The sequence below is a fragment of the Buteo buteo genome, chromosome 12 (assembly GCF_964188355.1).
Source record: "Buteo buteo chromosome 12, bButBut1.hap1.1, whole genome shotgun sequence".
Taxonomy (NCBI): domain Eukaryota; kingdom Metazoa; phylum Chordata; class Aves; order Accipitriformes; family Accipitridae; genus Buteo; species Buteo buteo.
In genome coordinates, this window is record NC_134182.1 from 23,123,621 (window position 1) to 23,227,635 (window position 104,015).

General features: G+C 43.6%; 1 protein-coding gene and 2 pseudogenes across 1 annotated transcript; 1 reads left to right on the forward strand and 2 right to left on the reverse strand.

The window, feature by feature from the left end:
- Positions 1 to 3,971: 3,971 nt before the first annotated feature.
- On the reverse strand, positions 3,972 to 55,642 carry LOC142038053 (protein ELYS-like). Its single transcript, XM_075043047.1, has 39 exons — positions 54,032 to 55,642; positions 51,407 to 51,525; positions 50,966 to 51,272; positions 49,622 to 49,764; positions 48,091 to 48,512; positions 47,792 to 47,944; positions 41,230 to 41,356; positions 39,707 to 39,960; positions 38,603 to 38,783; positions 37,627 to 37,834; positions 36,171 to 36,287; positions 35,141 to 35,225; positions 32,931 to 33,081; positions 30,261 to 30,393; positions 29,992 to 30,173; positions 29,456 to 29,517; positions 28,413 to 28,541; positions 26,217 to 26,307; positions 26,040 to 26,129; positions 25,737 to 25,877; positions 24,846 to 24,950; positions 24,005 to 24,098; positions 22,348 to 22,471; positions 22,179 to 22,235; positions 20,848 to 20,994; positions 19,923 to 20,110; positions 19,606 to 19,750; positions 19,381 to 19,512; positions 18,110 to 18,257; positions 17,870 to 18,020; positions 17,220 to 17,306; positions 16,631 to 16,854; positions 15,349 to 15,545; positions 13,658 to 14,072; positions 11,691 to 11,793; positions 10,673 to 10,779; positions 9,949 to 10,133; positions 5,271 to 7,095; positions 3,972 to 4,490 (listed from the first exon to the last, which is right to left on the reverse strand). Exons 7-39 carry the CDS (start codon positions 41,348 to 41,350, stop codon positions 4,114 to 4,116), a joined length of 6,756 nt encoding a protein of 2,251 aa, XP_074899148.1. The 5' UTR covers positions 41,351 to 41,356; positions 47,792 to 47,944; positions 48,091 to 48,512; positions 49,622 to 49,764; positions 50,966 to 51,272; positions 51,407 to 51,525; positions 54,032 to 55,642; the 3' UTR covers positions 3,972 to 4,113.
- A 41-nt stretch (positions 55,643 to 55,683) lies between these two features.
- On the forward strand, positions 55,684 to 66,041 carry LOC142038054 (saccharopine dehydrogenase-like oxidoreductase; annotated as a pseudogene).
- A 1,968-nt stretch (positions 66,042 to 68,009) lies between these two features.
- Positions 68,010 to 103,558, reverse strand: LOC142038055 (protein ELYS-like; annotated as a pseudogene).
- Between the last annotated feature and the right edge of the window lie 457 nt (positions 103,559 to 104,015).

The window sequence follows — 104,015 nt, forward strand, 5'->3', positions numbered from 1 at the left end:
CAGACAATCCCAGCAAACGACAACGTTTCCAATCAAACGTGACTTTTGGTTTGGTTTTGTTTTGTTCTTTTCCCTGTTCGGAAATATCCCATGTAGCTCTGGAACTTCACAAGCGAAAAAGTCTCACAGCCACTTTGCTCCTTGGGTGGAAACATCTGATGCCCTCTCCTGTACCGCTACCAGCAATCACAGCCCGGTTTGGTTTTGCCCCTGCCAGCCCACGAAAACCCTTCTCTTCTCCAGCTAACCCTAACTTGCAGCAATGGAGCCATAGCCGCTCTGCCTCTAGTATGCAGGGCAATATGGGATGGGGTACTTCAAAACCACACCTCACCCACTGTAAGTGTGGGTACGGCAGGTAGGCAGGCAAAGGACAACTCCAGCTGCCCCTGCACGGAGCTGGCTCAGGCGTGGGGAGTTTGTTGGTCTGCGTTCATATCGGCACATGAAAGCAGTTCAGCTCTCTGCAGGACTGAACTGCTGCTGGAGACATTAAATCTTCTGCTCCTGACACCTGCGAACAGCCAGGCTGCTGCGGCTACAAGGTCACCGAGCCATCACCCGCTTTGGGATAACGGACTGGGGTGTAAGTGCCTGACCTCTTTTTATGGGAGAGGGAATAAGAAGGCATTAGTGCTGGAGTCCAGCAAAAGCCTGCCTGAAAGGACTGCAAAGAGAGCGGTTTTCAGTCCTGAGGCCCAGGAAGCGCAGGAGGAGAGCAAAGGGGAGCAGAGAGGGAACCTTCTCCTCCAGAAGGAGCTGACGGACTGGGAAAGTGGCCGGGAAAGCAAGCTGCTCCTGGGCAGGAAGGAATAGCTCTGTGTGGCACTATCGCTGGGATCTGGGATTGGGAAGCAGAGACGACAAATGCCTGGCAGCAGGCATCACTTCTATGTTCTACGTTTCAACCACGGTTGGGCTGTGGGACCCCAAACTACAGCTTAGTTTTAGAGGTGCTGTGTTACTGGGAAAGAAAGGGCAGGAAAGAAGCTCAATTAAGTCACACATATGAGGGAGACCTGGAATCCTCAGGAAATACAGTTACCTCTGTCGTACAACTTACCTGTAAAAACACATGCCGTTCGTTAATAAGGGTAAAGAACAAGCTCTTCATGTGCCGCCCCTGCCTATGGACAGATTCACCCTTTCTTCCTTCTGAGCTGTCAGTCCCGTTGAACTGGTATCTTCTGTCATTTTGCCCAGCACCTGACCGCAATGTGCACCAAGACCAGAAAGGGAAAACTTATGAAAGCGTACCTGTCAGCATATCGTAAGGTTGACAAAGTTTCTTCGTAACAGATGTCTGCTGGACTCAACGGCCGCAATCTCTAAGCATATGAAAAGTATTAACTGACATTAGATTTTGAAGGAGGGTTTTTAAAATAGTTTTAAACGCTACCAAAAACCAGACAGGGATTAACGTGGAAAGATAGACCATTAAGTCCCCAAATATAAAAGGAGAACCCAGGTGTCTTAGCAATCTGGCCATAAATTAACTCTTTCTAACACTTGTGCCAGAAGAGAAATGAGACAGAAAGAAAGATGAGAAGATAGAGGTGGGTTTTGCAAAAATTAATACTGAAGGCGCTCGAATCCTGCTAACTCTGCCTTAATGCTAGCACCAACGCAAAAAAAAAAAAAAAAAAAAAAAAAAGGCGCAAAACCACTTTGATGGTCTTTGTACAAGTAGCAATTGAAGAATCTGTCCTTCAATTTGTTCAAAACATCTTTGATGAATTATGCAAGCTAGCATTTGAAGAAACCCAGGTAAGCTGTTTTGAGAGTATCAGCATTTACAGTCAACCTTTTCACATGTGCACATTTTCTGTTCGTATTCTTCCACCTTTCATTTAATTGCACTTCCTTTAAAAAAAATACCTCTTCCAAGATGCTGGAGCATACAGTTAATTCACCTGAGACAAGGAAGAACCTAGGGGAGTTTCATCTCATTTAGGAATGCAACCTCTGGTGCACGGCACAAACGATAATCTCAGAAGTTAGGGCAAAAAGGACTTGTTTCATAATGCAGCCTAGTTTTAGGTAGGTAAAGAACACGGGTTTTATATAAAACAGGTGCCTCTGAGTTTTATAGCTACATTTACCTATATGTCAATAAATTTTTACAGATATGCAGAAAACTCTTTCAGAAGAAACGGAGGTTGTATCTCTAACGTAGACAGAGATATCTATTTTGCGCCAGCCACATTTCTGTTCCGAAAACAGAAGTGCTCTCCATTTGAGTAACACGTTTAGTAGTGGCTAGAAGCTTTTGACCAGCAGAAGGGTTCTCCCCTTTGTGTTGCACAGGAAGCAAGCTTAACTTTTAAATTACACTCACTTTCACCAATGTCAGAGCCGCACAATTCTATTTCAATGGGCAAAGCGGGTTATAAATTCAAGAATCAACTTACCATGATGGTCCTGCTTCTTCCCCCCTGAGCAGACTGCAGGAGTCTCGTCAGGACCAAGTCCCTGTATGGGATGTGCACCACTCTCTTTCCTGTAGCAACCTCAGCCAGAGCACTAAGGGAAAATAAAGTGAAAAGTAGAAGCATGACTATGAAAAGCAAATCTGGGGGGCCGGCGGCAGGGAAGAGGCTACCAGATTAGAACCTTCCGTATATTCATGCTTAGGCACAGGCTTCAGTATGTTTGTGCTTGTGGACATCTCAGGCTTTATTCATTTAAGTAACTTCTTTAGCCAGACGGCAAGGAATCCTGAATGGAGGGAAAACTATTTTTCACCTGCAGAAATTTAATTTTTACTTCACAGGGAAGGATTTTTTTTTAAAAAAAGAAAAAGAAAACCAGCTGGTGACATTTCCTAATGTGGTTAGACTTAGATTTACCCACCTGCCTTCCTTCAACCTGTCTCCTTCAGATCCTTCAGAGGATTTTTGCCTTTCGCTTCCTGCCAAGTCCGCCAGATTTATAACTGGCTGTTTGGCGATGGCTTCGTCGAGAAAAATCTGTTAAAATACGGTATCAACAGCAGGAAAAATTACCAGATCCGTCGCTCAGACATTATGAAGTAAGATACAGAAAACGATACTCTGCAGAAACGCAGAGGAAATAAATAGGTTGCGACAGTTACCGCTCTTGGAACATCTGACCTAGGAAGAATTGCTGTAAAGACGAGAACCACAAAGGTGTGCCTCAAAGCAAACGACCTACCGCCTCTCAGGATGAAGCAGCAGACAAAGCCGCTCATCCCCTGCACCCGCAGAAAGGGGGTACGGAAGCACCGCTGGCTCCCAACCTCCCCCGGCTGCAAAGACGACGTCTCCCTCCCATCCCCGTCCCAGATGAGCCCGGGACTGGCCCTGCCTGCCAGGGCTGAGCAGCTTTCGGAGCTGCCTGCGCGAGCAGCCGTGGGGAGCTGAGCTCGCTTGTGCTCCAGAGACGGGTCACGCACGTCCGGGCCAGCCGGAGCCCCCTCCTCCTCAACCAGCCCCAGCCCGGGCTCGTCCTGCGTAAGCGGCTCTGCAGACCCCTCTCCAGCTCTGTCGACAGGGGACTTCAGCAAAAACGGTAGTTCTGGTGTCCGTCTCCCGAGGGGAAACGTTGGGGGAGCGAGCGATGATAGGAGCAAGGCCCGTTGTCCGGAGCAGAGCCGCGAGCAGTCGCCTCCCCCGGCCCGGCTGCTCTGAGGTGGTTCAGCCGCCCGTCAGCAGCAGCACCACGGTCACCCAGCACCCCTCCGCCTGGCCGGGGGCACACACAGCGAGGACAGCAGGATTCGGGCCACGGTGACCCTCTGGGGTCACGTCTCTGCCACCGCCGCGCTGCGGCCTTCCCTCACGCGGGGTCGGGGAGGTGCCGCAGACTGCCCCGCGCTTGTGCCGCGCCCTGTGAGCTTGCTCGCTGCAGGGCTGCTTGTTAGCGCGAGCCCAGGAGTTCTGCAGAGCTTTTCTCTCAACAGGCCAGATCCCCACCAGAAATCAACACCTAGGCTATTTCGGATTAGTTACATGGGAACCGATGAAACTCCAGCAAATAAATGGATTGCACTGACAACCCTGAGAGTTATCTGCGGCTTTATTGACACACTAGGCATGTTCTTGTAATACGATCCATTACAGATCTTAATATTGCAGCACATTTTGATGGGTTTCACTCTTCAAGCATCATAGGACTGCCACCAGGTCCTTGGGGGAAGGCCTCCTCCTCTGTGCTCTCCTCCAGTGCTAATCGTCTCTTTCTGCCCCGACGCCCTGTTCCTGCTGTAGTCCTGGGTGTGCTTGATTCCTCGTTTGGCTGGGCAGCTCTTTGCTCAGGAGCATGTGTTTTTTCTGGTTTAGCATGTGGGACTCCTCTTATTCTTCTGAACATGAAACAACTAGAGTTTTTACTTACTGCTTCTTTCACAATTTGGGAAATCCTAGATTTATTTTTTCTCCTCGACCTCAACAGAGGGGGTGAAAAGACAAATTGAGAAGACAAGTCCGGGTCTATATCCTTAAGCTGCACAGGATGGTCTTCTTTTCCAGCTAAAATGACAAGGCATTCTTAACATTCATGTACGTTATACATAAACGACGGTGACATTAAATTACAGCTAATAATCAAAAGCACAATAGATTCCTGACATAAAAGGTCCAATTGGGTTTATAAAAAATGTGCAGGTATTCTTCGCCTAGTAACTGCCTCTTGAGATCCATTCTTTTACATTATATAGTGAAACAAAAATAAGCCAGTGTAGCCATTTTACCTGCCCTTACATAATGAAAGATACTATGCTCAAGAGGCATCGACAGTCCTTACTCATCTCAAAAAATATTTTTTTATCATGTACTCCAATACAAAGAACCCCATGAGCAGTAACTTCACTAACAAAGTATATGCCCATGAAAAACAATCCTATAACTAAACAGCTGTATAGTTTGTTGCAAGTTGCAGCTCATGTTAAGTTAAAACATTAACAGAATTTGAAAGCATGTCTCCTTTATTTCTCCACTGGGGGGAAGTGATGACAACCACATATTAAGATATGTCCTCCAGTTTTCAAAACAGATAGACATTCAGCTCATGACAAAAAATTAAGCTTAAATTTCATTTCAGTGTACTCAGATCAGCCTCCTCTCCTGTCTCCACCACAGCTAGCCAGGCAGTCATACAGAGTTCAGAAAAAAGATGAAATGCCTCTTTCCCAATTTTTTATTTCCTATGGTTATACTCTTACCATACTTAAAGCCATCCTCACAAGCTGTTTTCTGTGGTTTACAAAACAGCAATATGCCCTATTTTGCATATAAACATAGTGCACCTACCTTTACATTTCTTTGTCAGCTTTGTGAGAGGAGGAGAGAAAAGGAAGGACTCTTTTTCCTCAAGAGACAGTTTCTGATGCATAGAAGTTTTGCGGGATCTGGCTCTTGTAAAACGATCTGTTAAAGCATGTCCTGATGGGTTTCTGTCTTCAGGCAGCAAAGGACTGTCACCAGCTCCTTGGGGGAAGGCCTTCTCCCCTGTGCTCTCCTCCAATACTGACTGTCTCTTTCTGCCCCGACGCCCTGTTCCTACTGTAGTCCTGGGTGTGCTTGATTCCTCGTTTGGCTGGGCAGCTCTTTGCTCAGGAGCATCCGTTTTTTCTAGTTTAGCATGTGGGACTCCTCTTATTCTTCTCTTAGGAGTATCGAGGATTCCCACTTTCCCACCTGCACACATGTCTTCCTGAGCAGAGAGAGATTCTGTGTCTGCCAGGAGATTTTGTGCCTGCTTCCTAGCACTTCTCCTCGGAGTGACGGGAAGTTTGAATTCTGTTTGAGGAAGCGATGATTTAGACAGATCAAGGTCAGAATTTTCTGAAACTTCTGATGAACTCGTCTTTCTTCTTCTGCCTCTTTGAGTTGCCACCGGTAAAAGGAGTTGGGCACTAGGCTGCACCTCTTGATCCTTGACAATATTTTCCATAAATTGTAAATTAACGCTTTTCAGTTTTCTTGCACTTCTGCTGGGACTGACTGACGTTTTTATCTTATGACCCGTGTCAGTCTGGCCAGTTTCTTGACCTCCTGCTGAACTTTTCCCTCCTCTAGTCCTTTGGGAAGTAGCAGAAGCGATAACGCTACCTTCAGCAAGAGAAGTTTCCTCATTAGCCTCTCCCAAGAGTTCAGCTGCAGCTTCCTTCGCTCTCCTTAATCTTCTTCTTGGAGTAGCGGCTACGGACTGTGTAGGGAGGGACAATGTTTGTCCATCAGAAAGACTGCTTTCTACTTTTCCTGCAGTACTTGGTTTAGGCTTCCTGCCTCTCCTAGGAGTAACAGGCATCACAAGCGTTTGCTCCTCTTGAGCATTTTCTTCCGTTTGAAGACTAGAAGTCTCAGGTGCTTCTTTTGTTCGCCTGCTACTTCTCCTAGGAGACAGTGCAAACAGACCTGGTTTGCCTGTCTTCAGTAGCTGCTGAGTGCCTGCCGATGGAGTACTTAGCCTTCTACTCAGCTGTCCCCTTGCACGTGTTCCAGGAGCGATGCCGTACTCTACTTGACGTACGCTGGTTTCGTCTTCCACTCCTTCCGGCACAGTTCTTAAGGGAGCTTTTGCCTTCTGGAATCCAGTTACCTTTTTACCTATGGTTTCATGAATAGATTGTTCTGCAACTTCAGATGTAAATTCTTTACTTCTTGTGTCTTTGATTGCATCCATTAAGTTCTCAGCAGTAGCTGCCTTAATGGGTTCAGGCACATACGGGAGCGACTCTGCAATATTTTGAGATGCCTGATCACTAGTTACAGTGGACACCGAGTTGGTAACATGTTCTTGGTTTTCAGTATTGCCTACACTGTTGACAGGTTTTTCCTCTGTTGTTGTGCCAGCTGCTTTAGAAGCATCTACTAATGTAGGGTCTCCCATCTCTGCTTCACCTTCTTCTCCTTCCAAGACTAAAGTAAAATTACTCTGAGATAGAAAAAGCTCTCCATCTCCCTCAGCTGCATCACATTCACCATCTCTGTTATCAGGCAAATGACATGCAAACTGTTGCTCTGTACTATCATAGCTGTACTGAAGATTGCCTGAGGGATGTAGTTCACTACATGGTGATGTTTCAGGTGCTTCTTCTGAGGTTTGTGCCTTAACCGCACCATCTTCAAGAACCTAAAGTTAAAAAAGGTCTCTTAATGCAGTATCAGTTACCAAACAGACTAACTTCAGGCTGAGCTAGATGAAGCTGAGGACACTGAAATGCTGCTTTTCCTTTCCGATCACCACCAAATGTAAAGTTAGAAACATACCATGTACTCTCTACTACAGGTAAAAGTTTATGCGTTTAAGGGACAGAGAACAGAGTATCCCGTGTATGCAATCACATGCTCCATTTCTGATACTTCTGTTCATGACTAACGATTTGCCACCACCCGTGAACAAAGTGAGCAGTTTTACAATACAAGCTGTACACCCAGCTGGCAGTAATCATCACATTGCAGTACTTTCCGCACTGACTACAAATCCACACAGAGTGACCGACTCTGCATCTAACGGGGCAAAGTACAACGATGTCCCCCAAGCTTAAAGTTTCGCTCATCATAGGTGTCACCGCAACACTTAGTCAAACTGGCCAGGTATCACATCGCACAACTCAACACCGCACTTTAAGGAATCACTTGGATTGCAGGAGACAACACATAGATTCTAAATACCTCCATCGCAGCCTTTGTAGCTCCCCGTACTGAGCAATTATTCTCTCCTGCTAGAGCCACATGAGACACTCAAGCTTTTATGCTGAGAGCAAAAGTAGTCTCTGTTATGTATTTCAAGTGACGCAGGTGGCCAAGGTAATTTAATCAACGCGTGAAGACCTTTGCCCAACCCTCTAAGTTATAGGGCTAGCCAAAGAGGGCAGAAGGAGGAAGCCACTCAGCGGGAGTCTCCATAGAATCTGCTTATTTTCTTGACTCCTGCCTTGCCAAAAGTTGCTAAAGCATCATCTTTGATCGTATTCTTAAACAGTTGTTCAACCCTAAACAAGACCTGAACGACATGCAGGAGACCTCGCATAGGACCATGCTGGTTTCAGCAGCCCAAGGATATGCAAATTTTCAAAGTCCTCAAACACTATTGGAATTAGCCTGGCAGAGAAGGGGAAGATGCGGGAAGATTTCTCCTCCCTAGGCTGGCTCCCCAAGGAGAAAAGGTAAAAAGTGGAATCATTAACAGTCTCCAGGCGATGGCACCCGAAGGACGGAGATGCCCCCCATAGGCGGGCTTGCCGAGGAAAAAAGCTAAAAGCTGTAATTACTGATAGTTTCCGATGGATGGCTCCCGAAGTACGAAGGTGACGGCAATACCGAGTACAAATACCAGACTAGTTTCACGACCACCAGCAATTCTACCCTGTCATAAGCCGGCGTTACAAAGTGCAACGACAGGGTAACTCCAGCCCGGTTCCCACCGGCCATTAACAGCACGGCAGGGAGCACAGACTGCAAGCGAGGTATTAGCGCAAATTTGAGAACAAGTGCATGGAGTTGCGCAACACGCATCTAGCAACATGCCACGCTTCAAAGCTAAATTCGAGAAATACTAGTCATAGAATCATAGAATCGTAGAATCATTTAGGTTGGAAAAGACCTTCAAGATCATCGAGTCCAACCATTAACCATGCCCACTAAACCATGTCCTGAAGTACCCTGTCTGCTCGCTTTTTGAATATCTCCAGGGATGGTGACTCAACCACTTCCCTGGGCAGCACATGCCAATGTTTGACAACCCTCTCAGTCTGCATAAACTTTCCTTTTATGCTTACAAATCTACGACCAAGAAAGTAGTAAGTAGTTTGTCCTAAATTCAGTGAAGGTAGACAAGCCAAAAAGACACGTTTACGTATAACTCAGTAAGAACCACTCATAACGAAAGCAGGAAAACCTTCACTCTACTGCTACAGGAATGACTGCAGCAGCTTTGTGACCGTCTCACGTACCGGCTCCCTTCTTCCCATCACAAATTCTCCATTTACTCCCATAAGTGAGTGATTTATGTATTCCCAAGTCTATAATCATCTTCTCTAGAGCGTTGTCCTAAACCCCAAAGCCGAGACGAGCGACGTAAGCGACTGCCTATTCAACTTCATCTGAAATCTGCGACACCGAAAAGCATCTTCTGTTGCTTGAGACCAATCTATTTGTGCTACGCCTACCTTTCAGTTTGTATTTCACTCTAACTATTACTAATTCCCGTGAGTACAACCCTACAGGAAATCGACAGCATACTCTATGTGGTACTTAGAGGACATCCACAATGAATCCAAATCACTCATCGGCCCCAGCAGAAGTGAGAACAATGGGGAAAACCTGCCACAACTGAGGAATCTCTGGCTCTGATTTTCAGCCCTTGTGAACAACCTTTTAAAATTCATACTTTACAAAGTTGAGATGTTAAAACCCCCGCATTTTCACACGCACACAAAAAGAGTTTTAGGCAGCTGGAAATATCTTGACACTGAAATTAACTCATTACTGGGAATTCTCTTTATGTTAATAAGGAACAAATAGCAAAGGATCTAAGCACCCAAATCATTCTGAAAATGAGTTTGGTTCCCACGCCATTTTGTCATTTGGTAAATGGCCTCCGGTATTGAAAAGCTGCACTCCCCAGCTTTTCTTATTGTCTTTAACATTAAAACTATTTCTTTTTTTAAGTCAAATAAGAAACATTTACAGTCTAGCAAACCAAATGAAGGCATGGTGATTTTAAAAAATATTTAGGCGGGTTTTGGCACTCCTACAGCTCTCAAAGGCCCAAGTCTTGACAGGTTCTATTCTGTGTTATCGGTACAGCAAATGCGTAGGAGAAAAACCTATCTGCCCTTACCCAACGAGGTTTGGACTTGTGTTACCCAGCTAAAGAAACTGAGACGGTTTTGCGTGCCTTCTAATCCTCAGTTAGACAGGACTGTCCTCAATTTGCAAGGTGTTTTCTCTTTAGTAGAAAATGGGAAAATAGTTTACTTACATTAATTTCCTCAGTTTTAGGAAGATTGTTAGAAACAGTTACTTCTTCCTGTGGAAAAGGAACGTTTCCTTCATCTCCAGCTGCTTCTGGGTTACGTTCTTCAGGTAAATCCACACACTTCCCCTCAAGGCAATTTTCTGAATGAGTACTGACCACTTCCTCGCTGTCAAGGATACGTATCACAGCTGGAAGAGATTTATATCATTTTAACTTAACTGCTCTATAAATGAGATGCGTTTAAGCAACAGGAAGTAACAGAGGGAGCAGGAGCCAAGAATACAGTTCTCCATCCTGCCACATACATCGGGCTTTCCCCAAACGCTAGAAACCAGAACCATCTACCCGGCAGCTAGTAATTCTTCACAGCCTGAGTACTGAGGGATGCATCATCTTTCAAAATAGTAACTCAAGCAGCAGATCCCATAGCACACAAATTAGTAGTGGTGTACAACACCGAAATACATAATGATCTCTCCTTCTAATATTTGACATTCTACCCGTTTTCTCAGTACCTTTATCCAGAACAGGAACATTGGCTATGCATTTTCTACAAGGACTTTCTCTGAGGAGGGTATTCTTCTCTCTACAGTTTAATGAAAGGTAGCAGTAACATGCTAGTACTACTTCAGTCTGAGACACCTGTAGCGCTATGGCAAACTGCATGTTTTACTTGAGGCCTTCAGCTGCCTTAACTCACATAACATCTCCCACATACTGTACGTACATTCACCCTCTGCCTGCAGGGATTCAGAAAGCTGTGGGTTTGTTGCAACTGGTATGGCTTTTTCTTCTGATGAAGAGGACATTTTGGACTCCTGCTGGTTTGCTTCACTGCATGAGCAGAAAGAGAGAAATCCATCACAAAGCTTCAAAACAAACCTTGAAGAGCTTTACAAATTACTTTCTCACTGTAAGGTCTTCCAGTTTCCAAACAGAAAAAAACTAAGGAAAATGAGAAATTCCTTTACCAACACATCGACATTCAATTCCCGACTCATCTTGTGCAACGAATCAAGTACTTAACATTCTTCCCAGCTATCTCACACTGGATAATAACATAACAACAGAGTTGTATTAAAGAATAATATATTCTTTGTCTTCTGTAGAAAGAGTGCAACTGCCATACTCGAGGTCTAGAACCAACTGAACAAAAGTTTGTGCCACTGTAAGTTACCACTTGAAATTAAGGGTTATTTCATCGCTAATGTCTCTCACTAAGCAGTTGCAGCTTTTAAAGTACCTGGTGAGAAAACTGCTTCCCTTTCCAGAAACAAACAGGTGCTAATTGACCACACACAGAAAATAGAAATTAAGTGTATAAAATACTGCCAGAAAGTATTCAAGCCCCACAATAAACCCACTAAAGTTACAGGAATCTCAGGTGTAATTTGCACCGACATAACATTCAGACAAAAGCAGGGCTTCTCTTCACAGTATCTGCTTAGTAACCCCCTCAAACTGTAAAAAGGTGCATATAGCCTGCTGAACAAAATCCTTATCCCGCTACTTTGGGGTCTGCAATGATTTGAGAAAAAAAGGCTCAAACTGACAGCTCGTCAATTTGACTTCTCTTCATGCCACATTAGTTCTGTCCACAGACAGAAAGGAACAGGAAACCTGTTGTATTTAAGAACACAGGAGAGAACCAATACCAGCTCAAAAATCATAGTTTTCAAACACAGGAAAGCCAGCAGTCACATGTTGTGTGAACCTAAAGGTGTATCTATATTTCATAAACTTACCCTTCACTTGCAGTCCCAGAAGTAGCAGCCTCAGCAGCTTTAAACAACCATTTACCATCCTCAGGAAGGGTAAGACGGTCAGCATTTGATTCTTCCACAAATCCTACAAAAACAGACAGATGGGTGACTTCCCTGTTGCACTTAACATCATTTCTTTCAAAATGCTCATATGATTTTCAAGAGAGCCGTAACGCATTTCACCTAGGATGGTGATCTAACAAAATAACGCTACCAAGACTTCAGCTGCACAGAAGGTCTGAGTTCTTCTGTCCAGTAAAACCAGAAGTCTGATGCATAGTTTCCGTCAAGAAAACAACATGGCCATTGACATTCTGTTTACAAACTCAACTTGATATGTTACTGACCTAATACATAAAAACCTCAGGAAACATCCCTCCTTCTTAAAATTGGGTCAGAAGTTTTTCTTATTTCTCTTTGGATATTTAACTCATCCCAGCAATGCTTCTTTCCTTTCCTGATTTCGTTTCCCCTCTTCTACAAGAATGCATCTAAGGTCGTCTCCTGTTCTTTTCTCTAGCGGTTGACTGGTGGTGTTGAAACCCAACTGCTTGCTAGCCTGTTTTTCTCTCAACAGGCCAAATTCTAGAAACACCCTCCTCCTTTTCTTCTTTGTTTCTGCCATCTGCTTCCTCCAGATCCAACAATTACCTTTGCAGACAGTACGCAGGACTGGGATAATTTTGCTAGCTCAGCCCAAACAAGAGCTATACTGACTGCCCCCTAACGCTTCCAGAGGACTGAAATTGTACAGAACTGTTTGTACCATAGTCCGGCAATGACAAACTTTCTTCATAAGGTTATTCTTTAATGATTAGGACCTTATCATTGTTTTTAAGGAAAAGCACCCTTGATTTCTTGTCCAAACACAGGGCAGCTAAAAGCAGACAGGCAAATGTTTTGACCTATCTTACTAGAAACACTCAGACCTGGAGAACCCCTTTTACCCATGTACACGGAGTCCCTGTCTGGGCACTGCTCTTATTGAAAAAGAAAAGGAGCTGAGGAGCTTCAGGAGCAGCAGTCACTCTCCAGGATCCTCCGGAATCATCTCAGGCTTAGGACTGAATCAGGCTGCATATGATGCACTGATACCGGAGTACACGCTCCCCGCTACAAACTGTTTCGAGACCTCGGACGCAGAACTCCGACACTTGCATACCTCTCCCAGGAATAGCAAACTTTTGTTCTAAGGAGCTGAGCGGACTGAGCTCTGTTTGTCCAATCCTGACTGTAGCTGTGTTTACACATCTTCTCCCTGTTCCTGCACCACTGTCATTCCCAGCTCTTCATCACTGCTCACCAGCTAGTGAGCTACATCTCTTCTAATCTGCCAGCAGACCTGCTCATATGAACACATCTTCAGCAGCTGCACTGGCTTGAATGAGTTGAATTGAGCTGAATTACCAAAGACCAGCTGAAATAGGTTTGGAAAAGGCTGCAGAAGCTGTTGAGCCAGCAAAAGGAGCAAACATGGCTGTAATGAGAAGCAGATACACAAGCAGACTCACTTCCCAAAGAAAACTACTTAACTGAGCACTAACGAGGGGGGTAAAAAAACAAAACAACAAAAAATTACCTATCTAGTCAAAGCACGCCATAGGCTAAACGTGCTGTAAAAAAACCTGCAGCCTACAGAAGTCCCCCTAAAACAGAACCAGAAGCCTAAGTTTTCAGCTTGTACCCCTCTCAAAACTCCCACAAGTCGCTGCTGCCTCTCCGCTGCAATTACACACAAGAAATGCCAGCCAAAAGCAGTATACATGCAGAATGTCCACGAGACCTAAAAAAGGGCTCAAAACACAGTGGCAATTTTGAAAGCCTAGGACAAGGAAGTGCCTCGGACATTTGTGAATGCTCATCATGGACTGTTGCACCCGTCAGTAATTTAGCCTTTTGAAGACATTTGAAAAATGCAGAAGCTTAGGTTATCATAGCAGGAAACACACCAGCTGCTTTTCTCAGTTCTGATGAATCTGGTTGTCCCATCGGGAAGGGTTTCTCTTCAACTATTTCACTGTCTTCCTCCTTCTCCAGTTCTTCAAAATCGGCAGTTTCTTCAGCGGAAGAATTAGCTGGATTAGCAGCTATAAAGATGACTTCATCTTCAAAATCGCCAGGTGATTTTGCATCATGATACTCCAAAGCAGCTTGGTCTGACCTGGCAGAGAAGTTACTGTTTTCTTTGCTGACATCCGTTTTCTCCAAACCGTCTCCAGACTCTTCCACTTCAGCACCACCTTCCTTGGGATTGCTCAGAGGAAACAGAGCTGGTTTATCTCTACTTTCCGACCAAGCATCCTCCACCACTCCGTGATGATGCTCAGATGAAACTCCAGATGGTGCTTTGTTATCTTCCGTTACCTTTATTTTTTAAAAAGAAAGTTCACAATCAAGATCACACATATGCTTTTTGTCAAAGCAAGACAAAAAAAAAGAACATATATATATTGATATTTGTCAGTTTTGCAAGTGTCGCCTTAAGCAAGGCGCTACAAAATTAGTTCTCATGCTAGCACTATCTTAGCTTTTAAAGCAGAGTGTAAAAACCAATCCCACTGTTGACTGCTTATTGAGTTTCCACAACCTTGGAGAATTAAGATGAAGTGGGCCTTGTAAGTGCTTGCTTACCCTGTCATCTCAAGGCTGTTCATTGGGTTCACTACTGTGTTTTCAAGAAGAAGGAGCTTTGCATACCTAAAATCATAACTCCAAGATTTCTCTTTTTTTATGCTTGCCTTTTCAGCTTGTATGCACTACTAACATATTTTAGCGTTCACTATGCCTGTGGCGTGGAACAAGTAAATTAATCCGGCCACACTGCACTATTACTAAGAACTTCCTACAGGAGAGAGAGCCTCTTCTTACAGTTGAGTAGCTCTTTATAACAGGCAATAACAGGTACGATAAAAACAGGTTAAGACAATTTGTTAGTACAGGTACGGAAAGCTCCTCCAGGTAGATACTAGCTTTGGAACATTACTTTGGCAACTGCATGACGAGCTGAATCAGGGAAGCCACCTGACAGAACAAAAGGAGGAGCAGAAGGGGGCAACTTCCAGGTGGACAGACTTCATTTGACAACTACACAAATGCTATCGCTGGTGCAAGGCAAGAAGCAAAACCAAGAACTTTAGGGCTAGAGAAGAGACAGCCATACAGCTCTCTTCATCGGCAGTCTATTTTTACCATAACTTAAGGAAACCCAGGCCTTGCAAAAAGAGAGACTGAGAGTAAATGCAGCTCATGACTTTTGTTGCTTTCAGAGGTGTTTCATTCACAAAGCTTAGCGAACCCAAACAACTGACTCAATCTGTATTCCTTACCCTCCTGCCATACCACCATTTCAAAAGGTATAGCGGGAAGCTGCACACATGCAATTTGGAACAATCACAGCGCCTAGTGATGCTGGAGTAAAAACCACCAAGGTGGCTGGTATTTGTTAAGAATATGTTCCTGCAGGCAGGTGATGTTACAGAAGGTCTAACATAACCTTTTTGGACCAAATTCAAGTCTGCCGTTCTGATTTGCTATTCCAGTTCTCAATATAAGGAGTATTGGAAAACTTGAAAAAAACTAAATCAAATCACAGTCTGTAAAGCCTTTAACTATAAAGATCACTAACTACAGGCCAGCTTACCCCAACAGTCCATTTTGCATTCAAGTTCTCTTCCCTGAAAGATACTCTACGCTCCTTTGCTCGTAGAGGAGGAGGTAGAGATCGTCCTGGAGATGCAGAAGGAGTTGCTAGGGGTGTAGTGCGAAGGCTGGATCTGAGAATAGACCAAGGAGTAAACGCAGGAAAAACAGAAGCAGCTGTGGCCAAAGCTTTTGTTACTGTTGATAACGGCTTTGGTCTTGCAACTGTAAAGCAAGAGGGGAAAAAATATCAGCCTTGTGTGATCAAAGTCATGGTCAGTTGTCCATTGTATTTCCCTCCTCTAAAGAATTACCTTCTCTTGAGACTGATGAAGGCAAGTGGTAAGGCTTGGCTCTCTCTCTGGCCAGCTTCCTTTGAACTCTAGGAAGGATCTTGCCACATTGGTGCAATGTAGAATTCCTGGCAACTGCTCTCTCTCTCAAGCCAGGCTCACGATCATTCTGATGAACAAAAAGCATAAAGCAAGAAGGTAACTGATTACAAGAAGTTCACTGCACACAACTAAAGTATTAGTTCAAATTAAACCGAGTTTGTACCAGCAGAGAGGACAAAGTTTAGCCTCTGCACTGCTGTTTTTTCCAAAGGGACAAAAAACTTAATGGTATAAAAACCATGCATTTTATGTTTCTTATGAATCTATTGGCTTCTTTCTTCTTTTTTTTTTTTTATAATTAATGCAACATAAAATGTTAGCGTTCAAACTAACTTCCTGAAGAAACAAGGATATGGCATCTTCTTGTCACAAGCATCAATACGTAGAATCCCTGCAAAAAGCCATCACTGAATTTGACAGAGACTGACATCGCTTAACTGGCATCACTTACGTTGTCATTCCCTTAAGTGGATTAAGAAACTAAAGCATATACCTTCTTGCTTGTCGGCATGCAAGTCAAACTCCACAGAGCTATCGAGCACTTAGACAATGAGATGGTTAAGCTACAAATTGCATCTCTAAGGATCTATGTGTACTCAGAAGTCCAATTTTTAACTTACACTCGTTTTTATTGCATGGAACAAAGTATTTCACAAAGCTATGGGACAATGTGCGTACGGCAGTTAACTTAGAACTAAACTTTCCCTCTTCAAGACTGTTCCCAACGTCCTGCATCCAAAAGGATTCTACGTCCAATAACCACACGCATGCGGAAAATATTCCACAGTCTGAATCGAACAGGGTTTGTGTTAAATACTTTGGTGGTTTCATGTTAAACAAAGTTTACAGGCTTTTGCTTCGGTTGGTTGATCCTGTTTTCTAAAACACAAACCTTAACCACAAGAGGTGTCTCCAGTAAATTCAGCTCCGATGCTCTTGAAAAATTCTTTTGTGAGATGGAACCAAGCATATTTGATTTCAATGGGCTGGATGCCATGAATGAAGTAGAAGCGCTGCATGGTGACTGCCAGCTACCACCCTGTGCTGCAGAACTTGAAGGAACAGGACGAACCACCAAATCCGGCAATCTGTGAAGATACACAATTGAAAATATGAACATAAATAAATACATGAAATAAAATCTTGAGCTGCACTCAAGACATCTGAGATGATACATAACAAAAACATTCAATGAACAAGAAATACAGGTGAACCCGCACTGCTGGGCTGATGGATCAGGCCCATGAACAAGTTACAGGCCTTCTCTTGTTTTTTCATGATTTCGTGACATGTCACACTTAATTTCCTAAATCCCTGCCATCTGAGGCAAGAGTAATGCAATTTTACGTTGCACCAGTGATGTAATTCTCATGTCAGAAGAAAATTCCTCTGCATTTCAATGCTGGGGCCACTTCAAATTCTCCACTTAGTTGTGTCCCCAAGCCGACCTTTTCTTTAACAGGTACAAAGCTAAATTTTGTTAACGGGTGTCCCAACAAATGCGTCGGGCAACTCTGCATCAGGGAGAGGACGTGTTATGACTGGTGGTTCTGTAGCTCTAGGCCTAGAATTAAAAGGAAAATGTAACTGACTTGCACTCCCCTCAAGTCCAAACGTACCAGAATTCAAGTTTCACCTTGAATATACTACCTCTAGGAAAATCATCTGACAACTGCTAGCTTCTTTTTTGCTCTTTATAATTCTGCCTGGTTTTGAGTGAAAAAAAAAAGAAAAAGGCAGAAACGAAGCAGAAGCTGGGCACAAAGTGGTAAAAGATTGCTATTTGATCACACAATCAAGTCTACCAAAACCTGTACACCAATAGCTTGTTGGCAATCATGGGTTTCGTTTCAGCTACCTTAAATTCTGTAAACACTTTTACTGTAATGTAAATAGATGTATTCGCATAAATGAGACTATCATAGCAGAAGAACTCTCGCTCCAAGTATTACTTAAGATGAATCGATTCTTAAATGTTATATCTTGTAGGTGCAAAAAAAGCCAAAGAAAGCTTTATTCAGGTGCCCCTTCCCTCCAAAACACTAACATAATTCAAGTGGATTTCTCTCTCTCTCCCTCTCTCCAAACACGCAGCTCAAGACTAAACTTTGTTAAAAGGCTGCTTACCTCTCACGGCATGAGCAACTGGTTTCCTGCTCATTTCCTACCCCTACTTCTCCAATTTTGGACAATACATTACTGATGAACGTTGCTCTTGTACGCACATTTCCTGCATTTGCTTGTTTTGTTACTGTTGATAACGGCTTTTGTCTTGCGCCTGTAAAGCAAGAGGGGAAAACATATCAGCCTTGTGTGATCAAAGTCGTGGTCAGTTGTCCATTGTATTTCCCTCCTCTAAAGAATTACCTTCTCTTGAGACCGATGAAGGCAAGTGGTAAGGCTTGGCTCTCTCTCTGGCCAGCTTCCTTTGAACTCTAGGAAGGATCTTGCCACATTGGTGCAATGTAGAATTCCTGGCAACTGCTCTCTCTCTCAAGCCAGGCTCACGATCATTCTGATGAACAAAAAGCATAAAGCAAGAAGGTAACTGATTACAAGAAGTTCATTGCACACAACTATCTCTGCTATTTCTAATTAGTGAATACATTTCCTCCACAGATACTGTATAATACCGCCACTGCACAGAGGAGCAGCAAGTTCTACTCCTTGGCACACACCAATTCCACCTGGTAATTTCAGCAAAGGGCAAGGCAGACTAGGATAAGAACAGAACCTACAACTTCAAGTTGAAACAATTCTGGCACTCGGCAGAACCTCACTCCGATACGCTTGTTCTCACCTGCAATTTTCAAATGGCTTACGAAATAGCAGGCTTTCCCTTGTTTTTCCTGAAACACCAATGTCCGAGATGACTGAATATTCAGGGCAACTGCAAATTACAGTGGACGCAATGATGTGAATATTAAAACAAGTAAGAAAAGGCTACCTACACACACCTTCTGGCCAAATGAAAGTTTTCAAATGCAGGACCTAAACCTTCCAAGACCACCTTATAAGTGCGATCCACTGGAAAACTATGGTTCCGGAACACAGAAAATGTATCACAGATTCATAACAGAAGTTCGCAAAACGCAAAATTTAATGTGTCTGTTTTGAGAAACAGAAGTTAGATAAGAATTTCTGTCATCAAAGGGGTAAAACAGAAGTTGTGGAGTCGCAGAGCTCATGCTATAACTGGAGGAAATAAAAAGAAAACCAAACCAGCACACAGATTTTACCTGTGCATTGGCATCCAGACTGCTCTCAGCTAGAAAAATAAAGTTGTGTGCAAGATTCAAGAGGTGACATACAACATACTCTTCATGCCACAGAAAGGAGTGACACAAACAGCGTTCGGCAATCTAAACCATTATTCCTTAGATGCAAACAAACTATTTTAAGTGGAGTCAACAATGGTCTGCAACACTTAGTTTATAACTTCACGCAGTAGCTTTGGAGTAGTGAAATATTTTGTTCAACTTTTAGGTTCAGCTGGAACGGAAAGTGTAGAAACTTATTCCTAGTATTTCAAAGAATGGTATAAAAACCAAAGCGTTGATTTTTATTTTATTTACTACCAAAAATGGTTAGTAACACCTAACAGAAACCTGCACACTTGACAGAACTTTCACGCTTACCGTAAGATTAACGTTCATTGAACGATTCGACTGCAGCGCTGGGATATAGTTGGCACGCTGCACATGGTGGTCTAAAGGAAATCTAAGATTCCGGACAGCAGCATCGCTCTGTAAAATCTTCTCCAAACACTCCTATGAGAAATAACACATTTCAAAAATCTGTTATGATTCTGCCTCTTCTCTTTTCAAAGAGACCATTAAGATTTTTTTCGTGTCCACACTTACTTGTTCAGTGCCTGTGAAAGGTAGCTTCAGTAAGTCTTCCATTAGTCCCATCTCCTGACAGATTTCATACACGTGTTTTAACAGCTCTTCGATGTTTAACCTGGTGGCATGTTGCTGCAACAGACCCCAAGCCTCCACCACGCACCTGTAATTCAATTTTTTGAGATGTAAAGGAATATTAATAGTATCACCAAAAAGATGCCCCCAAACGACTGTATTCAGAGTTTAAAGGGAATTTAGGGCATGGTGATTCGCATTAGTTGTTCTCCACCTTTCACAATATTGGAATGCCAAAACGGTGGGATAGGTTTCTTTACCTATTGGACAACAACACCGTGAGGAAAAGCCGCACTTCACTGCTGCTTGACATTGCTGGCTTCATCATCTGTATGTATCTGAGGGCTCGCCTACGCTCTCCTTGGCACATCAGGGATTGAATAATTCTCCTGTGCTGCCATGACACAGTTTTGATTGTGGCTGGATGAAAGAGCAGGGCCAGTGAATTCTGTAGAGGTTAGAGGTCAGGTGTATTATCATATGCACGTGCACGCACGCCACAAGAACATTCAAAAGTATCTTAAGTAAGGGTGGACGTGTGTCAAATAAACTTAGATGACTAACTACTGTAGATAAAAATTCTCAAGTATTTGCAAAAAAAATAATCCAGTTAGCCATACAGAACAAAGCGAGTGTTTTAAAAGGAGTAATTCACACTTTTCCAGAGTAACCAAATCTCTGTGTACAAACACCACTTTCTATAAATACATTACTAAATAATAAGCTATTCTCCCAGACAAACAGATATATTAACTTTGTGACAGGCAAAGAACAACCTTCAGCATCAGAAAGAACATGAATTAGGTTGAACAGTCACTTCTGCAGTCTTCTGCCTCAAACCTTGCTGCTATGATCATAGTTTTAATATTTAAAGTACCTAAAACACTGTCTTTGAGAAAGCGCTCCATCGGTCTGCTGGAAGCAACCTAAATGGATGGCTTTGAAAACTCAAGTATCAAGCATGATTAAAGTTGATTTCTTCTTTGTTTTAATCCATTTCCTGTCAAAGTGGCTAAAAGAGAATTTCAGATTATAACTTATTGCTAAAGATGTCGAAGCAGTATGACAAAAGGGCTTCTAATGTTGTAGCACCTGTTATTAGCTAAGCACCGATTTTTTAAAATCATTTTACAGATTACAGCTTTGGACTGTAAGGGATGTCTAACTGAACTGTAACGTACTTACTTCGTAATCATTGTGATCTAGAAGCCAAAAACCTTCAACAAGCTTAACAAGTCCCCAAGGGATAGCAAAGGCAGTTGGGAAGGAGTCGATTGAAGTCTCTGTTTTATTCGGAAAGGAACGCGTGATATCTAGCAGCAAGTAAATTGTCTGACATCAAGTATCTAGTTAAGGCTAATCAATTTGGAAGACCAAACACTTATCACATCACGTTTCGAAAAACACAGTGAAGTCAGGATATACAAGTGGTAGGAAGCAGAAAATACTGCCGTATTAGTCTTGCCATTTTGAGCTATTCTAACTTGAGGACGGTCAGGTCCTAACCACAAAACTGCATTCTGAATAAATAGCCACAAAGAAATACTCTTTGATTTCTGTAAGGCATTCAGAAAGGTTAACTTTAGATACTTAAATACTTCCGTTGTTACAAACTCAGGCTCCCTCTTTAGTCACTGGAGCTACCAGTTGGACATTCAAAACACCTGAACATCCAATGCTTAATTATTAAAGCAAACAAATTCTACCGTTGGTTTTTTCCTCATTTCCAGAGTATATAGAACAATGTAAATTAAGGTGTCCTTACAAGACAACGTAGCACTGAATGATTGACACTGGATTTAAAACAGTATGCGGATCACTCATCGGTAGTGTCATTTTCTCTTTCTGACATCCGTTTTTAGGGACATATTCTAATAAGACAGCTCTGGGGTACAACCGTTTTTAAACCCCTTGCTCTCTAGGCTCCCCTCTCGGGTTAGGCAGCAAACAACAAAAAGTAATTCTGTATATTTCAGCAGCTTAAAAATTAAGTTTCTGCCCGATGACTTTTCTCTTCTCTCCCTTTCTTATTCGGTGTGCCTGCACTTCTAACAGAACAAAAGCAAGCACTGCTATCTGGGCTGGAAGACGGATGAATTGGGCAAAAATCAGGTACCGGTTAGAAATCCTTCTGCTCTCAAGCAGCACGTATTACTGCATCATCCTAGTAAGCAGCCATTTGCTACAGGTACGGGTGCTTTAAAAAATTAAACACTGTGCTAAGTTTTGAGAAAAACCAACGGAGATTTTTATCTTTAACATTTCTCAGTAAACCTGTTTTCGCATGTCAGAAAAGACTTTGCAACAAAACATTAAAAAAAAAATCATAAAGAATCCACGGTACAAAGAAATAAAACAATGCTCCTGTCCACGCCTTCATTCTAAACTAAATGTTTTCACTTGCACTGTGTTGGAAGCATAAATTCAAAAACATTATTAAAGGCGCAGGTGACAAACATTTAAGAACATTTATGTGCGTATGCTGAAGGTGTAGTAAAAATAACGAGAAAGGATACAATTGCATGTTTGTAGCTTTCTTCAATGCCTTCTAGCAAATAGAGATCCAGCAGTGCCTGAAAATGAAAAATCAAAAGTTTTTTAAAAACTCCTGTCTTTCATGAATCATGGGCTTTTGGGTGGGGCTTTGGGGGGTTCGTTGCTGTTTTCAGGGAACGTAACACTCACGTGTAAACTAGCAGGTGGGTATTTCCCAGTTCCTCCTTCATCTCTCCGCCACAACTTCTCAACTTGGTCTCCTAACTGGGAAACCATTCCATCAATCATCAAGCAGTCAGAATCCCATTTTCCTCTGGAACAAAAGGTAGCAAGGATTTGGAGAGTCAAACACTAATTCCAGCCTCTCAGTGTAACAGATCTCCTCCAGTCAAACCAAACAGAAAAAAGCTCCCACGAGGCAAAGAAAGTGACAAACACACAAAGGCATGATTATGACTTGAAACGCACATGAAAGAAACGTCCGAGTCAGGTGAAAGATGTTTGTTAGATCATACTGAATGATTAGAAGAGTTCCAAACAGACATCCTGGAAAGCTCCCCTACTAAGGGACCTTTTCGTTTTCAGGTTCTCTCTTTTGCTGTCTTACTTGTAGTACAAAGGAAGTGTGAACAAAGTTTTTTATGTGCCAGAAATAACCACTCTCCTACTGTCTAACAGAGGAAACGGAACAGTATCAAAAGACCAGGACTATTCTTTAGCGCAAGTCTAATGCCTCCCGTTGGAGTGTCCCAATACACAGCTGTGAGAAGACAACACCGCGGAAAGTTCAGATTTTGTTCTCAGCAGCTCACTTTTGCTACTGAAAAAAAGTTGTTTTCAGAAAGCTGAGCATACAGGTGAAGCTTAGTGTCATCTTAAGCAGCATTTATGTTTCTGTGCACAGACCATTACAACCATGGATGGGTGAAGCTTTAAAAATTGCTTTCTTCACAAGTCCATCACAATCTTTGGCTGACTGCGACACTACCCTTTAATTTCCCCATAATAAGAAGCAGAAAGAGCACACTGGAGGTTGTATGCTTCTAAGGGACATCTGAGCCGGTATGGAAGTTACTTGAGAAGTAAGCTAAGTAAGATGAACTTTAAAGTCAATAGCTACTACACCGCAGCTTGCACCTTAACTCATCTTGCAGCATCCTGTTCTTGTTTGCGGTGCCATAGCCTAAGCTTCTTTAGCTCTTTATTTAGTTTTCAGCACAATTTCCAAAGAAAAATCTATTATCGTCTAATCCAAGGCATATCACCTATATGCTAGTGAGCTAGCGCAGCAAAGAGAGTTCACGTTCAGCAAGTGACTTTTATCCAACAGCCAGTAGAGTGCTAGGTGTGCCAACTACATCGAACTCTGACTATCTCATTAAATCACACAAATGTACTTGTGATTTAGGCCAATACAGTTATTACCCTTGCTCGCTAGTCAATAAACGAGATGAGGTTTGGTTTGGGTTTAAAACTGGCTTTCTTCTCTGTCCAAAACACCTGTTCTGTGAACACCGTGCTTTGCTGAACGGGAGATCGCTGACCCTCTCCTGAACACATGACCTTTTTCAGTAGTACCAAATGATACAGATTGGCCGCTGGATTAAGTACGCTACCAAGAAACGATGATGCCAACAAATGGTACTAAGCAGAGGTATACACAAATATTGTAACACAGGAAAGTAACCTCCGTGTTCAAGAGAACGCATGCATCACTGAAGCGGAGAGGATTGCCGGCAACTGCATTAAGCAGAGCAAATACCAACTGTTGATAGCAAAGCCACTCACTCACTGCCACTTCTGATTTCGCAGTGGAAGTGTTCTCGAGTTCTCCTGTAAGGCTCACCTTGATAAACGCTCAAGTTTCTGTCGATGACCAGTGTAGTAGCTCTGAATCAGAGGGTAATTGTAGAAAGGTCTACCCAAACGCGCATCATCATCTACAGGCAATAAAGTAAAAGCAAGTTAAAGAAGCAATATCACATGTTGAAACTAAAACGTTTGACTAAAAAGACAGAAGATCATACGAGCTAAGCATCAAGAAGCACAGGCAAGCCTCCCACTTTGAAAGAAGCCAATCCTCTTTCTGCCTTTGCTAACGGAGCGGTGAGACACAAGACTCAACTCCTTCTTCTCTCAAGTGCCATTTCAAGTTTACAATTGAGGTAGCATTCAGAACACGTACTGTAAGCAGAAGCTCACTACAGAAAGGACAATTCTCAAAGGGAATGGTTTCTTAAACATGTCATGTGAGCATTTGTGAGACAATGAAGGCTGACAATAGACTTTATAATCCACCCAAATAAAGAAGTATTGCCGAGGTGTATTTTTTCCTCAGGCAATGAATAAAAAGTTCCAAACACGCAGGTAATGCCTTTGCTGTAAAAACAAGCATTCCAGGATTTGTTGTGTAATAGTAATTTGTTTCAAATCCCAAGTCTTGCAAGCTGTGGACACAAGCAACTCCTTCAAGTCAGAGGCTTATTGCTCTTTCTAAGGAACATCCAGGAAAGAAACTGCTTGCATTATTCTACACTAGGTATTTGAAAAAAACAGTAAAATCTCCATTTCACCAGCACAACTTCAGCACTGACAAAACATTTACAAAAACATGGCTAAGCATGTGTTCATCAGAATCACTTACTGGATAGTCTCCCTGTTACAAATGTATTACAGTTCATGCTTACCTAAACCCTCTGGAAGGAGACTGGATCGACAGAACCAGATGACCACTCGTGCATACAAAGAAAGGAGGCCAGTTACCACCTGCTTGTTTGTCAAGTCTGTAAAACCTGAAAAAAAGGCACGAGATGATTCTTGTTATCCAATTCCTTTCATTTTTACAAACCCCCTTTCATCATCCCAAATAGAAAGTATAAAAGTAACGTGGTAGACATCGCGGTCTTTGCATTTCTCACTCTGTGGCACCTTCTTATTTGAAGAAAAAAAACACATTCACCACCAAACCAAAAAAGCAACCCCTACAAAGAACCAGATTCACTAAAGGTTCAAAGAAAAAAACCCTAAAGCCGGAACTATTACATACACTCACGAATAAGACATTTGTTTTTCACGTAGCGGGGGATTTTTACCGTAGCAAAGGGATAGTCTTCTTTTCCCCTCAATATGCCAAGGACAAGTGATAACATAAAAAGCTACAGAAACTCAAGTAACTTACTTCACAAGTTACTCATTTGTGCTTCCTTTGTATTTTCTAGCAATTTGCAATACAACATTCGCATGCAATTATAAATTGCTAGCTAAGAATTAAAAGGAATCATTTGCAGCGCTACCACATCCGGTTGCTGGAATCTCCACCCAGCTGCTTACACAGCTTCTCGCTGAATGTAGCCTCCCCTACCCACTTGCATGAACTCCACAACCAACTGTTTCCCTGAAATCAACGCGTATTAAGTGGTAGTCCCAACTTCTCAGATTTCAGCCCCTTCTCCCAGCTAAATTTGGCTGTCTTCCAATCATCAAAACCAACAGAAGCTCATCTTTCCACACTTACAACTCAAGCATAATTCCAAATCTTAGTAAAACATACCAAAGATTTCATATATACGATTACAAACCTTTTTCAGTAAGCTCTTGTGCTTCTGTTAGAAAACAGGTTAAGACCGTGCTCAGGTTGCTCCAAAGCAACTGGCAGTGCTGAAGAGACTGTAACGTCTGCGGGTCAACAAAGTTGCGAGAGCCATCAAACAGCGGAACACCTTTTCAAGAATAAATATTACATCATTAGCCTTCAGAGCAATTTCAGAGTTTCAAAGTACGCTTAAAGAACCCCGTGCAGTACCATATACCGCCACGTTCCTGAATAAGCTCAATTAGAAAGAACCATTTTGTGTTGGCAGAATGACTACACTAGTACTCACATATTTGGTCAAACTCATCTTTTGCATAGATCACTTTCTTCCATGTCCACTCAAGAACAAACTGTAAATTAGCAGCAGAACTTGGCTGCGCTTTAAAAAAAGAAAACAAAAAAGAAATGAATCGACAATTGCAAACTAGAAAAATATATAATGTAAGAACAACGTAAGAAGTATTACCTTCAGATGCCCAATGTTTAATGCATCCAGTCAGAAGTTCTAAAGAACCTGTCTGGACGGCAGCTGACAATACCGCTTCTAACTGCTCCTCCTAAACGTAACCGACAAAATAAACTGAGAATCTTACATGCTTTCAATATCTGAACCACTAACAGCAAGCGTTTGTTTCTAACTGTACACTCATTCAGACATCACACAGTCCACTAGTACACACGCAGCTAATTCCACATTCCTTTTCTTAACTCTAGCCACAGGCTGCACTGCTTGTTGGTCTGAGAAACACGTTAAACTTTCCCTCTAACATTTCAACTTACTGAAGGCTGATTCTAACCTTTATTTGCATGCCTCTGCAGTATAGTCTCAGTTTACCGAGTTCCAACTATTTCCGGTAACATCCTCTGCTAATACCCGTCACGCATTTTGCACGTAGAAGTTTGCCATCAGGAATGCGTGAAGGGGACAGAGCAAAGACAACGGTGCAACGCTTGCACGGAAACGGGGAAGCTAAGGGCAAGCAGCTTCCTAGACTCTGAAGACGTGAAGCAGTTCAGACACCCAAAACTTTACCATTTTCTAAAATGACAGAAAAAGACGTGACACATTTAAATTCTAATAGGTTTAAATTGTAGGCTGCTCAAATACTGTATTATAATGCAGTGGTAATCCTTGAGAAGGATAATGCACAGCTATGCACAGACGTGCGATTATTAAGTAGCAGCTTATTTCAGCTGGTGGTGTGATTACTTCTTTCAGGTGAAATGACCCTTCACAAAATTTTACTTCTTTCTTTTTGTTTTTTTCTTTGTTTGTTTTTTTAATGTGGTTTTTTTTAAACACATTCAAAAGTAGCTTTCCCTTCTAGGCAAAATCATTACATTCAAAGCAATTTCTACACATTAGAATACACATATGATATGTCCATCTTTTTCTGAAAATGGGTTTCAGACAAGGAAACACACCAGATACTACTTACGGTGGCAAACAAAACTCCAAACCCAGCTTCTCGACCCTAATTCTGAAATTTGTCTTACTAACTTTCAAAAGAAATCCCTGCTCAAATGCATAACAAGTCTCTGAATGATATGGCCACAATTCAGCAAAGGTTATTAAAACACGTCTTGGTTGCCCAAGCTATTTCCAAACCGGAGCTGACATCAGAACATCCCATTTGAATGCAAGAGTCTACGCCAGGCTTGCAAAATAAGCAGTCTATGGGCTAGGGCAGCTTGCCAAGAAACTTCTTTTAGCTACCACACTGTGCAGAAGTGTTATTTGCCTTAACGCATTTCCACAAATCTGGTGAACAGTCCAGTAGACAGGAAGATGAGGGCAGCGAGAAGACCGCTCTCCCCTTCCTACTAATGGCTCCACTGTGTGACGACTAGCTAGCTAATCGTTTAGCTTAGATCCTGCCTGCGTGAAGAGGGGCTGTTCATCACAAAGGCTCCGTCTCTCATGAAACTCTTCAGATGAGAGAGAAAGGTTGGTGCACTGCAAGTGGAAAACCTGTGACGAGGCGGGGGGAGTCACTATGGTGGGACAAAGCAGAGAGAAGATAGTGGGTGTCAGGAGATAAAGGCGATTCAGGTGTTGCAGCAACAAGGGGGCAGGCTAAGCAGAGTAAATTGGGCTACGAGGCTACAGAGGTGAAGATCTGCTTTGAGAGGCTGCAGGAAAGCCTACTGATGAAGGGAAGATGAGGGGGAGCGGTGATGAAGTTGTCGGGCAGAGCTGACAAGAGTAATTGTTTACCACAGCCCAATTCCTTGGAAGCAAGCGATCACGTCTAGTGCAGCAAGCTGATGTTTGCAACAGCTCGCATCCGAGTGAGGCACCCCCATAGTCAGCTACTGCACTGAACATAATGCTTTGAGAAACCGATGGGGTGAAGGTTGTTGTGAGGGAAAGATGCTTTATGTTGCGCATGACCAGCACTGCCTGCACGCTTCCTTGTGCGTATCTGTGGCACGGAATTAAGAGATGGGTCTCTCAACGCAGATCTCTTAGTGCTGCCCCCACTCAAACTCGGTAGTTTGGATTGAAGAATACTATAACTTCTGCTAACTCAAGTCAACACCTGCATTTCAGTGCAACTTGCGAATAATAGGAAAATCAGATTATCATGTCTTGTAGCCTCTACAGCCCTCTCAGACGAGATGGATGTATTTCCCCCTTGATTCCCTGATACGCACTCACCTGACTCAAACTGGATGGCTGGACATCAACGCGTCTTGGAGACAGCAAGCCAGCTACAAGACACCTGTTGTAGCTATCGTGAATGGTTTCACTTATAGAAGGACCACATTTCTTTAAAAATTTCAAGGCCTGAAACATTAATCAAAAACTACGGATTAAGACAGCAGTATTATTCAGTCACTAAGGTTCTGAATAATCGCTAAGAGAAATAAAAAAAAATGTTCACTTAAATTGTTAGAAAGCTTGCATCAGTAAGCACTACTACGTAGAGTCTTAAAGACGGCAGCCAAACTAACCGCTACGGTTTATAAAAAATATCCTGTAAAACAAAAGGTCAGCCCTTGCAATGCTTAATTAAGTATTCTCTAGCTTCTCTGTCAATACACAGACCTTTTTTTACCCTGAACACTGACACAAAATGTATTCTATATAAGCTAAAGCTAGCACACAACTTTAAATCACGCTTTGGAAGACCCTTTCTGTGCTTGTTTGTGCAGAAGTTGATTTATGTTGGAAACACTTAGCGAGCTGAAATTTAATTCAAAATTATTTGTCACAAGCTGTGCAGTGGCTTGGAAGTTTTAATTAGGCCAAGTGCGGGAGAAAAAAAAAATAATCGTTTCTTCTCAAACAGTTAAGTAATATTTCATTTTCTCCATTCTGCCCTCCTTTTTCAAGTTAATCAGGCATCAAAACCCTAACTCAAGACTATGGAGGCAGTTCCACTGATGGGTAATGCAGAAGTAACAGCTTTCCCCAACTTCCACAACAGTTTTGTTCCTGCTCCTACAGCAACGTTGTATTCCGCTCTAGACATTCAATCCCTCAGTGTGCTTCAACAGGAGACAGTGGTAGTTCTACAGTCCCAAGAGTGGACCTAAAATGTTACCATTTGCATAAAACTGGCAGGACACCATTGCAATCATGCATGTGGATGGGCAGGATGGGCATAAAATGGTCTCCGACCCTGAAAGCAGTGCAATAGAAAACATAGGAAAGGTTCATCTCTTGCCATTCTCAATAAAGATACAGTAAAAGATCACCTCCTTCTGGAAGCCGGTGCAAGTCATACGAACAACTCCGGAGCTCAGCAAGCACGTACCATCTGCAGAGACAATGAACGTTTGACAGCCTTCCATACTCTCGCACTTAGCTTATGACCACTTTACGTTTTGTAAATAGCAGTATCTGGAAAGCTGTAACTGAGTACCCATTTTCTTCATCAGATCACTTCCAAACTTACTTTTTTGAAAATAATTACTGCGTGTAGCAATTTTATCTCTAGTGCTATCAAGGTGCTCTGCTCTGAGCTTCAGTTCGTCATTTCATTTGATGACCATCACCCCTTCACAGGCTACATTACAAAAGCACCACAACCCAAAACTCAGCAGACTGTCAGATATGTGTCACAGTGTTAAACACCTTGTTAGTACAACGTAATCAAGGGTTGGGCTTGTGGGCGTTTGGGGCTTTTTGGTTTCGGATGGGGTTTGAGTGACAAACAATGAACAGGAGAACCAATAAATGGCATTTGACCTCACTTTAAGCTTCTCACTATCAAAAGCAGTGAAATACCTACCAAAATTGTAGGAGCTTGGATGAAAAAACTGCTCAGGTGGTGGACGAGAAAGAGGAACTCCCTGACTTAGACTCCGCTCGTGTACCAGAATATCCAAAATGGGGTTTGGAGAAGTCATGCTTATTACAGTATCCAGTGACCACAACACAAAATAGGGGCAATCATGAAGGAGTTCTTCTGGCCTGAAAGCAAGCAAGTGCATAAGCTAAACACCGACTTCCAAATGATTGATTTGTAGGGATATTGAAAACAACTTAATAAAAATATACCTTAGTGAATCTGGCATTTGAGCACGATACCAGCGATTAATGTCAAATACACCCAAGTAAGCAGATGGTTTTCCCTGACCACATGTATTCACTTGCCAGCTGAAGATTGATACACTGGTGTCAGGCGATATTACTGTAAAAGACAAGACATTGTTTCTTGTTTGTAGAAAATAACGCTATAGCTGATATGTTTAAAACACCACTTCCTATTTTGGCTTAATTCTGTTATATCACTCACAAAGCACAACACTCACTGAGAACAACAACAAAAAATTTACGGAATAGCAAACATCTCTGTGACAGGTTTCAGTCATACTGCCCCTTCTTCTGGTATCACTCAGCAGGCACTACTAATTTCCAGATCGGACTCAATTACAGGTTTTAAGAATAGCTCCTTTCCAGCACATTCAGAATGAACGAACACAATTATCACACAAAATAAATACAAAAAACCCAAACCCAACAAACGGGAAATTGGAACAAAGATTTTAACATAAAACATTCACAATGTTATACTCCAGTTCTCTCAATAAGTGGAATGGTTTGTCTTCTCTGGGGAGAACGCATTCTCCAGATGTAAGCAAAGGATGTGGTATATCATTTACCCTAGTAGAGTAAGGAAGAAGGCGACAGTTTGTTTGGCAAAAGGTTTCTCTGTTCTCTGCTGAATTCATCATTACGTTTAGGGATCCTCACACACTTTACTATGTTTCATTGTGAACATCTGTGCCGCTTCCGTTTTGTAGCTGCTGCAAGTGCCTTTGAAGATACCAATTATTTTCATAATTCAGAAGACAGCTTCTTTGCTAGCCTCAACCCACATCCAACAGCAGCTCATGTGTGCCTAGAACTTAACTCAAACAGATTCTGAATGAAAGCTAATTAGAAACCATCAGAGAAATTACAGGTATTTCTCCATGCCTCATGCTTCATAAAAAGGAGACAGAAAGGGGGTTTGTTGTTCTTATTTTGGTTTGGGGTTTTTTTTTCGGGTGTGGTGGAGTGGTGGTGTGTGTTTGTTTTTAACAAGCTTTTAGGAGGCACTCTCCTCAGAAACGTGACACAAGTGGAGAAAATCCAAAGGTGTTTTTGTTCGATTTTGACACACTGTTGATAGAGGATGGCATCACAAAAGAGATGCAAGTTGCCGCTTCAGGACTAAGTCAAAGATGATAAACAGAAGTAGCCTAGAAAGATCATGCAAGTGTCTTCTTTGTAAACATCATACATCAGTAAAAGGCCAGTCAGAAGAGAGGGAAGGTGAATAATGCAGTCAAAACAAAGGGCCATGGAAGTTATCACTGCAGCAGGCTCAAAAATAGGGTCAGAACATAAGTGAATTTGTAAACCCAGAGAGGGACATTTAATTACTGCAAGATAATGAAAGACTTCGTAAGAGTTTTAACTGTGTATATGGACAAGGAAAGCTATTGCTTTAAGAACTTGCAGGTGTAGGAACCTATTAGATTTAGAGAGGAAGAAATGGACAGGCAGATCACAGAATCGTAGAGTTGCTTAGGTTGGAAAAGACCTTTATGTTCATTGAGCCCAACCCTAAAGCCAACTGCCAAGTCCACCACCAAACCACGTCCCTAAGCGCCACATCTCCCTGTCTTTTAAATACCTCCAGGGATGGCGACTCAACCCCGGGCAGCCTGTTCCAATGCTTTGTAACACAGTCAGTGAAGAAATTTTTCCTAATACCCAACCTGAACCTCCCCAGGCGCAACTTGAGGCCATTTCCTGTCGTCCTATCACTTGCTACCTGGGAGAAGAGACCAACACTACACCCCGCTACAGCCTCCTTTCAGGTACTTGGGGGGAGTGGTAAGGTCTCCCCTCAGCCTCCTTTTCTCCAGGCTAAACAACCCCAGTTCCCTCAGCCACCCCCGTAAGACTTGTTCTCCAGACCCTTCACCAGCTCTGTTGCCCTTCTTTGGATGCGCTCCAGCACCTCAATGTCTTTCTTGTAGTGAGGGGCCCAAAGCCAGGCAGCTTTCCAGCCACTCTTTCCCAAGCCTGTAGTGTTGCATGGGGTTCTTGTGACCCAAGAGCAGGACCTGGCATTTAGCCTTGATGAACTTCATACAGTTGGCCTTGGCCCATTGAGCCAGCCTGTCCAGATCCCTCCACAGAGCCTCTGTAGACCCTCAAGCAGATCAACACTCCCACCCAACTTGGTGTCATCTGCAAACTTACTGAGGGTGCACTCAATCCCCTCGTCCGGATCATTGACAGAGATATTAAACAGAACTGGCCCCAATACCGAGCCCTGGGGAACACCACTTGTGACCGGCCACCAGCTGGATGCAGATGCAGACATAGGTTGGAACAGGGAAAGAAAAATTCAGGTAACACTCCTAAGCAATGGGGAGCATCATCTTACTGTTCAAAGACGACAGCTGGAGGAATAGAACGACTGACAAGCTTCATGCAGGTGACCCCACCATACATCGCTATAGCATGTCAGCAAGCATAAAATACAACTTATTTTTTCCTTTAAAGAAGTCCCATATAACTTAAGCACCCATTTATTTTTTTTAAATAAGCCCAACAAGCTAGTCTGTAAAGGTATTCAAGACTCACAGACTGGGGTACAGAACAGCATTCATTGCTTAGATTCCAAAACTACTTATTTTAGAATAACCAAACAGGGACATTAGAACAAACCTGCATTAACGCTATCCTCTCCGTCGACACGTTTGGGAAGTTTTTCTACAGTCTGACAGCTAAGTAATTTAATATCGCTGGCCTGCCCGCTCAAGGGAAAGACTCCACCTGTGAGACCTAAGCTGTATCTTTCGACACAGTATTCCAGACCCTGGGGAAAAAATAAAAGGAGAGAGAAAAGGTCATTTTGAGATAAAAACATACATTATAGCTAAATGTGAAAGAATGTATATATGTATAATATAATATGCATATTGTACCGTATATTTCCCCTGAGCTTATTTCTGATGGCAAATAGAAACTACATCTGACATGCAAGAGAATGAAGCGTCAAATAGTAACGGGCTTTGCACATTTTCAGAATTTAGCATTTCCCTCGCTAAAATTTGCTCTGCAGTATGCACAGTTCATTCTACTTTATCAAGTAACTTTGGAAATAACAGACATGTGCAGAGTAGACAGGAAAATCTGAACCATCTCTTTGAAAAACTAGCGCGAAGCCTAAGCAAAGAATCCCATTTTTATTACAGAAGGAATAATCACCAAACACAGTTTATAATAAAAGATGTCCTGAACAGGTCCACCGTGCCAAAAGACCCTTTTGTCAGATAAAGTACTACAACTCCATCAACCTCTTAGAGATGAATTTTAACCGCTAGAAATTTCAACTTTTATTCATCTGTGAAGAGCCAGTCCCCCCCCAAAGTTAGGGCTGAGGGGAAGGGAAAAAAGATATCAAACAATTCCTGCCGAAGACAACTTCTGAAGCAAAACAGCGTATTTTAAATTCTCCACTGGGGCAAGCAAATCTAAGTTAAGGAACTCCACTGCGTGGAAGATGTTAAATAATGACTTTATTGACCCGTAAAATCTGAAGACAGTTTTCAAATGAGATGCACTCGTCAGACTCTGATGTGGACGTGGGGGCTGCATACTCTATCCACCTGCAAGCATCATGCAGGACAAATGTCAAGGTGCGCTCCATGACCATGGCCGGATGCACTAGATTTCAAGCTTTCTTTCAAGCTTCTGTGAACTCTCTTCAACGAACAAGGGTCAACAGTAGATTCCTCCTCCTTTCCTCCAATTTGGCCTGGCAATTGGGAACAACTCTTAAATTTTCTGCCACGGAAGACGGACAAGAAACTTGACTCAGCCAGTCACGCAGGCAGACAGTCATGTAGTACTGACCAATCTGTGGCTACAGGGAAGTATTCCGACACTCCAAGTGTCCTCTGTAGAACACAGATCCTGTACTAATGCTTCTTCTGGGTTTGTTTCCGGGGGGTGGGAGTTGTTGGGGGGTTTTTTTGGCAGGAGGTGTTAGCAAGTCTTGGTATGAAGCTACATGTGTAAGTGGCTCATCTGGAAGCTAGCTGAAGAACCTGACTTTTCCCCCCAGAGGTCCAGCTGTTTTGTTCTCTCTTCAACTACCTTGTGAGATTGGTTCCTGTTTCAACCTTGCACAACGCTCATCACAGGAACGCAGGAACAGCAGGGGAGTAAAATATCTCAAAGGCAGAGACTGGTGCCTGACACCTCTTAGAAGCCTGTGAATGTATTACTGGTTGCACTGTCTGTAGAGGGTTAAAAGTCTCACACTAGCGACACCACAGCTTTCTCAGGTCACAAACGCAAACCACATTATTTAATCACTTTGTGTGCTTTTTTTTAAAACCGGAAATTTTAGCAGACCCATTTTTCAAAGCTGCTGAAACATTTCAACCCTCTGAGGTGAAATCTGACACTCGTCACACCTTTTTCAGGAAAAGAAGATGACCAAGGCAAAGCATTGCCAAATAGTAAAAGGTCCCCCATTTTAACATTAAAGCGTTGAGACAGAACAAAGTAGCCACGCGAGGAATGGATATCGACGACTGGGTTTTCTTCCAAAGCAGCACACAGTACAAGGTCTTTGCCACTGCTAAGACTGTAGCTACAAATAACTTTTAAAAGAGGATAAAGCAAAGCAGAAGTTCAAAAGTGAAACTGGAGAACGATTAAAGCATCTTTCTCCTGTCGACCTGCCAAAGTGCTTAGAGCACTACAAGAGATGCAGCAGCATAAAACATGCCCAAGAAGACTCAGCAAAAGATTGGGGTTTCAGTCACCTCTGAATTTTGATGGTAAAAATCACCCCTGACAACTTCACTGATACTCACATAGACAAAATCACTATTTTCATCTTTTCACATACGTGCACGCCTTACCTCATACATGACTTGTCCTGGGGCCAAGCGTTTTCTGTCACCAAATGCTAACTGCAACAGATGTAAACTCACGACGTCACCTTCACTGAAAAAGGTAGAAATTAGGACATTTGATTACAAAGCTGCTTTAGAGGCCTTGTTATCATTTTATTAGATCTAGACTGATGTTTTCTTGCTGAAAAGAAAAACACCACTTCCCAAACCATCAGATAACTGGTCACGTGCAGCCGCTACAACACAAAGGAGGACATTTGGACACTAACAGCTTCAGGGGCAAATGCTAACCATACAATTTGAAAGCTTTAATATGTTGTACGGACTACAAATTGTTGCTTTAAAGTCAAACTTAAAAAGACTGCCACACTGTGAACGGCTGAGCTGATTAAATAGCTTGCTGATGCTGAAAGAGAGAGATCTTTCTCCCCTTCCCTTCCCTTCCCACCAAAGTTCCAGCCCCTCTCTTGCATACACACGCTGCACCCTTCCACATACTGATTCGGGTCATTAGCCCAGCAGGAAACCATTGACTTTGCTGCTCAACAGGGATCGGTCTCTGCCAGGTGAGCTGGCCTGGCTCACAAAGGCTCCAAAGACCGCGCAAGTTGGCACAAGGTAATCCGCAATACTGTCACCTCCCTCCTTTAGGGGCAGCCGGCTGTCATATTGGCACGTTTAGCGCTCGAGATCTGCAGCCCCAACTACTTTGAATGGTATTTTCATACCATGGTGCGAGTACCAAACAAATCGTGAAGCAGTCCTCAAGAAACAAAGGAAATCGTTTAAGAATGCAAGCACAAAGATACAGCCACTGTTGCTTTGCCTTCTTTCAGAAGGTAGGCACTAGTAGGTCCCTCTTTCACATCTGTTAAATCCTGTAAAAATTGCAGTGTAAGCTTAACACCTTCCACACCAGAGAGAATCTCCTGCACGGCTACATAAACAAAACAAATATACATGTATCAACGGTATGTGAACAAAGATACAAAAAAATTTAAATGCATTCAGTGGCTTATAGTAACTTTTTATTCACCTTTCTTGTGTAGACTGAACAGCCCACAAGTAGCAACAATTGCGAGGATCATTCTCAGGCTCCTGAAAAGTAACAGCATAGACAGGAATCCTTCCTCCTTCAAGCTGAGAGTGGTGCCTACGTGGTTGGGAAAAAAAAAAAAAAAAAAAAGAAAGAAAAAATGAAAAAAAAAAAAGGAAAAGGGGAAAAGAGAGAAAAATAAAAACCTGTGAGCCTACGATGAGCCCTAACTGTTTGTAGAAGGGTAGAAGCATCTTCTGAGAAAAAAGCTTATCCTTCCGTGCTTATCCCCAAAGTACAGAAGGTCACACTTCCATCTCAGACAAGTGAGTCAGGGAAGCGACTACTTTTTATGCAGCAGTCAAGAGCTGAGGAAATTACTGTCCATCAAATGCAATAACCTGGGTTTATATCCTCCTCTGCCTAGGGAGGAAGAACATAAATGATTACTTCACCTGCCAGGCAAAAGATTGTTCCTCCTGTTCCAGCCGACTTCAATATTGAACTTAAAATGCAGCCTATCTTCTGAACAAATTTAAGACAGGGCCAAACACAAGTACTTTCTCATTTCTTTACTCGGATGCTACGTAAAGCATTTTTCCTCCAGACTTCTGAACCTTACGTGTACCTTCACAATCTATTCTTGCCACCCAGTTAGTCCTCCACTGTCTATTTATGCATCCAACAGTTTCTGGTGAGTCACTGCAGGTTTGCTTAAGCCAATCCCTATCTGAATTTGGTCACATATTTCACGTGTGATTGCCCTTTGGCAGATATAAAATCGTCTCTTAATTTTTCTATTGCTTATAGATTTACATGCCCCTTATCCTCATCTCCAAGTGTTCCAAGCAAATTTTCATTCACACGCAACGTTGCCTTGGAATGGGTCAGTCCCCTATTTTGGACAAGGCTGACATGTAGGAAAGAATATCTTTTCAGGCACGGATCAGCTATTGATTTTTCGTGTCTCACTAGTTTCATCCTGGGCGCTTTAAAGAATATTATCCCCAAACCCACATTATTAACATACGTAAGCTTCTCAATGTATGCCCTAATTGCAGTAGCTGGTTCTGAAAAATCATTCCTAAAATCTGGTTCATCAAAACACACACGTTTCCTGGCTTCACTGAACACTACTGATCGGACAAAGCGTCTTAGAAAAATGAGCTCCATCGCATCCTAAACTGCTTGACGTAACCCCAAGAAGCATGCTTTCCACAATCCCTCGAGCCACAGGCACAAGGAGGAAAACAATCCTAGTCCACTGGGGAGAAGGCGGTCCACTTAATCCATGTATGACTTTTAATAGTTATTTCAGAAGAGGATTTCTAAACATCCCAAGATTATACCCAAAATTTCACTCCCTAAAATGTTCTCTTTCATGAACATGCTTCCGTAAGCAAACAATTGAGACCCCTGCACCTCCGGGCATGGCCAGCTGTAAAGGCCTACTTACTCCCTCTTCAAAGTTTTCATATTCCACAGTGACAGGCAGCCATCTGAAAAACCCACAACAAGCTGATTGCTTCTGCTTATGTAGTACAGGGTTGATATTGCTGTTCCTGAAGGATTTTGTAGTTGAAAGCAGAGATGTCTCCCTTCTCTGGTCACAGCTTCTCTTCTTTGTGGAACTTCAGCAGGAATTCTAGTGACAACTTCTAGACCTACACACACAAAACCACGCCATGAGTTAATGTGTCAGGCCATTTAGGCTGCATGTTGAACACTGACGTGACAACACGTCTCATCCAATTCTACCATCCCGGGCAAAATACCCATTTATGCAACGCTTTCTTTTGTATGTTTCCAAAGAACAGAAGAACTCTCTGATCGGACAGGTATTCTCACTCGTAAATAAAAACCAGGTAAGAGCGTAACCTTCGTAGACAAATTCTTCCTGGGCTCTATAAATCACGCGTTTGGGCCTCACGATGAAGCTGGCTGAAGCGACACCAACTCCTGAAGCCACTCTTGTAATAGCCAAAACAGTGTATGCAACCCAAATATGCAAATTAGAGATTTCAGTCATCCAAATGCACGATTTTTGACAAGTCGGATTCATTTTAACAAGCAAGCCTAAAATTTGCCCCAAGTCAACCCACAGAAGCAGAAGAACATTCCCAAGAAATAGGGCGCCTCTGACACAACTTCCTCTCAGGCAGCTGCACTGACTCACGTGGTAAAATTCCTACACCTCACTGGCAAGCATCATAGTGACGTACGGATCTTGGTGGCAGGGGGGCATTTATAACATTAGAAGGTGTATTAAGCCACTCCCATTTTTAATCAGGTCGGGACTATACCAAGGCAAACCGCCATCTGTAACCAGCAGTCAGAAATGCCTGCACACTAGTGTCTTCCAAGTGGGATGCATGTTGTTTATACACAAGTTTTCCTACTCTCAAATTCAAGTTTAAAAACTGCAGGCTTACCCGATGCTTGTATTTCATTCTGACTGCAAGAGAAATCATCCAAACAAAGGTCCACCAGAAGTAGGTGACCAACATCTGTAGCCACTGCTGCCACTCCAAAGAGCCATCGCAGACTCTGATGTAGGTGCCGAGTGCTCACGCTGGGTCCTCCGTGATTAGTTATGGGTTCTATAGCAGCTACCTACAGGAAAACTGCAAGCTAGCATTTAAGCTGTTTGACAAGCTGAACAGAAATCATTCAAAAGTGAAGCCGGAATTAGCACATCAGAAACAAGAAAGTAAATGCAGAGGACCATAAGACTTAAAAGCAAAGCATTGTTTCCAGTTATATCAAGAAAAAACCAATATAGTCAATCTTGATGTTCTATTAACTTGCACTGATTCTTGTTTACATTAAGATAATGAGACTAGGGGACATTACATCATTGGACTTCCTGGGTTACAGAAGACAGAAAAAAATGAGTAACATTCCACCAGCCTCTCCCATCTACACAAACACAATATTCAATAAGCAGCGATTCAAGGACTGCAGGTTGAAAGTCAATCGTTCAACAATCCGTCAGGTAACTCCCTAACGGCTCTTCTTTCCTATCCTAAGTCAACATAAAAATCTGTTCTGCTCTAAAGCCACCCGCTTGCTAGTCTGAGATTCAGGGGAATGTGTCTAAGTCATTTACAGCACAACTATGGAAGTTTCAGATATTTTAAAGACAGTATTTCTAACATACATAGAAATCAAGCATTTCGGAAATGTATGTTACAGACACTGGGAACAGCGGGGGTTTTTTTCCTTTTTCACTCTGGCCAATAAAAGATAGTTCTCAATGCCTTTTTGTGGCAGTGGAGAATTAGGTAACTATGTGCTCTACCATAAACCCAGAAAACTTGTTTTACAATCAGTAAGCTCAAAAGATAACGGTACCGTTAAGCCCAAGAGTTTGCACCAAGGCTCTCTTGACTGGATACTCTGAAGTGGCAGTCTGCACTAATGCAAGATAGAAAAAATACCGCCTACAAAGAGACGCTCCAAAGCTTCTCCTGAAACAGGATTACGCAGCACCTGACAACGCAAAAGCTTCGTTCCTCCGATTAAAGTGTACGTACCCTTCCTGGGAGAACAACTGCTTTAACCACTCTCGATATTCCAAGGTCGTACAGACAGAGAACACTTCCCTCTGCTTCTTCCAACCCAACCAGCAGTCCCGTTCTCTTCTGCCAGGAAAAATCCTTTACCACACGAATGGTGGGAGGCTGTTTCTTTACTCCACGGAAACGGTAAGCAGAGCGCCGCTCTCCCGTCACAGAGCTCACTACCTCCAGTTGAGGACCACACGCCAGCCATGCCAAGCCATTTCTCCCTGTAAGAGAAAAGAAAGCTGACTAAAGCAAATTTCCAATACAAGACTGAAAACAACTGGAAAATCACAGCCACTGCCCCTTTCCTTCACTAAAAGTACCCAAAAGGGAAGACCGACTTCCCTAGTTGTGGTCAATTATTCAAAATCACCCATGGAGATCCTCCAGCACTACCTCTTAATATTAACAACCTTATTATTTTGCATTTCTACTTGTCATTCCCGCACTGAAGGATTTGGACTGCTTGGGATGAAGATGACAACATATTGATCTAGAGACTTCATCCCATATTCGGCTTGTTTTGGCTAGAAATCGTCTAAATACATACGGGAATACGAGACTTAAAGCACACTTCAAAGATAACAAATCTAAACCAATTCATTTCTAGTTTATTAATTTTACTTGACACACGCCTACTTGGGGCAGGGATTTGGACGGCAGCAAGAAATTATCGTCAAATGGGCACTGCATGAGTACATCTGATCTTTTACACGGGCTGACGACAGAAAGAATTTAACACATTTTGTTTCACGGAACAAACTCGGAGGAAGTATTAACTCAATTACTGCACTTTCAGTCAGGTAGATGGATTCCACCTGGTCTAACAGAGCCTAGACAACCAGGTAGGCACCCAGCTAGCTCTACTTGCGGATCACCTAGAAAGTCAACTACCTAATCTGCTTAGCCACTTTCAGCAGCTCTCCCTGGGTACTCATCTGCACCCTGTTAAATACGTTGGAAATATGGCTGCAGCGCTTAACAGTGTTATCCTCTTCCTTTGCTGTTTGTATTCAGACTAGGAAAAGAAAAAGCGGGGGGGGGGGGGGGCGGCGGGAGGGGGGTGCCTCTGTAACGTTGTAGAAGAACTAGTTCCGCATGTGGTGTTATGATGGTCATAGAGCTTGAGCTGGTACAAATAAATAGGGCCCAAAACAACACTATCACTTTTTTGAAAACTGCCTTTTATTTAATTAACAATTGAGTGACCACAACATTGAGGAAGGCCCGCTGACTCAGCATGCTTAACTAAATTATTTTAATAGCACAAGACTGGTGAAGGTTGCTGTAATTTCAAAGTTTAACTATACTAGTTTTAAGGTTTTAATATTAGCATTTTTAATAGTTAAAACTTCCTTCCTGTTCTCTCGAAACCTGATGCATCTTAACAACAGCACCAGCCTGACACAGTCGATACTGTGACCCTGTGCTTCAGGTAACCTCCAGGCAATAAGAACTTCAGACCGAGACCAAATTTAAAGGAGAACGCTCACCTCCAGAAAACTTCCCGCTCAGCACAGAACCTAGGGGTTTCTCATCTTCCCCAAGTGCCTCAGTAGTCACCTCTGGAAACTGCAGCAGACTGCTCGTTACCTGAGCTGATAGGTCTCGCATTCTTCACTGTAAATAAAGAAAAAAATGCAAAAACAGACTCATGTCAGCCATAACTGAGATTTGCTTTTTGAGATTGACAGAAGTTTCATCAGTATGCCGCAAGTAATCTCCTAGACAGCTCCTGTAGCTCTTTTCCTTCAAAAAATGGCACTCGGGACAGTTTTTGATCTCACAGCAGAGCAAAAGGAGAATCCTTTTACTTTTCTAATGCCTATGAGATCACCAACAAAAAGCGACACAGGGGTATTGATAAGGTCAATAACAGGAAAAAAAACAATACACCGAGTTCAAGTCTACTCAGATATGCGAGTCTGTAGTAAGATGCAATCCGAGAAAAAGCATATTTCAATTAGCGCTGCAGTAAGAGGTGTGAGGTTCCATTAGTCCTTGCTCTTGATTTTGTACCTCATTATTTATTGCCAATTGTCTTCTAGTAGATTTCAGGCATCGTTTGTGTCTTGTTCACTTCTTGTGTGTTTATTTTGAACTCTAAGGAATACTAAGTTCTTAACTACCTTCACTCTCAAACTCTTCCAGAAAATGTACCGTTGATGTTTCCGCATGACAAGCGATACAGACTTTCATAGCTCATCAGTTGGAAAGTAGTTTTCCATACACTTATCACCTGAACATAACACAGCACCTTAAAACACGGATTCTTTTCTACACTTAAATCCCCATATTCCTTATTCCAGTCCTTTCCTTCCTATTGCCAGTCCTTATCACATCTCTGCACTATTGTACAAAAACTTTGAGGCCTTTCAGTTTCCACACCTCTATCAGTGCTCCACAGACAGTTCACGTTTCACTATGTCAAGATAGATTTTTTTGGGGGATGGGGGACGGGGGACGGGGACTTAAAAGCTCAGGTGACTTACAAGATTGAATAGGAGGCTAAATAAGAGATATTCCACACACGTGGAAATACAAACTACTTCAGCTCACTACGTTTTGCAAGTTCTATGGGTTATTGAAAAAGCCTCCGGAAGACAAGACAGGTTCAAGCATCTCTTCAAATAGCACTGCTTTCTCCATGGAGTCTCAGAAGGAAGATATTCTACGTAGCTCGCTATTCCTGGGCGTTACACATGCTGACCAACTCGGGCATCAAACAGAACCCTTACCCTATGCCACAAACCAGTACAGCCAGCCACTTCAATGGGCACACAAAGCCCATTGCATTAACTGTAGCACACATGTTCTCCCGCAAGCAAAGTTTTATGGTTGCTTCTTCCAGCGTGCACTAATAACCTATTTTCCTTACGGCATAGGAGGTTACAGCTAGTTCTGAAGACCAGACTCTGGGAGCAACACAAAGTTATTAAAGGGAAACGCTTATAAATAATACCATTTACACAGATTGTACTTCTGTGGAGAAAGGTTATGCTCTAAAGCCTGGGCATTGGAATCTACTATATTTCAGGTCACAAGCACTCTACCTGAGAACATGTTCCAGTATCTTCTGCCAGCATGAAAACAACGAGCGCGTGAAACACAGGCAGTGTAAGCCAGGGTCCCGCACTAAGCGCAAGTCAACCTTCGGAAAAAAAGGTTGCCGATGGCAAAGCCAGTATTGCAGGACGCTGCTGCAGCCGGCCAGCCTGACCGCCCTGCCAGCATTCACAACTAGCACAGGTCAAGTTCCAAGTGGGACAACTCATTTGCAGTAGTTTTCTCGCGTTTGCTTTTTGGTACTTGTCATCCTTTCACAGGGACAGCGGGATGAACTTTTGCACTGCATCCAGGGGCTCCAGAGAGTAAAAAGCCCCACAGTTTGACCAGCCTTCCGGCTCAGTTTAATTGTCATGATTTAATCCATATGTTTTATGAGTAACCCATAATACCCAATACAAATACAGATCTATTGGGTTGGTGAATAGCATCTCTCAAAGGCCTTCAACGTCCAGCTGTTTTGACAGGTGCCTTCAGCAATACCGTGATGCTGAATAAGAAAGGAGGAATGACCAGAGAAGATTATCACGGGAAGAAATTTCAGAAGAGGAAGAACAAGAGTCACCCTGCGTCACCCTGCCTTTGCCACTGCCTACCTGGACAGGCCAAGAGCACAGAACTTGGCGTGGCCAAATTGCACATCAAATTTTAAGATACTCTACTGGGGAGAGTTGAGCGTAAAAACAAACCACTCGCCACCCCAAACTCCCCACCAAATCAGAAAGAATTCTTCTCTGGTGGAAAGCTCACACCTTGACACAGTGTACTCCTGCCTACAGTACACAACAAATGTGCTTATCAGGCCCATACCACCGCTAAGAACCATCAAGTACGTAACACTCCCACGCCCGGACCATTCATGGAACTTTAAATTTAATTCCGCTGCAGTTATTAACTGCATAGAAAAGCACGTGAAAACGCTAGACCATCAGGCATGCCCAGGTTTCTGCCAGTACGCCAATGGCCGTTTGAAACATTTTGTTCCTAGACATCTGGCTTGGTAATATGGAACTAGGAAAATAAACTCCACAATAAAGCCTGAACTGTATATACAGTGACCTGGCTATCAGGACGTTTTACTTGCATCATTCTGCTAAGTTGAACCAAGGATTACTGGCAAATCCACACAGTGGGAAAATAGTTAGATAGAACTAGGTTAAAGGCGTGAAGCCTCTCCTTTAAGAGCGATATCCAACACTAACTGCGTTTCTGCTCTCTTTGAAAACAACAACTACAGTCACATTCCTCCTTCTGTCTGGTAGAAAACAGATCAGTGTAAAATGCCACAGGCCTACTCCATGTTCAGGAGGAAGCCAGAATCCAACCTCCCCGCTGTATGCTACACCAAAGTGGTCTGTGCACAAGTTGCCAAAATTACCGTTCTTCTTCACCCTTGCTACTTATGACCTCTAAACACCATGAACTGTTTCCAAAGAAAGGAACATGCCACAAGTCATAGACTGATGACAGATTTCTGGATTAAAAATCCCCAGGGGGAAAAAAAAAAAAAAAAAGAGAAATTACATGTTCAAGTGGAATCACATACAGCCAAGTCAGAGTTCTGCGATGTCAGTTCTGACTGACGGTAGTCCAGGAAAATCAAAGGCCAACAATGTTACAGGCTTTCTGAAGAAAAAGCTAAAAATACGCTCAGTCGCAGCTGAAGATACGGTTTCACAAAACACGTTGCCTTCACTGCCGCCGGAAGAGAGGCCTTGCTGCCGCCTCCCATCTCTCCATCTGCTCCTTTGTTCTACTGCTGTATTCCTGCGGCTTACCTTGCACTGACTTGAGCACTTTTTAGAGCACTTTACGAGCCAGGTTAACTGCCTAAGCAGATGGGAAACGAACCCAGAAAAGTAGATAGTTTTCCACCAGCTTAGAGAGTTAAACTGGCTGGCAGAGAGAACTAGCAAGCATGAAAGTTGGCACAAGGAAGGAGGCAGGACAGTGCGTTGGGAAGAAGGAGAGGGAATTCGTCCGTCTCCATTTTGTGGCAGTAAGCCGTTACGCTAGCTCATACACGTGTGAAACTACACACACAATTTGCAAGGAGAGCTGCAGAACCCTTTCCTTTTAGAAAGGACACCACCCGAGACACAGTCAGTCAACTTTTAACTCCCTCGTGCGCGTAGAGACTCACTGTCTCACTGAGAAAGGCTGCAGCTGACAGGCATCATTCTTTCATTCAGCCAGATGTGGAAGCTAAAGCGATTTCAGGGAAGTGCTACCTGGTGATCAGAGAACGGACAACAGCGTGCGACACGATTCAGGTCACATTTTCCAAGGAAACAGGACACAGAGTGGGAAGAAGCCAAAGAAGAAGAAATGGAAGAAAAACTAAGTCCTTTTGAGAAACCAGCATCCACTTTGTTGAATAACAGCTAAAGATGACAATGACAGAATTTTTTGAATTATTATTAACGACTGGTTCAATGACATTTTCCCCAGAAAAGCAGGAGGCAGCTCACAAGCGCTGGAGGAGCAGTGGATGGAAAAGACACTTTCTGCACCTTAGTAGTCGGGTTCAGTGAATTTGCGCTTTGCCATATTTTACTCCAGCCGAAAGAGGATTTAGTGAGTGAGTTAGCAGGTGACTTTGTGAGTACCACCGGGTCATTTCTTTCCCACTTAGGCAGAAACACCCCCCCCGCCCCGATGCTTTAGGCAACCACCCTACATTTCATCCAAAGCCTAAGTTCTAGTCTAAAAAGCCACTAGCATAACAGAGACGGTCTGTATCGGAACTCCACAGCCAGGCTTATTTCACTCAAGCGCAGCCTACAGATTCTCTTGCAGAGTTTGTGCGGATGCTCCACAAGCCCAAACCTACAGCAGAAGGCAAGGAGAAGGAAGAATTTCAGCTCTCTAGCCCAACAACCCCCAACAGCTAAGACCATAGATTTGACTTCCCTTCAAAGGAAAACACAAACAAAACCAACACAGCTCAGAATTTGACACTGGAGCCAGTTTACCCAGCCACCTCCTATGGTTATTCTCTAACACGACCATACTTTCATTCAAGAGTCGCAGCCCCTGTCTAACGTGGCTAAGCTAGCAAAAGTTCCTAAAGTCCCTTCTGAACTTACGCTCTTTTTACATTGCTTGGCGTACCTGGACAGACAGACATAGGCGCTAAGTGTCTCAGTACAGAACACACGCGCAGCCTTCCTAAGAGAGGGAGACAGCAGCTGACATTTCCAGCATACCACACCGGTGTGCCATCGCCTCGGTGCCTGCCCCTCCCAGCACAAATTCTAGAATCACAGAATCACAAGGAAGAGAACTACCAGAAGTTCTCTTCTGGAAGCAGGCGGCCTTCCAGAATCACTGGAGGTCATCTGGTCCAAGCCCCTGCTCAAGCAGGCTCACCTAGAGCAGCCTGCCCAGCACCACGTCCAGACGGCTTCTGAGTATCCAGCTCTGAAACGTACTTGGACAAACAGCAACCTGACAAGCTGAACCGCAAAAACATTGGCAACACGTGCAACAGGCCCAGGCTTTTGGTGACTCTCTCCTACCAATTTAAGTATTCTCTCCACCACACAGGTGAAAAAATACCACACCAGCAAAGGCTTGTCACCATTACTTCTCTAAAACTGTATCCAACAGCTTGCTGGGGAGAAGACTCAAAACTAATAGAAGCCCGATTAAGTTCATTTCACCGTCTTAAAAAAGCAAACCCCGGGCAAATCAATGCAGGAAAACGAGCCGATGCAGTAAGTGGATGAGGAGCTGTCCTCAGCAGAACAGGGTACTGTCCTGTGTGCCCAAACACCTGTGACAGCTGCCAGCCAAGACTGATGCCATCATCCAGACCGATGGGCCTAAGGCGGCACTTGAACTACCACGTTTAGCCGTACACCCTACACGGGGTTCAGCATTCCCGACAGAATTCAGCCCCTGAATGTCCCCTAGTTTTACCAAACACCATCAGCAAGCAATTACTAGAGCTGAAAGACTGACTCCACGCTTCCTTCTATTGGCAGAAGCTCCAGACCTCGAGTCAGGAAGAAATGAAGCACTTTTGTTTAAGTCAGCAACTTTGCTGCGTGATGCAGGCTTCATGCAAAAATCAAGAGACCCCCACAAAACGCGCGGGATTCCTGTAAAGCTCTGCTCTCCCCATCAAACCCAGCCCTCTTCCCGCAATCGATCGCCGCTCTATGCAGAGAGCCGATTTCCCAGCTCCTCTGTTTGGCAGTTACCCATGTTGAAGCAATAAAATGGTTCGTGAGAAGCAGCTGGGAGGGGAGCAGCGTATGGCCTTTCAGTGAAGGTGTGCCTTGAACGACTTATTCATCAAGTCACCATCAGGCCCCTTCTTTCCCAGAGCAGCCCGTCATGCACTCCTTGGCTCTCACGCACCGCCACAGCCTCCTACTGAAATGCTTCTGGCTGGCTAAATAAGTCATGTGAACATTGGTTGCTTTCAGAAACATGCCCAAAACTAAAAGGGGGGGGAGGGGGTGTTGGGTTTGGGGGGTTTGTTTGGGGGGGTTTGGTTTGTTTTTTGGGTTTTTTTCAGAAAGTGCAAAGAACACATCTGCCCCAAGTTCTAGGGTGTTCATCTCATGACTGGTTTTAAAGGGAAAACCTCTGGTTCTCCCTGTCAAGGACTTTGAAGTGACCCAAGCCTGAGCTGCTTTGACACGGCTCGGTACATTCACTGGCATCTTTTATTTCAGTCATGATTTCTCACAACTACAAAATGAAACCAAGAAACCGTAAGGTACTTAGAAGTAGACAGAATATGCTGTTATCTGAGCTCATGAGAGATTTGCTATTATGTTGTGGACCCGTAACCCAGGGCTACGTTATTGCCAGTTTACCCAGGCTGAAAAGCCCCTGGAGGGTCTCATCGGGGCATTGCTGGCACAGAAGTGTGTGAGCAACGAGTCTTAAAGATGACAAGAAGGGGAAAACATCAGAAGCAGAAGAGCAGAGGTTAAGGTATCTGGCCGCGATGCCCATTACTGGGAAACTCGCCTGAGCCACTGCAGTGTGCTGGTGCTCCCACTCCTTCTGGGCTTCCTCCAGCCAGGACTCCCACGTCGCCTGCGTGCTCCAGATCTGCCACTTGTTCTCAGCCAGCAAAAACCACACCTCTTGTGAACAGCAAGACAGCTTTAACCAGGGTACCTATGTGTAAAATATCAAACCCCGTGAGAGACGAGGACCAGCAGCGAGGAAGCCATGCAGTGGGAGGCGGTCTGGCCTCTTGCAGAGCAAGCCCTTCCAACCCAAACCTCCTGGGGACCGTACGGCACGTGGGGACACAAACCCACCTCGCTGTGGAACAGCCGAGATGTTTGTTGCTGCTGTCAGCATCCTGAACTGGAAATGAAAGCTGCCATCTTCCTTGTCCTCATCTAACCAGAAGGTGATCAACAAAACACAGTGCCCAGAGCGTGCACAGGAGCCAACCCCCGCGAATCCTCCTCAGCTCCATTCCCACCGTACTTCTTCGGTGTTACAGATTACCAAAAATGCCTCCTGAGAATGTTTTGGGAAGTCAAAATCTGCTTGCTATTCATAGCTGTATTTATGCTGAAATACGTACGTGTTCCATCGGCTATTGGTCGCCCTGTGCTCCCGAGCCCAGCCAGTCTGCACAACAGTTTGTTATTTGCAGCCTGCGGTTGGTTCTCTTAGAAGCTTCTCACTGGGACTGGCATTTACCACTGCTTTGTTCCTGACCCGTTTTGTCCTTTTAAATATGAAAATACATAAAAGACAAAAAAGAAGCTGTTACCCAGACAATCCCAGCAAACGACAACGTTTCCAATCAAACGTGACTTTTGGTTTGGTTTTGTTTTGTTCTTTTCCCTGTTCGGAAATATCCCATGTAGCTCTGGAACTTCACAAGCGAAAAAGTCTCACAGCCACTTTGCTCCTTGGGTGGAAACATCTGATGCCCTCTCCTGTACCGCTACCAGCAATCACAGCCCGGTTTGGTTTTGCCCCTGCCAGCCCACGAAAACCCTTCTCTTCTCCAGCTAACCCTAACTTGCAGCAATGGAGCCATAGCCGCTCTGCCTCTAGTATGCAGGGCAATATGGGATGGGGTACTTCAAAACCACACCTCACCCACTGTAAGTGTGGGTACGGCAGGTAGGCAGGCAAAGGACAACTCCAGCTGCCCCTGCACGGAGCTGGCTCAGGCGTGGGGAGTTTGTTGGTCTGCGTTCATATCGGCACATGAAAGCAGTTCAGCTCTCTGCAGGACTGAACTGCTGCTGGAGACATTAAATCTTCTGCTCCTGACACCTGCGAACAGCCAGGCTGCTGCGGCTACAAGGTCACCGAGCCATCACCCGCTTTGGGATAACGGACTGGGGTGTAAGTGCCTGACCCCTTTTTATGGGAGAGGGAATAAGAAGGCATTAGTGCTGGAGTCCAGCAAAAGCCTGCCTGAAAGGACTGCAAAGAGAGCGGTTTTCAGTCCTGAGGCCCAGGAAGCGCAGGAGGAGAGCAAAGGGGAGCAGAGAGGGAACCTTCTCCTCCAGAAGGAGCTGACGGACTGGGAAAGTGGCCAGGAAAGCAAGCTGCTCCTGGGCAGGAAGGAATAGCTCTGTGTGGCACTATCGCTGGGATCTGGGATTGGGAAGCAGAGACGACAAATGCCTGGCAGCAGGCATCACTTCTATGTTCTACGTTTCAACCACGGTTGGGCTGTGGGACCCCAAACTACAGCTTAGTTTTAGAGGTGCTGTGTTACTGGGAGAGAAAGGGCAGGAAAGAAGCTCAATTAAGTCACACATATGAGGGAGACCTGGAATCCTCAGGAAATACAGTTACCTCTGTCGTACAACTTACCTGTAAAAACACATGCCGTTCGTTAATAAGGGTAAAGAATAAGCTCTTCATGTGCCGCCCCTGCCTATGGACAGATTCACCCTCTCTTCCTTCTGAGCTGTCAGTCCCGTTGAACTGGTATCTTCTGTCATTTTGCCCAGCACCTGACCGCAATGTGCACCAAGACCAGAAAGGGAAAACTTATGAAAGCGGACCTTTCAGCATATCGTAAGGTTGACAAAGTTTCTTCGTAACAGATGTCTGCTGGACTCAACGGCCGCAATCTCTAAGCATATGAAAAGTATTAAGTGACATTAGATTTTGAAGGAGGGTTTTTAAAATAGTTTTAAACGCTACCAAAAACCAGACAGGGATTAACGTGGAAAGATAGACCATTAAGTCCCCAAATATAAAAGGAGAACCCAGGTGTCTTAGCAATCTGGCCATAAATTAACTCTTTCTAACACTTGTGCCAGAAGAGAAATGAGACAGAAAGAAAGATGAGAAGATAGAGGTGGGTTTTGCAAAAATTAATACTGAAGGCGCTCGAATCCTGCTAACTCTGCCTTAATGCTAGCACCAACGCAAAAAAAAAAGAAAAAAAAAAAGGTGCAAAACCACTTTGATGGTCTTTGTACAAGTAGCAATTGAAGAATCTGTCCTTCAATTTGTTCAAAACATCTCCGATGAATTACGCAAGCTAGCATTTGAAGAAACCCAGGTAAGCTGTTTTGAGAGTATCAGCATTTACAGTCAACCTTTTCACATGTGCACATTTTCTGTTCGTATTCTTCCACCTTTCATTTAATTGCACTTCCTTTAAAAAAAATACCTCTTCCAAGATGCTGGAGCATACAGTTAATTCACCTGAGACAAGGAAGAACCTAGGGGAGTTTCATCTCATTTAGGAATGCAACCTCTGATGCACAGCACAAACGATAATCTCAGAAGTCAGGGAAAAAAGGACTTGTTTCATAATGCAGCCTAGTTTTAGGTAGGTAGAGAACACGGGTTTTATGTAAAACAGGTGCCTTTGAGTTTTATAGCTACATTTACCTATATGTCGATAAATTTTTACGGATATGCAGAAAACTCTTTCAGAAGAAACGGAGGTTGTATCTCTAATGTAGACAGAGATATCTATTTTGCGCCAGCCACATTTCTGTTCCGAAAACAGAAGTGCTCTCCATTTGAGTAACACGTTTAGTAGTGGCTAGAAGCTTTTGACCAGCAGAAGGGTTCTCCCCTTTGTGTTGCACAGGAAGCAAGCTTAACTTTTAAACTACACTCACTTTCACCAATGTCAGAGCTGCACAATTCTATTTCAATGGGCAAAGCGGGTTATAAATTCAAGAATCAACTTACCATGATGGTCCTGCTCCTTCCCCCCTGAGCAGACTGCAGGAGTCTCGTCAGGACCAAGTCCCTGTATGGGATGTGCACCACTCTCTTTCCTGTAGCAACCTCAGCCAGAGCACTAAGGGAAAATAAAGTGAAAAGTAGAAGCATGACTATGAAAAGCAAATCTGGGGGGCCGGCGGCGGGGAAGGGGCTACCAGATTAGAACCTGCCGTATATTCATGCTTAGGCACAGGCTTCAGTATGTTTGCGCTTGTGGACATCTCAGGCTTTATTCATTTAAGCAACTTCATTAGCCAGACGGCAAGGAATCCTGAATGGAGGGAAAACTATTTTTCACCTGCAGAAATTTAATTTTTACTTCACAGGGAAGGATTTTTTTAAAAAAAAGAGGAAGAAGAACAGCTGGTGACATTTCCTAATGTGGTTAGACTTAGATTTACCCACCTGCCTTCCTTCAACCTGTCTCCTTCAGATCCTTCAGAGGAGGATTTTTGCCTTTCGCTTCCTGCCAAGTCCGCCAGATTTATAACTGGCTGTTTGGCGATGGCTTCGTCGAGAAAAATCTGTTAAAATACGGTATCAACAGCAGGAAAAATTACCAGATCCGTCGCTCAGACATTATGAAGTAAGATACAGAAAACGATACTCTGCAGAAACGCAGAGGAAATAAATAGGTTGCGACAGTTACCGCTCTTGGAACATCTGACCTAGGAAGAATTGCTGTAAAGACGAGAACCACAAAGGTGTGCCTCAAAGCAAACGACCTACCGCCTCTCAGGATGAAGCAGCAGACAAAGCCGCTCATCCCCTGCACCCGCAGAAAGGGGGTACGGAAGCACCGCTGGCTCCCAACCTCCCCCGGCTGCAAAGACGACGTCTCCCTCCCATCCCCGTCCCAGATGAGCCCGGGACTGGCCCTGCCTGCCAGGGCTGAGCAGCTTTCGGAGCTGCCTGCGCGAGCAGCCGTGGGGAGCTGAGCTCGCTTGTGCTCCAGAGACGGGTCACGCACGTCCGGGCCAGCCGGAGCCCCCTCCTCCTCAACCAGCCCCAGCCCGGGCTCGTCCTGCGTAAGCGGCTCTGCAGACCCCTCTCCAGCTCTGTCGACAGGGGACTTCAGCAAAAACGGTAGTTCTGGTGTCCGTCTCCCGAGGGGAAACGTTGGGGGAGCGAGCGATGATAGGAGCAAGGCCCGTTGTCCGGAGCAGAGCCGCGAGCAGTCGCCTCCCCCGGCCCGGCTGCTCTGAGGTGGTTCAGCCGCCCGTCAGCAGCAGCACCACGGTCACCCAGCACCCCTCCGCCTGGCCGGGGGCACACACAGCGAGGACAGCAGGATTCGGGCCACGGTGACCCTCTGGGGTCACGTCTCTGCCACCGCCGCGCTGCGGCCTTCCCTCACGCGGGGTCGGGGAGGTGCCGCAGACTGCCCCGCGCTTGTGCCGCGCCCTGTGAGCTTGCTCGCTGCAGGGCTGCTTGTTAGCGCGAGCCCAGGAGTTCTGCAGAGCGCTGACGGGCAAGCAGCAGCTGCCAGAGAGAAACAGTGGCCGTAGGTTATTTCTGGACACCAGCGAGAGATTTTCAAAGACCGCCTGTAATATTTGGCACGCAGAGGATCTTAAATACGGAGCCAACCTGCAAGCAGGCAGTGGTTTCGGACACCTCTGCCTTCGGCGATCCCCGCTCCGAGAGCAGCGGCGGCGGACAGCGTGCAAGCGCCAAAAAGGTGGGCTGGCAAGGCTGGCCCTGCAGCCCGGGGTGAGGCAACCCAACAGGCTCTCATCTGCTCGCTGTCGTGGAGGTGCCAATAAACGAGGGTGGGTCTAGGTAAAACAGAGCCACCCTGGGTTTCGCGTCTGCATGAACTTCCACGAGTTCGTCTGACGGTGCATCTAAGAGGACTGAGTTCATGCAGAGTGCTAAACAGCTATACTGAACGGCGGAAACAGTGCCTGCACACTACACCTGTTCGAACTGGATGGTGACGACCCCCTGAGACCCACGGCTGGTGGCATTCATGGTAGTCGTAGCTGCTCTTCTCATCTTCTTCCCGCATTCCATTAACCTCTCCACCTCCACAGGGCACCAGCTTCAAACCGTCCACTTAAAAACCTTGCTGCTGCTCTTCTCTAATCTTGAGCCCACCAGGCTTCCTGGTTTTGGAGAGCCAAAATGTGTTACCAGCACCAGAAAAAAAATTGTTACGCTTAGTAAGGATGGAACAAAAATTAAGATCGACTACGGCGGAGCACGGGGTAGTTGTTCGCGAAATTCATTCCCGGAGAGTTCCACTTGCCCGGTAAGTTTAATCTACACCGAGAGCTCACATCTGTAGACTTAAGACGTTTGCAACATTCAGGACAAAGGCGTCATTTGCCTCTGCTTCTGTCATCGCCATTAGATAAGGGGTTTCAACAAGCTTATTCCATGCGCCGCTAAAATGAATGAGGTCTGTCTTCCCCTGTGCTCATTTTTTTCCTATTTTTTTCCTGCCCACTGCATCAAACCTGTCTGAAATTGGCCACGTGGCTCCAGACCAATGAGGAGGGAGGTACAGGGGAAAGTAGTTCACAGGCAAGTGGCAAACTGCATAAACCTTAGAAGGACAGCTAAAAATTCAGTGCTCTGACACACACACCATCTTCAAAATCCCCTCCCAGCTCAGGAGAAACAGATTACCCATTTCCAATTAGCAACGAGTCCCGTGTCTGCCAACGTCAGAGACTAACAAGACGAGGAGCATCGGGGAAAGAGAGCAGATAAAAATGCTAACTTTCTTCTTAACCCCCTTCTTCTTCACCAAGGAGCAAAATACAGAAAGGAGAAAGAAGAAAAGTACTACAAGGGATGAAACAGCTTGGCCACTGGTACGGCAGAGCAGCCGGGCAGCAAAAAGCAGCAAAAAGGTGCTGCTAGGTCCAGATAGCACCCACACACTTCAGCCAACGTGCCCAGAAGGGTCATGTTAAGATAGCAGAACGGAAGACTTTCCAATTGCAATAGGCAAAAACAAAAGAAAGAAATGTACACAGAAAACTAAGGTTTGTTAATACTGAAACAAAGCGAGTTCGTCACCTGTTGGTTAGAAGTTCCCAGCATACTGGAAGTAATCTGTAAAGACGAGAAGTAACTAGAAGGTAACACGTGTTTGGGAAAAAACCCACCAGCTTCACAGAGTGTCATCCCGCTGTAAAAATAACACAGGTTACACAGATCAAAACTTGCCTTCATCCCAAACCATTACAAAAGCTTACTTCATGCAGTTATTTATCAGATCCATACTGTTTCATTCATCCCCACTCTCTTTCTTCTCCAGCATTTCTTCAACCTACTCTCACGTGCATAATCCTTATCGCCGTCTAGGTAGACGCCATCCTAAGGTACATTTCAATAACGCATTTTACTTAGAAATTAAGTTGTGCAGCATCTAGACAGCTATGCAGAAAATTCAAGAAGGGCAAATGTTAATTTCTGATAGCTGGGCACGGTGGTTCAACCAGTACTTATTTTCGAGGCTGTTTTAAGAAAGAAAAAGCCAATGGTTCCGATTTCTGGATGAACAGCTCCAGCCATACGTATTACCTGCGTAAGGGTACGTGTGACGTGAGAGCATCTGCTATGCTACATCATGGCGGTCAGATCGCATGAGGGTCCCCGTGCCAGCAACTGGTGGGACCACGGGTCACGGTTAAGCGTCAGCAACCGAAGTCAGGTCACGGGTGACAGAGGCGCGTGTGTCTGCGGTGTCAGCAAGCGGGGCGGTGAGGGTCTCGGTGCCAGCGGCTGGACGGGGGACCACAGTCACGCGGCGCAGGCGTCCGAGGTGCCAGCGAGGGGAGGGAGCAGGTGATTGTATTTTCCCCTAGCCCTAGGTGCACGTGTACATTGCTGGCAGACTTTGGGGTGGGCTAGGCAGCGAGCGGGAGGAAAAGCCCTCTCTGGAGAGACTCGGTGTCTCAGCCAGAGGTGAGTGAGGGAGCCCAGGGTGGGGGCACAGACGGCACCTGGGCTTGAGGCTGCGCTGATCTTCGGGGGCTCTGGAAACGTGGGCGCGCGTGGGAACCTGCAGGGTGACAGCATGCCTCTGGTGTCACCCGTGAGCTTCGACGGCAACGAGCCGGGGAGGAGGCTTTCGGCGAGTTGCCTTAGTGCCAGATGGCGGCTGGCAAAGGCACGGCCCATTCTCTGGCAGCCTGCGTAGCCGGCCGTGGTGTTGCCATGCATGTGCGTGGTGCACGCTCAGCCTCGCTACTGGCCGAACCTGCAAACGGGAAAGCAGCGGCCACATCCACGGGTCTGGCTCCGAGACACCCCCGGGCCTGGGGTGCCCCAGGCCAGGCTCCTGCGGCCCGCAAGGAGGAAGCCCCGGGCGAGCAGAGCTGTACCATCCCTTCCACCACTTGGCAGGCTCTGGCATCAACCGTTAAGCTTCGCAGTACGAAATCCGCTAACTTGAAAAAGAAACCTGTTCCCTACTAGCAAGACCATGGTTACGCATTAAAAGTAACAAGAAAGGTCCAGGACACGGTTTTTTTCCTCTGCCCGAGAACTGGCTCTAACGGGAGTAAATCCACACCAAACAGGGGCTTGCATGTCCCCGTGGCTATGGCGAGCGAGATGGGGAGGAATGAGTTGTCACTGCCGTGTGCGTTTCTCACAGGAGCGCACAGTGGACGGCGTCAGAGGAAAACAGAGATGTGTTCGCAAGTGGCATCCCTGCGTCATTTCTGCTGGCACAGAGCTGGGGAGGCTGGTTCGGGAAAACAACGTGCTCTTTCTGAAGGGAGGAGTAAATCACAAGCAGCCTCCAGCAACCGGGGTGGTACTTTTGCAGACAGAAGGCACTCCGTCACGGGAGCGAAGCTTTCTGCTTACAGCAGCGCTAGAACCCGCCGGACCACAAGCGCAGAAGGCCGCTGATGGCGCGGGAGCATCCAGCAGCTACGAAAGCTGCGCCGCAAAGCCGGGAGAAGCTGCAGGCGGTGCTCGAGCGGGCGGCCGAGAGGCTGGGTACGGGCCGCGGCGGGGGGGGCCGTGTTGGCGCAGCAAAGCCGCCCGGCCCCGGCCCCGGCCCCGGCCCCGGCCCCGGCCCTGGCCCCGGCCCCGGCCCCGGCCCCGGCCCCGGCCCCGGCCCCGGCCGCCTCCGTGGGGAGCCGCCGGCGGGCGGCTGTGAAGGGAAGGGCTGAGGGGGCGACGCGGGGCGAGCCCCCCCCCGCCCACCCGGCGGCGTCGGGGCCCGCGCCGAGGAGGGGGCGGCGGCGGCGGCGGCTCGGCCCGGGGCGGGAAGCGAGGCGGCGGGCGGCGTCGGTGACGGCGGTCTCCGGTGCGCAGGGAAGGCGGCGCTCGGGGCGGAGGTCGGCGTGCTGCTGTGCGACGTGGGCGACGCGGCCTCGCTGGCCGCCGTGGCGAGGCAGACCCGGCTGGTGCTCAACTGCGTGGGCCCGGTGAGTGCGGGGACGCGGGCGGTGCTCCCGCGGCGTCCGCCGGGCGCGGCTGCCGGCAGAGCCCGGGCCGGCGCCTGCCCCTCGGCCGGCGCCTGCCCCTCGGCCGGCGCCTGCCCCTCGGCCGGCGCCTGCCCCTCGGCCGGCGCCTGCCCCTCGGCCGGCGCCTGCCCCTCGGCCGGCGCCTGCCCCTCGGCCGGCGCCTGCCCCTCGGCCGGCGCCTGCCCCTCGGCCGGCGCCTGCCCCTCGGCCGGGCGCCCCGCTGCTCGGGGCGGGGAGAGCTGCGGCGGCGACCGGGAGCCTCTGCGGCTGGGCTGCGGGGTTTCGGGAGCCGTCCGGCTGACAGGGCGCTTTTTGAGAGGGAGCCAGCAGTGCAGCCGTGACCTGGGGTCGCCTGAAGATTCCCCAGCACGATTTCTGCTGGTGTCATTCGCGGGCGGTTCTCGCTGAAGGGCAGCAGGGTTGGTTGGGGGTTTGGCGGCGGGGGGGTTTTTTTTGCTTGTTTTGTGGCTTGGGGGGAGTCTTTCACAGGCAGCATAAGAAACTGCTTGTAATAGTGGGGAGGAGCTTTGGGTTGGGCCAGAATGGTTTCAGGGGTGCTAGCGCTGAAAAGAAATGGAAATCTGTGGAAAAGAAGCCCCTAGAGATGCTCTTCTAAGTTCTTGGCCCCTTGAAAACTTTCAGTGGCGATACTTCCAGCGCGTTTGGAGGGGATCAAAGTACCAGAGCTGGAAGTTGGGTCACGATGACGTCTTTGAAATTGGGGGCGCTTAAGTACAGAATATGCTGATAACAGGAGCGCAAAAAGCATACCTTGTTGAATTGGCCTTGGTGGTCTTACCTGTGGAGAGAGAGAAACAGGGTGCAGCAGTCCGTGCAGCAAACTGCATCATCAGTGATGAAGTTTGTTGTGCTGTTCCTCCTCCCGAGCCCCCCAAAACCCACAAGTGCTATTACATTTTGGCCCCATGTAGCAAAACCAATACCCACCAAGGGCTTACTTCTCTTGTAGGTGGCTCTGTTAGATGAAGCACGCTGGGTGAGTTGTGGTGTGGGGGTTTTATTTTTTGTTACGTGTGGTGGTCTTTCCGTCTATAGTATAGATTCTTTGGAGAGCCTGTGGTAGAAGCTTGTGTTGAAAATGGTGCGAGCTGCATTGACATCTGTGGAGAACCCCAGGTACGTGACCGTAGAAAAATGCTACCTTCTATCAAAGAGCTGTTAAAGGGGTATTTGTGTAGTATTTTTCCGCGAACGTTGCTGAACGTGAAGACAACTTTTGCCTCCTGATCTGCTGGTTTAAGATGCATTAATTGTTTTAAAGTACATTAATGTGTATTAGTTGGATAGTTTTCTTACTTAGAGACAAGCGCCTCTCGGGTTCTCTGGAAATCCAAAATGTTTGAGTTCTGCTTCGAGTCTGGGTTGTGATTCTACATAGGAATTTTGTGCAGGCCACCTTTCTTTGCACTGCTGTGATACTTTCATACCGTAAGACAGGAGTAGCATGTATCTGTCTTAAAGATGCTTGTAAGTGTTTTGAAGTATGTGGGGTGCTGTGATAAGACAGTAAAGCGCTGATGGCTAATATTGGGTGTGGCCGAGTACAGAGTTCTGCTTACAATACTTGTTCTGACTGTGTTTTAGTTTCTGGAAGGAATGTACCTGAAATACAACGAAAAAGCTGCGGAAAAGGGAGTGTATGTCATTGGAAGCTGTGGCTTTGACTCTATACCAGCTGATATGGGAGTACTGTACACCAGAGACAAGTTGAAAGGTGACTTATTTAAGTGTGACCTTATGCGGAAAAAGAAATGCAGATCATGCTTTCATCTGGCTTCCCAAAGCAGCGATGCTTATGTGGAGACTCCTTCAGTCTCTCTTTTTGCCTGCCTTTACCAGCTGATCGGTTTCAACCAAACCTGGTAAATAAAAATTGAAAAGTAAATCATATTCCCATTAGCTTGGAGAAGATTGGTCATTAGGTGAAGGAGGGATTCAAGGTAATGTTGCTCACTGAGAGAACAGAACCTGCAGCTGTCAGCAGCAGGCTGTTGAGCCAGGATGTGGACATCCCTAGGCAAGGCTCAGCACACTGCCCCTTGTGCAGTGCGGATCTTGTAGGGAAAAGACAGTGGGGACAGGAAGGCTGTGGGAGAGGGATTGGAAATCAGTGGGTAATCCGGTTTCCTGGGTTTTCTTTCTCTACTGGAAGCCCTGAGAAGCCATTGTCTGCGTGTAAGAAGACAGCCAGTGCTGTGCAATGCCTTTTTCTTTAAGAGCAGCTAGACAGTAACTGAAAGAGGACAAATATATTTGAGAAAAGATGCGAGATGATTCCATTCTGTGCAAATAGGACTTGCTCCTAATCTCAAATGAGGGTACTTCATTCATCAGGTCTGACTTGCAATTGGAAGGGCTGATAAAAGTATCCGAATGTTTTGCTTTTATGTACCGTTAAAAGTGCTATAAAGTGGGATTGCTTTACATTGGAGTGTGTCATCAGCTTTCAGTTTAATAAAACTCAATCTGGATCTGATTGAAGGGAGAGGAGAGGCATGGAAATGAGTATCTGGTTGTTTGTGGGGTTATAATTTGATGTCTGATACTTGTTTTGAATAAAGATGTCTTTTATATCTTCCTATTTGGCCTTTAGGGTATTACCAGCTGTCTATCCAGTTGCTTGCTGTATTGAAATTTGCCCCCACGAGTACAGTCTTCACGTTCTCAGAAGGAACTGAGCAAAGCAAAACAAAGCAGAATTTGGAGTTGTTTTGTTTTGCTATTCATCACAACTAAGCATGCTTTGCAAAACACAAGCTATGCTAAAATTAAAGGTTTTAGGATATCTTGTGTGTTTTGAGGTTTGGGGGAGGGGGTTGGTGGGGTTTTTTTGTTTGGTTTGTTTTTTTTGTAGTTAAGGTCTACCAAAACCTGTAAGTCCATCTCAGTTTTCACAGCCTACATCATCCTTAATTTTGAAACTTGGAGGAAAACTGAATATGGCTTTTAATATTCCTTTCCTTTTTTTTTTTTTTGTGGATTAGTTAATGACATAATAAAAATAGATAAGACAAATGAAAAATGTAGTGAGTAAAGCTAATATTGGTGATCCTTCTTGAAGTACTTTACGCAAGAAGTTTGATACTTGCTAACTAAAACAGCTGTGGAACTTAACTGTAGTTTATTTTACTTTGAGGTAAAGATGTGACTCTGCCTTTTCAACTAACAGTGTCAGTGGCGTGCTGTTTGAGTCTACCAGAGTGTACTCTGGCTTTGTGAACTAATGACTGTATATGCCAAGTAATGTTTTCTCCTCCCTTAAAGGTACCTTAACTGCTGTTGAAAGTTTCCTGAAGGTGAAATCTGGGCCTGAGGTTAGTTGGTTTACGCCTTCTTGGAAACTGAGAGGTATTTGTGGTGACATCACCGTAGCCCATTAGAATAACTGTTGTTACATTAATCCAGACCAAGGAACAAGCTGGCAGTTCTTTGGTGATGGCTCTAAGAGCTTTAGGAGCTAACAGAAGCATGCCGAGCAAACACGCTTTTGTAAGGTTCATTTGCATAGGCTGTCTACCGAAAGTTTGTTGTGTTAAGCCATTTCAGGAAGTAACTTAGTTTTGCAGAGATGTCGGAAGGATTCATACATAAGTAAACTGTAACAGATACATAGTGTGTTGCCAGTAATCCTAGTGTTTGGCTGTTTGGTGGGTTGGTTTGTTTGTTTGTTCTGTTTGGGGGGTATGTTTCAAGGTACATGTATTAGCATTACATGCATTAAAGTATGTAATAATTGTAATAGGGTGTAATATATGTACTAATTGTAAGGTCATTGTTTAAAGAATGCAACGATGACCCAAACCAAGACAGTGTTGGTGCCCAGCAATTGAACATACTGCTTCTCCTGTCCTGTCCTGAGCACCCATATTGACAGATGGGGCCCACGTCATAGCCTGTTCTTATGAGCATTGGGAGGAGTGGAGGAAGTGCATGGATTGGGAGAGTAATACCTGTCTGTTAAAGGACAGGGAATAGTAGTTAATGAGAGTGTATAAACCTGTATGTTGGGTATAAAGGTGGTTTAAGTATGTAGGATAAGTTGTAAGTGTTGGTAAGAAGGGATTTAGTAATGAGAATTAAATACAATGGGGCAGTTATATATATATATATGTATAAAAATATAAAATCTTCTCTGTCTTAACTTAGGTGGGACCTGAGCATGACACAAATGGTGTGGCGTAAGGGGGGGAGATTGCATTGGGTCTGGCTGAGATGGAGTTAATTTTCCCCATAGCAGCCCTCATAGTGCTGTGCTCTGTATTGGTGCTAGAAAGGTGCTGATAACACACCAGTGTTCTGGCTGCTGCTAAGCAGTGCTCGCACAGCATCAAGGCTGTCTCTCCAATATTTCCCCCCGCCCTCACCCAGCAGTCTGGGGGTGGGCAAGATTCTGGGAGGGGACACAGCCAGGATAGCTGACCCAAACTGACAAAAGGCATATTCCATACCATATGATGTCTGCTCAGTGATAAAAGCTAAGAGAAAGGAGGAGGGGTGGGGGGCACGTGTTAGTACAATGTTTGCCTTCTGGAGCAACTGCTCTGTGTCCTGAAGCCCTGCTTCCCGGGAAGTGGCTGGACATCGCCTGCTGATGGGAAGTAGAGAATAAAGCTTTTGTTTTCCTTTGCTTCTGCATGCGGCCTTTGCTTTTGCTTTATTAAAGCGCCTTGATCTTGACCTATGAGGGGTTTTTTTTCCATGTTATTTTCTCCTCTCCCTGTCCTACTGAGGAGGGAAGTGATAGAGCGGCTTGGTGGGCACCTGGCATTCAGCCAAGGCCAATCCACCGCATTTCAATGTACTTTTATGCGTGTCATCGTAATACACCTATGTAATAATGTGTAATATATGTAATAATTCTAAGGTCATTATTAAAATAATACATGAAACCTTCAGATAGTGAATTAACTACGGTTTCATGGTATGTTGCCAGGGCTCTTGTGCACATGATGGGACCTGGAAGTCAGCTGTTTATGGCCTTGCGGATCAAGACAACCTGAGGAAGCTTCGAAAAAAGATAGGATATGCCCCTGTTCCAGTAGTTGGTGCAAAACTTAAAAGCAGGTATAAGAAGCGTAAGATGTGAAACACGCTGTCTTCTAACAGCTCCAGTATTTACTATATAGGTTGGTAACGTATTGCTAAATACTAAAAGGATGCATTTAGGACTCCAGTGTAATATGAACGGATGGATACTCATCTAGTAGAATTGAAGATAAGTTCAGTTTTACTGATTTGTTCCTATTTTACTGAAAATAAAGAACATGTCCCAGCATTTAGTGGGTCTCAAAGTTAACTTGTTCTAAGAGACTTTTGTTGACATGGCAAACTTTTGTGTTTGATTTCAGAAGCGATTGGTAGAAGGAAAAAAGAAATGTGAGGAGAGTATTATTTTGATTATCAAATTCATCCTCGCTGTAGCGCGTGGAATTTTGAGTTGAGCCAGGGATAAATTTGGAATGGTTTGCTTTCAGTGGAAAGAGGTGACGTCATAAAAATGCTTGAGGAAAAAGCCAGTATTGGTAGGGCTGTTATGATCTGTTTCTTTCAGTATGCGTGAACATTTGAACATTTTTTCTGGCTTTCTTTTTTCCATTGGCAGAGGACTTGTGTTTTACAATCAGGAATTCAGAGTACTCCATTCAATTCATGGGATCTGATGGTTCCGTTGTGAAACGGTCTCAGTGTTACTTGCACACAGAGTTGCAGGAAACACCTGTAAGTTACTGGTTTTGGTATACTGTGTCTTTATTAGCATTTTCAGCGCATCTTTCCTTTATGTGGTAACTGTTCTTAGTGCAGATCTGCATAGTAGGGCTTCTGTAGTTAGGTAAATAGTAATGAACTGCGATGTGCTTTTGCTTCTGTAGAGAAGGAGGCTTGTGCTGTTGATCTCCTTTGCAAGCTGTTTGACCTGATGTGGTCCAGGTTCTTCTGGGTGCACGGGCCTGTTTCGTACTACTCGATACTCTGCCTGATGAGCTTGCTTATTGCTGCTAGCATAATAGATACGAGAGTCTCTTGTAGGGTTCTTATGCTATCTGATTTCTGGGCCTGTGTTTGTAGGGAATGGAAGCCTTGAGTCACAGAAATATTTGAGAGGTAGGCTTCCTTATTTTTGGGAATGACGAATACGTTAAATTCTGTTCCTGTGCAGAGGCTTTTCTTGTTTTAATCAGTGGAGCTTCTAAAAGCATTGTAATTGTAGTCTGTGCAACTATAGTCAGGTCAGTATAGTGTAGTAAACATTCTGATAAAGAATTCGTATGCTGCTCGTTTGTATCTGGAGACTTCTTGGATGCTTGGGTCTCTGGTGTGCAGAGTAAAGGCAAGGTGAAGTGGTGGTCGTGTTTAGTTTTTGTTTTCCATGGTTTCCTGAGAGGAGACCAGCACCAACAATGTATAGAAGAGCTGTGCAGAATCACAGGCATCAGTTAAGAGATGAAGGTGAGGCAGTGCTCTGAAAATATGCTTGGAAACTACTCATGAGAAAGGCTTCCCATTGCTATTCCGAAATTCTAAAGGAAGGCGTCAGTTTGTCTTAAACTAAAGCAGTAAGAGGAGGAAAGGAAGATCTTGGGAAAGAAGCCTGGAATTGGATACCAAAATGCATCTTTCTTTAAAGTTTTCCACTCTTGTTTACCATGCTCGCTCCCTCGCCATTCTGTAGTTACACTGTCTTCTCATAATGAATTATAAAGTGAAGCATTATTCAAAGAGTTGTTTAGAACTAAGACAATTGTCTAAGGCCCTATTTAAACAGCTATCTATTGTATCAAAGAATTGCATCCTAATTTGGGGGTAGATTCATTTTGACAAATGCACTGATGCAAAAATTTTAATGTAAATTCTACCACTGGAAATATGGTTTTGCCTCAGGTGCAGTATGGCGCTTATGTGAACATAGGTGGCCTTGGCTCTGTTATCAAGCTGATGTTTGCCGGCATTTTATTTCTTCTTCTTGTGAAGTTTAGCTTTGGAAGAAAACTTCTGACAAAAGTAAGTGTTCAGAACACAAAAGAATTAAGTGTTCGGATATTTTTTTTCCCTCTAGTTTACTGTTGTTTGTTTGTTTTTTCCCCTGTTCTTACATAGTACCCGGAATTTTTCTCTGCTGGATTCTTCACAAAGAAAGGACCAACCCAGAAACAGGTAGCTGACTGTTTTCCATCACAATTACTGAATAGATTTGTGATGATAATGGTGGAATAGTAATCTAGAGTCAGCTGCTTAGTCCCAGAGAAATAATTTCTAAATGCACATTGTGTGTGCCTGTTCAGTTAGCTTTGAATATTTAAATCATCATGCCTTCTGCTATTAGACATCAAAGTATGTGCAACTCATACCAGGAGAAAATGGGTCATGTTGCTGGGTCTGATGTATTTACATGGATGGCTCGCAGCACTCAAATCTGTCAGCGGTGATGACAGGGGGACACTGAGTAGTACAAACCCAGGACTGAAAGCCCTGAGAGAATAAATGGGCTTCAGGACAATAACAGTTCCAACAAAGGGGAAGTGATTACAAATTTAGATGAGATTGTACCTTTTAAGCAATAACTCCTCTCATATTTAGATAGATCATAGTATTTGGCATAATTTGGCATAATAGATACCTGTATTTACTACTTGTGCTTGCCTGATAATAAGTGCGTTACTGTTTTGGCGGCCACATTTGTCTTGTCCACTACAGGTGGATGGAACCTCTTTTACAATGACTTTTTTTGGCGAGGGTTACAGTGAGGGGCAAGACCCCCAGTATGGCAAACCGAATGTAAAGATCTGCACTGAAGTGAAAGGACCAGGTATGTATGTCAGTAGCAGCTTACTGCTTTTGCCTTACATTCCCTACTCGAAAAGAAGTTTATGGTTCCACTGCTACTCACCCTTGAGGAGCACTTGCAGCATGGACAAAGTCAACAGCCTTTACAGAGAGTAGCGTTCACTGCGACCTGTTTTTTGAAATAGCCCCTTCATTTGCTGCCTTGTCATTCGCTTTCCTTCATTTTTGCAGAGTAGAGCAGTTAAAGGGAGAGTGTTTTAACGTTAGTTTTCAGTTGTTGCAGCCTGGACTTACTACGTGTTTATTTCCAGTCCCCTGGGAGTGAACTTAAGCAGATCTGGCATAGTATCATTTCTAGCTATAACATACCTGTGTTCAGGTCATTCCTTTGAGGGGAGGTGACACCTGAAGTCAAGTTTGGAGACAGCAAGAATGTGTATTCAGAAAGGAGTTAATGAAGCATAGCTTCTTTAAATAACTGCTGAATGCAGCAGTCTCACAGCAAAAGTCTGAATTTAAGCACAGAATGGGGAAAGCTCTTGCTGTAATGGAGAGCCCTCTCTCACCTGTGAGGTGATCGCTCATGGTTGTTGTGTGGTTATAGGCCTGTAGTTGAAGCAGTGTTTGTCCAGATTAGATCTTAGGGACTTCACCAGCTACTTGGGATGATTACAAGGTAAAAAAGCTGTTCTTTAATGGGGAAGGCTGTTTCGTTGCCAAAGAGATTATTCTTCAGCACGCTGTGGGTAAGAGCGAGATTACATTCTACATTTCAACACGCTGTACATCGTTTGTTTGGGGTTTTTTGTGTTTGTTTTTTTTTTTTTTGTCAGAGCCTGGCTATGTTGCTACACCAATTGCAATGGTTCAAGCAGCTGTATCTCTTCTGGAGGATGCAGCTTGTCTGCCTAAACGGTAAGTACTTTCCCATGCAGAACAGCTTGATCTCCCCTAAAGCTACTATAGGTGTATGTTTCTCTTGGAAACTGCAGATCTCATAACCCTGTGGATTTTTGTCTTGCCTCACCCAAATGGCTGTGCAAGGGAGATAACTTCACACACTTTGCTTTTGCTTTATTAAACCACCTTGATCTTGACCTGTGAGGGTTTTTTTTCCTTATTATTTTCTCCTCTCCCTGTCCTACTGAGGAGGGAAGTGATAGAGCGGCTTGGTGGGCACCTGGCATTCAGCCAAGGTCAATCCACTGCATTTCAATGTACTTTTATGTGTGTCATCGTAATACACCTATGTAGTAATGTGTAATATATGTAATAATTCTAAGGTCATTATTAAAATAATACATGAAACCTTCAGATACTGATTCACAGCTATTTACTCTTCATCTGCCTTTCAATTTGAAAGGATGTAGTCATACGTCTTTAGAAATGCTTTTGCTGCATCTGTTGCATCAATGTCTGGATTTTCAGTTAATGGGATGGTTTCTATTGAGTTTGCTGGCTTGGTACATTCTGCACACGCTCTCCTGTGGGAGAGAGTGGCTTTTTCTTTCTCAGGCAGTGAAATACATCCTTGACTTAAAAAAAGAAAAATAAAAAAAATAAAAAAAAGGTCTCACTCACTCACTGTACCACTAATGTTTTTCTCTTTTGATTTTCATTAACAGGGGTGGTGTATATTCTCCAGGAGCTGCTTTCTCCAAAACAAAACTGATCGATCGCCTCAGCAAACATGGTGTTGAGTTCTCTGTTATTAGCAAGCCTGAACTCTGAAGTCAAGACAGAACTGTATGAACTAACCCCTTTCCTGGGTCTAACTCCAATAAAACTCCTTTGGCCGCAAAAGCCTAATCATAAAATAGTTTCACTGTGCTATTGTTTACAGCAGAAACAGAAGAAAAACAGAGTTAAAAGTTACAATACTATTTGCTATAGCGAGCAAGCCCATAAAGGGTATTGAGTTTTAATTCCCAAGCATATTAAATCAGTGACTTGTTGGGTACTAGTTCTAGAATTTTCTTTGATCTCTTCTAAGTTTTAAGTTACTACTTAACGGAACCACTATGGCATCAGCTTCACAATCAGCCACAGCCTTCTTGCTTGGCCCCAGTCTGCAACTATTAAAAGCAGGCAGGCCCTGGATAACAAGTGCCTTAGCAGATGAAACAACTAGTTACTCCTCATGCCTGTTTGGGAGGGGTGCTACTGCTTTGTGGTGTTCTTGCTTTCAAAGCCTGAGTGCCCACAGTGAAATAAAAGAGTAGTTGTTGTTTCTCAGAGCTTAAGCAACAGTTTTGTCTCTTTTTTTCCCCTGGGTTATTATAGAGACCAGGTGACTCTGTACTGTTGTCATAAGGTATGTTGACTTTCATTCTTACTAGCTTGCCTGTAGTGAGTTGCGCTAAAATGGAAGAGAAAGCACAAAGAGTAGGGTTTGTCAATGAGACCGTGATCAGCAGCACGGCAGTTCTTCTCCCCATGGTGGCCAGCGGTGCCAGGGCTGGGAGGCCTGAGTGGCCCTACAAGCTGGTGGTGGTTCAGGGTTTTTCTGGGTGGGCTGTTTGGTGGTGGTGGTGGTTGTTGGGGGTTTTTTTGTTGTTGTAGCTAAGGTCTACCAAAACCTGTTAAGTCCATCTCGGTTTTCACAGTCTACATTCTCCTTTATTTTGAACCTTGGAGGAAAACTGAATATGGCTCTTAACATTATTTTCCTTTTGGTTGATTATTTACGTTATGTCATTAACTAGATAAGACAAATGAAAAGTGTAATGAGTAAAGCTAATATTGGTGACCCTTACTGAAGTACTTTACATAAGAAATTTTCCTCCTAAAGTTCTGAAAGTTACTCTTTTGAGGTAGAAAAATCTCTTCATCTCGCACAGCTGTATCACATTCACCATCTCTATTAGCAGGCAAATTCCATGCAACTGTTGCTCTGTAGTATCACAGCTGTATTGAAGATTGAGATCACAACTATTCTGTTCAGGTGGGCAAAGCCAAAAAGATCAGCACCAAGAAGATTGGTCAGTTATGTCCTTACATGAGAAGAGTTTGATGGCAGTGAATGGAAAGACAGTTTAAGACAAGTAAAATTCCTACAAAAAGCCATCACTGAATTTGACAGAGACTGAGATTGCTTAACTGGCATCACTTACATTGTCAGTCCCTTAAATGGATTAAGAAGCATATACGTTCTTGCTTGTGGGCATGCAAGTCAAACTTCACAGAGCCATTGAGCACTTAAATAATGAGATGGTTAAGCTACAACTTGCATCTCTAAGGGCTTAAGTATATTGAGAAGTCCAATTTTAACTTCCTTTGTTCCCTGCAATAAACATGAGTGTATTTCAGAAAGCTATGGGACAATGTGCGTACTGCAGTTAACTTGGAACTAAACTTCCCCTCTGCAAGACTGTTCCCAACGTCCTGCTTCCAGAAGGATTCTACATATGCTTGTGCTGTTGGTGCTCATAGAAATCGCACACCTACCTCCTCACCTTTCTTTCTCTGTGTATTGAAGTTGCAGTCGTAGTATCAAAATACAAGCAATCAGTCATTCACTAAGAATTCACGGTTTAGTGAACAACAGCAATGCACACCACACCAATGACTGCTGTGGGATAAGCCTGCTCTTGGACCTTGCCAGGTCAGAGTCACAGCCAAGGAGTGAGTGACCTGAACAAACAGCCACATCAGTGACCGTAACTTGCATTTTTCCCTCTACCTCACAGATGGGTCATCCACACAGCACAGTGCATTGGAAAATGCATTTTATTTTAGGAACAGCTTTAATTCAAAAGGAACCGCGGTACATTTATCTCCAGGCATATCAAAGACACTCATGATCTTGACTGCTTTGGTGAAAAAAGCATTCCTGGAATGGAAACCTGGGAGTTTTGCATAGAAGACAAAAGTGCAAACAGAATAGGAAACAAATGCTGTCTTACTACTTGAAATCCTATTCTCTCTTCGTATTTTCAGATTGGCCTAGACTAATAGGTTGTAAGCATTGCCTAACAACTCACAAGAAACTATGGACTGGTTTCTGCCTGTAGCTTGTTTTTTTCCCCACCAGAAATCAACACCTAGGCTATTTCGGATTAGTTACATGGGAACTGATGAAGTTCCAGCAAATAAATGGATTGCACTGACAACCCTGAGAGTTATCTGTGGCTTTACTTACACACTAGGCATGTTCTTGTAATACGGTCCATTACAGATCTTAATATTGCAGCACATTTTGATGGGTTTCTCTCTTTAAGCATCATAGGACTGCCACCAGGTCCTTGGGGGAAGGCCTCCTCCTCTGTGCTCTCCTCCAATGCTAATCGTCTCTTTCTGCCCTGACGCCTGGTTCCTGCTGCAGTCCTGGGTGTGCTTGATTCCTCGTTTGGCTGGGCAGCTCTTTGCTCAGGAGCATGTGTTTTTTCTAGTTTAGCATGTGGGACTCCTCTTATTCTTCTCTTAGGAGTATCGAGGATTCCCACTTTCCCACCTGCACACATGTCTTCCTGAGCAGAGAGAGATTCTGTGTCTGCCAGGAGATTTTGTGCCCGCTTCCTAGCACTTCTCCTCGGAGTGACGGGAAGTTTGAATTCTGTTTGAGGAAGCGATGATTTAGACAGATCAAGGTCAGAATTTTCTGAAACTTCTGATGAACTCATCTTTCTTCTTCTGCCTCTTTGAGTTGCCACCGGTAAAAGGAGTTGGGCACTAGGCTGCACCTCTTGATCCTTGACAATATTTTCCATAAATTGTAAATTAACGCTTTTCAGTTTTCTTGCACTTCTGCTGGGACTGACTGACGTTTTTATCTTATGACCCGTGTCAGTCTGGCCAGTTTCTTGACCTCCTGCTGAACTTTTCCCTCCTCTAGTCCTTTGGGAAGTAGCAGAAGCGATAACGCTACCTTCAGCAAGAGAAGTTTCCTCATTAGCCTCTCCCAAGAGTTCAGCTGCAGCTTCCTTCGCTCTCCTTAATCTTCTTCTTGGAGTAGCGGCTACGGACTGTGTAGGGAGGGACAATGTTTGTCCATCAGAAAGGCTGCTTTCTACTTTTCCGGCAGTACTTGGTTTAGGCTTCCTGCCTCTCCTAGGAGTAACAGGCATCACAAGCGTTTGCTCCTCTTGAGCATTTTCTTCCGTTTGAAGACTAGAAGTCTCAGGTGCTTCTTTTGTTCGCCTGCTACTTCTCCTAGGAGACAGTGCAAACAGACCTGGTTTGCCTGTCTTCAGTAGCTGCTGAGTGCCTGCCGATGGAGTACTTAGCCTTCTACTCAGCTGTCCCCTTGCACGTGTTCCAGGAGCGATGCCGTACTCTACTTGACGTACGCTGGTTTCGTCTTCCACTCCTTCCGGCACAGTTCTTAAGGGAGCTTTTGCCTTCTGGAATCCAGTTACCTTTTTACCTATGGTTTCATGAATAGATTGTTCTGCAACTTCAGATGTAAATTCTTTACTTCTTGTGTCTTTGATTGCATCCGGTAAGTTCTCAGCAGTAGCTGCCTTAATGGGTTCAGGCACATACAGGAGCGACTCTGCAATATTTTGAGATGCCTGATCACTAGTTACAGTGGACACCGAGTTGGTAACATGTTCTTGGTTTTCAGTATTGCCTAAACTGTTGACAGGTTTTTCCTCTGTTGTTGTGCCAGCTGCTTTAGAAGCATCTACTAATGTAGGGTCTCCCATCTCTGCTTCACCTTCTTCTCCTTCCAAGACTAAAGTAAAATTATTCTGAGATAGAAAAAGCTCTCCATCTCCCTCAGCTGCATCACATTCACCATCTCTGTTATCAGGCAAATGACATGCAAACTGTTGCTCTGTACTATCATAGCTGTACTGAAGATTGCCTGAGGGATGTAGTTCACTACATGGTGATGTTTCAGGTGCTTCTTCTGAGGTTTGTGCCTTAACCGCACCATCTTCAAGAACCTAAAGTTAAAAAAGGTCTCTTAATGCAGTATCAGTTACCAAACAGACTAACTTCAGGCTGAGCTAGATGAAGCTGAGGACACTGAAATGCTGCTTTTCCTTTCCGATCACCACCAAATGTAAAGTTAGAAACATACCATGTACTCTCTACTACAGGTAAAAGTTTATGCGTTTAAGGGACAGAGAACAGAGTATCCCGTGTATGCAATCACATGCTCCATTTCTGATACTTCTGTTCATGACTAACGATTTGCCACCACCCGTGAACAAAGTGAGCAGTTTTACAATACAAGCTGTACACCCAGCTGGCAGTAATCATCACATTGCAGTACTTTCCGCACTGACTACAAATCCACACAGAGTGACCGACTCTGCATCTAACGGGGCAAAGTACAACGATGTCCCCCAAGCTTAAAGTTTCGCTCATCATAGGTGTCACCGCAACACTTAGTCAAACTGGCCAGGTATCACATCGCACAACTCAACACCGCACTTTAAGGAATCACTTGGATTGCAGGAGACAACACATAGATTCTAAATACCTCCATCGCAGCCTTTGTAGCTCCCCGTACTGAGCAATTATTCTCTCCTGCTAGAGCCACATGAGACACTCAAGCTTTTATGCTGAGAGCAAAAGTAGTCTCTGTTATGTATTTCAAGTGACTCAGGTGGCCAAGGTAATTTAATCAGCGCGTGAAGACCTTTGCCCAACCCTCTAAGTTATAGGGCTAGCCAAAGAGGGCAGAAGGAGGAAGCCACTCAGCGGGAGTCTCCATAGAATCTGCTTATTTTCTTGCCTCCTGCCTTGCCAAAAGTTGCTAAAGCATCATCTTTGATCGTATTCTTAAACAGTTGTTCAACCCTAAACAAGACCTGAACGACATGCAGGAGACCTCGCATAGGACCATGCTGGTTTCAGCAGCCCAAGGATATGCAAATTTTCAAAGTCCTCAAACACTATTGGAATTAGCCTGGCAGAGAAGGGGAAGATGCGGGAAGATTTCTCCTCCCTAGGCTGGCTCCCCAAGGAGAAAAGGTAAAAAGTGGAATCATTAACAGTCTCCAGGCGATGGCACCCGAAGTACGGAGATGCCCCCCATAGGCGGGCTCGCCGAGGAAAAAAGCTAAAAGCTGTAATTACTGATAGTTTCCGATGGATGGCTCCCGAAGTACGAAGGTGACGGCAATACCGAGTACAAATACCAGACTAGTTTCACGACCACCAGCAATTCTACCCTGTCATAAGCCGGCGTTACAAAGTGCAACGACAGGGTAACTCCAGCCCGGTTCCCACCGGCCATTAACAGCACGGCAGGGAGCACAGACTGCAAGCGAGGTATTAGCGCAAATTTGAGAACAAGTGCATGGAGTTGCGCAACACGCATCTAGCAACATGCCACGCTTCAAAGCTAAATTCGAGAAATACTAGTCATAGAATCATAGAATCGTAGAATCATTTAGGTTGGAAAAGTCCTTCAAGATCATCGAGTCCAACCATTAACCATGCCCACTAAACCATGTCCTGAAGTACCCTGTCCACTCGCTTTTTGAATATCTCCAGGGATGGTGACTCAACCACTTCCCTGGGCAGCACATGCCAATGTTTGACAACCCTCTCAGTCTGCATAAACTTTCCTTTTATGCTTACAAATCTACGACCAAGAAAGTAGTAAGTAGTTTGTCCTAAATTCAGTGAAGGTAGACAAGCCAAAAAGACACGTTTACGTATAACTCAGTAAGAACCACTCATAACGAAAGCAGGAAAACCTTCACTCTACTGCTACAGGAATGACTGCAGCAGCTTTGTGACCGTCTCACGTACCGGCTCCCTTCTTCCCATCACAAATTCTCCATTTACTCCCATAAGTGAGTGATTTATGTATTCCCAAGTCTATAATCATCTTCTCTAGAGCGTTGTCCTAAACCCCAAAGCCGAGACGAGTGACGTAAGCGACTGCCTATTCAACTTCATCTGAAATCTGCGACACCGAAAAGCATCTTCTGTTGCTTGAGACCAATCTATTTGTGCTATGCCTACCTTTCAGTTTGTATTTCACTCTAACTATTACTAATTCCCGTGAGTACAACCCTACAGGAAATCGACAGCATACTCTATATGGTACTTAGAGGACATCCACAATGAATCCAAATCACTCATCGGCCCCAGCAGAAGTGAGAACAATGGGGAAAACCTGCGACAACTGAGGAATCTCTGGCTCTGATTTTCAGCCCTTGTGAACAACCTTTTAAAATTCATACTTTACAAAGTTGAGATGTTAAAACCCCTGCATTTTCACACGCACACAAAAAGAGTTTTAGGCAGCTGGAAATATCTTGACACTGAAATTAACTCATTACTGGGAATTCTCTTTATGTTAATAAGGAACAAATAGCAAAGGATCTAAGCACCCAAATCATTCTGAAAATGAGTTTGGTTCCCACGCCATTTTGTCATTTGGTAAACGGCCTCCGGTATTGAAAAGCTGCACTCCCCAACTTTTCTTATTGTCTTTAACATTAAAACTATTTCTTTTTTTAAGTCAAATAAGAAACATTTACAGTCTAGCAAACCAAATGAAGGCATGGTGATTTTAAAAAATATTTAGGCGGGTTTTGGCACTCCTACAGCTCTCAAAGGCCCAAGTCTTGACAGGTTCTATTCTGTGTTATCGGTACAGCAAATGCGTAGGAGAAAAACCTATCTGCCCTTACCCAACGAGGTTTGGACTTGTGTTACCCAGCTAAAGAAACTGAGACGGTTTTGCGTGCCTTCTAATCCTCAGTTAGACAGGACTGTCCTCAATTTGCAAGGTGTTTTCTCTTTAGTAGAAAATGGGAAAATAGTTTACTTACATTGATTTCCTCAGTTTTAGGAAGATTGTTAGAAACAGTTACTTCTTCCTGTGGAAAAGGAACATTTCCTTCATCTCCAGCTGCTTCTGGGTTACGTTCTTCAGGTAAATCCACACACTTCCCCTCAAGGCAATTTTCTGAATGAGTACTGACCACTTCCTCGCTGTCAAGGATACGTATCACAGCTGGAAGAGATTTATATCATTTTAACTTAACTGCTCTATAAATGAGATGCGTTTAAGCAACAGGAAGTAACAGAGGGAGCAGGCGCCAAGAATACAGTTCTCCATCCTGCCACATACATCGGGCTTTCCCCAAACGCTAGAAACCAGAACCATCTACCCGGCAGCTAGTAATTCTTCACAGCCTGAGTACTGAGGGATGCATCATCTTTCAAAATAGTAACTCAAGCAGCAGATCCCATAGCACACAAATTAGTAGTGGTGTACAACACCGAAATACATAATGATCTCTCCTTCTAATATTTGACATTCAACCCGTTTTCTCAGTACCTTTATCCAGAACAGGAACATTGGCTATGCATTTTCTACAAGGACTTTCTCTGAGGAGGGTATTCTTCTCTCTACAGTTTAATGAAAGGTAGCAGTAACATGCTAGTACTACTTCAGTCTGAGACACCTGTAGCGCTATGGCAAACTGCATGTTTTACTTGAGGCCTTCAGCTGCCTTAACTCACATAACATCTCCCACATACTGTACGTACATTCACCCTCTGCCTGCAGGGATTCAGAAAGCTGTGGGTTTGTTGCAACTGGTATGGCTTTTTCTTCTGATGAAGAGGACATTTTGGACTCCTGCTGGTTTGCTTCACTGCATGAGCAGAAAGAGAGAAATCCATCACAAAGCTTCAAAACAAACCTTGAAGAGCTTTACAAATTACTTTCTCACTGTAAGGTCTTCCAGTTTCCAAACAGAAAAAAACTAAGGAAAATGAGAAATTCCTTTACCAACACATCGACATTCAATTCCCGACTCATCTTGCGCAACGAATCAAGTACTTAACATTCTTCCCAGCTATCTCACACTGGATAATAACATAACAACAGAGTTGTATTAAAGAATAATATATTCTTTGTCTTCTGTAGAAAGAGTGCAACTGCCATACTCGAGGTCTAGAACCAACTGAACAAAAGTTTGTGCCACTGTAAGTTACCACTTGAAATTAAGGGTTATTTCATCGCTAACGTCTCTCACTAAGCAGTTGCAGCTTTTAAAGTACCTGGTGAGAAAACTGCTTCCCTTTCCAGAAACAAACAGGAGCTAATTGACCACACACAGAAAATAGAAATTAAGTGTATAAAATACTGCCAGAAAGTATTCTGGCCCCACAATAAACCCACTAAAGTTACAGGAATCTCAGGTGTAATTTGCACCGACATAACATTCAGACAAAAGCAGGGCTTCTCTTCACAGTATCTGCTTGGTAACCCCCTCAAACTGTAAAAAGGTGCATATAGCCTGCTGAACAAAATCCTTATCCCGCTACTTTGGAGTCTGCAATGATTTGAGAAAAAAAGGCTCAAACTGACAGCTCGTCAATTTGACTTCTATTCATGCCACATTAGTTCTGTCCACAGACAGAAAGGAACAGGAAACCTGTTGTATTTAAGAACACAGGAGAGAACCAATACCAGCTCAAAAATCATAGTTTTCAAACACAGGAAAGCCAGCAGTCACATGTTGTGTGAACCTAAAGGTGTATCTATATTTCATAAACTTACCCTTCACTTGCAGTCCCAGAAGTAGCAGCCTCAGCAGCTTTAAACAACCATTTACCATCCTCAGGAAGGGTAAGACGGTCAGCATTTGATTCTTCCACAAATCCTACAAAAACAGACAGATGGGTGACTTCCCTGTTGCACTTAACATCATTTCTTTCAAAATGCTCATATGATTTTCAAGAGAGCCATAACGCATTTCACCTAGGATGGTGATCTAACAAAATAACGCTACCAAGACTTCAACTGCACAGAAGGTCTGAGTTCTTCTGTCCAGTAAAACCAGACGTCTGATGCATAGTTTCCGTCAAGAAAACAACATGGCCATTGACATTCTGTTTACAAACTCAACTTGATATGTTACTGACCTAATACATAAAAACCTCAGGAAACATCCCTCCTTCTTAAAATTGGGTCAGAAGTTTTTCTTATTTCTCTTTGGATATTTAACTCATCCCAGCAATGCTTCTTTCCTTTCCTGATTTCGTTTCCCCTCTTCTACAAGAATGCATCTAAGGTCGTCTCCTGTTCTTTTCTCTAGCGGTTGACTGGTGGTGTTGAAACCCAACTGCTTGCTAGCCTGTTTTTCTCTCAACAGGCCAAATTCTAGAAACACCCTCCTCCTTTTCTTCTTTGTTTCTGCCATCTGCTTCCTCCAGATCCAACAATTACCTTTGCAGACAGTACGCAGGACTGGGATAATTTTGCTAGCTCAGCCCAAACAAGAGCTATACTGACTGCCCCCTAACGCTTCCAGAGGACTGAAATTGTACAGAACTGTTTGTACCATGGTCCGGCAATGACAAACTTTCTTCATAAGGTTATTCTTTAATGATTAGGACCTTATCATTGTTTTTAAGGAAAAGCACCCTTGATTTCTTGTCCAAACACAGGGCAGCTAAAAGCAGACAGGCAAATGTTTTGACCTATCTTACTAGAAACACTCAGACCTGGAGAACCCCTTTTACCCATGTACACGGAGTCCCTGTCTGGGCACTGCTCTTATTGAAAAAGAAAAGGAGCTGAGGAGCTTCAGGAGCAGCAGTCACTCTCCAGGATCCTCCGGAATCATCTCAGGCTTAGGACTGAATCAGGCTGCATATGATGCACTGATACCAGAGTACACGCTCCCCGCTACAAACTGTTTCGAGACCTCGGACGCAGAACTCCGACACTTGCATACCTCTCCCAGGAATAGCAAACTTTTGTTCTAAGGAGCTGAGCGGACTGAGCTCTGTTTGTCCAATCCTGACTGTAGCTGTGTTTACACATCTTCTCCCTGTTCCTGCACCACTGTCATTCCCAGCTCTTCATCACTGCTCACCACCTAGTGAGCTACATCTCTTCTAATCTGCCAGCAGACCTGCTCATATGAACACATCCTCAGCAGCTGCACTGGCTTGAATGAGTTGAATTGAGCTGAATTACCAAAGACCAGCTGAAATAGGTTTGGAAAAGGCTGCAGAAGCTGTTGAGCCAGCAAAAGGAGCAAACATGGCTGTAATGAGAAGCAGATACACAAGCAGACTCACTTCCCAAAGAAAACTACTTAACTGAGCACTAACGAGGGGGGTAAAAAAACAAAACAACAAAAAATTACCTATCTAGTCAAAGCACGCCATAGGCTAAACGTGCTGTAAAAAAACCTGCAGCCTACAGAAGTCCCCCTAAAACAGAACCAGAAGCCTAAGTTTTCAGCTTGTACCCCTCTCAAAACTCCCACAAGTCGCTGCTGCCTCTCCGCTGCAATTACACACAAGAAATGCCAGCCAAAAGCAGTATACATTCAGAATGTCCACGAGACCTAAAAAAGGGCTCAAAACACAGTGGCAATTTTAAAAGCCTAGGACAAGGAAGTGCCTCGGACATTTGTGAATGCTCATCATGGACTGTTGCACCCGTCAGTAATTTAGCCTTTTGAAGACATTTGAAAAATGCAGAAGCTTAGGTTATCATAGCAGGAAACACACCAGCTGCTTTTCTCAGTTCTGATGAATCTGGTTGTCCCATCGGGAAGGGTTTCTCTTCAACTATTTCACTGTCTTCCTCCTTCTCCAGTTCTTCAAAATCGGCAGTTTCTTCAGCGGAAGAATTAGCTGGATTAGCAGCTATAAAGATGACTTCATCTTCAAAATCGCCAGGTGATTTTGCATCATGATACTCCAAAGCAGCTTGGTCTGACCTGGCAGAGAAGTTACTGTTTTCTTTGCTGACATCCGTTTTCTCCAAACCGTCTCCAGACTCTTCCACTTCAGCACCACCTTCCTCGGGATTGCTCAGAGGAAACAGAGCTGGTTTATCTCTACTTTCCGACCAAGCATCCTCCACCACTCCGTGATGATGCTCAGATGAAACTCCAGATGGTGCTTTGTTATCTTCTGTTACCTTTATTTTTTAAAAAGAAAGTTCACAATCAAGATCACACATATGCTTTTTGTCAAAGCAAGACAAAAAAAAAGAACATATATATATTGATATTTGTCAGATTTGCAAGTGTCGCCTTAAGCAAGGCGCTACAAAATTAGTTCTCATGCTAGCACTATCTTAGCTTTTCAAGCGGAGTGTAAAAACCAATCCCACTGTTGACTGCTTATTGAGTTTCCACAACCTTGGAGAATTAAGATGAAATGGGCCTTGTAAGTGCTTGCTTACCCTGTCGTCTCAAGGCTGTTCATTGGGTTCACTACTGTGTTTTCAAGAAGAGGGAGCTTTGCATACCTAAAATCATAACTCCAAGATTTCTCTTTTTTTATGCTTGCCTTTTCAGCTTGTATGCACTACTAACATATTTTAGCGTTCACTATGCCTGTGGCGTGGAACAAGTAAATTAATCCGGCCACACTGCACTATTACTAAGAACTTCCTACAGGAGAGAGAGCCTCTTCTTACAGTTGAGTAGCTCTTTATAACAGGCAATAACAGGTACGATAAAAACAGGTTAAGACAATTTGTTAGTACAGGTACGGAAAGCTCCTCCAGGTAGATACTAGCTTTGGAACATTACTTTGGCAACTGCATGACGAGCTGAATCAGGGAAGCCACCTGACAGAACAAAAGGAGGAGCAGAAGGGGGCAACTTCCAGGTGGACAGACTTCATTTGACAACTACACGAATGCTATCGCTGGTGCAAGGCAAGAAGCAAAACCAAGAACTTTAGGGCTAGAGAAGAGACAGCCATACAGCTCTCTTCATCGGCAGTCTATTTTTACCATAGCTTAAGGAAACCCAGGCCTTGCAAAAAGAGAGACTGAGAGTAAATGCAGCTCACGACTTTTGTTGCTTTCAGAGGTGTTTCATTCACAAAGCTTAACGAACCCAAACAACTGACTCAATCTGTATTCCTTACCCTCCTGCCATACCACCATTTCAAAAGGTATAGCGGGAAGCTGCACACATGCAATTTGGAACAATCACAGCGCCTAGTGATGCTGGAGTAAAAACCACCAAGGTGGCTGGTATTTGTTAAGAATATGTTCCTGCAGGCAGGTGATGTTACAGAAGGTCTAACATAACCTTTTTGGACCAAATTCAAGTCTGCCGTTCTGATTTGCTATTCCAGTTCTCAATATAAGGAGTATTGGAAAACTTGAAAAAAACTAAATCAAATCACAGTCTGTAAAGCCTTTAACTATAAAGATCACTAACTACAGGCCAGCTTACCCCAACAGTCCATTTTGCATTCAAGTTCTCTTCCCTGAAAGATACTCTACGCTCCTTTGCTCGTAGAGGAGGAGGTAGAGATCGTCCTGGAGATGCAGAAGGAGTTGCTAGGGGTGTAGTGCGAAGGCTGGATCTGAGAATAGACCGAGGAGTAAACGCAGGAAAACCAGAAGCAGCTGTGGCCAAAACATTAGCTCTCTATGAAAAGAAAAAAAAATATTTAATTTAAGACCTATTAAATCTTCAAAATGGAAGACTTCACTTGTCAAAAGTATTAGTTCAAATTAAAGTGAGTTTGTACCAGCAGAGAGGACAAAGTTTAGCCTCTGCACTGCTCTTTTTCCAAAGAAAATATGTTAAATACTTTGTGTTAAATACTTTGGTGGTTTCATGTTAAACAAAGTTTACAGGCTTTTGGTTCGGTTGGTTGATCCTGTTTTCTAAAACACAAACCTTAACCACAAGAGGTGTCTCCAGTAAATTCAGCTCCGGTGCTCTTGAAAAATTCTTTTGTGAGATTGAACCAAGCATATTTGATTTCAATGGGCTGGATGCCATGAATGAAGTAGAAGCGCCGCATGGTGACTGCCAGCTACCACCCTGTGCTGCAGAACTTGAAGGAACAGGATGAACCACCAAATCCGGCAATCTGTGAAGATACACAATTGAAAATATGAACATAAATAAATACATGAAATAAAATCTTGAGCTGCACTCAAGACATCTGAGATGATACATAACAAAAACATTCAATGAACAAGAAATACAGGTGAACCCGCACTGCTGGGCTGATGGATCAGGCCCATGAACAAGTTACAGGCCTTCTCTTGTTTTTTCATGATTTCGTGACATGTCACACTTAATTTCCTAAATCCCTGCCATCTGAGGCAAGAGTAATGCAATTTTACGTTGCACCAGTGATGTAATTCTCGTGTCAGAAGAAAATTCCTCTGCATTTCAATGCTGGGGCCACTTCAAATTCTCCACTTAGTTGTGTCCCCAAGCCGACCTTTTCTTTAACAGGTACAAAGCTAAATTTTGTTAACGGGTGTCCCAACAAATGCGTCGGGCAACTCTGCATCAGGGAGAGGACGTGTTATGACTGGTGGTTCTGTAGCTCTAGGCCTAGAATTAAAAGGAAAATGTAACTGACTTGCACTCCCCTCAAGTCCAAACGTACCAGAATTCAAGTTTCACCTTGAATATACTACCTCTAGGAAAATCATCTGACAACTGCTAGCTTCTTTTTTGCTCTTTATAATTCTGCCTGGTTTTGAGTGAAAAAAAAAAGGAAAAGGCAGAAACGAAGCAGAAGCTGGGCACAAAGTGGTAAAAGATTGCTATTTGATCACACAATCAAGTCTACCAAAATCTGTACACCAATAGCTTGTTGGCAATCATGGGTATCGTTTCAGCTACCTTAAATTCTGTAAAAACATTTACTGTAATGTAAATAGATGTATTTGCATAAATGAGATTGTCATAGCAGAAGAACTCTCGCTCCAAGTATTACTTAAGATGAATTGATTCTTAAATGTCATATCTTGTAGGTGCAAAAAAAGCCAAAGAAAGCTTTATTCAGGTGCCCCTTCCCTCCAAAACACTAACATAATTCAAGTGGATTTCTCTCTCTCTCCCTCTCTCCAAACACGCAGCTCAAGACTAAACTTTGTTAAAAGGCTGCTTACCTATCACGGCGTGAGCAACTGGTTTTCTGCTCATTTTCTAACGCTACTTCTCTAATTTTGGACAATACATTACTGATGAACGTTGCTCTTGTACGCACATTTCCTGCATTTGCTTGTTTTGTTACTGTTGATAACGGCTTTGGTCTTGCGACTGTAAAGCAAGAGGGGAAAAAATATCAGCCTTGTGTGATCAAAGTCGTGGTCAGTTGTCCATTGTATTTCCCTCCCCTAAAAATTACCTTCTCTTGAGACCAATGAAGGCAAGTGGTAAGGCTTGGCTCTCTCTCTGGCCAGCTTCCTTTGAACTCTAGGAAGGATCTTGCCACATTGGTGCAATGTAGAATTCCTGGCAACTGCTCTCTCTCTCAAGCCAGGCTCACGATCATTCTGATGAACAAAAAGCATAAAGCAAGAAGGTAACTGATTACAAGAAGTTCATTGCACACAACTATCTCTGCTATTTCTAATTAGTGAATACATTTCCTCCACAGATACTGGGTAATACCGCCACTGCACAGAGGAGCAGCAAGTTCTACTCCTTGGCACACACCAATTCCACCTGGTAATTTCAGCAAAGGGCAAGGCAGACTAGGATAAGAACAGAACCTACAACTTCAAGTTGAAACAATTCTGGCACTCGGCAGAACCTCACTCCGATACGCTTGTTCTCACCTGCAATTTTCAAATGGCTTACGAAATAGCAGGCTTTCCCTTGTTTTTCCTGAAACACCAATGTCCGAGATGACTGAATATTCAGGGCAACTGCAAATTACAGTGGACGCAATGATGTGAATATTAAAACAAGTAAGAAAAGGCTACCTACACACACCTTCTGGCCGAATGAAAGTTTTCAAATGCAGGACCTAAACCTTCCAAGACCACCTTATAAGTGCGATCCACTGGAAAACTATGGTTCCGGAAAACAGAAAATGTATCACAGATTCATAACAGAAGTTCGCAAAATGCAAAATTTAATGTGTCTGTTTTGAGAAACAGAAGTTAGATAAGAATTTCTGTCATCAAAGGGGTAAAACAGAAGTTGTGGAGTCGCAGAGCTCATGCTATAACTGGAGGAAATAAAAAGAAAACCAAACCAGCACACAGATTTTACCTGTGCATTGGCATCCAGACTGCTCTCAGCTAGAAAAATAAAGTTGTGTGCAAGATTCAAGAGGTGACATACAACATACTCTTCATGCCACAGAAAGGAGTGACACAAACAGCGTTCAGCAATCTAAACCATTATTCCTTAGATGCAAACAAACTATTTTAAGTGGAGTCAACAATGGTCTGCAACACTTAGTTTATAACTTCACGCAGTAGCTTTGGAGTAGTGAAATATTTTGTTCAACTTTTAGGTTCAGCTGGAACGGAAAGTGTAGGAACTTATTCCTAGTATTTCAAAGAATGGTATAAAAACCAAAGCGTTGATTTTTATTTTATTTACTACCAAAAATGGTTAGTAACACCTAACAGAAACCTGCACACTTGACAGAACTTTCATGCTTACCGTAAGATTAACATTCATTGAACGATTCGACTGCAGCGCTGGGATATAGTTGGCACGCTGCACATGGTGGTCTAAAGGAAATCTAAGATTCCGGACAGCAGCATCGCTCTGTAAAATCTTCTCCAAACACTCCTATGAGAAATAACACATTTCAAAAATCTGTTATGATTCTGCCTCTTCTCTTTTCAAAGAGACCATTAAGATTTTTTTCGTGTCCACACTTACTTGTTCAGTGCCTGTGAAAGGTAGCTTCAGTAAGTCTTCCATTAGTCCCATCTCCTGACAGATTTCATACACGTGTTTTAACAGCTCTTTGATGTTTAACCTGGTGGCATGTTGCTGCAACAGACCCCAAGCCTCCACCACGCACCTGTAATTCAATTTTTTGAGATGTAAAGGAATATTAATAGTATCACCAAAAAGATGCCCCCAAACGACTGTATTCAGAGTTTAAAGGGAATTTAGGGCATGGTGATTCGCATTAGTTGTTCTCCACCTTTCACAATATTGGAATGCCAAAACGGTGGGATAGGTTTCTTTACCTATTGGACAACAACACCGTGAGGAAAAGCCGCACTTCACTGCTGCTTGACATTGCTGGCTTCATCATCTGTATGTATCTGAGGGCTCGCCTACACTCTCCTTGGCACATCAGGGATTGAATAATTCTCCTGTGCTGCCATGACACAGTTTTGATTGTGGCTGGATGAAAGAGCAGGGCCAGTGAATTCTGTAGAGGTTAGAGGTCAGGTGTATTATCATATGCACATGCACGCACGCCACAAGAACATTCAAAAGTATCTTAAGTAAGGGTGGACGTGTGTCAAATAAACTTAGATGACTAACTACTGTAGATAAAAATTCTCAAGTATTTGCAAAAAAAATAATCCAGTTAGCCATACAGAACAAAGCGAGTGTTTTAAAAGGAGTAATTCACACTTTTCCAGAGTAACCAAATCTCTGTGTACAAACACCACTTTCTATAAATACATTACTAAATAATAAGCTATTCTCCCAGACAAACAGATATATTAACTTTGTGACAGGCAAAGAACAACCTTCAGCATCAGAAAGAACATGAATTAGGTTGAACAGTCACTTCTGCAGTCTTCTGCCTCAAACCTTGCTGCTATGATCATAGTTTTAATATTTAAAGTACCTAAAACACTGTCTTTGAGAAAGCGCTCCATCGGTCTGCTGGAAACAACCTAAATGGATGGCTTTGAAAACTCAAGTATCAAGCATTATTAAAGTTGATTTCTTCTTTGTTTTAATCAATTTCCTGTCAAAGTGGCTAAAAGAGAATTTCAGATTATAACTTATTGCTAAAGATGTCGAAGCAGTATGACAAAAGGGCTTCTAATGTTGTAGCACCTGTTATTAGCTAAGCACCGATTTTTTAAAATCATTTGACAGATTACAGCTTTGGACTGTAAGGGATGTCTAACTGAACTGTAACGTACTTACTTCGTAATCATTGTGATCTAGAAGCCAAAAACCTTCAACAAGCTTAACAAGTCCCCAAGGGATAGCAAAGGCAGTTGGGAAGGAGTCGATTGAAGTCTCTGTTTTATTCGGAAAGGAACGCGTGATATCTAGCAGCAAGTAAATTGTCTGACATCAAGTATCTAGTTAAGGCTAATCAATTTGGAAGACCAAACACTTATCACATCACGTTTCGAAAAACACAGTGAAGTCAGGATATACAAGTGGTAGGAAGCAGAAAATACTGCCGTATTAGTCTTGCCATTTTGAGCTATTCTGACTTGAGGACGGTCAGGTCCTAACCACAAAACTGCATTCTGAATAAATAGCCACAAAGAAATACTCTTTGATTTCTGTAAGGCATTCAGAAAGGTTAACTTTAGATACTTAAATACTTCCGTTGTTACAAACAGGCTCCCTCTTTAGTCACTGGAGCTACCAGTTGGACATTCAAAACACCTGAACATCCAATGCTTAATTATTAAAGCAAACAAATTCTACCGTTGGTTTTTTCCTCATTTCCAGAGTATATAGAACAATGTAAATTAAGGTGTCCTTACAAGACAACGTAGCACTGAATGATTGACACTGGATTTAAAACAGTATGCGGATCACTCATCGGTAGTGTCATTTTCTCTTTCTGACATCCGTTTTTAGGGACATATTCTAATAAGACAGCTCTGGGGTACAACCGTTTTTAAACCCCTTGCTCTCTAGGCTCCCCTCTCAGGTTAGGCAGAAAACAACAAAAAGTAATTCTGTATATTTCAGCAGCTTAAAAATTAAGTTTCTGCCCGATGACTTTTCTCTTCTCTCCCTTTCTTATTCGGTGTGCCTGCACTTCTAACAGAACAAAAGCAAGCACTGCTATCTGGGCTGGAAGACGGATGAATTGGGCAAAAATCAGGTACCGGTTAGAAATCCTTCTGCTCTCAAGCAGCACATATTACTGCATCATCCTAGTAAGCAGCCATTTGCTACAGGTACGGGTGCTTTAAAAAATTAAACACTGTGCTAAGTTTTGAGAAAAACCAAGGGAGATTTTTATCTTTAACATTTCTCAGTAAACCTGTTTTCGCATGTCAGAAAAGACTTTGCAACAAAACATTAAAAAAAAAACATAAAGAATCCACGGTACAAAGAAATAAAACAATGCTCCTGTCCACGCCTTCATTCTAAACTAAATGTTTTCACTTGCACTGTGTTGGAAGCATAAATTCAAAAACATTATTAAAGGCGCAGGTGACAAACATTTAAGAACATTTATGTGCGTATGCTGAAGGTGTAGTAAAAATAACGAGAAAGGATACAATTGCATGTTTGTAGCTTTCTTCAATGCCTTCTAGCAAATAGAGATCCAGCAGTGCCTGAAAATGAAAAATCAAAAGTTTTTTAAAAACTCCTGTCTTTCATGAATCATGGGCTTTTGGGTGGGGCTTTGGGGGGTTCGTTGCTGTTTTCAGGGAACGTAACACTCACGTGTAAACTAGCAGGTGGGTATTTCCCAGTTCCTCCTTCATCTCTCCGCCACAACTTCTCAACTTGGTCTCCTAACTGGGAAACCATTCCATCAATCATCAAGCAGTCAGAATCCCATTTTCCTCTGGAACAAAAGGTAGCAAGGATTTGGAGAGTCAAACACTAATTCCAGCCTCTCAGTGTAACAGATCTCCTCCAGTCAAACCAAACAGAAAAAAGCTCCCATGAGGCAAAGAAAGTGACAAACACACAAAGGCATGATTATGACTTGAAACGCACATGAAAGAAACGTCTGAGTCAGGTGAAAGATGTTTGTTAGATCATAGTGAATGATTCGAGGAGTTCCAAACAGACATCCTGGAAAGCTCCCCTACTAAGGGACCTTTTCGTTTTCAGGTTCTCTCTTTTGCTGTCTTACTTGTAGTACAAAGGAAGTGTGAACAAAGTTTTTTATGTGCCAGAAATAACCACTCTCCTACTGTCTAACAGAGGAAACGGAACAGTATCAAAAGACCAGGACTATTCTTTAGCGCAAGTCTAATGCCTCCCGTTGGAGTGTCCCAATACACAGCTGTGAGAAGACAACACCGCGGAAAGTTCAGATTTTGTTCTCAGCAGCTCACTTTTGCTACTGAAAAAAAGTTGTTTTCAGAAAGCTGAGCATACAGGTGAAGCTTAGTGTCATCTTAAGCAGCATTTATGTTTCTGTGCACAGACCATTACAACCATGGATGGGTGAAGCTTTAAAAATTGCTTTCTTCACAAGTCCATCGCAATCTTTGGCTGACTGTGACACTACCCTTTAATTTCCCCATAATAAGAAGCAGAAAGAGCACACTGGAGGTTGTATGCTTCTAAGGAACACCTGAGCCGGTATGGAAGTTACTTGAGAAGTAAGCTAAGTAAGATGAACTTTAAAGTCAATAGCTACTACACCGCAGCTTGCACCTTAACTCATCTTGCAGCATCCTGGTTTTGTTTGCGGTGCCATAGCCTAAGCTTCTTTAGCTCTTTATTTAGTTTTCAGCACAATTTCCAAAGAAAAATCTATTATCGTCTAATCCAAGGCATATCACCTATATGCTAGTGAGCTAGCGCAGCAAAGAGAGTTCACGTTCAGCAAGTGACTTTTATCCAACAGCCAGTAGAGTGCTAGGTGTGCCAACTACATCGAACTCTGACTATCTCATTAAATCACACAAATGTACTTGTGATTTAGGCCAATACAGTTATTACCCTTGCTCGCTAGTCAATAAACGAGATGAGGTTTGGTTTGGGTTTAAAACTGGCTTTCTTCTCTGTCCAAAACACCTGTTCTGTGAACACCGTGCTTTGCTGAACGGGAGATCGCTGACCCTCTCCTGAACACATGACCTTTTTCAGTAGTACCAAATGATACAGATTGGCCGCTGGATTAAGTACGCTACCAAGAAACGATGATGCCAACAAATGGTACTAAGCAGAGGTATACACAAATATTGTAACACAGGAAAGTAACCTCCGTGTTCAAGAGAACGCATGCATCACTGAAGCGGAGAGGATTGCCGGCAACTGCATTAAGCAGAGCAAATACCAACTGTTGATAGCAAAGCCACTCACTCACTGCCACTTCTGATTTCGCAGTGGAAGTGTTCTCGAGTTCTCCTGTAAGGCTCACCTTGATAAACGCTCAAGTTTCTGTCGATGACCAGTGTAGTAGCTCTGAATCAGAGGGTAATTGTAGAAAGGTCTACCCAAACGCGCATCATCATCTACAGGCAATAAAGTAAAAGCAAGTTAAAGAAGCAATATCACATGTTGAAACTAAAACGTTTGACTAAAAAGACAGAAGATCATACGAGCTAAGCATCAAGAAGCACAGGCAAGCCTCCCACTTTGAAAGAAGCCAATCCTCTTTCTGCCTTTGCTAACGGAGCGGTGAGACACAAGACTCAACTCCTTCTTCTCTCAAGTGCCATTTCAAGTTTACAATTGAGGTAGCATTCAGAACACGTACTGTAAGCAGAAGCTCACTACAGAAAGGACAATTCTCAAAGGGAATGGTTTCTTAAACATGTCATGTGAGCATTTGTGAGACAATGAAGGCTGACAATAGACTTTATAATCCACCCAAATAAAGAAGTATTGCCGAGGTGTATTTTTTCCTCAGGCAATGAATAAAAAGTTCCAAACACGCAGGTAATGCCTTTGCTGTAAAAACAAGCATTCCAGGATTTGTTGTGTAATAGTAATTTGTTTCAAATCCCAAGTCTTGCAAGCTGTGGACACAAGCAACTCCTTCAAGTCAGAGGCTTATTGCTCTTTCTAAGGAACATCCAGGAAAGAAACTGCTTGCATTATTCTACACTAGGTATTTGAAAAAAACAGTAAAATCTCCATTTCACCAGCACAACTTCAGCACTGACAAAACATTTACAAAAACATGGCTAAGCATGTGTTCATCAGAATCACTTACTGGATAGTCTCCCTGTTACAAATGTATTACAGTTCATGCTTACCTAAACCCTCTGGAAGGAGACTGGATCGACAGAACCAGATGACCACTCGTGCATACAAAGAAAGGAGGCCAGTTACCACCTGCTTGTTTGTCAAGTCTGTAAAACCTGAAAAAAAGGCACAAGATGATTCTTGTTATCCAATTCCTTTCATTTTTACAAACCCCCTTTCATCATCCCAAATAGAAAGTATAAAAGTAACGTGGTAGACATCGCGGTCTTTGCATTTCTCACTCTGTGGCACCTTCTTATTTGAAGAAAAAAACCACATTCACCACCAAACCAAAAAAGCAACCCCTACAAAGAACCAGATTCACTAAAGGTTCAAAGAAAAAAAACCTAAAGCCGGAACTATTACATACACTCACGAATAAGACATTTGTTTTTCACGTAGTGGGGGATTTTTACCGTAGCAAAGGGATAGTCTTCTTTTCCCCTCAATATGCCAAGGACAAGTGATAACATAAAAAGCTATAGAAACTCAAGTAACTTACTTCACAAGTTACTCATTTGTGCTTCCTTTGTATTTTCTAGCAATTTGCAATACAATATTCGCATGCAATTATAAATTGCTAGCTAAGAATTAAAAGGAATCATTTGCAGCACTACCACATCCAGTTGCTGGAATCTCCACCCAGCTGCTTACATAGCTTCTCGCTGAATGTAGCCTCCCCTACCCACTTGCATGAACTCCACAACCAACTATTTCCCTGAAATCAATGCATATTAAGTGGTAGTCCCAACTTCTCAGATTTCAGCCCCTTCTCCCAGCTAAATTTGGCTGTCTTCCAATCATCAAAACCAACAGAAGCTCATCTTTCCACACTTACAACTCAAGCATAATTCCAAATCTTAGTAAAACATACCAAAGATTTCATATATACGATTACAAACCTTTTTCAGTAAGCTCTTGTGCTTCTGTTAGAAAACAGGTTAAGACCGTGCTCAGGTTGCTCCAAAGCAACTGGCAGTGCTGAAGAGACTGTAACGTCTGCGGGTCAACAAAGTTGCGAGAGCCATCAAACAGCGGAACACCTTTTCAAGAATAAATATTACATCATTAGCCTTCAGAGCAATTTCAGAGTTTCAAAGTACGCTTAAAGAACCCCGTGCAGTACCATATACCGCCACGTTCCTGAATAAGCTCAATTAGAAAGAACCATTTTGTGTTGGCAGAATGACTACACTAGTACTCACATATTTGGTCAAACTCATCTTTTGCATAGATCACTTTCTTCCATGTCCACTCAAGAACAAACTGTAAATTAGCAGCAGAACTTGGCTGCGCTTTAAAAAAAGAAAACAAAAAAGAAATGAATCGACAATTGCAAACTAGAAAAATATATAACGTAAGAACAACGTAAGAAGTATTACCTTCAGATGCCCAATGTTTAATGCATACAGTCAGAAGTTCTAAAGAACCTGTCTGGACGGCAGCTGACAATACCGCTTCTAACTGCTCCTCCTAAACGTAACCGACAAAATAAACTGAGAATCTTACATGCTTTCAATATCTGAACCAGCAACAGCAAGCGTTTGTTTCTAACTGTACACTCATTCAAACATCACACAGTCCACTAGTACACACGCAGCTAATTCCACATTCCTTTTCTTAACTCTAGCCACAGGCTGCACTGCTTGTTGGTCTGAGAAACACGTTAAACTTTCCCTCTAACATTTCAACTTACTGAAGGCTGATTCTAACCTTTATTTGCATGCCTCTGCAGTATAGTCTCAGTTTACCGAGTTCCAATTAACTATTTCCAGTAACATCCTCTGCTAATACCCGTCACGCATTTTGCACGTAGAAGTTTGCCATCAGGAATGCGTGAAGGGGACAGAGCAAAGACAACAGTGCAACGCTTGCACGGAAACGGGGAAGCTAAGGGCAAGCAGCTTCCTAGACTCTGAAGACATGAAGCAGTTCAGACACCCAAAACTTTACCATTTTCTAAAATGACAGAAAAAGACGTGACACATTTAAATTCTAATAGGTTTAAATTGTAGGCTGCTCAAATACTGTATTATAATGCAGTGGTAATCCTTGAGAAGGATAATGCACAGCTATGCACAGACGTGCGATTATTAAGTAGCAGCTTATTTCAGCTGGTGGTGTGATACTTCTTTCAGGTGAAATGACCCTTCACAAAATTTTACTTCTTTCTTTTTGTTTTTTTTCTTTGTTTGTTTTTTTTTATGTGTTTTTTTTTAAACACATTCAAAAGTAGCTTTCCCTTCTAGGCAAAATCATTACATTCAAAGCAATTTCTACACATTAGAATACACATATGATATGTCCATCTTTTTCTGAAAACGGGTTTCAGACAAGGAAACACACCAGATACTACTTACGGTGGCAAACAAAACTCCAAACCCAGCTTCTTGACCCTAATTCTGAAATTTGTCTCACTAACTTTCAAAAGAAATCCCTGCTCAAATGCATAACAAGTCTCTGAATGATATGGCCACAATTCAGCAAAGGTTATTAAAACACGTCTTGGTTGCCCAAGCTATTTCCAAACCGGAGCTGACATCAGAACATCCCATTTGAATGCAAGAGTCTACGCCAGGCTTGCAAAATAAGCAGTCTATGGGCTAGGGCAGCTTGCCAAGAAACTTCTTTTAGCTACCACACTGTGCAGAAGTGTTATTTGCCTTAAAGCATTTCCACAAATCTGGTGAACAGTCCAGTAGACAGGAAGATGAGGGCAGCGAGAAGACCGCTCTCCCCTTCCTACTAATGGCTCCACTGTGTGACGACTAGCTAGCTAATCGTTTAGCTTAGATCCTGCCTGGGTGAAGAGGGGCTGTTCATCACAAAGGCTCCGTCTCTCATGAAACTCTTCAGATGAGAGAGAAAGGTTGGTGCACTGCAAGTGGAAAACCTGTGACGAGGCGGGGGGAGTCACTATGGTGGGACAAAGCAGAGAGAAGATAGTGGGTGTCAGGAGATAAAGGCGATTCAGGTGTTGCAGCAACAAGGGGGCAGGCTAAGCAGAGTAAATTGGGCTACGAGGCTACAGAGGTGAAGATCTGCTTTGAGAGGCTGCAGGAAAGCCTACTGATGAAGGGAAGATGAGGGGGAGCGGTGATGAAGTTGTCGGGCAGAGCTGACAAGAGTAATTGTTTACCACAGCCCAATTCCTTGGAAGCAAGCGATCACGTCTAGTGCAGCAAGCTGATGTTTGCAACAGCTCGCATCCGAGTGAGGCACCCCCATAGTCAGCTACTGCACTGAACGTAATGCTTTGAGAAACCGATGGGGTGAAGGTTGTTGTGAGGGAAAGATGCTTTATGTTGCGCATGACCAGCACTGCCTGCACGCTTCCTTGTGCGTATCTGTGGCACGGAATTAAGAGATGGGTCTCTCAACGCAGATCTCTTAGTGCTGCCCCCACTCAAACTCGGTAGTTTGGATTGAAGAATACTATAACTTCTGCTAACTCAAGTCAACACCTGCATTTCAGTGCAACTTGTGAATAATAGGAAAATCAGATTATCATGTCTTGTAGCCTCTACAGCCCTCTCAGACGAGATGGATGTATTTCCCCCTTGATTCCCTGATACGCACTCACCTGACTCAAACTGGATGGCTGGACATCAACGCGTCTTGGAGACAGCAAGCCAGCTACAAGACACCTGTTGTAGCTATCGTGAATGGTTTCACTTATAGAAGGACCACATTTCTTTAAAAATTTCAAGGCCTGAAACATTAATCAAAAACTACGGATTAAGACAGCAGTATTATTCAGTCACTAAGGTTCTGAATAATCGCTAAGAGAAATAAAAAAAAATGTTCACTTAAATTGTTAGAAAGCTTGCATCAGTAAGCACTACTACGTAGAGTCTTAAAGACGGCAGCCAAACTAACCGCTACGGTTTATAAAAAATATCCTGTAAAACAAAAGGTCAGCCCTTGCAATGCTTAATTAAGTATTCTCTAGCTTCTCTGTCAATACACAGACCTTTTTTTACCCTGAACACTGACACAAAATATATTCTATATAAGCTAAAGCTAGCACACAACTTTAAATCACGCTTTGGAAGACCCTTTCTGTGCTTGTTTGTGCAGAAGTTGATTTATGTTGGAAACACTTAGCGAGCTGAAATTTAATTCAAAATTATTTGTCACAAGCTGTGCAGTGGCTTGGAAGTTTTAATTCGGGCAAGTGCGGGAGAAAAAAAAATAATCGTTTCTTCTCAAACAGTTAAGTAATATTTCATTTTCTCCATTCTGCCCTCCTTTTTCAAGTTAATCAGGCATCAAAACCCTAACTCAAGACTATGGAGGCAGTTCCACTGATGGGTAATGCAGAAGTAACAGCTTTCCCCAACTTCCACAACAGTTTTGTTCCTGCTCCTACAGCAATGTTGTATTCCGCTCTAGACATTCAATCCCTCAGCGTGCTTCAACAGGAGACAGTGGTAGTTCTACAGTCCCAAGAGTGGACCTAAAATGTTACCATTTGCATAAAACTGGCAGGACACCATTGCAATCATGCATGTGGATGGGCAGGATGGGCATAAAACGGTCTCCGACCCTGAAAGCAGTGCAATAGAAAACATAGGAAAGGTTCATCTCTTGCCATTCTCAGTAAAGATACAGTAAAAGATCACCTCCTTCTGGAAGCCGGTGCAAGTCATACGAACAACTCCGGAGCTCAGCAAGCACGTACCATCTGCAGAGACAATGAACGTTTGACAGCCTTCCATACTCTCGCACTTAGCTTATGACCAGTTTACGTTTTGTAAATAGCAGTATCTGGAAAGCTGTAACTGAGTACCCATTTTCTTCATCAGATCACTTCCAAACTTATTTTTTTGAAAATAATTACTGTGTGTAGAAATTTTATCTCTAGTACTATTGAGGTGCTCTGCTCTGAGCTTCAGTTCAACGTCATTTCATTTGATGACCATCACCACTTCACAGGCTACATTACAAAAGCACCACAACCCAAAACTCAGCAGACTGTCAGATATGTGTCACAGTGTTAAACACCTTGTTAGTACAACGTAATCAAGGGTTGGGCTTGTGGGCGTTTGGGGCTTTTTGGTTTCGGATGGGGTTTGAGTGACAAACAATGAACAGGAGAACCAATAAATGGCATTTGACCTCACTTTAAGCTTCTCACTATCAAAAGCAGTGAAATACCTACCAAAATTGTAGGAGCTTGGATGAAAAAACTGCTCAGGTGGTGGACGAGAAAGAGGAACTCCCTGACTTAGACTCCGCTCGTGTACCAGAATATCCAAAATGGGGTTTGGAGAAGTCATGCTTATTACAGTATCCAGTGACCACAACGCAAAATAGGGGCAATCATGAAGGAGTTCTTCTGGCCTGAAAGCAAGCAAGTGCATAAGCTAAACACCGACTTCCAAATGATTGATTTGTAGGGATATTGAAAACAACTTAATAAAAATATACCTTAGTGAATCTGGCATTTGAGCACTATACCAGCAATTAATGTCAAATACACCCAAGTAAGCAGATGGTTTTCCCTGACCACATGTATTCACTTGCCAGCTGAAGATTGATACACTGGTGTCAGGCGATATTACTGTAAAAGACAAGACATTGTTTCTTGTTTGTAGAAAATAACGCTATAGCTGATATGTTTAAAACACCACTTCCTATTTTGGCTTAATTCTGTTATATCACTCACAAAGCACAACACTCACTGAGAACAACAAAAAAAATTTACGGAATAGCAAACATCTCTGTGACAGGTTTCAGTCATACTGCCCCTTCTTCTGGTATCACTCAGCAGGCACTACTAATTTCCAGATCGGACTCAATTACAGGTTTTAAGAATAGCTCCTTTCCAGCACATTCAGAATGAACGAACACACTTATCACACAAAATAAATACAAAAAACCCAAACCCAACAAACGGGAAATTGGAACAAAGATTTTAACATAAAACATTCACAATGTTATACTCCAGTTCTCTCAATAAGTGGAATGGTTTGTCTTCTCTGGGGAGAACGCATTCTCCAGATGTAAGCAAAGGATGTGGTATATCATTTACCCTAGTAGAGTAAGGAAGAAGGCGACAGTTTGTTTGGCAAAAGGTTTCTCTGTTCTCTGCTGAATTCATCATTACGTTTAGGGATCCTCACACACTTTACTATGTTTCATTGTGAACATCTGTGCCGCTTCCGTTTTGTAGCTGCTGCAAGTGCCTTTGAAGATACCAATTATTTTCATAATTCAGAAGACAGCTTCTTTGCTAGCCTCAACCCACATCCAACAGCAGCTCATGTGTGCCTAGAACTTAACTCGAACAGATTCTGAATGAAAGCTAATTAGAAACCATCAGAGAAATTACAGGTATTTCTCCATGCCTCATGCTTCATAAAAAGGAGACAGAAAGGGGGTTTGTTGTTCTTATTTTGGTTTGGGGTTTTTTTTCGGGTGTGGTGGAGTGGTGGTGTGTGTTTGTTTTTAACAAGCTTTTAGGAGGCACTCTCCTCAGAAACGTGACACAAGTGGAGAAAATCCAAAGGTGTTTTTGTTCGATTTTGACACACTGTTGATAGAGGATGGCATCACAAAAGAGATGCAAGTTGCCGCTTCAGGACTAAGTCAAAGATGATAAACAGAAGTAGCCTAGAAAGATCATGCAAGTGTCTTCTTTGTAAACATCATACATCAGTAAAGGCCAGTCAGAAGAGAGGGAAGGTGAATAATGCAGTCAAAACAAAGGGCCATGGAAGTTATCACTGCAGCAGGCTCAAAAATACGGTCAGAACATAAGTGAATTTGTAAACCCAGAGAGGGACATTTAATTACTGCAAGATAATGAAAGACTTCGTAAGAGTTTTAACTGTGTATATGGACAAGGAAAGCTATTGCTATAAGAACTTGCAGGTGTAGGAACCTATTAGATTTAGAGAGGAAGAAATGGACAGGCAGATCATAGAATCGTAGAGTTCCTTAGGTTGGAAAAGACCTTTATGTTCATTGAGCCCAACCCTAAAGCCAACTGCCAAGTCCACCACCAAACCACGTCCCTAAGTGCCACATCTCCCTGTCTTTTAAATACCTCCAGGGATGGCGACTCAACCCCGGGCAGCCTGTTCCAATGCTTTGTAACACAGTCAGTGAAGAAATTTTTCCTAATACCCAACCTGAACCTCCCCAGGTGCAACTTGAGGCCATTTCCTCTCGTCCTATCACTTGCTACCTGGGAGAAGAGACCAACACTACACCTCGCTACAGCCTCCTTTCAGGTACTTGGGGGGAGTGGTAAGGTCTCCCCTCAGCCTCCTTTTCTCCAGGCTAAATAATCCCAGTTCCCTCAGCCACCCCCGTAAGACTTGTTCTCCAGACCCTTCACCAGCTCTGTTGCCCTTCTTTGGATGCGCTCCAGCACCTCAATGTCTTTCTTGTAGCGAGGGGCCCAAAGCCAGGCAGCTTTCCAGCCACTCTTTCCCAAGCCTGTAGTGTTGCATGGGGTTCTTGTGACCCAAGAGCAGGACCTGGCATTTAGCCTTGATGAACTTCATACAGTTGGCCTTGGCCCATTGAGCCAGCCTGTCCAGATCCCTCCACAGAGCCTCTGTAGACCCTCAAGCAGATCAACACTCCCACCCAACTTGGTGTCATCTGCAAACTTACTGAGGGTGCACTCAATCCCCTCGTCCGGATCATTGACAGAGATATTAAACAGAACTGGCCCCAATACCGAGCCCTGGGGAACACCACTTGTGACCGGCCACCAGCTGGATGCAGATGCAGACATAGGTTGGAACAGGGAAAGAAAAATTCAGGTGACACTCCTAAGCAATGGGGAGCATCATCTTACTGTTCAAAGACGACAGCTGGAGGAATAGAACGACTGACAAGCTTCATGCAGGTGACCCCACCATACATCGCTATAGCATGTCAGCAAGCATAAAATACTACTTATTTTTTCCTTTAAAGAAGTCCCATATAACTTAAGCACCCATTTTTTCTTTTTAAATAAGCCCAACAAGCTAGTCTGCAAAGGTATTCAAGACTCACAGACTGGGGTACAGAACAGCATTCATTGCTTAGATTCCAAAACTACTTATTTTAGAATAACCAAACAGGGACATTAGAACAAACCTGCATTAACGCTATCCTCTCCGTCGACACGTTTGGGAAGTTTTTCTACAGTCTGGCAGCTAAGTAATTTAATATCGCTGGCCTGCCCGCTCAAGGGAAAGACTCCACCTGTGAGACCTAAGCTGTATCTTTCGACACAGTATTCCAGACCCTGGGGAAAAAATAAAAGGAGAGAGAAAAGGTCATTTTGAGATAAAAACATACATTATAGCTAAATGTGAAAGAATGTATATATGTATAATATAATATGCATATTGTACCGTATATTTCCCATGAGCTTATTTCTGATGGCAAATAGAAACTACATCTGACATGCAAGAGAATGAAGCGTCAAATAGTAACGGGCTTTGCACATTTTCAGAATTTAGCATTTCCCTCGCTAAAATTTGCTCTGCAGTATGCACAGTTCATTCTACTTTATCAAGTAACTTTGGAAATAACAGACATGTGCAGAGTAGATAGGAAAATCTAAACCATCTCTTTGAAAAACTAGCGCGAAGCCTAAGCGAAGAATCCCATTTTTATTACAGAAGGAATAATCACCAAACACAGTTTATAATAAAAGATGTCCTGAACAGGTCCACCGTGCCAAAAGACCCTTTTGTCAGATAAAGTACTACAACTCCATCAACCTCTTAGAGATGAATTTTAACCGCTAGAAATTTCAACTTTTATTCATCTGTGAAGAGCCAGTCCCCCCCCAAAGTTAGGGCCGAGGGGAAGGGAAAAAAGATATCAAACAATTCCTGCCGAAGACAACTTCTGAAGCAAAACAGCGTATTTTAAATTCTCCACTGGGGCAAGCAAATCTAAGTTAAGGAACTCCACTGCGTGGAAGATGTTAAATAATGACTTTATTGACCCGTAAAATCTGAAGACAGTTTTCAAATGAGATGCACTCGTCAGACTCTGATGTGGACGTGGGGGCTGCATACTCTATCCACCTGCAAGCATCATGCAGGACAAATGTCAAGGTGCGCTCCATGACCATGGCCGGATGCACTAGATTTCAAGCTTTCTTTCAAGCTTCTGTGAACTCTCTTCAACGAACAAGGGTCAACAGTAGATTCCTCCTCCTTTCCTCCAATTTGGCCTGGCAATTGGGAACAACTCTTAAATTTTCTGCCACGGAAGACGGACAAGAAACTTGACTCAGCCAGTCACGCAGGCAGACAGTCATGTAGTACTGACCAATCTGTGGCTACAGGGAAGTATTCCGACACTCCAAGTGTCCTCTGTAGAACACAGATCCTGTACTAATGCTTCTTCTGGGTTTGTTTCCGGGGGGTGGGAGTTGTTGGGGGGTTTTTTTGGCAGGAGGTGTTAGCAAGTCTTGGTATGAAGCTACATGTGTAAGTGGCTCATCTGGAAGCTAGCTGAAGAACCTGACTTTTCCCCCCAGAGGTCCAGCTGTTTTGTTCTCTCTTCAACTACCTTGTGAGATTGGTTCCTGTTTCAACCTTGCACAACGCCCATCACAGGAACGCAGGAACAGCAGGGGAGTAAAATATCTCAAAGGCAGAGACTGGTGCCTGACACCTCTTAGAAGCCTGTGAATGTATTACTGGTTGCACTGTCTGTAGAGGGTTAAAAGTCTCACACTAACGACACCACAGCTTTCTCAGGTCACAAACGCAAACCACATTATTTAATCACTTTGTGTGCTTTTTTTTAAAACCGGAAATTTTAGCAGACCCATTTTTCAAAGCTGCTGAAACATTTCAACCCTCTGAGGTGAAATCTGACACTCGTCACACCTTTTTCAGGAGAAGAAGATGACCAAGGCAAAGCATTGCCAAATAGTAAAAGGTCCCCCATTTTAACATTAAAGCGTTGAGACAGAACAAAGTAGCCACGCGAGGAATGGATATCGACGACTGGGTTTTCTTCCAAAGCAGCACACAGTACAAGGTCTTTGCCACTGCTAAGACTGTAGCTACAAATAACTTTTGAAAGAGGATAAAGCAAAGCAGAAGTTCAAAAGTGAAACTGGAGAACGATTAAAGCATCTTTCTCCTGTCGACCTGCCAAAGTGCTTAGAGCACTACAAGAGATGCAGCAGCATAAAACATGCCCAAGAAGACTCAGCAAAAGATTGGGGTTTCAGTCACCTCTGAATTTTGATGGTAAAAATCACCCCTGACAACTTCACTGATACTCACATAGACAAAATCACTATTTTCATCTTTTCACATACGTGCACGCCTTACCTCATACATGACTTGTCCTGGGGCCAAGCGTTTTCTGTCACCAAATGCTAACTGCAACAGATGTAAACTCACGACGTCACCTTCACTGAAAAAGGTAGAAATTAGGACATTTGATTACAAAGCTGCTTTAGAGGCCTTGTTATCATTTTATTAGATCTAGACTGATGTTTTCTTGCTGAAAAGAAAAACACCACTTCCCAAACCATCAGATAACTGGTCACGTGCAGCCGCTACAACACAAAGGAGGACATTTGGACACTAACAGCTTCAGGGGCAAATGCTAACCATACAATTTGAAAGCTTTAATATGTTGTACGGACTACAAATTGTTGCTTTAAAGTCAAACTTAAAAAGACTGCCACTCTGTGAACGGCTGAGCTGATTAAATAGCTTGCTGATGCTGAAAGAGAGAGATCTTTCTCCCCTTCCCTTCCCTTCCCACCAAAGTTCCAGCCCCTCTCTTGCATACACACGCTGCACCCTTCCACATACTGATTCGGGTCATTAGCCCAGCAGGAAACCATTGACTTTGCGGCTCAACAGGGATCGGTCTCTGCCAGGTGAGCTGGCCTGGCTCACAAAGGCTCCAAAGACCGCGCAAGTTGGCACAAGGTAATCCGCAATACTGTCACCTCCCTCCTTTAGGGGCAGCCGGCTGTCATATTGGCACGTTTAGCGCTCCAGGTCTGCAGCCCCAACTACTTTGAATGGTATTTTCATACCATGGTGCGAGTACCAAACAAATCGTGAAGCAGTCCTCAAGAAACAAAGGAAATCGTTTAAGAATGCAAGCACAAAGATACAGCCACTGTTGCTTTGCCTTCTTTCAGAAGGTAGGCACTAGTAGGTCCCTCTTCACATCTGTTAAATCCTGTAAAAATTGCAGTGTAAGCTTAACACCTTCCACACCTGAGAGAATCTCCTGCACGGCTACATAAACAAAACAAAGATACATGTATCAACGGTATGTGAACAAAGATACAAAAAAATTTAAATGCATTCAGTGGCTTATAGTAACTTTTTATTCACCTTTCTTGTGTAGACTGAACAGCCCACAAGTAGCAACAATTGCGAGGATCATTCTCAGGCTCCTGAAAAGTAACAGCATAGACAGGAATCCTTCCTCCTTCAAGCTGAGAGTGGTGCCTACGTGGTTGGGGAAAAAAAAAAAAAAGAAAGAAAGAAAAAATGAAAAAAAAAAAAGGAAAAGGGGAAAAGAGAGAAAAATAAAAACCTGTGAGCCTACGATGAGCCCTAACTGTTTGTAGAAGGGTAGAAGCATCTTCTGAGAAAAAAGCTTATCCTTCCATGCTTATCCCCAAAGTACAGAAGGTCACACTTCCATCTCAGACAAGTGAGTCAGGGAAGTGACTACTTTTTATGCAGCAGTCAAGAGCTGAGGAAATTACTGTCCATCAAATGCAATAACCTGGGTTTATATCCTCCTCTGCCTAGGGAGGAAGAACATAAACGATTACTTCAGCTGCCAGGCAAAAGATTGTTCCTCCTGTTCCAGCCAACTTCAATATTGAACTTAAAATGCAGCCTATCTTCTGAACAAATTTAAGACAGGGCCAAACACAAGTACTTTCTCATTTCTTTACTCGGATGCTACGTAAAGCATTTTTCCTCCAGACTTCTGAACCTTATGTGTACCTTCACAATCTATTCTTGCCACCCAGTTAGTCCTCCACTGTCTATTTATGCATCCAACAGTTTCTGGTGAGTCACTGCAGGTTTGCTTAAGCCAATCCCTATCTGAATTTGGTCACATATTTCACGTGTGATTGCCCTTTGGCAGATATAAAATCGTCTCTTAATTTTTCTATTGCTTATAGATTTACATGCCCCTTATCCTCATCTCCAAGTGTTCCAAGCAAATTTTCATTCACACGCAACGTTGCCTCGGAATGGGTCAGTCCCCTATTTTGGACAAGGCTGACATGTAGGAAAGAATATCTTTTCAGGCACGGATCAGCTATTGATTTTTCGTGTCTCACTAGTTTCATCCTGGACGCTTTAAAGAATATTATCCCCAAACCCACATTATTAACATACGTAAGCTTCTCAATGTATGCCCTAATTGCAGTAGCTGGTTCTGAAAAATCATTCCTAAAATCTGGTTCATCAAAACACACACGTTTCCTGGCTTCACTGAACACTACTGATCGGACAAAGCGTCTTAGAAAAATGAGCTCCACCGCATCCTAAACTGCTTGACGTAACCCCAAGAAGCATGCTTTCCACAATCCCTCGAGCCACAGGCACAAGAAGGAAAACAATCCTAGTCCACTGGGGAGAAGGCGGTCCACTTAATCCATGTATGACTTTTAATAGTTATTTCAGAAGAGGATTTCTAAACATCCCAAGATTATACCCAAAATTTCACTCCCTAAAATGTTCTCTTTCATGAACATGCTTCCGTAAGCAAACAATTGAGACCCCTGCACCTCCGGGCATGGCCAGCTGTAAAGGCCTACTTACTCCCTCTTCAAAGTTTTCATATTCCACAGTGACAGGCAGCCATCTGAAAAACCCACAACAAGCTGATTGCTTCTGCTTATGTAGTACAGGGTTGATATTGCTGTTCCTGAAGGATTTTGTAGTTGAAAGCAGAGATGTCTCCCTTCTCTGGTCACAGCTTCTCTTCTTTGTGGAACTTCAGCAGGAATTCTAGTGACAACTTCTAGACCTACACACACAAAACCACGCCATGAGTTAATGTGTCAGGCCATTTAGGCTGCATTTTGAACACTGACATGACAACACGTCTCATCCAATTCTACCGTCCCGGGCAAAATACCCATTTATGCAATGCTTTCTTTTGTATGTTTCCAAAGAACAGAAGAACTCTCTGATCGGACAGGTATTCTCACTCGTATTTTAAAACCAGGTAAGAGCGTAACCTTCGTAGACAAATTCTTCCTGGGCTCTATAAATCACGCGTTTGGGCCTCACGATGAAGCTGGCTGAAGCGACACCAACTCCTGAAGCCATTCTTGTAATAGCCAAAACAGCATATGCAATCCAAATATGCAAATTAGAGATTTCAGTCATCCAAATGCACGATTTTTGACAAGTCGGATTCATTTTAACAAGCAAGCCTAAAATTTGCCCCAAGTCAACCCACAGAAGCAGAAGAACATTCCCAAGAAATAGGGCGCCTCTGACACAACTTCCTCTCAGGCAGCTGCACTGACTCACGTGGTAAAATTCCTACACCTCACTGGCAAGCATCATAGTGACGTACGGATCTTGGTGGCAGGGGGGCATTTATAACATTAGAAGGTGTATTAAGCCACTCCCATTTTTAATCAGGTCGGGACTATACCAAGGCAAACCACCATCTGTAACCAGCAGTCAGAAATGCCTGCACACTAGTGTCTTCCAAGTGGGATGCATATTGTTTATACACAAGTTTTCCTACTCTCAAATTCAAGTTTAAAAACTGCAGGCTTACCCGATGCTTGTATTTCATTCTGACTGCAAGAGAAATCATCCAAACAAAGGTCCACCAGAAGTAGGTGACCAACATCTGTAGCCACTGCTGCCACTCCAAAGAGCCATCGCAGACTCTGATGTAGGTGCCGAGTGCTCACGCTGGCTCCTCCGTGATTAGTTATGGGTTCTATAGCAGTTACCTACAGGAAAACTGCAAGCTAGCATTTAAGCTGTTTGACAAGCTGAACAGAAATCATTCAAAAGTGAAGCCGGAATTAGCACATCAGAAACAAGAAAGTAAATGCAGAGGACCATAAGACTTAAAAGCAAAGCATTGTTTCCAGTTATATCAAGAAAAAAACAATATAGTCAATCTTGATGTTCTATTAACTTGCACTGATTCTTGTTTACATTAAGATAATGAGACTAGGGGACATTACATCATTGGACTTCCTGGGTTACAGAAGACAGAAAAAAATGAGTAACATTCCACCAGCCTCTCCCATCTACACAAACACAATATTCAATAAGCAGAGATTCAAGGACTGCAGGTTGAAAGTCAATCGTTCAACAATCCGTCAGGTAACTCCCTAACGGCTCTTCTTTCCTATCCTAAGTCAACATAAAAATCTGTTCTGCTCTAAAGCCACCCGCTTGCTAGTCTGAGATTCAGGGGAATGTGTCTAAGTCATTTACAGCACAACTATGGAAGTTTCAGATATTTTAAAGACAGTATTTCTAACATACATAGAAATCAAGCATTTCGGAAATGTATGTTACAGACACTGGGAACAGCGGGGGTTTTTTTCCTTTTTCACTCTGGCCAATAAAAGATAGTTCTCAATGCCTTTTTGTGGCAGTGGAGAATTAGGTAACTATGTGCTCTACCATAAACCCAGAAAACTTGTTTTACAATCAGTAAGCTCAAAAGATAACGGTACCGTTAAGCCCAAGAGTTTGCACCAAGGCTCTCTTGACTGGATACTCTGAAGTGACAGTCTGCACTAATGCAAGATAGAAAAAATACCGCCTACAAATAGACGCTCCAAAGCTTCTCCTGAAACAGGATTACGCAGCACCTGACAACGCAAAAGCTTCGTTCCTCCGATTAAAGTGTACGTACCCTTCCTGGGAGAACAACTGCTTTAACCACTCTCGATATTCCAAGGTCGTACAGACAGAGAACACTTCCCTCTGCTTCTTCCAACCCAACCAGCAGTCCCGTTCTCTTCTGCCAGGAAAAATCCTTTACCACACGAATGGTGGGAGGCTGTTTCTTTACTCCACGGAAACGGTAAGCAGAGCGCCGCTCTCCCGTCACAGAGCTCACTACCTCCAGTTGAGGACCACACGCCAGCCATGCCAAGCCATTTCTCCCTGTAAGAGAAAAGAAAGCTGACTAAAGCAAATTTCCAATACAAGACTGAAAACAACTGAAAAATCACAGCCACTGCCCCTTTCCTTCACTAAAAGTACCCAAAAGGGAAGACCGACTTCCCTAGTTGTGGTCAATTATTCAAAATCACCCATGGAGATCCTCCAGCACTACCTCTTAATATTAACAACCTTATTATTTTGCATTTCTACTTGTCATTCCCGCACTGAAGGATTTGGACTGCTTGGGATGAAGATGACAACATATTGATCTAGAGACTTCATCCCATATTCGGCTTGTTTTGGCTAGAAATCATCTAAATACATACGGGAATACGAGTCTTAAAGCACACTTCAAAGATAACAAATCTAAACCAATTCATTTCTAGTTTATTAATTTTACTTGACACACGCCTACTTGGGGCAGGGATTTGGACGGCAGCAAGAAATTATCGTCAAATGGGCACTGCATGAGTACATCTGATCTTTTACACGGGCTGACGACAGAAAGAATTTAACACATTTTGTTTCACGGAACAAACTCGGAGGAAGTATTAACTCAATTACTGCACTTTCAGTCAGGTAGATGGATTCCACCTGGTCTAACAGAGCCTAGACAACCAGGTAGGCACCCAGCTAGCTCTACTTGCGGATCACCTAGAAAGTCAACTACCTAATCTGCTTAGCCACTTTCAGCAGCTCTCCCTGGGTACTCATCTGCACCCTGTTAAATACGTTGGAAATATGGCTGCAGCGCTTAACAGTGTTATCCTCTTCCTTTGCTGTTTGTATTCAGACTAGGAAAAGAAAAAGCGAGGGGGGGGGGGCGGGGCGGGGCGGGAGGGGGGTGCCTCTGTAACGTTGTAGAAGAACTAGTTCCGCATGTGGTGTTATGATGGTCATAGAGCTTGAGCTGGTACAAATAAATAGGGCCCAAAACAACACTATCACTTTTTTGAAAACTGCCTTTTATTTAATTAACAATTGAGTGACCACAACATTGAGGAAGGCCCGCTGACTCAGCATGCTTAACTAAATTATTTTAATAGCACAAGACTGGTGAAGGTTGCTGTAATTTCAAAGTTTAACTATACTAGTTTTAAGGTTTTAATATTAGCATTTTTAATAGTTAAAACTTCCTTCCTGTTCTCTCGAAACCTGATGCATCTTAACAACAGCACCAGCCTGACACAGTCGATACTGTGACCCTGTGCTTCAGGTAACCTCCAGGCAATAAGAACTTCAGACCAAGACCAAATTTAAAGGAGAACGCTCACCTCCAGAAAACTTCCCGCTCAGCACAGAACCTAGGGGTTTCTCATCTTCCCCAAGTGCCTCAGTAGTCACCTCTGGAAACTGCAGCAGACTGCTCGTTACCTGAGCTGATAGGTCTCGCATTCTTCACTGTAAATAAAGAAAAAAATGCAAAAACAGACTCATGTCAGCCATAACTGAGATTTGCTTTTTGAGATTGACAGAAGTTTCATCAGTATGCCGAAAGTAATCTCCTAGACAGCTCCTGTAGCTCTTTTCCTTCAAAAAATGGCACTCGGGACAGTTTTTGATCTCACAGCAGAGCAAAAGGAGAATCCTTTTACTTTTCTAATGCCTATGAGATCACCAACAAAAAGCGACACAGGGGTATTGATAAGGTCAATAACAGGAAAAAAAACAATACACCGAGTTCAAGCCTACTCAGATATGCGAGTCTGTAGTAAGATGCAATCCGAGAAAAAGTGTATTTCAATTAGCGCTGCAGTAAAAGGTATGAGTTTCCATTAGTCCTTGCTCTTGATTTTGTACCTCATTATTTATTGCCAGTTGTCTTCTAGTAGATTTCAGGCATCGTTTGTGT

Excerpts from the sequence above, each read along its gene's own strand:
- LOC142038053 (XM_075043047.1), bottom strand. The coding sequence starts at position 41,350 with ATGCGAGACCTATCAGCTCAGGTAACGAGCAGTCTGCTGCAGTTTCCA. Across the intron at positions 30,394-32,930 it reads AGAGGATAGCGTTAATGCAG|TAATATCGCCTGACACCAGT; the intron begins GTTTGTTCTAAT and ends TGTCTTTTACAG. Across the intron at positions 15,546-16,630 it reads ACCTCTTGTGGTTAAGGTTT|TAACAAAAGCTTTGGCCACA; the intron begins GTGTTTTAGAAA and ends CGTTATCAACAG.